The 144,179-nt window shown below is 43.5% G+C and overlaps 3 protein-coding genes and 1 pseudogene across 3 annotated transcripts in view; all 4 read right to left on the minus strand.

The window, feature by feature from the left end:
• Positions 1 to 985, minus strand: part of LOC147635107 (14-3-3-like protein) — a 4,011-nt gene extending 3,026 nt beyond the window's left edge. Inside the window, exon 1 of the mRNA XM_086804406.1 lies at positions 1 to 985. This exon is cut by the window's left edge and continues 63 nt beyond it. Within this exon, the coding sequence (XP_086660532.1) occupies positions 1 to 417 (417 nt within the window). The 5' untranslated portion in view covers positions 418 to 985.
• Positions 986 to 44,497: 43,512 nt separating this feature from the next.
• Positions 44,498 to 109,275, minus strand: LOC147635108 (uncharacterized). Its single transcript, XM_086804408.1, has 12 exons — positions 109,118 to 109,275; positions 108,801 to 109,035; positions 77,121 to 77,180; positions 67,930 to 68,090; positions 67,733 to 67,826; positions 66,932 to 67,002; positions 66,679 to 66,785; positions 66,136 to 66,257; positions 46,928 to 47,016; positions 45,865 to 45,924; positions 45,683 to 45,772; positions 44,498 to 45,250 (listed from the first exon to the last, which is right to left on the minus strand). Exons 1-12 carry the CDS (start codon positions 109,169 to 109,171, stop codon positions 45,083 to 45,085), a joined length of 1,311 nt encoding a protein of 436 aa, XP_086660534.1. The 5' UTR covers positions 109,172 to 109,275; the 3' UTR covers positions 44,498 to 45,082.
• On the minus strand, positions 93,698 to 96,425 carry LOC147635109 (uncharacterized). The gene is made up of 3 exons (XM_086804407.1): positions 94,771 to 96,425; positions 94,468 to 94,629; positions 93,698 to 94,343 (listed from the first exon to the last, which is right to left on the minus strand). Exons 1-3 carry the CDS (start codon positions 95,137 to 95,139, stop codon positions 94,254 to 94,256), a joined length of 621 nt encoding a protein of 206 aa, XP_086660533.1. The 5' UTR covers positions 95,140 to 96,425; the 3' UTR covers positions 93,698 to 94,253.
• On the minus strand, positions 95,190 to 96,814 carry LOC147635110 (uncharacterized; annotated as a pseudogene).
• Positions 109,276 to 144,179: the final 34,904 nt, after the last annotated feature.

Here is a 144,179-nt window from a genome sequence, read left to right on the forward strand (position 1 = left end):
GAACTCCGCGAGGTACCGGTGGTAGTCACCCTTCATCTTGGAGTAGAAGACCTTGGATTCGGCGGAAGAGGCAGTGGGGATGAGGTGGCTATCCAGGAGACCAAGGATGTTCTCGCAGATCTTGGTGAGCTCGGCCTCCACCTTAGCCCTGTAGTCCCGGATGAGGACCACATGCTCCTCGTTGCCCTTGCTCTCCTCCTTCTGCTCGATGGAGGAGATGATCCTCCATGAGGCTCTCCGAGCTCCGATCACATTCTTGTACGCCACAGAGAGCAGGTTGCGCTCCTCCACGTTCAGCTCCTCGCCACTCGCACTCTTCGCTACCCTCTCCATGAACTCCACCATCTCCTCGTAGCGCTCCGCCTGCTCTGCTAGCTTCGCCATGTAGGCATTCTCGTCGCGAGAGGGATCCGCCATCGCCGGAACGCAGGGCGTGATCTAGGATCTAGGGTTAGGGTTTGAGCAGAGTGTCACATAGGTCAGAGGGCGGGACGAGATGTGCGAACACAAATGAGAGAGAGGTAACTGCAAAGTCTTTTTACATATCCGTCCCCGGTCGCTTTACACCCAATCCGGTCTAGTCTCCATTAAAACTACATGCTTGGGTGGCTGTGCAGCCGCCCCTAGTTCCGCAACGCTCGTCCTCCCCAAACAAACAAACACGGCATCAAAACAATCCCCCTTGGATGTAATATATATCTGGTTTTAATATATTTCTCATTAAAAGCTTTATTTCCTTATCAGAGGAAATTTGGTGCAACCTTCTTGCTTTATTTCCTTACCAGTGAAGTGTGTAAGGAACACCGGTGGTTGTATCAACACTCCTACACAGTAAGAGACGTTCATACAATTCTCCCCCCCCCCCCTCTTTGTTTTACTCCATCATAAAAGCTAAAGGAAAGGCACATTTGTGGCTACTTGTATGCTCTGAGAAATCATATCCACAGCTTTCTCTTGGACAAGCAATATTGCCCACTTGTAACTCGACCATCTTAAAACTCTTGGGCATGTTTATAATCATTAGACGTCTATTTACACGTCTACGGCTCCCCCGTGCAAATGGGCAAATCATAGCTTCTTGAAAAAAGAACCCATTAATTCCACTACAAAAAGAACCATCAATTGAATGTCCTTATATGTGACAACCAACTAATATTTTCAAGACCCAAAGAAGAGGGTTGCACAAGTCTTTGTGGATGCTACTTTCATCTATGTTTCCACTTTCCTCCCTCTCACTATAAAAGTCCACAATGGGACACAAGCTCGATGAGTTAGTTTCTTTGATTTGACACAAGTCTTGGATCGTGACCTCCTTTGATACTAGTTCTATGTTCTATGTTGTTGTTTGGTTCTTTATCAAAAGAGACTTGCAATAAGTCCCCTCCCTCGTACTCATGTATTTATCTATTCCACAAATTCCCATAATGGCCAGTGAAAAAGGATGGATATTGACCAATGTGCTGTAAAGGGCACCTCCATATAGTAAAGCTTTAGGCCCCTTGGAGACACAAAGAAAGGAAAGTTTTCATTTACTTTTCTATAGCAAAAAGAACCTAGAGAGGAATCCATGGAGACCCACCTCTTTTGACCAATGAATGATCCACAAGACCGCCCTAAAAAACTTATGGTACTCCCTTTCTTTGAAATGTTTAAAGAGGGGCTCTTATAAAGCAATACATTTCCCATATTATTTAACTTGGACTTTGTACGCTAGTGCTAGTACCATAAAGGTGCGTATACTTATAAGTTCTTGTTCAACAAAAATTATATGTGTGGGCAACACATTCTCATGTTATTAGATCCTTCAAGGTAGAAAAAGCATATGGAAGTGTGAGCATTGCTTTCTATTTTTTAAAAATGTTAGACCAACATAATAAGTCCTCCTTCAATGACCTAAAGAATAATAAGAAAGTAAAAGACACCATAGTACTTCATACCTAAGAGAACAATGGCAATAATCTTTGAGAGTATCTATAGTAGTATCTCTCTTACTAAAGTTCATTTTTTAAATGCTCATATGACAATATTTGATAGCCACTATGGGGTGGTCTCAATTTTGTTCAAAAAAGGAAAGAGTCATTAAAATCTTCCTCTAATTTAAATCAACAAAAAGATGCCAATGGCATTGAGTCACCTTGGTAGTTTCAAAATAGACGTTTAAGTTTTGTTTTTAGTCTAGCATATAATTTTGCCTTTCATGTGTTGCTTTTAGTCTAGAAATATGACTTTGCCTTTTAAGTTTTATTTTTAGTCTAGCATATGACTTTGCCTTTTAAGTTTTGTTTTTAGTCTAGCATATGCCTTGATAAATTATCTTTTTACCATTATCTGGTTATCACATTAATGTTTTTCATTGTTATAATTATTTGCTTCAATATTTTGTTTTTGTACAATGATGGTTGCCAAGGACTAATACCTTCCCACATGAAACATGTATGGTTATAATTCACAAAATGAGATTTGATTTGGTGGTGTTACCACGATCATGAGATCAAGCTTTTTAGTGTAGTGTAGGTTTTTGAGGGTTCAGCTTGGAATTTAGATGGGACATACTATCAAAATCTATAACTAAGAGAGAGAAAATGATGCCCCGGCCCACCTGCCCTTTCCATGACCACTTGGCATGCACACGAGTTGCCTCCACTTGGGTCCTGGAATTCCATTAAGGGCATAATCACATAGCATAAGAACCCGCATGGATACAAAATTCAATACTTTAAATAGCATTGATTCCATTCATTCTTATCATCCAAGAGAATGCAACAAGTAGGAGAAAAAATGACGCCCCGGCCCACCTACCCTTTCCATGACCACTTGGCATGCACACGAGTTTGCCTCCACTTGTCCTGGAATTCCATTAAGGGCATAATCACATAGCATAAGAACCCACATGGATAGAAAATTCAAAACTTTAAATAGCATTAATTCCATTCATTCTTATCATCCAAGAGAATACAATAAGTAGGAGAAATCAAACAACAATGCAAGTATGCTATATTTTGTACAACATGCTTATACAAGGTTCTTGCAAGAATTTTCATCATCATGTAACTTGCAAAAGGAAAGCACCAAACCCATCTGACCCACCCATCCGTAGGCCAGTACGTCGGCCCCACCACACTCCCCTTTTCTCATGTTTTACTTCACAACGCTTGGACTATAGGGTTAACTTAGCTAGGGAGCATCATCAGCAGGGGGCCACTTTGCCTGAGGGCCTCTCACCAATGAGCATGAACACCCATAGGTCGCTAATCCTGATCTCACCCAAGCCAAACCAAAGGACTTAAGTCAAGGCTGGTCGGGGCCTAAACTTGCCACTTTCCATAAAACGAGTGCAAACTTCCTTGCTACCCTCGTCTATTTTTTCTACCAAGTCTGATTCCAATCTTTATTATTAGTTTTATTTCATCTTCTTTAACCTAACCATTGCATAAAGACATCATTACAACATTGTAAAAACCAACTTAACCCTATTTGCATTCTTTCCATGTCAAGGTAAATTCTCATAGTAATTTGTATGCTCCTTTAAATTTCCCTTTAACACACCCAATCAACAATTCGCTTTTAAAAGAGTAACTTGGGGGGATTCACTTCCCATAGAAAGGGGACGTCACTTGCATGCATGAAACTCCTTTAAAAAACCCCCTATTTAAGTTTCTCTTTAAAGATAACTATACCTCTTTCTAAGCTTATGATTCTTAATTATGAAACTCAAGTACCCCCTATTTAAGATTTTGAAATCAGATAGTAGGTATTACTGTAATACATGTGGTAAGATGCAGCCCATGTAATTAGCATGGGTGTAATTGCTAGAAGCACAAAGGCCTACATGTACCCTCCTTGATGAGGAGCTCCAACTGAAGGGCTTGAGCCTAGCATAGGTGAAGAGAGAGAAGATCATTGTAACCGCTTGTCTTTTAGAAACATGTCCACATTGTTTATCTTATTCAAATCACTATGTTGCCCTTGCTTGACATAGTATCAGAGCTAAGACTTTGATGTGTTTTTTCGCTGGTGTTACTCTCATAGTACCTTTGTGGTTGGAGTACACATTTTGGGTAACCACCACTTCTTCTTTCCCCCCCCCCAAGAGAGAGATCCTACTATTAGTTAACATTACAACTCTCTCATTGTCCCATACAAGCTGGTGAGATGAGAGCTACAAAGTCCATCTACGCAGCCCTCAGAAGAGAGCGACGGCCGCACTCGACCATGGGAGAGCAAAGTGGTTACACAGGAGTCCTCCTGGAGAGAAGGGGTCAGAACACGAACGACGTTGATGATGAGGCTTTGGAGGGCGCAGAGGAAGATGCCACCGAGGGGTCCAAGCAAGGTTTGAACCCAAGACCTCTCGATCCTAGGCCAACCCTTTACCGCTTGAACTACCACCTCATTGGTGGCAGCAATCACCACGTCTTACCTTCTTAACAATTGGCTTTGATGGTCTGTGCATTTTGCTCAAGAGGAGCTTCTACAGAGCGGTTGGTTGGGTTAGGGAAGGTGTTAGTAATGTTAGAAGTGGTGAGGGTAATTGTTCATGGGGGTAAGTAAGGCAGAGGTGAGGTTGCCACACCTACTTTAGAGAGGCTTTTAAAGGAATGAAATGCCTTGCCTTTGCCACTGTAAGTTAAAGCATAGGCCTCTTCTTAAGTGGCAAGGTGGCGAGGCCTCTTTAGGTGGACAATCTAAGGTAGGAAAGGTTTTCATCATAGAGGCTATAACATCTTTTCTTTCATTATATCTCAAGGGCTTGGGTTCCTTGTCCCCATCATGAGCACAATTACTTTCCTAGAGGCAAGTTGTTGTAAGGCTATCTTGAATCCCAATTGATGTGGCATTTGTTGTGCCCCCCCATTCATCCTCTTTCTATAGGACTTCTTCTTCGTGCAGCATGGTTCTTGTTCCTACATGCATTACATAAAAATGACCTTCCCTGTAATTATTTCCAATGTGGAACACTGTTAGAAACGCTCCAAGACATGCGACTTCAAATGAATCTACATTTTGGATCTTTGCTTGATTTAGAGTTAGTATTGGCCTACCAAGCAAGCACCATGTCTCATGAGATATAAGGTTATGGATAGCTCTCGTGTTGACTAGAGCTAGCTTCTATTCGAATCCAGCCAACGTGGTCATGCTAAGACGAAGTCTAGCTGGCTTCACTTCCCACTCCTCTTCATCCAAGTTAAGGACTTGGGCCATATTGATACAAATGCAATACTTGCGCAGTTTTCCTTGTCTTGCTTTGGCTTCTCTCACTGAGCGTCCCTTTTCATCTGAGCTTCTCTCTTCTTGTCTTCCTTTTTTTGGTGAGTGGCCCTAAGGGCATTTTTTGTTGAGGGTCCATAGTAGCATCATTGTTTGCTACCATTGAATAATCCCTTCACTCTACACCATCAAGTATTTCAATTTAGGTTGAACCTTGTGGGGTAATTTTATAGATTAAAAATTCCATTCCCCTCTACTTAAGCTTGTGCTTTTGATTCATTGTGTTGTACATGAGGACCATATCAACTAATGACCTCATTATCCTTTTCCTTGAGCTTGCCATCAAATCAATGCTTACACTGTAGTTTCTTGACAACCATACCATAGAGACTACTTTCCCATTGCATGATGATCAATGCTACTTGTGCTTACCATTGGGGTTAAAGCTTTAATGGTGAGGGTGATAGAACTTCCAATCCTTCTTCCTCTACTTCTGATGACTTTAGTGGTGTGCCTTTTAAATCAGAGTGGGTTGGCCTTTTTTTGGTTCTCTTCATGCACCTTTTCTTAGCCTTTTTTTGGTTCTCTTCATGCACCTTTTCTTAGCCTTTTCCCATGCTATATGTGCCAAGATTTCCTTTGTTTCTGTGATTATCGCAATAGCCTCCTCCAATGGTGATGCTTCCTCATCAAACTTTACGAAGCTATTAGGCTCATCTTCTTGTGTTGGGAGAGGTGTCCTTGAAATGTGACTTAAAAGTTTTGTGAACAAGTATGGGTTTCACTATGGTATTCTTATGGGCTTGGAGGTATATGTTCATCTCCTTGTAGATGTAATATACCCAATCATATGTCATGTTCAAAAATGTACTTATGGAGGTCAATGTAGTTGTGCTTGTCAGGCTTCACTTGCATAACCATTCAAAGAGTTGTGCATGTCTTTTCATCCACTTATGCCTTGGTTTTGTCACATTCTACCCCATTATTGTTATGGTTGATTTTTGTTAGCATTTCAAATGGGAGGTGCTTATTTTCAACCCTGTGATTCTTACGTGATCCCATCTTCATGGATCATATTGCATAGTTACTTCTCTAGTGTGTGTATGTTATTATAAGACATAGTTTCCGCTTGATGATCTTTGGTAGCTTCTCAACATACTTATTCATGTCGATTACTTGCAGCTTGGATTTGACTTTAGGATCTTCTAGAAACAAGAGGCTTTCATAGGAGTGGCACTAGGAAGCCGTACTTAGAAAGCCACTCTACCCCTTTGATGTTGTGATCTGATCCTAGATGATTGTCCTGACATATCTTAAAGGTATGGGTCTAAATATGTAAGCTTTTGCAGCTTGGTCTGCTTCTTCTTCTGCCTTTTCTTCTCTTTTATAGGTATGGAATCGCGTTCCTTGTTTTGCAGCTTAGCCCACTTCTTCTTTTTGCTTTGTCTTATGCTCTTGATAGGTGTGGAACCGAGCTCCTCCTTTGAGGTTGAGGGTTTGATGACATATACTCAGACTCTAAGGCCTCTCCTACCTTGTTGAAAACATCTTGTAAATAGACATCCAACTTGTGGTCAGCCTAACATAGACTAGTAGGGGTGTTTCCATGTTCTTTAGCTTCTGTCAAGGTACCTTCCTAGTTTTTGTGCAGTTAGCAGGCTACTACATGAAGTGTATAGTGTTAGTAGTCACGTGTTTCTTTTCGTGTTGAGTGCACAATAGGTGTGACTAGATTGGTGCATTCTGTTTAGTGGGGGTTTTAATCATAAAAAACTGGTGGAATTAGTAACGGCATGATTTTCTTGAGCTAATCATGTGCAAAACTCTGGCTGTTTTTGGGGTTTTGATAACATGCATGTGCTCAACATGTGTCAATGCAAAGTGTGCATGGTTATTGAGATAATCATGTGTATGAATCTTCATAATTTAATGGTTTTTCTACTCGAGAGATGTGTGCAGGAAGTGCGGATAGACACGGGTGTGCTGTATGTATGAAGTTTTAAGTGCTTTAGGTGGATGTGAAAAACCAGTAGGAGAAAATCTCGACGTAATTTACTTAATCACGTGTAAAAATCATTATGGTAGATCAACAGGAATGCAAAATATGAGTTTTGTGGGGCCTAGACCGTTTATTGGGTTTATGCTAATCATGATTAGGACTCTAACTTGTGTATGTGATTATGCAGACTTAGTCACGCATTTTAGGGAATAACTTACATGTAGAGAACTTAGGCACCATTGGCAGACAGGTGAGAGAGGGTTAAGGAAACTCACAACAAGACTAAAAGGTATTCCTTGATGATTTGTTACACACATGAAAAACCAATGTCATACTCTAGTTTTTTATCTCATTTACTTTGTGATGAGGGGGGGGGGTGTGCACACAAATAGTTTTAGCCCTTTATCACCTTCAAACTTCTAAAAGCTGTAAACAAAGAAAACACAGAAGAAAGGGTTGTACTCGTACCCGGTGAGAGGGGCTGATGCTGTGGAGGGGTAGGAGATGAAGATGACAACAATGATGGAAGTAGACAAGCTCAAAGGTGCAATGATGTGAAAGAAAACTAAAAATAGCAAAATTGAAAAAAGGATTGGCTTTTAAAACACACACTCATTTCCATGAAGACGGTAACAATGATGGAAGTAGGTGAGCTCAAAGGTGCAACGATGTGAAAGACAACTAAAAATAGTAAAATTAAAGAAGGTTTGGATTTTAAAACACACACTCATTTTCATGTAATTGGTTATCGACTCATTTAGGAAGGCTGAGCAACATGTCATAGCATGTCATTTGACTAACTCTTTTTAGATAATCACACACAACGTGAGTATCCATAACACCTTGCTTGATTTACCTTTTGCAATTTCATTGATGAAGTTAAAGCTTATGCCCCAAAGGAAGACCTTTGGTTTCTTCATTTGACCATCTTTTTTTTGCACGTGGAAAACCAGTAAATTAGTTACGTCTAAACTTCTACCTGGTTTTTCATGTGTAAAAATGTCATGATTTTTGGCACTTAGAGTTGATTTAGAGGTTCAATGCTTCATTGGGAAGGCTTTTGTATGACCATTTTGTGCTAGTTTAACTAAGTTTTGTACATGTGATTATTTTGAGATAATAATGGCATGACTATCTCACCTACCTCCTGCTCAAATTCTTGTCACATTGATGGCTTTGATGTTGTTGGAGGAGGGGCTCCCTGAGCTCCATAAGAGATATGTTTATGCTGAATGCCTCCTTTTGAGAATCTTTGTTGGATGTGATTATCTTTAGTTACTCATGTGTACAAATTTTAGTGATTTTCTAGGCTTTGATAGCCTTTAGTTGGTTTCCTTGGTCCGAATAATGCTCACCCTCTAATTTTTAGCTTTAAGGGTATAACTATAGGAGATGTTTGAGTTCATTCCTTGAAATCTATTGTTCCTTCTCCATCTAGTTTATGAAGTTATTATTTAGCCCCATACTTGATTCTAACTGTCTGTACTAGCAAAACAAGCGATCCTAAGTTTACCACCTATAGTATTTTCTTTTCCCCTTTGGCTTTGGTGGTCAGAACTAGTTGGCATCTCCTCATGCCTTCTTGCTTTGTTTGTCTCACCACTGGGCTTGGTTAATAGGTTGGACCTTGGGCTTCCTTTCTCCAAATCATTTAAAGGCTTTTTGATAGTCATTATTCTTATAACTTGTGGTTTTCTCTTGGACTGCCACCACCGATGCCTACCATTACCAAAGGTGTGTCTTTAACCTTCCCCTCCTAGCACACTTATGTGTCCTTCTGGGTATCCATAACTGAGTGGCACCTTGGCAAAGCAGCTAATGTAGCTTTTGACACCTAGTAGGTTTGACTTGCGGGCTGGTCTTCTTTCTAAATGAGTTTTCCTTGGTTCCACTCCCTTTTCCTTCTATATTGACCTTTGTTTAGGTATCCACAACTCTTATGCTTCATCATATTGCCCTTGTGACCACAAAAAGATTTTGGGAACCATTGTGTCCTAGTTGGTCACTTCCAACTTTTGTAGGATCCCATTATCCTTCCTTATCATGCCTCTATTTTACTTTCATTTTCCTATTCTTCTTGTTTCATTATTTGGGCTCAGAAGTAGTAGGGGACTTGTAAGGTTGGCCAAAGTTAATTCCTCCTCCTTGTGTGAAGCCCAAAGCGGTGTCATCTTGTGCCCATCCCTTTATACTTGAATTTGATAGCTAATGCAAGGAGAATCGCATCAAATGTTAACTGCTCACACACCTCAACAAAACAATGTTGTAGAACACCATAATGAGGCCATCGTGGAGATGGCTCAATGCATGCTAAAAGGGAAAGGGTTACATCCTTAATACGCTTAAGCAGTGAGCTTAAGCAGTGACCACAACAATTTACATCCTTAATTAGAGCTACACAAAAGCACTCAAGGGTACCACACCACACAAGAGGCCTACTCTCGTGAAAAACCTTTAGTGTCTCATTTCAGAACATTTGGTTGTGAATGTTATATATACCAGATATATCAAGGAAGAAGCTTGATGCCAAAAGCAAGAATTGTATCTTTCTTGGATACACTCAAGTGTCAAAGGCTTATCGACTCTATGATCCAGAGGTGAAGAAGATAATCACCAGTCGAGATGTGGTGTTTGTGGAGTAGCCTCACTCAATGGGTAGTGGAGATAGTTCCATCCGCTCTATCATCCAAAGTCGAGATGTGGTGTTTGTGGATCAGACACACTTAGTGGTGGTGGAGATAGGACCATCCACTCTATCATTAAAAGTCGAGATGTGGTGTTTGTGGAGCAGCCACACTTAGTGGTGGAGGAGATAGGTCCATCCACTCTATCATCAAAACCAAAGAAATAATCCACCATCAGCACAACCCACTAGCTAAGATGTAGTGTTTGTGAAGCAACAACACTCAATGGAGGAGACAGGTCCATCCACTCTATTATCAGGTAGAGAAATAGTCCCCCATGAGCCCAACCCACTAGCCAGATTCTTTTAAGGAGGAGGAGTTTTCACAGGATGAAGACTCTCCCACACCACACTAGCCTGTTATTGCTGCACCACATGGAAAGACACTTCCAAAGTGGGCATAATAGCTCTTTGATGAGCGCAACCTAGTATATGAGATTCCAGAATCTTTGACAAATGGACCACCACATAGATCAATGAGAGAATAGAGGAGTAGAGAAGATCATCTAATCTCATGGTCAATATGGCCTTGATGTTGGCTGAGATAATGGGAACAATGAAGGAGCCAGCCACCTTGGATAATGCCTTGGCACATCCAAAGTGGAAAGTCACGATGCAGTCTGAGTGTGACACATCATAAAGAACAACATTGGGAGCTAGTTGGTCAACCACCAAACAGAAAGACAATTGGTACCAAATGGGTTTGGAAAGCATGGCTAACTTGAAAAATTCAAAGCTAGGTTTGTTGCATAGGGATTTTCACAGGTGGAGGGTTTCGACTTTACTAAAACCTTTGCTCCCATACCCCGCATGATAACTATCAGGCTGGTACTTGCCTTGGCTACTCATAAACTGTGGCTTGTTTTTAACATGGATGTCAAATCAGCATTTTTGAATAGACATCTCAAGGAGGAGGTATATGTAGCTCATCCACAAGCTTTTAAGATGCCCGGATCAAAAACCAAAGTTTGCAGGCTAAAGATGGCATTGCATTAGCATTGCATGGGCTAAAACAGGCCCCAAGGCATGGTATCAAAGGATATATTTTTTTTTCCAAAAAGATTAGGTTTACAAGAAGTGAAAAGGCATTTCAAGATTGGTTTGGTTATCCTGTATGTTGATGACTTAAACATCATAGGTGATAATGAAGAAATGATCCAGCAGAAAATGGATATGCTGAGCCATGAGTTTGAGATGATATATGGGTCTATTTCTATTTGGGGATTGATATCAAACAAGATCTTCATATTACAGCAGCAGAAGTATGCTTGGGAGATTCTCATAGCATTTGGGATGATGGGTTGCAAACCTGTGTTAACGCCTATGGAGGTGAATGTGAATCTTTTTATAGAAGATTCTTCTCCATTAAAAGTAGACATCATGAAGTATAGGAAGGTGGTGGGGACTTTAATTTTTCTCACTAACACTAGACTTGATATTAGCTTCACAAGTGGTGTTTTGAGTAGGTTTTTCAACAAGCCACAAGAGAGTTACTAGAAGTAAGGAATGCGAGTACTTAGGTACATCAGAAATACTCTTGAGTATAGCATCACTTATAGTGAAGGTGATACTGTTATGGGTTACTATGATTTAGATTGGGCAGAAGATTGTGATTCTAGGAAAGCAGTTTCTAGATATTATTTTTTGCTTGATTTTGGTGCTTTCTCTTGGACCAACACAAAGCAGCCTACAGTGGCACTTTCTTCTATAGAAGGAAACTTGTTTTGCTACTTATAAAGCATTTAGTGGACATGGGAGTTTAGATTAGTGGGGCTATAGCCTTGTAACACAATAACTAGAGTTGTGTGGCTATTGCCAAGGACCTTGTGTTTCATGCTTGAATGAAGCACATTATGATTCAGTATCATTATGTGTGAGAGCTCATTGAGGATGAGATAGTGGAGCTCGAGTGCTATTCTATGCCGACATATCTTCACCAAGGCTCTTGGGAAGGACCAGATCACTTGGCATTTTCATTAACTTAATGTTGGGCCAAGAATATAATCTATCTTTGGAAAAACATTGAGAGGGGTTGCTAGTATAAAATCAATGCCTGCCTGTGTCAGCGTGTATATCCCATCAATGTTTGGTGTAAATTTTTAAAGTCCACCATTATGAGAGGAGAAGCCATTAGTGCACGTATCTTTGGTGGGAACCATGGCTTAAATGTGGATGGGGTCGTTATTGTGACCATTGATGGTTAGGAGATAGTTAGGGGTTTGAGCGTTAGTAGCTGGGGGCTTGTCGTGTTAGCCCTAATTGGGGATCCAGAGGGCTAGCACAATCCCCTGGCATGGGGATCTAGGGGTTGGGTGGGAGCCCCTGGCCTAACGGTATGGGTTCATTATTAGTGGACAGTGGTCGGTTGGCCACATTGGGGGTTTGTCTATGTTGCATAACCACCCATGTTGTATACATGCCTACCACACCATCTGCAACACTATATGGACATAGTTATCACAAGCTAAGGTATCCAATTGTTGCCATATATATAGGCAGTGATGTGTGTGAACACACTTAGGACCGCCGGGGCACTTTTTCCCTCTTTAGGAGGTTTTTTCCCCCGGCTTGTATATACGCCCATCCTTCTAGGGCTAACTTATCTTTGTACATTGACACAATCTAATACACTTTGTGTTGTGTGCATTCTTGCTTCTTCTTCTCCAAGCTTTATGTGCTTTCCTGCAACCCTAATTCCAACAATTGGTATCAGAGCAGGCATCGGCTCCCAGGGCAACACCGCCAGCACCCTCCGACTCACGTTCTCCGATTGAGGTGAGTTTTCACGAGCGCTTGCAGGTCCCTATACTCTGCAAATAAGCCCGTAGGGCTTGGCGTTCTCAGAATTTGCATCTAAGGTCGTTTCGGGCTCCGTTTTTGCATTTCAAGTTCTGCACAGGTGTTTTCGTCATTTTCTGCAGAAATTTTGACAGTGTAGTTTTCTGCAAAACAGGCATACGTACTCTATTGTGGACCGTGCTACATAGCACGAGTTGTTTTCTGTTCAATCTTTGCTTCATTACAGGCAGCTTTTGCATCAGTTTCAGTCAGTGGCCATGGCTGATAACAGCAATGATGTATTTCGCATGTTGTCTGCTGAAGACAAACTGGATGGAGATAGCAACTACACACTTTGGGCATACATGATGCAGCATGTTTTGGTTGCAAAAGGAGTGTGGAACATTGTGCAGGGTATAGATGTACGTCCAGGTTCTGTGGATGTAGGATCTGTTGAGGATGTTGTAGGTTCTAGCAGCTCTACTGTTGCTGCTGTTTTACCCACTGCTGAACAAGCTCGTTGGGATGGTAAAGATGCGCAGGCTCATGCCTTGATTGCACTTTCTGTCAAACGTAACATCACCCCACATATTCGTTCAGCTAAAACAGCAAAACAGGCTTGGGATATTCTAGCTGGTTTGTATGCAGGTCGTAACGAGGCAAAAATCGCTTACCTGCGTAAAGAGCTAGAATTGAAGATTATGCAAGAAGATGATGACATGAATGTTTTTCTTGCTGAGATTAAAGATCTCAAAGAACAGTTGATTTCTACAGGTGAGATTATTCCTGATCATTCTCTTGTGCAGACTGTTCTTGATGCTTTACCTGAGACATATCAGACTTTTGCTTCCACGTGGAGACTTCTTAATGAGGACAGACCTGATGCTGTCAAGTATGATACTTTAGTCAACAAGCTCTTGCAAGAAGCGCAGTCCAGGCAAAATAGGGCCAGGCAGCGTGCAGTTGATCAAGCATTTATTGCTGCCCAGCAACAGAGAAGAAGTGGTAAGGCAGCCCCTTCCACTGTTTCTTCTCCTATTAGTAGGTCTGCAACTTCTTCTCCTTCCACAGGTAGCAACAATAAGTCTGAGAAGGCTCTTGATAAAGGCAAGAAAAAGACCAGGTGCAACTATTGTAAGGCAAATGATCATGTCATTAAGAATTGCCCTAAGCTAAAGGCTAAAGAGGCAAAGAAGAAAGAGTCAAATGCAGCCACAATAGCGGATGCTTCTACAAATGCAGATTCTGCAAATGTTGTGCAGGATACAGAATGGGCGTTTAGCGTGTATTGCCAGTATGACCCATCTGTACATGATGCATGTTTGGCAGTTTCTGTTGACTCTCATGTTTGGTATTTTGACAGTGGTGCTACAAAGCACATTACCTCGCATCGTGATATGTTCACTTCTCTTGAGGCTGTCCCTAATGGGAATACTGTCACATGTGCCAATAATGCTTCTTACCCAGTGAAGGGCATTGGTAAAATTATGCTTACTGCTGCAAATGGCAGCGCTTTCACACTTTCAAATGCTTTGTATGTGCCAGGGATAAAGAAGAATCTATTGTCTGTCTCTGCACTTGCTAGACTTGGATTTGTAATCAAATTTGTGGATGACAGATGTACTGTTCATGATTTGACTTCTGGTGATACGATTATTGTATCTGGCACCTTGTTTCGTGGACTGTATAGGCTCAATTCTTATGACAAGTGTGTGGAAGATTCAGCAAATGCAGTTTCTGATGAAAAGGCAGTTTCAGATGCAAAACTATGGCATGCTCGTTTTGGTCATCTGAACTTTGCTGGTTTGCTGCGTTTGCAGAAATTTGATATGGTTGCTTCATTGCCCCCTCTTGAGGCACCATTGAAACATGTTTGTGAAGGCTGTATTTTGGGCAAAATGCAGCGTTCTGCGTTTCCAAAGGATGGTTCTGTGCGGGCCACTCGCAAATTGCAGCTTGTACATAGTGATGTATGTGGGCCTATGCAAACTCCGTCATTTGGTAAACACTTGTACTTCGTGACTTTCATTGATGATTACTCAAGGCATGCATGGGTATATCCACTGAAGGCAAAGTCCGAAGTGTTTTTGTGCTTCAAACAGTTTTTTCTTATGGCTGAAAATGTATCCAATTGTACTGTGGGCACCCTCCGTACTGATCGAGGGGGGGAGTACATGTCTAAAGAGTTTGATGCATTTCTGGCTAGTCGTGGGATAAAACACCAATGTACAGTGCCGTATACCCCTCAGCAAAATGGTGTTGCTGAGAGGAAAAACAGGTCACTTATGGAGATGGCACGATGTATGGTCAAGAGCCAAGCTTTGCCACATGCGTTTTGGCTTGAGGCTGTCATGTGTGCTGCATATGTACTCAACAGGTGTCCCACTAAGGCCTTGCAGTCTATTACTCCATACGAAGCTTGGCATGGCAGGAAGCCTTCTATTGGTCACTTGCGTGTCTTTGGTTGCTTGGCCTATGCTTTAGTGCCTATGCAACAACGCAGAAAATTGGATGATAAGGCTGTCAAATGCATTTTTGTTGGTTATAGTGCTGAGAGCAAGGGTTACAGATTGTATCATCCGCAGTCAAAGTTTATCTTGATTAGTCGAGATGTTGTTTTTGTGGAAGATGCTGTGCAGCCCTTGTTATCATGTACCAAAGAGACAGGTGTAAGCTCACGGGATGTATTTGATACGTTGTTGCCTCTCTTTACAGGTGGGAATTCAAATGTAAGTCCTAATGAGGCAAATATTCAGCCTATGCAGATTTCAAACGACATCATAGATCAGCCTATTTCTGATGCAGATTTACAGGATGTAATTCATGAGGATAGGGCTGAAAATGAACAGGCTAGAGGTATGCCTAAATGGCTGGTGCAAACCTTGCGTGATAGTAAGATTGATGCACCTATTACTAGTCGTACTCGTTCAGGTTTTCAGCATGCCTCTTATGCATCAGATTGTTATGCTTTGGCTGTGTCTAGTATGTGTGAAGAGGAAGAACCTCTTTCATTTGATGAGGCACAAAATTCAGAAAATTGGTTGGCTGCAATGCAAAGTGAATATGATGCTATAATGAAGAATGGTACATGGTCTTTGTGTGATTTGCCTATTGGTAAAAAGGCCATTGGATGTAAGTGGGTTTTCAAATTGAAACGAAAGCCAGATGGTAGTGTTGATCGCTATAAGGCTAGACTTGTTGCAAAGGGTTATGCTCAAGAAAAGGGCATTGATTTTGATGAGACCTTTGCTCCCACTTGTCGTATGACTACCATTCGTAGCATTTGTGCATTGGCAGCTCATAATGGTTGGAATGTACATCAGTTGGACATAAAGACTGCGTTCTTGAATGGAGATTTGCATGAGGAGGTGTATGTATCGCAGCCTCGTGGTTTTGTTCAAAGAGGGCAGGAAAACAAAGTGTGCAGGTTGAAAAAGGCTTTATATGGTTTAAAGCAAGCTCCACGAGCTTGGTATGAAAAGATACATGCATATTTGACTGCACATGGGTTTCAGAATAGTCCAACAGAAAGCACTTTGTATGTTAAACGTGTGGATGGTGTACATCTAATCATTGCTCTCTATGTCGATGACATGCTGCTCACAGGACCAAATGAGAGTCATATTGCTGATTTTAAGGCTGATTTGAATGCCTCTTTTGAAATGTCAGATTTGGGGCATTTGCATCATTATTTGGGGATACAATTTAAGCAGTGTGATGGAGGTATTGCTTTGTGTCAGACAAAGTATATTGAGACATTGTTGCGGAGATTTGGCCTTGAAGACTGCAAGCCTATTGCTACTCCAATGGAGACAGGTTTGAAGTTGAGTCTTCATGATGCTGGAGATCACTTTGATGTCATACTCTATCAGACAGCTGTTGGTTGCCTCATTTATGTATGCATTACGAGGCCGGACATTCAGTTTGCAGTCTCACAGGTGAGCAGGTTTATGCATAGCCCAGGGTCTCAGCATTGGAAGGCAGTTAAACGCATCTTTCGCTACTTGAGTGGCACCATACATCTTGGGTTGTTTTATCCCAAGGGGGGATCGTTGCCGCCAGATTTACATGCTTTTTCGGACTCAGATTGGGCTGGTTGCTATGACACAAGAGTGTCCACAAGTGGTTTTTGTTTCATGCTCGGTAGCTCATGCATATCTTGGTTGAGCAAGAAGCAACCTACTGTGGCCACTTCTAGTTGTGAAGCTGAGTATAGGGCAGCTTTCACAGCTACGGTTGAGTGTGTGTGGCTCAGACGGCTTATGGCTGACTTGGGTGTTGGACAGGAGTCTGCCACCTCTATCTTCACTGACAGTCAGAGCGCATTGGCAGTTGCGAAAAACCCAGTTTTTCATGCTCGCACAAAGCACATTGAGGTGCATTATCACTATGTCAAGGAGAGACTCTCAGCAGGAGAGATCAGCTTGGCCTATGTGCCAACACAGGACAACCTCGCCGATCTTTTCACAAAGGCGCTTCCTCGTGAGAAGTTCGAAGCTTTCCGCAAAGCTTTGGGCTTGCTCCCCTTTGTGGATTGATCTACTTCGGGCATGGCACTCCCCTATACATGAGTGCCAGCTCTCGTTCACACCATCACTCCCAGGGGGGATTTGTTGCCATATATATAGGCAGTGATGTGTGTGAACACACTTAGGACCGCCGGGGTACTTTTTCCCTCTTTAGGAGGTTTTTTCCCCCGGCTTGTATATACGCCCATCCTTCTAGGGCTAACTTATCTTTGTACATTGACACAATCTAATACACTTTGTGTTGTGTGCATTCTTGCTTCTTCTTCTCCAAGCTTTGTGTGCTTTCCTGCAACCCTAATTCCAACACCAATGCTTGTGAGTATCCACACCCTCTATCCTCCATCTAGAGTTTTTTTAGATCGCCATCTAAGCTCTACTTGAGAGTGCACGGGTAGACAACACCATCACATATTATACCTCTCTCAAATTTTAAAGTCTCTATTTATTGCATTGTCTATTGCACTTTGTTTCACTATCTATCTTTCCCTTGCGCTATATTATTATGGATTTGGTGTGGCTCAAAGTAGATGGAGGGATTATCTTGAATCCAACCATCTTAATCACATGGGAGGACATGAAGAATTGCCTTCATTAGATATTTTGTCCCCTTGGATTTCAAGAAGAGGAGATGAATGAATTCTTAGAGCTGTCCTTGGATTTCAAGAAGAGGAGATGAATGAATTCTTAGAGCTATCCTTGGATTTCAAGAAGACGAGATGAATGAATTCTTAGAGCTATCCTTGTAGGTTGGAAAACCTATTGAGATGTCTGTGAGCCTTGTGAGATATGATCTAATGATGGATGATGAGACCCTTCTCCATCAGTTTGTCAAAAGTTTGGACCCTCCTTTAGCTAGATTGGTGAAGATTTCAAAGCCCTCATCTATAGCTGAAGCAATCAAAATGGCTGAGGATTTTTCCCACACCTTTTCCAGAGAGACAGCCTAACAAAAGTCCTTCCTTGCCTGCTCCCTCAAAGAGAGCTCCTTAAAATTTTGGTATGCCTAAGTCAAAGATGAATAAGGGTTAGGGTTGGAGCCAACTGCATGAAGCTAGTGGGCCTAGAGGCCAGGACTTAAACAAGTCACGATTTTTAGGTGCTTTGAATGCTTCGGGGTACTTGAACAAGTCACTTCATTTAGGTGCTCTGAATGCTTCAAGTTATTGTGACCAAGTCACTACTTTTAGTGCTTCTAAATGCTATAGGGTACTTGAAGGTGCTTTTGACTAGTTGGAAGTGCTTTAAAGCACTTAAGAAGTGCTTGGGTTTGGATGGTTTTGATAGCTTTTCACTACTTGGAAGCAGTAGAGGTGACTGCTTTTTGGTGCTTTAAAGCACTATGATAGTATAGCTTACCACTGCTTTGAAGCAGTGCAAAAGTGGATACTTACTTTAAAGTAGTACAAAACATAATAGTTGATTTAATGTCTTCATGTAGTGCTCATCTATATTTTGTAGAAAGAAAATGCCAAATTGGAGAGGCAATTGGAGGAAGCACAATCTCAATGCTTATTTATTGGTGGTTTGCTTTCGCAAATTCAAAACAATGGACACAAGTACTACTTGGTTCCTCAGCCTCTAGAAGCACCGTCAACTGAAATGGGTAGAGTTTTATTTTTAGGAGATTGTGCAGCATGCAGCTTCTCTTTGCACGGAACACATGTTCTTGGGGTATACATCCTACCATGTATACACCAGTATCACCCTCTTTTCTTTTCAAGAATGTGTAACAACATAAGAGTCTTGTGTGCATTACCTAACTGCTCTTAGATAATTCATCCTGTGGAAAAGAGCATGGTGTTTGGACATGGTGCTGCGCAGTGAGGTCTTTTTGAATCACTAACAAGGGAATATCCAAGGAAAACCAAACCACAACAATAAGAGTTTGCAGGAATCCACTATTTTAATGATGAGACATATGGTAATGTCTGCTTGTTAAACCCATGCTGAGTGCATGCTATTGCTTGTAAAATGTTTCATGAGTTTGAAATTCCTTTGCATAGGTAATCAGGGGATCTCCCAAGAAGGCTCTTGCTACAAGCCACACAACTACATCTTAGCCCCACTTATAGTGATGTGGTAAACCTATAAGAGGGACTTGATTGGTGGACAAGATTTAGATGAAGACTTCATCAATACATGTGGGCTTCTAAATTCAATTGACATGTAACATAAAAGTTGATTTTGTGCATATGAAATTTATGCATGTGAACTGTTCATGTGCAAATTCCTCTCCCATGAAGGAACCCTTATAGACTAGCCCAACAGAGGAAGATTTGTAGGTGGGGTGATGCGGATGTCATTGATGAGGAACAAAATGCTAAAGAGGAGGTATCGGAGGTGGTGGACAATGATAGTGATAATAATCTCAACATAGATGCATTGGACGAGGTTTAAAATATAGGTGTGGCAGCAACAATGCAGCCTACGTCATTGTAGAACACTGAGAAGGATGGTGTAATAGCACTTGCAACAAAAGGTGGTAATAGTGTAATCTTAGACCAATTGGCAAAGATGGTGTCAAAGAAGAGAAAGGCTATCGAAAACATGAGGGGCAGTCTCGATACTCGTACGTATGAGCCATGATCCAAATTATTGCCTCAAAGATAGAGTAATACATTACTTTTTAGGTTTGCAACAACAGAAAGGGAGATGGAATGTCAGGGTAACATACAATGCTAGCACTAAATAAAGAATGAAAAGCCAAACCAAAAGTATGCCAACTGTTATCCACATTATTGCTCCCTAAGAAAGAAAAAGCCCAACCAAAAGTATACCAATTGTTGTCCACATTATTGCTCCCTTAGAATGGAAGGTGGAGTAATATGTCCATTTCTTTGCAAGTTCGCAACAAAATAAAGGGAGATGGAATCTCAACGAACACAATCAACACTAGCACTTAAGAGATAAAGAGAAGCGTAGCCAAAACTACACCATTTTTTGTCCATACTTCCCCTACCTCTAACCGTGCTAAGCCCCAAGCACACAAAAAGTTGTAATTTTATGTGTGCTAAGCCCCATGCATGTATCACCCTATAATTTTGTGTGAGCTAAGCCCCATGCATACAAGAAGTTACAAGAAGTTGCTAGATTCTCTTAAGGAGGAGGAGTTTTCACCACCACAGGATGAAGACTCTCGCACACCACACCAGCCTGTTGTTGCTGCACCACATGGAAAGACACTTTCAAAGTGGGCATAACAGCTCTTTGATGAGCGCAACCTAGCACCTGAGATGCTAGAATCTTTGACACATGGACCACCACATAGATCAATGAGAATAGAGGTGTAGAGAAGATCATCGGATTTCATGGTCAATATGGCCTTGATGGCTAAGATAATGGGAACAATGAAGGAGCCTTGGATGAATCCTTGGCACATCGAAAGTGGAAAGTCACGATGTATTCTGAGTGTGACAACATCATAAAGAACAACACGTGGGAGCTAGTTGGTCAACCAAAAAATAGAAAGGCAATTGGTAACAAATGTGTTTGGAAAGCACGGCTCACTTGAAAAATTCAAAGCTAGGTTGTTTGCATAGGTATTTTCATAGGTGGCAGGTTTCAACTTTACTAAAACCTTTGCTCCCACACCTCGCATGACAACTATCAGGTGAGTACTTGCCTTGCCTACTCATAAACAATGGCTGTTTTTCACATGGATGTCAAATCAACATTTCTGAATGGACATCTCAAGGAGGAGCTATATGTCACTCATCCACAAGATTTTGAGATGCCCATATCAGAAAACAAGGTTTGTAGGCTAAAGAAGGCATTGCACGGGCTAAAATAGGCCCCAAGGGCATGGTATCATAGGCTAGAACAAATTTTCAAAAAGATTAGGTTTACAAGAAGTAAAAAGGCATGGCAAGATTGGTTTGGTTGTCCTCTATGTTGATGACTTAAACATCATAGGTGACAATGAAGAAATGATCCAACAGACAATGGATATGCTGAGCCATGAGTTTGAGATGATAGATGGGTCTTATGTATTTCTATTTCTATTTCTATTTCTTGTGTTTCATGCTTGAATGAAGCACATTATGATTCAGTATCATTATGTGCGAGAGCTCATTGAGGATGAGATAGTGGAGCTCAAGTACTATTCTATAGGCCATAGCTATGCCAATATATCTTCACCAAGGCTCTTGGGAAGGACCAGCTCGCTTGGCATCTTCATCGACTACTTGGCATTGGACCAAGAATATAATCTGTCTTTGGGCATACATTGATAGTGGTTGTTATTATAGAATCAATGCTTGCATGTGTCAGCATGTATCTTCCATCAATGTTTAGTGTAAATTTGTAAAGTCCGCCATTATGAGGCAAAGCCATTGGTCCACATATCTTTGGTGGGAACCCTGGCTTAGATGTCGATGGGGATATGGTTAGGGGTTTGAGAATTAGTAGTAGCTGAGGCTTGTGGCATTAGTCCCAACGGGGGGTCTAGGGGCCAGCACGACCCCCTAGCATGGGGATCTAGGGGTTGGGTGGGAGCCCTTGGCCTAACACTATGGGTTCATTATTAGTGGGCAATGGTCAGTTGGCCACATTGGGGGTGTGTCTATGCTGCATAACCACCCATGTTGTATACATGTCTACACTATATGGACATATTTATCACAAGCTAAGGTATCCAATGCTTGTGAGTATCCACACCCTCTGTCCTCCATCCAGAGTCTGTTTAAATCGCCATCTAAGCTCTACTGTTGAGAGTGCACGAGTGGACAACACCATCATGTATTATACTTATCTCAAAGTTTTAAAGTCTCTATCTATTGCATTGTCTATTGCACTTTGTTTCATTATCTATATTTCCATTGTGCTATATTCTTAAAGATCTTGCCAGCTTAAAGATTATTGGCTCGAAGTAGTTGGAGGAATTATTTTGAATCCAACCATCTTAATCAGATGGGAGGACATGAAACATTGCCTTCATTAGAGATTTTGTCCCCTTGGATTTCAAGAAGGGAAGATGAATGAATTCTTAGCGCTATCCTAGTAGGTTGGCAAACCTATTGAGATGTATGCAAGCCTTGTCACATATGCTCTAATGATGTATGATGAGACCTTTCTCCATTGCTTTGTCAGAAGTTTGGACCCTCCTTTAGCTAGATTGGTGAAGAATGCAAAGCCCTCATCCATAGCTAAAGCAATCAGAATGCATGAGGATTTTGCACACACCTTTTCCAAAGAGACATCCTAGCAGAAGTCCTTCCTTTCATGTATTGCTTAGCTATATTTTGTAGGAAGAAAATGCCAAATTGGAGAGGCAATTGGAGGAAGCACAATCTCAGTGCTTATTAATTGGTGGTTTGCTTTCACAAATTTAGAACAATGAACACAAGTACTACTTGGTTCCTGAGCCTCTAGAAGCATCATCAATTGAAATGGGTAGAGTTTTCTTTTTAGGAGATTGTGTTGCATGCACCTTCTCTTTGCATGGAACATATGTTCTTGGGGTGTACATCCTACCATGTATACACCTTTTCTTTTCAAGCATGTGCAACAACATAAGAATCTTATGTGCATAACCTGACTTCTCTTAAATAATTTATCATGTGGAAAAGAGCATGGTGTTTGGACATGGTTCTGCGCAGTAAGGTCTTTTTGAATCATTAACAAGGGAATATCAAAGGAAAACCAAACCGCATAAAGATTTTGAAGGAATCCACTATTTTAATGATGAGACATATTAGTCTGCGTGTTAAACCCATGCTGAGTGCATTCTATTGCTTGTAAAATGTTTCATGGGTTTGAAATTCCTTTGCATAGGTAATCGGGACATCTCCTAAGAAGGCTCTTGCTACAAGCCACACAACTATATCTTAGCCCCACTCATAGTGATATGGTAAACCTGCAAGAGGGACTTGACTAGTGGACAAGATTTGGATGAAGACTTCCTCAATACATGTGGGCTTCTAAATTCAATTGACATGTAGCAATAGAATGCATGCTGAGTGCATTCTATTGCTTGTAAAATGTTTCATGGGTTTGAAATTCCTTTGCATAGGTAATCGGGACATCTCCTAAGAAGGCTCTTACTATAAGCCACACAATTATATCTTAGCCCCACTCATAGTGATATGGTAAACCTGCAAGAGGGACTTGACTAGTGGACAAGATTTGGATGAAGACTTCCTCAATACATGTGGGCTTCTAAATTCAATTGACATGTAGCATAAAAGTTAATTTTGTGCATATGAAATTAAAGCATGTGAACTGTTCATGTGTAGATTCCTCTCCCATGAAGGAAATCCTTATATACCAGCCAATAATCTCATCATCATGGATGTATTGGATGAGGCTACAAATATAGGTCTGGCAACAACAATGGAGCCTACATCAGTATAGAACATTGAGAAGGATGGTGCAATAGCACTTGCAACAAAAGGTGGTAATAGTATTCTCCTAGACCAATTGACAAAGATGGTATCAAAGAAGAGAAAGGCCGGCAAAAACATGAGGGACAGTCTTGATACTTGTATGTATGAGCCATGGTCCAAATTATTTCCTCGAAGGTAGAGTAATACATTACTTTTTAGGTTTGCAACAAAAGAAAGGGAGATGGAATATCAGGGTAACATACAATGCTAGCACTAAAGAGGGAAGGAAAAGCCAAACCAAAAGTATGGCAACTACTGTCCACATTATTTCTCCCTAAGAAAGAGCTAGCCCACCCAAAAGTATGCCAACTATTGTCCACATTATTGCTCCCTAAGAAAGGAAGGTGGAGTAATATGTCCATTGCTGTGTAGGTTTGCAACAAAATAAAGGGAGATGGAATGTTAGCAAACACACAACACTAACACTTAAGAGATAAAGAAAATCCTAGCCAAAAGTATGTCAACTGTTGTCCATACTTCCCCTACCTCTAACCGTTCTAAGCCCCAAGCATGCAAAAAGTTGTAATTTTATGTGTGCTAAGCCCATGCACCCATCACCTTGTATCTTTGTGTGTGCTAAGCCTCGTGCATGCAAGAAGTTGCATTTTTTGTATTCGTTGTATTATGTTACCATCTCACTTGTCCGTACGAAGGACACTTGTGTAACATGATGTTGACTATAATGAAAACTCAGTTTTGTCGAAGTTTCAAATGTTACCTTGTGCGTTCTAATAAGCATGATATTATACTTGTTGTTCAAGAGTATGTTTCTCTTTAATGTGGTAAACCCCAATGATGTGCCAAAGCCCGTTTAGGTGCCTATAATCAACGACAACACAAAGCCCAAGGATAAACTTGAGGACTTGCCATAGCTTGTGCCCACCAATGAGGTGCCAAAGCTTAACAAGCACTCAAAGCCCGATGATGTGCCCAATGAGTTGTCAAAGCTCGACCAGCACTCAAAGCTTAATGATGTGCCCAATGAGGTGCCAATGCTCAACAAGCAGTTAAAGCTTGATGATGTGCCCAATATGAGGTACTAATGCTCACAATGAGTAGTTAAAGTCCGATGAATTGCCTAAGGAGGTGCCAATGCTCGTGCTGCACTCAAAGCTGGATGATGAGCAAAAAAGAAAGATGTCCAAATCCCACACAAAGTTTGGCAGTAATTTTGGACATGCCATGGGGTATTAATACTCACACAAGCTGCTAGGAGAGGCAAGCACATTCCAGAGCACGTAAGCTTCTTTCGTGCTATGATGCAAGATGACTATGTCGCACACTTTGTGCACAAGGATGCATCTCCCTTCTTGTGTTTTGGCATGTAAATTCTTCGATGTCTGGATATGGAGTTTTGCAGCCCTCCACAATGTCAAGTGATGATTGAACCTCTATTTCCTAAAGTTGATAAGCAAGTTGGCAGGTTGGTGTGGCCAAGAGATGTCGAGCGATGATTGAACCTCTGTTTCCTAAAGCTAATAGCAAGTTGGTAGGTTGGTGTGGCCAAGAGATATGCTATTCAATTGATTTCAAATTTTCACATGGGAAGCGAGTCTTCTTCAAAAAGCTACAAAGCTTTTGGGACTTACAGCTAAAGTACAATGAGCAGAATATAATATTGCTCCTGGATGATGTCAGGCAAAAATCTGAAAGGTGTTTTGAGTCTGTGTACATATGGGATGCGTGGTGTGTGAATAAACTTTGCCCTGAATGCCCTGGCAAATGTATAGAGCGGGTGGTTTTGCAGTGAGCTGGTATGCGTGTCATTTTTTTTTGGGTGCAGATGCTGGAGATTGGAAGTTTTTTTTATTGCAATAGTATGGTGTACGGGTGGTTGCCAAATGCAGGGCACTGACCGATTCGAAAGAGAGGCCGCCTTTGGAGCATGGGCAATGGTCGTATTTTGGTAAGTCATGATGCAGCTGAAGACGTGTGGGCAGATATTGCATAGTTTTGGAAAGTTATGGTGCGGCATGTTCACTTGAAGCGCAAGGTAATGAAGAGAGTGTGGTGGCCATCATTGAGGCTTTGAAGGGAAATAAAATATTAAATATATAATATAGTGTGGCTAGCTTGAAAGACCACGTGGAAGTTTGTATTGTCGCCAACACGCTGCCAGCGTGACCTCTAGAAGCTGGCGAAGAAGCGAAAAGGTGGCCGCCTTGTTGGAGTCGGCCTGGAGATAAAAGATGCCGCCTCGTTGATATGGGGGGCTCTCTAGTGGTTCTGCTGACAGGCGCGAAGGAGAGGTGAGAAGAAGGTGTTGCCGCCTTGTATAAGGGGTCGCTCTGGTGATACTGAGAGGCTGGCGGCTACGGGCAACGAGTGAAGGCTGGCGAAGAGCTGCAGCTAGGGGAAAGTCGCCGTCTTGCAGGGGAGAGGAAGCTAGGCTGGTGATTCTGCGGAGATAGAGGCGAGGAAAGGTGGAGGTTGGCCGCCTTCTAGGTGAAGCAGGCGCAAGGAGAGAGCTGCTGGGAAGCCGCCTTTGGGGTCGCCACGGTGGTTAGCGATCAGTAGAGAGGCCGAGGTTTTTTTATGGTGTGGTTAGCGCAGCCGGATGCGCAAGACACGAGAGACCTTGGTTTGGGTTTTGTCCACCAGAGGGGTTGTCTGGCGAGGGGTTGGTACCGTCAGAAGATAGCCATCTCGGTGGTGTTAGTCTCCTTTCAGTGGTGTTTGGTTGGTGATACAGGCAGTGGCTGGAGATGTGAAGCGGTCTAGCGAAGGGAGCTGCAGTGTGAAGAGCGAGAGGAGCTGACGAACTGTAGAGGCTCTGTGGTTGGCGAAGCTGCTCGTCACGACACAGAGAGAGAGAGAGCTGCTGGAGTTGAGGGTTAGCTGGTGGGGGCGTCCTCTGAAGAGAGAAGTGGCTGGTTTTTGTATGGGCGACGACTGCAGACAGAGAGTGGATGCTGACCAGAGAGAGAGCCTTGGGTTTTGTGTGGGCTGGAGACAGGTGGGACTCGCCTACGACACTTGGCAGGTAGCAGCTGGACAAAGAGTAGCTGGGTTGCAGAGGAAGCTGAGGGTTGCTGGTGGGGCGCCCTCTGAAGTGAAACAGAGACTGGGAGACAGAGGCTTGGTTGTCAGACGCAAGGGTGAATTCCCTTGGCAGTAAATCTTGGCCAAAGTCCTGGTTTAGTGTAATTGTTGAGTTTGTACAGTGTGGTTGATGCTGTGTATCTTTTTGCTGAATGATCATTGTCTATCGTGGTTTTGAGCTGTATTTCTGGTGTGGGTGGGTGGAGAATTGTGAGAAGTGTTCTATCCGGTGGCTGGTGGTGCCTCCGTTGTGTTAGTATTTTCAAAGTTTGGGAGGTGAAGGGCTATAGAGGCAGGGTCTTTTTTCTTTTTTTCACCTCACAGATGACAACCTCTACAAGCGTGGGACATTTGCCATACTACCAACATTTAGGGACTAATCTGATGAGGTTGGCTATATAAATGGATGCAAGGATTGGATGGCATGGGAAAAGGGGGATGCATTTGTTGCTACTTGTGATGCCCAATTGTTGCAAGAAGAATTGAACTTTGTGATTAGTTCTTTTTAGGATATAGTTTAAGGTTAGTTAGGAGTGGTTATCCACGAGTAGGTGGCTATAGTGAAGGGTGAGCCTTTGGATTTAATAGTAGGGAGCATGTGCAAGAAGAATTGAACTTTGTGATTAGTTCTTTTTAGGATATAGTTTAAGGTTAGTTAGGAGTGGTTATCCGCGAGTAGGTGGCTATAGTGAAGGGTGAGCCTTTGGATTTAATAGTAGGGATCATAGTTTAAGGTTAGTTAGGAGTGGTTATCCACGAGTAGGTGGCTATAGTGAAGGGTGAGCCTTTGGATTTAATAGTAGGGAGCATGTGCAAAGTCCTTAGAAGCTACGATCTAAAAGCGACACTGTCCACCCTGCTAGTCTAAACATTATCTTAAAAATAATTAAATACATAATTATCTAATCACTAAAGCTTGGAAGTAATATATGGACTACATTAGAATATAAATGAGTGAGCTTAAATATAAGTAGATAACATATAGATTACCTTTTTAGTAGCATAACAGCCTAATACTTGGGTGTCTATCTAGTAACCTGTGTTTATGAAGAGTAGTCTAGTGGGTCCAATGGAATTGTAGAAAACTTTACTATAAAGGCTAGGCAACTCAATGGGTGTCCTAAGAGGTGGATTGTACTCTTCTTTATCATCATCTTCAACTTCTCCAATATACGCTTCTGCAAATAGGTATGAGATTTTGTTCTCGACGTTGTTGTCGTTTACTCTATCTTGCTCAAGCCTTCTCTTGGGCTTGGATTTTCTTTAATGTAGTGCATTCCTTGGCGGCTTGTTTGTCATGGGAATCATGCAAGATTTCTTTAGTAAGGGGACCATAGTATTTCCTAAATTTACTACCATTAAGGAACCCCATGGTTTCAACTCCATTAAGGGTCTCAACATGTATAGTACCTTGAGGGGTAACTTTACAAACCCCAAATGGCTCCTTCTCAGTGTACTTGAGCTTTTTCTCCTCACTTACAGACCCCATACATAAGTACAAGATCTCCTTCCTTAATCTCCTTGTCTTTAATGTTTTGGTCAAACCACCTTTTCTAACAATCTTTCTCAATTAGCATGTTTTGCACAGCAAGTTGTCTTTCTTCTTCAAGTTGTTATAGAACAAATAATTGTTCAGCTAATTCACTACCCTCAAGCTTCTCAGTTACAGCCACTCTTAAGCTTGGAATCATGAACTCCCAAGTCATGATTGCTATAAACCACCCTAAAGGGTGTGTAACCAATTACAACTTTATATGATGTGTGATAGGCCCATAAAGCTGCTATGAGCTTAGACTCCCAACAACAGTTAATGAGCCTTAACAGTCTTTGTTAATATATAAATAAGAACCTTTTTGGTGCTCTCCACTTGACCATTGCTAGTGGATAACATGGCATTGAATTGCAATGTGCAATCATGAATGTGCTAATGAGATGTTTGATAACATCATGATGAAATGTTTACCTTGATCACTCACTAGCTCAAATGGACATCCAAAGCGTGTAACGATATTCTCATAAAGAAACTAAGAAGTTGTTGCCATGGCATCCACTTTTCTAGAGGCTCTTTCTTTGGCCCATTTGGTAACATAATGTGTGGCAACAATGATGAAGCATACTTGTGTGCTACGGGCAATGAGACTAATGGGACCAATGAAATCTAAGCCCCATTTTTTCAACAGGTTAGTCCACTTTGATAGGATGTAGTGGCATCATGTCATTCCTTTGTGGTTTGGTACAACATTGGCACTCATCAAACCCTTTTACAAATAAAGCACAGTCCTTGAAAAGTGTAAGCCACCAATACCCCGAGTGGAGTATTTCCCTGGCTATGATTTCTATCACAAAATGTCCACATGCCACCCCTTGGTGTGCTTGTTCCATGATCACGAGGTATGCTTCCTCCCGTGAGCAGTGTCTAAGAGAATGTCATCCTTACCTCTTCTATAAAGAGTTATGGAAATAATTTTGTAAGACTCACTCTCTTTCAGTAACTTCCTTGCTAAATCTTTCCTTAGTTCCTTTCCTTCTAGAAAACCATTAGCCAAGAAGCTAATGATTTTCTCGCTTCACTTTGGAATAGCCTCTACCTTGAATAGTGTAGAATCCGATAACTCATCATCAACTCTGATTGGTGCTTCACCATTAGGTATGCAGGATAGATGATCTACCATGACATGTTTCTTGCCAAGCCTCACAACAACTACTGTAAAATTGAACTTAAGAAGAATCAACAACCACCTTATGATCCTTCCCGTGGAGCATGGTTTGTTCACCAAATACAACAAGGCTTGATGATCAACATAGAAAACCAATTTGTTAGCAAGAAGGTAATGCCAAAATTTCTTTACAGCATAAACCATTGCTAACCCTTCACGCTCAGTGGTGGTGTAATTTATTACAAACTCGTCTAGTTGCCGACTTACAAAACTAATAGGATAGTCCAATTTGTGTTCCCCTATTGTGCTAGGACACATCCAATTTCAGATTTGGAGGCATTAATGTGCACATGAAAGATGACATCCCAGCTAAGTGCTCAAAAGATTGGAGAACTTGCCAAGGCTTGCTTCAGTGCATCATAAGCTTATTAATTGACACTTCTCAGTCCAACAAATACAATCAATAGCTTGTACAAAGGAGGAGCTATCTTTGTATAGAAAAAAATAAACCGACGGTAGTAGCCAACATGGCCCATATATCTTTGGACTCCATTATAGTTAATTGGTGGAGGTAATTCCAAGATGACCTTGATTTTGCTCTCATCAGTGGGAATCCCATTTTTTGACATTATATGCCCAAGAATAGCTATGTACTTCACCCAAAATTGGCATTTGTAAGGGTTTAGGGATGTGTGATAAAATCAACACCTTTTAAACACCCTTTTTAGGCACGCTGCATTCTCTTTCCAAGATGAATGAATGTGCAAATCATCCAAGAAAGCCTCAAGAAACTTTATTAAGAAGTCCTTAAAAGTAGTACTTATAAGTCTTTGAAATGTGGCTGGTGCATTGGTTAGACCAAGTGGAATAACCATGGAAGCATACACATCATGCTCAGTGACAAAGTAGGTTTTGGCTTGGTCCTCATGTGCAAAATCAAAAGTTGATTGTAGCCTGAGTATCCATCCAAAAAGCTATAAGCCTCCCGCAACTCATTCAAGCACATGATTTGAATATGGCAAGGGGTAGTGATCCCTATGCATGGAAGCATTCACTTTATTGAGATCGACACACACTCTAAGTTTTCCATTCTTTTTGGGAACAACCACAATGGGTGATAATAATTTTGAGTGTTCAATCGCATAGATGAATCTACACTCAATGAGTTTATCTATCACTTCCTTAACAATGCTTGCATATTGGGATTCATTGGATAGGATCGCTGTTGGACTAGTTTAGCATTGGGTACCATGGGGATGGTGTGTTATACTATCTCTGCAGGAACTCCCTTCATGTCATGGTATGTCCACGCAAAGCTCAACCTTCTCTTCCTTGGTGAGGTCTTTAGCAATATAAACTGGCTTAGAATCTTCACCAAATTCTGCCAAGCCTACCTCCTTCACTTCAGCAAGTCCATCATAGACTTCGCTCTCCTCACTCTTAGGTCCTCGTTTTGTATTTTCAAACACTTAACTTACGATCCCCTATGGTGTATGATTTTTATTGCTCTGGTACCAAGCATAAGTCAAGTTCTTGTTCTTTCTCTTCCTCAGCTGGGTTTAGGTTGGTTAGAGACTTCCACTTGAGCTATATTAGTTGTGGGAGTGGTCTACAATACATAATTTTTTGTAAATCTTCTCCCTAATTGTCTATAAACTTTTGATGAACGTCTACAACACCAATGTACTGTAGCCATTGGGCCATGGTTGTTGTTTCTTGCAACCTCCTATGCGTGTTTATCTTATAGCGCTTTTGTTTGTCTTGTTTCTTCAGTGTTCTTTTACATTGGTGAGAAGCTTCTTCATCTGATTTTGTTTCTATTTCACTTGTCTCAATTTTTCTTGGTTTGATTCCACTCCCCCATGTTGGCTTTGGTTCTATTTTCGTCTCATTTCCAGACTCCTCTCAGCAGAGGTGTAAGATTTAGAAGTGTACAAATCAAAGTCTTCTTCCTATGTGGATTGTAGCATTATATGGTAGTGATGTGTGTGAACACACTTAGGACCGCCGTGGCACTTTTTCCCTCACTAGGAGGTTTTTTTTCCCCGTGCGTATGTGCACCCTCCATTTTGGGGTGTGTACTTATCTTTTGTATCTGGCACACATTTGTTCATTCTAATCTAGTGAGTTTGTGTGCTCTCAAGCTTCTCTATATTGTGTGTGTCCATTGTTGCAACCCTAACCCTTATTCCAACAATTGGTATCAGGAGCTAGCTTCCTTGACACTTGATCTAGTAGTCTACCTCCAAGTTGAGATACCCTCTTAGGAGGAGAAGAAGGTATATACTGTAGTGTGTTGTATACGAAGTATACTGAGTTTTCGGGGTCCGCGGTGCGATTCGAGCGTGTTTTGGGCACCACAAGATTTTTGCAGACGTTCTGGAGAGGCGTCATTTTGGATTGGTTCTGCTAGATTTTGAGTGTTTGGGCTATGGGTAGGGGCAAAGATTTGGTGTGCAATAGCATCTACAATGTCTTCAACAACATCGACCATCTTACTTTCGCTACTAGTAACACTCTATTCTCTACTTTATGTTATTTTTAATATACTTTGTAGGTGATTCAATCAGTTGGCAGCCATCCAGGGTTGCATTTAGTGAATATTGAGTACTTGTAGTGTGTTGAAAGATTTTGCATTTGGTAGACAGTCATGGCTGGCAGTAGTGATGTATTCAACATGCTGTTTGCTAGAGGAAACCAGGGCACTACATAAATGAGTGTAAAAAAGACTAAAGAAGGAGAAAAAGAAAGAATCGGGCATGGTTGTGGACTGATGCATTTGCACCAAGTACAGAGAAGAAGGAATCTGCAAGTTTTGCTCAAGATGATTGGGCATGGACTGTACATTGCAGTTATTAACCTTCTGTTCATGATGTATGCATGTCAGTGGGGCAGAATCGAATGCTTGGTACTTTGACAGTGGTGCTAGTAAGCACATTACTTCACAAAAAAAATTGTTCTTATCTCTGGAATCTCTCCCAAGTGCAAGAACCATCACATGTAAAAATGGTTCCTTATATCTTGTCAAAGGAGTTAGTAGAGTTGTGCTCACTACCTGCAAATGAGGAGGAATTGACTCTTTCTAAAGTTTTATGTGCCAGGCATTAAGAAGAATTTGTTGTCAGTTTTAGCCTTAGCCTTGTTAGGCTTGATGGTGAAATTTATGGATGTCAGTTTTAGCCTTAGCCTTGTTAGGCTTGATGGGTGAAATTTGTGGATGGCAGATGTACAGTTTAGGATAGAAATGATGGTTATTCTATCATTACCTCAGGTACCTTGTTTCATGGCCTATATAAGATGGATGTATTTGAGAACTTGCAGCATGATGATTGCTCAATCTCTATGACTCGTGCTATGAGTGATGCAAAATTATGGCATGCACGATTTGGCCATTTGAATTATGGCAATTTGTTACGCCTTCAAAGGCATGATATGGTGTTTGAGTTTCCAACTCTTAAGACCCCTGCTAACATGTTTGTGAGGGGTGTATTCTTGGTAAAATGCATCGGGCATCATTTCCAAAGGATGGATCTGTGAGAGCTGTTAAGAAATTACAGCTTATACATAGTGATGTATGAGGACACCATCTATTGGGGGATATCTCTACTTCATCACTTTTATTGATGATTACTCCAGATATAGCTGGGTGTATCCATTAAAGCAGAAGTTAGAGGTTTTTATGTGCTTTAGGAACTTTGTATCCATTGTTGAAAATGCAATGTAAAGTTGGCACCCTTCATTCAAATCGAGGGGGGGAGTATATGTCCAAGGAATTTCATGCATATATGGCTGAAACAAGGCATAAGGCATCAATGTACAATGCCATACACACCTCAGCAAAATGCTGAGAGGAAGAATAGGTCTCTCATGAAGATGGCACAATGTATGGTGAAAGCCCAAGATTTACCTCATGGTTTTTGGTTAGAGGCAACTATGTGCACAAACTACGTGTTGAACAAATGCCCTACTAAGGCCTTGCAGTCTAAAACTCCTTATGAAGCTTGGCATGGTAGGAAGCCTTATGTGGCTCATTTGCATGTTTTTGGTTGTCTTGTTTATGCTCTTGTGCCTGAGCAACAATGCAGTAAGCTTGATGATAAGGCAGTTAAATGCATATTTGTGGGATATAATTCAGAAAGCAAGGGACATAGACTCTACCATCCGGTCTCCAAGTGGATTTTGGTAAGTAGAGATGTTGTTTTTGTCAAAAACTCAGTTCAACCCATGCTTTCATGCAAAAAACAGGAGAATGTATGCTCACAGGGCATGTTTGATTTGCTCCTATCTTTGTTTAATGGAGGGCACCATATATAGAGCAATTGAATGCTTAATGAAGTGCTGAAATTCAGCCTTACAGGTGCAAAATCAGCCTCCAAATCAACCTTTGATGAGGCAATTATTGAGGATGTAGTGGATGAGGAGAGAGTAGCCATAGAAGAATCTAGGCATATGCCAAAATGGCTTGTGCAGACATTGAGGGATAGCAAGTTGGCAGTTCCTTTAACTCGTGCAGGTTCTCATCATGCAGATTATTCTCATGTGGATCATGTTCTCACTTCTACATTATGTAATGAGGAGGAACCTGTTTCCTTTGAGGAAGCATAGGATGATGATCATTGGATGCATACTAAGTATAACTCTATACTTAAGAATGATACCTGGTATTTGACAGATCTACCTCATGTCAAGAAGGCCATTGGTATTAAGTGGGTTTACAAGTTAAAACACAAAGAAGATGGTAGCATTGATTGCTACAAGGCCAGACTTGTTGCAAAGGGGTATGCCCAGCAAAAGGGCATTGATTATGATGAGACCTTTGCACCCACATCTCGTATGACTACCATTAGGTGTCTCATTGCTTTGGCAGCACATCATGGGTGGAATGTATATCAGTTGGACATTAAGACTGCATTCTTGAATGGTGATTTACATGAGGAGGTGTATATATCGCAACGTCCTGGTTTTGCTGTGAAAGGAGAAGAGTCTAAAGTATCCAGGTTGAAAAAGGCTCTTTATGGCCTTAAGCAGGCTCCTAGAGCATGGTATGAGAAGATTCATGCATACTTGGTTGCAAATGATTTTTGCAATAGTCCAACAGAGAGTACCCTCTATGTAAAAAGGAGTAAGGACACATTTTTGGTCATCATTCTATACGTTGATGACATGCTGCTCTCACAGGAACCAATATAGATCAGATTTCATCCTTTAAGGCTGATTTGGAGTCATCGTTTGAGATGTAAGATTTGGGGGCCTTGCATTACTATTTGGGGATTCAATTTATGCAGCGCAATGATGGCATTGATATGCTGCAGTCTAAATATATACACGAGGTTTAATCTTGACGACTGTAAACCTATGGCTACACCTATGGAGATAGGTACTCGACTTAGTCTTCAAGATACAGAAGACTCTTTTGATGCTAGTTTGTATCAGCAGGCTGTTGGATCCTTTCTTTAATGTGTGCAACACAAGGCCAGATATACAGTATACGGTCTCACAATTGAGCAGATTTATGTATAGCCCAGGTACGAAGCATTGGCAGGATGTTAAGCGGGTTTTTTGCTATTTATAGGGCACTCAGTATTTTGGATTATTTTATCCAAAGGGGGTGAGTCACAACTACATGCTTTCAGGATTGGGCTGGATGTTATGACACACGAGTGTCCACTAGTGGGTTTTGCTTTTGCCTTGGTGATTTATGTATATCATAGCTCAGTAAGAAGCATCCTACAATGGACACTTCCAGCTGTGAAGCTGAGTAAAGGGTAGCTTTTACAGCTACAGTTGTGTGTGGCTCAGACATCTTATGGCTGATTTGGGTGTTGGACAGTCGTCTAGCACTATGATTTTCACTGACAGCTAGAGCGCATTAGCAGTTGTGAGGAACCCAGTGTTTCATGCTTGCACTAAGCACATTGAGATGCATTACCACTATATCAGGAAAGACTCTCAGCAGAGCAGTAGAGATCAGCTTGGTCTATGTGACTACTACACATGACAACATAGCATATTTATTCACAAAGGCTCTTCCTTGTGAAAAGTTCGAAGCTTTTCGTAAAGCTTTGGGCTTACTATCTTTTCAGGATTGATCGACCATACCCTATGCATGTTCACATCATCACTCCAAGGAGGATTTGTAGCATTATATGGTAGTGATGTGTGTGGACACACTTAGGACCACCGGGGCACTTTTTCCCTCACTAGGAGGTTTTTTCCCCCGTGCATATGTACACCCTCTTATCTACTCATTTTGGGATGTGTACTTATCTTTTGTATCTGGCACACATTTGTTTATTCTAATCTACTGAGTTTGTGTGCTCTCAAGCTTCTCTATCTTGTGTGTGTGCACCGTTGCAACCCTAACCCTAATTCCAACATGGATTGAAGCTCATTATACTTCGTGATTCCCTTGTTGTCCAAGTACATGGCACTTATCATTTGCAATGGTATAAATTTAGGGAGTTGCCATCCGGTGTTACCTATCCTTGCCTTCCCCAAGTGTCTATGGTGGCCATCATTTGAATCCAATTTAAATCATCACCTTCATCTATGACTTTCAATTGGGATGGTCCCTAGTTCGTATCGGTTTTCTTCTTGCATATGTGAAGCAATATTGTAATGGAATAGAATTGATGGTGGTATCCGATTGATGGCTGAAAAGTCCACCACTGCCCATAGGATGTACATTGCCAGTCACAAGGTCTACTCTAAGGATTAAATCATCGAACTGCAAGTAGACATGGTTTTTGCCCAATCATGGACCATTTTAGCTTCACGCGTAAATGGTCTTCCTTTGGTTGTCCATCACAATGAAGGTATGCTTCACCTGGCGTTTCAGCACCTTGATCCTAAGATCTCATACAATCCCAATCGGTTTGGCAATTATTCCATCCACCATCTTGACAACAATGTCAGACACTTCAAGAGGAGATTTACCCATCTTTTTCCAACACTTTTTGGTGATTAAACTCACTCCCGCACCACCATCTAGGACTCCCATTACTGTGATTCCCTTGAAAGTGATGAAGAGGGTTGCACTAGTCTCATCACTCTCAAAGTATTGTACCAGTTTGTTCAATGGCATTTTGACCACAGACTTGGTGTTGTCCTCATCCATTTGAGGCTTTGGTGTAGTCTCATAGGTAGGATGTCATTTATGCATGTCTACAAAGGGTGGTAGCCCCACATTAAGTTTCCCATTAAGAAGAGCTTTCAATGCAATAAAGAGTTTAGGGTCTCCACATAAACGTGTAGTGATTGTGGTCTCAGTTTTTGAAGCCACAAAATCCATCAACTTAGGGATGTTTAATGGAGTACCCATCACCTCTCTACCATATGAGAGTGCTGGTAAGATTGGAATTTCCACCTCTTGAATGGGCTTAGGGTTCTCATCATCAAGCATTCTCCTAAAGAGTTCAGAATCCATGCTTGGGATAGGTGAGTTCTCACTGACCTCAAGGATGACACTAGGTATGTCCAATGGTTTATGGGTTACGAATAGGCTTGGTTGTTTGGATGAACATGGTCATAGATGTTTACTTGTTTTAGTCTTGGTTCTAACTCCTCATGAGTATGTGTGACCATATCCCTGAGCTCATGAAGTTGTTCCAATTCTCTTACAAGATCATGGTATGAACCAAATTTCTCTTTGTTTCGTTTCTTGAGGGCATGCATCCTTTCCTTTTTGGTCTCCTTGGTTTTTGTTTGTCTCTGGTTTTCTCAAAACCAATGTGTGTGGCCACTGAATCGAAATCCTCATCAATATCATTCAATTAGACTAGCTCGTCATGTATTCTCAAGTTCACTCGTCTTTCCATTTTCTTAGTTTTGCCCCCTTTTATGGATTTCTTTCTTCTATGGCCCCTCTTCTTTTTGGATCCTGCTACTGAAATAGCTTGGCTTTCTATTTTCTTTTCCACAACAGGCGTGTTTAAAGCTCCCTGAGTCTCATTATTGCACTCATAGGTGGGTTAAGGTTTCTCAAGATTGATCTTTGAGTTTGACCACCTACTCCAATCATGTTGAGAAGTATGATGGTAGGACCATTCGGCTGATTTTCAACTACTACTTTCATTGGGCAATCTTTGATCCAATGATCTATGCCACAATGACTACAGGTTACAGGTGGCATGCTAGAAGATACAGCTTGGGTGATTGGTTGGTTTTCGATGAGACACTCAGAGACTTTGTGTTGTCCTTGACAATGATAACATTGAAGAGGCATTCTCTACTCCTCTCAAAATGGCAATATTAGATATTTCTAGTGCAGAGAGATCTGTGTGTAAAGTGGTGGTGGCTACTGTGGTAGCCATGGACATGTGGCTCAAAGGTAATAATGATGCATCAGTCATAGGTGCCATAGTTGGTGGTGTGGTGCTTACCACTAGGGGATGAGGCAGTATACTAAGCAGTGTCCTGGATGGAAACATCTCTATGATCTAAAGATGTGAAGCTCATGCTAGTATACCCTTAAGTCCCTACATGGCCTTGTGTGGACTAGAAGATGTGGATTGGTCCATGGTATAGCCGGATGATACTACAAAAGTAGGATCCGCTGGGCTCACAGGAGGTGTTACCATTTCGCTCATTGTGGGCATTCTTGCTTTGGATGTCATGACTTACGCCATAGGTCTTTGGATCCTTTCATGTTCAATAATCCTATGTATGAAATCACATATGTCCTGCATCGTTCCTCCTGGTTTATGGCCCCTGATATATTGACTAGACAATCCCTTCACAACTAACACCATAAGCTTGGCATGTAGCGAAATCCATAAGAGTATGTGTTGATGCGTCATACTCCCAATCATTTGTGAGAAGACGATCCAAGATTTTTAAGCCTAGCTCTTTCCTCGAGGAAAATGTAATGTTATTGCCCGTGTCAAGACTGTGTCAAGCACTACTTATGCAATCCTAACTTTGGACTTGTTTTGGGTATACTGAGCTGTATGGACTACTAATTGCTATTGTACCAATTGTAAAGTCTCGTCTTCCTTTGCTCTCTAACAACCTTGATTAGTGCCTCTACTATGTGTACTTCTAATGTTCTATCACTGTCAATGGCATAAGCACTTGTGTGAGAGAGTGGTTCGATGGTCACAGTTGTAGTAGGTGCAACAGGAGTTGTATGGATAGGGATATCAATGTAAAAACTCTTTGCTTATTGTAGCAAGCGATGAGACCACACTAGTTGTCCCTTTGGAGTTTACCTCAACTCCTCTATCATGTGGTTAATATGTAGTAAGATTTGGTTTAGAGGTTACGATAGAGGCCGAACCTCCGAGAGGTAGCTAGCTATGCGGTAAAAAAGACTAATAGTTGGTGTCAGGCTGGTGAGACTTGGTTAGGGCACTCCTTGGGACTGGGGATCCTTCCATCATTGACTCGAAGTCAGATGAAGTATCACTGGCCCCTATTGCAAGTCCTTGTACAATACTAAACTGGGTTCCGACCGAAGGTCAGCCTAGTGTAGGCTAGTACACACCTAGCCTGATAGATGCACTATCTTCTAAATAGGCCTCTAATACATGTCCAAACCGTAAATGCATGTGACTTAAGACTAGTCAAGGGCAAAGGAATTGAATGGCCAATTTTTTAAAATTTATTATACATATATTATTTTTATTTTTTGGGTGTTAGAGAAACTTGTTCAAAGTCGATTTTAGACATTTCTAAATATTCTGGAATGGTGGTGCATGCACTTTTTTCGGGCTGACTAGAGGGTTAACTATGAGATTACAATTTTTTGGGGTTTTATTTCAAGTACGCCAAATGATTACAATAGCCTAAAACCTATAAATAGGCAAACTTGTGCATGCACTTTAAAAAAACACACTTTTTGGCCTGTTGGCCTTTTTCCTTTTTTCTTTTTCTTTTTTTTTCTCTTTTTTGTAACTTTGTAACTTTTTACTTTTTCACTTTTTTCCTCTTTTTACATTTTATTTTTGTGGTTTATGGTTTCTGGTGTGCGGTTTATTATTTTCGCTTTCACCACAACTATCCGAAAAGGGATGGTCAAGGTTTTTGGAGTTTTCCAAGATTCCTTTTTTGACTTGGAGCCTAAAGCCTACATGCATTAAATATAGCCAGCCAAAAGACCTATAACTTGTGGTCCAAATTACAAGCGGATTAAGCTAGGGTAATTTGCATAATTTGCATTAATACAAAAACATAAAAAACCTGCAAAACATAAAAATAATTCTGGTTTGCAAATCCTACCCCACTCCGTGTAAGGAGTCCAAATTGGAGTAAACCTTATGTCCCAAAACTAATTTGAAGGTCTATTTTACCTAAATCTCTAAATTTAAAGCCCAATTTACTATTTTTTATTTAAAATTAAAAAAATAAGCATAAAAGTGGATAACAAAGAAGCTTTAAAAAATACATGAAATTTAAGGTTCAAGGTGTCAAAAGAAGTGAAAATCAAGGGATTTCAAAAGGTAGCAAGATGGGAAAATAGAAATGCAAGCAAACTCAAAGAAATAGCAAGAAAAACACAATAAAATTAATAATTTCTTAAGCTTTCTTCTTCTCTAATTAAGATGGGAAAATAGAAATGCAAGCAAACTCAAAGAAATAGCAAGAAAAACACAATAAAATTAATAATTTCTTAAGCTTTCTTCTTCTCTAATTAAGATGGGAAAATAGAAATGCAAGCAAACTCAAAGAAATAGCAAGAAAAACACAATAAAATTAATAATTTCTTAAGCTTTCTTCTTCTCTAATTAAGCAAAAATAAAAAATTTGAAACAAATGCAAGCATTCAATCGTTATGGGGCTAAGCAGTGGGACTTCTTCCCTAACAGCAACACCACTTATGAAGGCTCCTTGCGCCACAAGGCATAGGCTACACTCACAATGCCATGGGGACTTTGCTTCTCCCTTGTTGAGAGCACACACAAGCTAGAATCAACAACTATTATGCTACAGCTAGCTCACATAAACAGAGTCATGGTGTGTCACTCACCTTGGATTGCTCGTATTTAAGATTTTTGTAGGAAGCCCAATCGTGAAGAGCACTCTCAGGAGCTCAATTTATTGTCCTCACCTCCACATGCTCCTCGTAGCTCGATTCTCTCGCTCACTCTCACTCACTTACTCACACAACAATATGCGAGCACACAAGAGCTCAAGCACAAGAGGCAAGGATGCAAGGGAGTAGAGAAGAGCACACTAGATAATGCATAAGAGAGTGAGTAGTGAGAGTTACATTTTAGGTTGACCTCTAGGGTTCACACTCTTGGACGGCCAAAGTTAAAAGTTTGGTCCTCGAGGCTCATTTGGCCACTCTAACTAGTGTAAACACCTATTCTAAAGCTAGAACTCTCAACCTAGGATCCCGTGGCGCGACTTTATAGACAAGCGGTGATCATACACAAAATAATACATTACAAGATTCTTTTAAATGAAAACCGGCATTTCTGATGACATCGACCGAATTGGTTAAAAATTATAGGATAGCCAACATCAACGATGTAGACGTCTCTAGTAGCACTGCTTAATAGTTAACATGGTTTCACTGCCTGATCTACTGTAAGACACTTTTTACCATCTTACCCACTCACGCTTTTGTAAGATGACGTTGGAACATATAAAGCAGCATTACCATGTGCTTAATGTTAAATAGGGAAAGGCTATGGACTCCATGTACATAGTTACTTAAGAGTAGTAATGGAGGTCGGACCATTTTTAAGTTTAGCCAACCTAGTGTGAAAGTTGATCATTTGCCATTTTTGACAATAAATAAGACACAATCATTCCCTTGCAATAGTTTACTTTTGAGCTCTCCTTTTACCTATTCTTACTTACTTGCATGTTACTGAATCTTGCTTTCTTGATGGATGCATGCTAGATTGGTTTGGTTGTAGGTTGTTTTCTTGCATTAGGTTCCCCTTCATTCCTCACCTTTTGTGAGTGAAAAACCATTTGAAAGGACCATTTCTTGTTGCCTCCATCTAGACATAGAGAGCTTTCCCTTCACCCCTTTGTCAAAGGAGCATTGAGGTGTTACTACGGAGAGAGGATGTGACATGGAGACAAGTAAGCGAACCCACATAGGCAAGTTGCAATTTTTACAGCTTTAAGGCAAAACCCAACAACACATGATTGGCAATGCTAAGGTAAGCTCTTGACTAGAGAAAGGAAGAAAGAAAGTTGTATTAACGTCTTCAAAAGGCCAAAATGACCTATGAGACCAAACGGTTACATCATATCCATGAGATACATCATCCTAGGTATAAAATAGTAATAAAGAAAGATAACAAAAATCTAGAACTATAAAATCCAATCTAGATACATAAACAAAGAGCTCTCATATCATCCCTCATGGACCGATGTGACACGATACTCAAGGTAGTAAAACTTAGCCGACGTGCGAGGTCCTGCAATGATGGCTTGGATCCTCCTGTGGTGACGTGGTCTGGGGGAGGGGGTTCAAAATGGGCTCTGGCAAAGTTTGAGCCAACTTAAATTTTTTGGTTTTTTTTAAATTAAAAATTAAAAATTAAAAAAACCTTAAAATTTGACCTTATGCACTTGCGGTCGGGACGTCATATAGACACTGCCATAGGGCCTAGGGCACCTTCTAGAGTACCTACGCAGGAAAGTGGGACCCAATCGGTAGCAAATTTGGCAGATATTGCTGAAACCTTTTTCGAATCCCAATCTGATACCCTTTCCAGGACAACTAGCTCATTGTCTATGGACAATCTAGGGCCGTCAAATAGTCATCCCTTAGCCCCAAATAGGACACCCACAAGATCTTTTAATCCATTTAAAGCCGACACCATGGGGTTACCACTCAATGTGATACTTCAATATGTCTACATGAATGCTCAAGGAGCTGAGATCTTTAGGGATCCACAACAACGGTTAAGATCGCAGACTTTTTCTAGGAGAGCTCCACATAACTCAGTGGCTCTGTCGAGTGTCACACCTCTTGGCCGAGCTCTTGCACTAGCCTGTGGTCTGGGTATGGTGGGTGGATCGGCCCTTGGAGTGCTGGTATGGAAGAAGTCGATGAGAGCTCTCTATGCTCATCCTCGAGCAAGTACAACTAACCTAGATTTCACTAAGGACTCCTTGTGTCTGTAGAGCTCTAGAAAAAGTCCCAAGCATCTCTGATTCGAGAAGTCCATAATTGTGGAAAGTGATCCGAACCCAGCTGGGAAGAGAGTGGAATCTCCACCGAATCTCATAGTATATAGGGCATTGACATATGTAATGATCCTTTGTCTCGAGGTCTGTGTGATAGAGCTGGCATATCCTGTACTCTGGCACGACCGCCCTGAGCCCATATCTGGCAGTCTCCACTCAGCTGGTGGGACGAGGTGTGGATCTAGCCGATCGCACATCACCCCAAAAGATAGATGTGTGTCCATGTAGCATGGGCGGATGATGAAACCATCCTCTATCAGGCATAGGAGGTGATCTTTGTAGAAGCCCATCTTCATCCCCAGTGGACAGGGTGAACTCCATGTCCACTAAGTATCCAGTCTGACAATGTCCTTCCTAATAACCATGTTCTGCTCTGTGCGACTGAGAGTAAATGATGGGACCTCTATACTGTACTGGAATAGGGGAAGTGCCTCCATCTACATGCTGTGCATGCCAAACCAAGTGCCTATTTGTGCATACCAGCACTCTGTATCTCCCTCAAGTGTCAGCTATCTCGAGGACTCCAGGGCTAGCCAAGGGTACTTATCTAGTGGAAGATCCCATAGCATGTGCTAGTATGTCACTGTCTGGAATAGAGCCTCGATCACTATCGTTGCAGCCCCCATCTTTGCCCGCACAATCTCATGTGATGCTAATGGCTTACTCCCTAATCATGTGTGAGATCATTGCCCAGTAGCGGCTTCTCCATCGGCTTTCACCCATTATATACCTTCTATGTATCTGTCTCAGTTGGCTCTCCTCTGGCTCCTCCTGTGGTATAAGCTGGGACCCCAAATGGGAACACCATATAGTAGTGTAGGTGTACCTAGAGTATCAAATAGCCAAAGCTTCGCACTCGGCTCTTGAAACTATATCTATGAGCATTGCCTCTCTAACAAGCCAAGGGTTGCATATCCCCTCATCGATCTAGCTTCGACAACCTTCCGCATCGAGAGATGAGGTCCAGCAAAAGTGGTCTTTCCAAGATTCACAATGAGGTCTCGATCCTCACGAAAGGCACATAATGCATCCAAATGCCTCTGCAGCACCTCTGGTGAATCAGAAATAAGAACAATATCATTTGCATACAAGAGGATCGATATCACGACTCCTGCTAAATGTGCTCCTGGTCCTTATCTATCTATGTAATCCGAGATCTTGTCAATGTATAGACCACATAGAGAGAGAGAGAGAGAGAGAGAGAGAGAGAGAGAGAGAGAGAGAAAGAAAGATTTTATTAACGTCTTCCAAAAGACCGAACTCGGCCTATGAGACAAATCGGAGTACCTGTATGGGGTATTCTCTGTTATCCCAACAAAATGAAAAAGTACTGAACAAAAATGAAAAAGCTGAATCTGGGTGTGCAGGGGATGGAGCTCTACTACTAGGAGAATGCAAAGCTATATGCATGGAGTATACAATCATGATATGCAACCTAGCTAGCTCTATCCTGTACCATACTGGGGTTATAAAATGGTATACATCAGTGAAGGGGGTGTCCATAGCTCCCTGAAGAACATGCCTGGGTATACATACATATGTATATATATATAAAGAGAGAAACATGCATACATACATACATATGTATTCTCCAATATTGTTTTATTCTCTACGCTCACATAATAGAGCATTTAAAACCCTCATGGATTTTTACACAAGGTGAAGAAAGAATGTGTATATCATGCTTACCCTCCTCCACAACAAACCTCATCTGGCTAAACAACATTCCAAAGTGAAATGGTATGCAAAAGAGCAGATCAAAATGATCTGTTACAATGATTTGTTACAATGTTAATTGTTTAAAAAAGTGGTTTAATCGAGATGTTGAAAATGGTAAAAGTGGAACGAAGGAGAAATATAAAAAGCCATGTCTTACAGTGACTAATGAAAGTGGACCAGTTTGTCAAATTATGCTGGATATATTAGAAAACCTGAAACTTAATTGTGTTCAGAACTGCAGTACAATATTGGGTACTCCACGCCATTCAATGCCCAAGAAACAAGTTCAAGTTCATCGGATAGCAAAAAACTTAAGGAATCATTAGGTGACAAAAAATGGCAGCTAGCAAGAATCAACATTTTATTTGGCATTAACAGGTGAAGGAGAAGTTCTGATCAATCTGTGTGTACATATGCAACAAGTGTTCAATCCATGTACACAGCCAACAAACACCCCGTGAGTTAACAACCCCTTTCCAGGGGCCCCCCCAAAAAAAACCCAATGCAATCTAGACCATGGTGCTACCATCCTAGAATGCACTCTAGTAATTCACATAAGCCCATCTGATTCGTGCATCTAATAGTCACAGGTCTATCCTACTTCATTATGAGCATCATGAAAGTTACCCCAACAAAATTGCATCAGGTGGCTACAAGCTGGGTGCAAGTTGATAGGAACCCCAAACACCCCAAGTACCTCCAACCTTGATTTCCCTTGATCTCTCTTGTTCCTAGCCTACTTAGAATATGGACCCATGGTCTACCCCAAGAATCTATTCCAAGGATCATGGCAACTTACTCTACAAACCAACAGTGAAGCAAGAAGAAAATCTATGTATGAAAACAAAAATGTAACTAAAAGCTTTGTAGGATGGCAAGGGCCTCCCCACCTTCCATAGTGATACACGAGAGGGCTGAGTCGTGACAGTTCATGACATAGCAGACAGTTGTGGAATCTCATCAACACTATCATCCTTGCTTAGATTAACCTGCCCTTTTCCAAACTCCTCATTTGCATCTATTGAAACACCACGGAACTTCTTGGAAAGAGCCTTCGCAAATGTCACTACATTTTCCTTGAGTCCTGTAAAATAATCCTGCCCATGTACCAGAAAGAGTAAAGATTTGGTTAGATTCTCCACAGGACAGACTAGGCAAACTCAAAAGCCAAAATACTGCCAAACTTTCCAAACTGTCATGGTCATCAGGGTACACCCAATACCCCGCCTGCCGGTCAAAAACTACGGGAAGACCTGCAGTACATTCCGGCTTATCCCTTATGTGTCAAGGGCAGAACGAACAGGACAGCTCTCCTCTTTCGCCTAGGTGGTGGCCTCCCAGAGCCTATGACATAAGTGGCCAATCTGCCCATCCCTGCTTACATCCTCCAGCCACTCTGATTGGCCACACAGGTAGGAATAGGCATCCCAGTGCTCATTCTCTTCCTCATCATGCAAGCTATTGGCAACTGGAAAAAGTGGTACGATGCTTGGGAACACACATGAACACCAAGGGAAGAAAGAACATACCTCTTGTTGTATTTGGTCTTTCCTTGACAAAAGCTCCGATGGCCACACTCTTACCAACATTGCAAGATATTTGTTGAGTTTCACCTTGTCCTGTAGTAAAAAGAGGGTTATGACTGTCGGCTACTCAATCTCAACTTTCTAGTGAATAGCAAGTCAGAAAGAAAAAGTTAAGCACCCTCAACCTGACAGTGTGTGGCAATCAGGTCCACACCAACCTGAGGTTCACCTTGCAAAACATGTGCCTGAAAATGTGAAAATCTATGAGAACTTTAACGATATCACACTCTCTCCACATGTCACATGCATGGAATTGACCTAGAGAGCAGAAAAAATTTACAAATCACATGCACAAGGTACCACTAACAAAGATACACTACATCCTGTAACTGATTTTGGAATCCAGTGCAAAGCGCTTCTTAAACTAAACAGCTAAGAACTGGTGATTTACCCATAGGCAAAGATAGGCTGAACTAGGGGTGCTTTAAAAGACACCAAGTCTAGCCAGCTCGGCTGCCTGCTGGTCAGCCAGGCCAGCCCGTCTGTTTGAATGGTGAGCCCTTACTGTCACTGCTCTTTTCTATCCTGCCCACCTAACCTCTCCAGTTCCTATATTCAGCAAGGGGCTCAAAAGTGCAACGCTGCCTAGCAAATCTACTCTAAAGTACAAATTCTTTAAGAGTAGAAAGCATGTGGCATCTACTCTTGCTCGTCTTGTTTGGCAAAATGTGCAAACCATCCTAATAGTCAGCTGACAAAGTGGGACAGTCATAAGTAATCTCCCCCCGCCACACCATCTGAGAATGGAAGGGGCTCAAAAGTGCAACGCTGCCTAGCGAATCTACTCTAAAGTACAAATAAAGCATGTGGCATCTACTCTTGCTTGTCTTGTTTGGTAAAACGTGCAAACCATCCTAATAGTCGGCTGACAAAGTGGGACAGTCATAAGTAATCTCCCCCCCACCACACCATGTGAGCATGGAGGAGCAATCGATGAACAGCATTAACTGAATGATTTGGAGCTGAGGAAACGCTTAGACATACTACCTTTTTCCTGCCAAAAGAGTTACTGGAGCTCAGGAAATATAGACATATGACCTTTTTCCTGCAAAAAGACTTACTCTTACATAATAGGATAGGACTGGCACATACACTTCCATCTCTCAGTACAATAACCTTTTATCAACACATGGCACATATTACTCTTAAACTTTATCCCTTCTTGACACCTTAGCTTAAAAAGCTTACTTTTGCAACAGCAAAAACACTTGCGACTGTATGATCCAATCCAGCTGCTTCTCTCCATTTTTGTGCTCTGAAAATCTTTTCAACGGAGCCTGTAGCATATCAAGTTTTTAGTGTAAGATCATGACCCTTATTACGTAATTAACATGAACATCAGAAACAACTTACAGTTGCAAACATGCTTTGAGAACACTGGACAGCTAAATGGCATTTACAACTACCATTGCAAAACTACAAGTTCTGTGAAAGAGCTAACAAAGAGATGTGCACCAGACTTTTTTTTTTTGTTGCCGGGAAAGAGATCCTTTTATTACTTCAAAACAGCTGCCGAAGGCTAGGTGTACATGCTCAGAACCCTCGTAAGAGGAAAAAGAAAGTGGTTCCCTCCATGGCTGGCCGCTCTCAAAGGAAAAATACCTCATAAGGGAGAGGGGGCGATGCACACCGGCCTGTAATGCTAAGTGATCTCGCCGGCTCGATCAGAGAGAAAGGGGCCCTAGAGCCATGCGCACAAGAAGGCCTCACGCCGTCTATGCATGCAATCCGATCCGCCCTGAAGCTTCCCCCCAGTGGTCACAAAAGGTATGAATGATGACACTCCAAATGGAATCATAGTTGAGGGAAACCTGGAAATGGAAACAGGTAAGGAAACGGAAATTTCCAGGACGGAAATGAAAACAAAAACACCATATCAGTGAGGAGGGCTGAGGGAGGGGAGGGGCTGAATGATCATGGTTGTTTGTACACACGTGATCACATTATGACATAAATTTTAAGCATTATGAGAATAGAAGGGGAAAAAATAAATATCAATTGAGGAAATGGGCACATTCATGTTGATCTGGGTGGAAAAAACACCAAATCGCATGATGTAGTGGGAAACCGCAGTCCTAAACGTTTCTCCTAGTGGCTGAAATGTTTCGGTCTTCTATTTCGGGGTCACCCAAACGTTTTGGTGACAGAAATGCGTTCCGGTCCCTTTCCTACCTCAAATTGAGGGGCCGTTTCTGCCTGTTTCCCGTAACTATGAATGGAACAGATGAACTCATCTTTTTTTTTTTTGGAAGGGGGGGGGGGGGGGGGGGGGGGGGGGGGGGGGGGCGGTCGCGGGCACGCTATAACAGGCCCACCATATATGCCATGCAGCTATGCTGCTAATAAACTCCCATCTCTGACTAGTCCCTGGAGACCAAGGCTCTTTTTTGAGCTGTCGGGAGTGGGTACAATATCAATCCTGCAGTAACAGAGTTCGAGAGCGTGTCCTTTCCTGCCTCCTCATAGGCATGAGCACAGTTCGACTCAATCACCCAGGGTACTATCCCGGAGATAATCGTAGGCAGCATGGACGTTACTGTCGTGTGAAGGTGAAGGATCCTCAACCAAACTTGTTGCGCTTTGGAACAGTCCCAAAGGCAGTGCCGCTGTGAATTTGTGGGATGGCAACAATGCAAACACTGTGCCAGCCATCCTCGGAAGGCCAACCAAGTGCTGACGGCAAGGCTGTGGTGGGCTAGCTATCAGAGCAAGAGTCTGATCTTCCTTGGTCGATAGTTGTGCCACAGGCGCTTCCAAAAAACTACAAGGAAGCAACGAGAGATGCCCTTGGAGGACCAATGAGCTGCGGTTGCCGGGGTACAATCGATCTCATGTATCTGGATCCTCCAATCCATCCTTGCCATGTAGTGAAAAAAGGGGGGCCGTTGGGCTCTCCATGCTAAAAGGGTCCTGCCACTCCCACTCGCCTCGGTCCCACTAGAAGGGTGTCAAAGGTCGACTCTCCCAGAGCCAAAGTTGCCAAGATCTCTCATGCGCCACCTTGGCTGGAGGAGGGTCAATATTTTTTTTTTCAAGAAAGAGACTTCTATCAATCACGGTTATTAGCTGGACATGGTCCCACTCCCACATAAATACAACGCGCTTTGCCTACGTGGAACAAGAGGACCCCTGAATACGAGCCCAAGTAGCTGTGAGAGTATGAATCTCTACAAGAGCATAGTGGAAACCTGTAGGATAGAGAGGGGTGAGGACAATATCCAGATGTTGGAGAGCCTGTTGACAGCTTGCCAACAACTTAAACTGCAACTGGTAAGCTTATTTATGCAAAGAGTAAACCCGTCAACAAGAAAATGGTATGGTGCTAAGGTACAGCCTGTCTTAGCAGCCAACTACGGAGAGATGGTGTCCTTAGAGCTGCCCATATCAAAGAGAACAATGGACTCCTTTCCCTTCATTGTGCCATAGGCATGGATCATAGCTTCGTTATGCCTTGTAGCCTCGCCCTTCGGCTTACCATCAGATACCAGTGGAGGCAGTGGATTCAAAGCAGGCAAAAGCACAACGACATTAGAGACTCGGGTTGTAGGTGTAGGTGTAGCCATGGCCGTGGCCACTATAGAGGATGGCTGCTTGGCGGCCTTCTAAGCCTGCGACTTGGTACAATCCTTATTACTCTACCCCTCATGATGGCAAAAAAAAAACATCGGTTCTCTTATTGGTACCGCTTTTTCTCTTTTGGAAGGAGAGAATCTCCTGAAATGCCCTCCTTGGCCTTCTCCTCATGCATCTTCTTAGGTTTTGAACCTTGGTCCTGCTGGCCACCTGAGCTACTCTGCTGCTTTGACTGGTCTTGTTTGGGCTTGCCTCCATTTACCATCATCTCCTGATTCTGAGCCAGAGTCGGAGCCTTTCAAAAGAAAACATACATCACACTGTTCATTCAATAACATGCATATAACAGATAGCACATATCAAATATCCAAGTAATATATCAGTGCACCTCATCATCATAAATCTCCTTGCACCTACGACTGTGATCTTAGACCAAGACAGTACGTACAAATAAGCTCAAAATCTCCTAGACCATCGTGATGATCAGAGAAGCCCCACAATGTCTCGCATCCACCTCACCACAAGTGTCAAATAATCCTAGGAGTCGCTTCTATTGGCTGTCACCTATCCCAAAAGCACTAACACTCCAAGTATTGGCATCAAGAGCCATGCATATTTAGTACCAACACACATACTTAGCCACCACCAAGCACTACCCTGCTTGTTTTTCGGCTCCCCTCGCCACTGCTCCCGCATTTCGGCCCATCCACCTCCATTGCGCCTAGCTCTCACCCTCGTGCACCTGTGGGGTCATTGCCGTGCTCAGCCCTCTACTCTATGGTTGCTTAGCCACCATCAAACACCGCATTACCTGTTTCCCCTCGCCAACCACTGCACCCGCGTCTCTCCTCCCATTCGGTCCGTCCGCCTCCACTGTGCCTAGCTCCCTCCCTCGTGTGCCTGTCGGGTCATTGTCTTGCCCAGCCCTCTGCTCTATGGTTTCCTCACTACCTCCCTTGTCTGCTCATCTACACACCATCCATAACAGCTTCACAACAACTTGCTAGCAGAAGCTCCTCTTTATATTAATATTATCTCAGTAGATGACTTGTTGAAAAGAAGGAGATAGTTGCAACAACAGCCCAAGTCTCCCTTGATGAGGAAGGCAATGAGTGGGCATTCTAGCGGCCTTTATGTGTGTGTGAGTCAATAAGGGTTCTCTGCCTTGGGTAGTCCCCCGAAAATCTGATTGTATCTATGTTTGTGTGTGTTTTCCTTTCCCGTGTGTAACAAGGACCTTGATACTATAAAAGGCTCCTTTTTCTCATTTATCCCAGTTAGGAGCCAGGGGGCCTTGCTACCTTGGTCACATTATGTGATTGGAGGGCTATCATGGCACGAGGGGTGTACATGATGAGTTAGCTCCGAAAGAACATGTGATGGGGTTAGAAGGCAGTGTCTTTCTTTCGTGTTAGGTCTCGCCATCTTCGCTCCAAAGGGGGGTTTTCTGGGATATTCGGTGCTCCTTATTTGTGTTATTGTGTGTATGTGTGTGAACCACCTCTTATGACGAGATAAGTGTGCCATGTGGCAACATGTGTGTGTGTGTGTGTGTGTGTGTGTGTTGAGTCATAAGATAAGGTTTTATACCTACAAAAAGGCATTGTACTCATTAATCAAACATGCTTTTAGTCATGCTTGACATTTTGGAGAGTGGTATACCATCTACTCGGAGCTGATGTTGCTCCCATGTTTTTATGTTCTTAGTATTCCATGATGAGTTTCCATGGACAGTTTTGTGTCACCCCAGTGAGATAGCTATATTTATGTCTTCATTCTGTTTTATTTTCCATTCCATGATGAGATATGCCATGGACATTATTGTACCACTTTGGTCTCATAGGCCCATTGGGTCTTTAGTAGACGCTTAATATATCTTTCTTTCTTTTCTCTCTCTCTCTCTCTCTCTCTCTCTCTCTCTCTCTCTCTCTCTCTCTCTGTGGGAGTCACTACTCATAGGCAGTCGTGCATTGTCTTTCGTCGACTCATACGGTGAAAGAAGAGAGCATACTTAGCTCAGCTTGAGCAAGACTTGTATCAACTATTCCTGGGGCAAGATTCTAGAGATGCATGGAGACTTTTTCAAGAGCAATTCCCACCTGTCCCCACTACCTCGCCAGCCATTTGGGGTCAATATGCCACTACTCTTTACCAGGTGCCTGACTAGCTTGACCTCCCAGATCCACCGGAGCCTCAGCCACCACTTTCTTTCGGTTGAGCATGGTATATGATGCTATTGACAAGATGAAATCAAGGAAAGCTCAGGCCCATGATGGCCTAGTTGCGGAGTATATTATATATGCGAGAGATTCGTTGGCACCCTTGTCGACTTTTGCACTCAGCGGGACCTCTCTGTTAACCTTGGTAAAACCAAGGTAATGGTCTTCAATACCTCTTGCCCCTTCACATCCAGATTGAGCTTTCACATATAGAGGGGATCCTGTGGAGATTGCCTCATCCTATGTCTACCTTTGTGTCACTTTTAGTGGCCCACGCTTTACCATGGTTCTCGCAGCACATGCCAGAGTGACACGAGGATATGCAGCCTTGAGCTTACTTGGGTGGCAGTGCTTCCAGGCACATTTCCATGAGCCCAGAACAAAGGGCTGGTTTTATGACACCCTCGTCACACCAGCCTTGATGTATGGAGCACCCTTCTGGGGCCAGATTTATCCAATGAGGATTGGCAGCGAATTGAGAGGCCCCGGGTCATGATGTTCTCTCGTATGATCCGCAGCACACCATTAGTCTCATACCAGATTATCCAGGCAGAGTTTACTGCAGCCCCAATGGTAGTGGATGCACTCTTCCAAACAGTCACATACCTCCATCGCATCAATCACATGGATCCCCACAGGTACCCGAGGCTTGCCCTAGAGTCCTCAAGACAGCTAGCACTTGAGGGCCACTCTGGAGTATGGTATGTACTAGTTTCCACTTGGTTCTCAGTATATGGACCGCATACCCCCTTCAATACAGTTTGGACTCCCCTTTTCTCCGGTTGTCTCATGAGGATACCAACCGGATTATCCGGTTAGATCTTCTCAGCCTCTTCATCCATTGCACATGGATCACGCCTCTGGAGCTCCCCACGAAGATGCACTTCTACAGAGATTACTTCCTCACACTCACTGAGGATGGATTCATCCAGCAGCCTAGCTACTTGAGTGTTCACGTGTCCCATGCCATGCGGATTGCGATTGGCCAGATACGGGTTTCAATGGACTCGTACCACAGGGAGATGCGGGAGACAGCTCCAGCTCACTGATTTCTTCCAGAGATCTATCCCAGTGCCTATTCTGACACAGGAGGGGGTTACACTTTAGCGTGCTGCGGACCTCCGAGCCAGACGGAGACCGAGAGCACCAGGCTACCAGACTCCCAGACTACATCAGAGGGAGATCACAGAGATACGGGCTCGACATCAGCACCATATCCAAGAGCGGCTAGCTCACTTACACTCACACCCGGAGATCATGCTCCGAGGTATTTTTGCCTTGCCATTGCCTATGTATCACATATTACGACCCCCATTATGATACTGGTTGGAGCTAGATAGATCTACATTGCATTCTTTTATACCCTGCGCATATAGGTTGCATACTGAGCCTCTAGCAATAGTGCTCCATCCATCACACCCCCCCACTAGCTCAGTACTTTCATAGTTTATTTCATGTTCATTTTGTCCTTTTTTTTCTGGACATCCAGAAGACATTGACAGTTGTACATTGATTTGTCTCAGAGGTCGAGTTCGGCCTCTAGTAGACGTTAATACAGCTTTCTTTCTTTCTTTCTCTCTCAGCCTCTACACCCATTGCACATGGATCACACCTCCGGAGCTCCCCACGAAGATGCACTTCTACAGAGATCACTTCCTCACACTCACTGAGGATGGATTTATCCAGCAGCCGGGCTACTTGAGTGTTCACATGTCCCATGCCATGCGGATTGCGACTGGCCAGATACGGGTTACATCCCACTGCCTCAGAGTGGAGGCAGGTAGAGCTGAGTGCGTATTCAGAGCCGGGAAGCTTATATGGAGGCGCAGAGAGGAGAGGATCTGCCGATTATGCCCCACAGAGGTGGAGACAGAGGAGCATTACATATGCCACTGCCCAATATACTATGAGATCCGTGGGAGATTTCATTGTCTATTTCGTGAGGGATTTGGTCCACTCTCTAGGATCATTGACTTCCACGACCAGCGTTGCCTAGGCCTCGTCCTGCTTGAGCTCCGCAGACACAGGGACACCTTCTTGAGAAAGCTTCGGCCCCAGCCACCCCACCCCCTCCCTCGCCAACCAACCATCACTAGTTTCTTCCAGACCCAAGAGGTGGAGGACACTGACATAGTGGATCTTGTGGACCCTTCACGAGCTGCTTTGGACCTACCCCGCCCGAGAGGAGCTACTTCGGACCGAGACTCTGCACTCCAGCGTGCCCGACCCCCTCGAGCACGATCACCTCATCAGCTCCAGATCCAAAACATGCTCCACCGCCATCGAGCTACCTTTCCACATGACATAGCTGAGGGAGACCTCTCGGCCATACTCATTAGCCCCATGCTTGATATTTTGGAGAGTGGTATACCATCTACTCTTAGTATAGCCGCACCAGAGGTACACTGATTGATCGGGCTACACACACACACACACACACAACCTCAAGCACAGAGAAACGTGAGAGTGCTGGATAAGATGTACTCAATAATAATAAAATGAAAGTACAAGTGAGTACATAAAGTAGCCTAGGGCAAAGTGCCCAACACACATAAATGTGTTCACACGGGGAAAAAACCTGTGTCCAGTCACAAGGAAAAAATGCCCGTGAGTAAGCTGTGCTCACACCTGAACTAGCCGAGAGTGGACATGACCAACATTATAGACGCTATGCAACCATGCATAAAGGTCAGCTTATGAGGCTTGTGAACTTGAATGGAGGCAAGCTACATCTGCTACAAATCCCATTAGAATATTGTAAACTATTTGGGAGACTCCTCTATCTTTCTGAGTATGGTTCCCCCAAACTAGTCCATCCTGAGTAAGCTATGTTCACACCTAAACTAGCCGGGAGTGGACATGACCAACATTATAGACGCTATGCAACCATGCATAGAGGTCAGCTTATGAGGCTTGTGAACTTGAACGGAGGCAAGCTACATCTGCTACAAAATCCCATTAGAATATTGTAAACTATTTGGGAGACTCCTCTTATCTTTTTGAGTATGGTCCCCCAAACTAGTCCATTTGATAGAAAGTGCAAGGTCTACGAGGCCATGGATTGCATAATAGAGAAGTTGAAAGACTTCCTGCCTGACAAAGACAAATACGAGGAGATCCATGCCCCATGTCCAGGAAGGTGGAATTCCTACTACTCTCCATTGCATGCAGCAGCTTATGTGGTGGACCCAAAATTCCAAGGCAACAAGCACGAGAGCGACCGAGAGGTGAGCGCTAGGTGGAGGATCATCTTGTGCCTGATGCATCGATTAGGCGCAAGATTAGGGACCAGCTTTCCATGTGCAGGTCATTTCTTGGCTCCTATAGTTGTCATGATGCACAGATCAACCGCTCCAAAGTTGGTGTCGCTCTATGGTGGGGGGACTTTGGTTTCGGATGGACCGGAGCTACAGCAACTAACCATTCACATACTTAGCCAGGCCATCAGCTCCTCTTGCTTGGAGCAACTTTGGAGCACCTATAGCCACATTGCCTCTAGGAAGAGGAACCAACTCGGGGTAGAGCGTGCCAATGACCTTGTCTTCGTCAGGGCGAACTTGTGAATGCTTTATAAGAGCATGACCAAGAAGGAAGATCCCTTCACTAAGTGGGAGATGAGTCAACAAGAAGAGCAACAAGAGAATGAGGTGTAGCAGCAGCATGCCAATGACGATGAGAGTGAGGGTGAGCTTGATGTTCCTTTGGCACAAGCTACCCATGACCACCATGAGGCAAGCACTTCACATGGATGATCATTCATGGATCATGATTCATGGGCCTTATTATTTAGCTCTAGGCTTTAGCACTTTTGAGTCTTTCCATGCTTTAGTCTTTTTTGTCCTTCCATGTATTGTGCCTCCTTAAGGCTTAGTCCTGACTCTTGAGTCATTTTGTATCTACTTAATACAATCAATCGTCAACACCTTCACTCTTTGATCGGCATATTTTGTTAATATGACTCAAAAGCTTACCATATTAGTGAAAAGCTTACCATATCATTTTGCTGTACTTCCAAAATAGAATAAGTGTAGAGTAGCAAAACTTTTTTCAAAAGTATTTTTTAAGTGTCGTTCCCTCCCCTGTCCCTGTCCCCGTTCCCTACTTATGGCCGTGCCCCGTCCCGTACCCATCCCCGTCCCCCGTCCCTTGTGACTATGCTCTTCCTATTTGTCGCCGAGGCCATCAGCAGTTTTCTCTCAACTCAAGAGATGGGGCTCCAGGGATTGCGTCTCCCCATTTGTACTCATGAGAAGTTGATGACACTGCAACATACTTATCCGGAGATGTGGGGAATCTCCAGAGATTCGCGGAGGCGATTGAGATCTTTTGTCGCGCATCAAGAGCACAGATCAACTGACACAAGTCGTGTGGTTTCTGGGTGGGCTCCACACTTTCCCCGACTTGGCGTCTAGTCGAGGCTTTTCAGTGGATCCCAAGGGGCACTCCAGTTAGCTATCTTGGATGCCATGTGAGCATTAATATCTCCCTAGAGTAGCAGCTTGCCCCTCTTCTTCTGAGCATTCGGAAGAAGCTTTTGTACTGGAGTTCTGCGTAGCTCTCCTTAGCTGGCCGAGTGGTGGTGGCGAACCAAGTCCTTCTTGCCATCATGTGGCACATTACTTCTTGTTGGGCCTTCTCCTGAGAATGCATTGGCCAGGCACAGCGGCTGATCCAGAACTTCTTGTGGGCCGGTAGTGATGGGAGGCCTGCCTGGGCCAAGGTGGCCTGGAGAGTGATCATTCAGCCACAACACAGAGGGAGCCTAGGCATCATTGACCCCGCCATTCAAAGCCGCGCCCTGCTGGGCAAGTTGATTGTTAGAGGAATTCTTCAAGGTGGTGAGCCTTGGAAGGACTTCCTCTTGGCCAAGATTTCAGCCTGTACTCCAAGCCTGAGGGGGCCTTGGCCGCATACCACCACATGGATCTTCACAAAGATGCAAGCCCGCGGCTTTAGCCCAACCTTTGAGGACAAATTTGCAACCAGCCGACTTCGTGCTTGGGATCACCTCAGGCCGGCCCTTCAACAATCATCGCTGGTAGCATCGGAGGAGCGTCTTCGACAGCCTCTGATATGGAACCCCTTGATCCGTTGACCCAATGGCCACATGTTAGGGGCCCGACCTCATGTATCATGGGGAGCGTTGAGCATAGGACCCGCTAGGTCCCTTAGAGACTGGATTGCATTCAGAGAGTTCCCCCCAGAGGCTCAGGAGAGAGGCCTTGCTAGGATCCAAGGTAGAGAGAGACTCAGGCTCAACATCGACTCTGCTATTTCCTCAAGAGTGGCTGACCCCTATACCAAACCCGAACCGACCCCCCCGCAATGGCTTGGCGTTTTTACCAAGTATGATATTCTCTTGGCAGTTCATGGCACGAATGAGAGTTGTGCTTTGCTCACCTTTTCGATTGGACCCCATGGGAAACTAGAGAGACCAAAGCCCCCTTTGGATGACTTCAGTGGCTACACCTTACAGAGGGTGAGGGTGATTGGCTTTCAGGCACATGACCGCCGACCAAGGTGGAAAGGGAGAGACTCTAGTGTTTATGGATTTGAGAGAGCCGGCCCCTCACATGCCTCCAATGGGACCCGAGGGAATGGACTTGGCGTGATCCAGCTGACAAGGAGGAGACACGAGGAATCCTGTTCTTAGCATACACTACACGGTTAGGCCATAGGATTTAGATGCCTGAGGTCAAAGGGCACCTCGGCAGCAGCAGCATATTAGTAGTCAATCACAGGGCCTGTCACAAAGTTTCCTCTCAGATTTTTGGAAGAGGCTCTGGGACAGTTTTCCGCCTCGAAAGGTCCCCATCTTTTTGTGGTTGATGGCACGCAAGAGCTTGGCAGTTGGTACGTGGTTGGCCACTAGCGGTCGACCATCAGCTTGTCTGAGATGCGGCCACCTTCACGAGTCTCGACGACATTGTCTTTGGGATTGCCCAAGGCTCAGCAGTTTTGGCAGCGGATCCTCCGCATTTTCACAATGGACAAGACCTCGACCCGTATCATTTCATGGGGCACTATCATTTGGGCCAGAGAGGCTAAGGTTGTCATGGCTTATGAGGAGGAAGATGGGGGGCTAGCCCTTTACGTCTCTCACCTTCGCATCTCGGTACTTCCAGTCCCAACCCCATCTACACATCACTAGACTCCGGGGTCGTGCCAGAGATGGGAGATTTGTAGCAACATTGCAGCCTGGCACATATGGAGAGCTCAATGCAGCGAAGCCATCGAGGGTACCCACGCTCCGCCTGCGGAGTCCATCAGAAGCATTTGGCTAGACATCATTCAAACCCTCCGCCAACAATGGGGGAAGTTGCAAAGTGGCTCTGACCGCATGCGGAAGCAGCGGGAAGCTTTCTTGTGGCTTTGGCAGCCTGGCCCTTTTCTCACATATAGACGTGGTGATCCCACTTGGCATTACAGACCACCTGTGTGTTTGTAATCCCACTTGGCATTACAGACCACCTATGTGGTTATTCCCCCCCCTCCCTCCCCCTGTATGACATACCCTTCTCCTCATAGAGCACACAGCCGGAGGAGAAGTGCATCTTTCTCCACCTTTGATTCTTTTGATCATCGCCCCGCACATGGAGGTGCGTTTGCACCTAGCCCTTTGTGGTTGTATGTAGCCCTTCATGGCTGTTTTTTCGTTAACTAATATAAGGATCTTTTTCTTGGGAAAAAAAAAGAACCGATCTCAAGACTATGTTGCGGCAATCATCCCAATAACTAGCAATATATTGCTTAAGGTAATCTTCCCACTTTAAAAGCGTTACACCGCTTCATGCTGTACAAACAAGATGAAGATATTTGAACCACCTACTGAAGCGAGAGTGGCTTCCATCTCTTGGTCCAATTCGTAACAACCTCACCATCCATAGTTGAGTTCAAATCTCATGTGACGTGAGAAAAACTTGGGAGCCCAATGGTTTCCCTTCAATGACCTGATAATGGAGAAAGGGAACTTACCGCAAAATCTAGTGAAGGAGGGTTTCATGAAGGGGACCATCCATGGCACCTATCAAAATGATGATTCCGCTAAGAGTGGTGACCCTTGTGCCAATTCCAAGGATGTACATAGTGCTCTTGGGATTCAAGACGCCTCTCGGAATGAGACTTGGAATGATCGCAACAAATGGACGGCGACTATACCGACAGAATGTGGAATGCCAAATCTGAGGCCAAAGGAGGCTAATGTGACACAAGTGCTTGCAGAAGCATGTTTATGAATTAATTCATTGCGATTAACACCTACTCACAAACTTAAACCCATGCACAAACCACTACTTCATGCTCAATACACAGTAGAGAGAAATGATCTAACCTACCATGTATCACTAACATGAAATAATCCTAAATAGAAATACTCAATGATAGCATTGCTCCCGAGTTCTCAATGACTCAATGAAAACTGGCTGATTAATTAACAAATATGGTAGACTCCTATTTATAATGTCTAATGTTGGTGAGTTGGCTACCAACTCTCCCAACCCTTGTAATAATGTCCAACTAAGTGTGTTCACACAATAGCCCAACAGCTCACTCCACATTGGACTACTCATTGGGCACCTAGACAATATTACGACGACTTGGCAAAATAGCCCTTACAAACACATGAATCTGGTCACATACTTGACCTTTGAGGTGGTCAATGGATAGAAGCATGTCCATATCACACTAGGGAGAGTGTGCACATGACATCCCCTGCTTAATTTGGAGCATGGGTGCAATTGATGCTCCACCCTAATACGGATCTTTTGGTGAGCTCGCTTTCTGCTCCATACACCGGTCCGAACTCCAATAGCATGGCTACTGGACCTGTGGTCTCCAATGATGTCTCAGCCACTGCCTCCTCCCAAACTGCGGACATTGAAACTAGCTCCTCTGCCTCCAGATGCTCAGCTCGCATGGTAGACACCACCGCAAAATCGTTAATCTCATCATCCTCCTCAATGGATCTGGAGAGAAAAAACTTAAGTCCACTTATTGACTCCTCTTTATCCTCGGAAACGGAAAAGGACTCTGGGATGGGTTGTTCTCCATCTCTCTCTATCACCTCCAAGCCTGGTGGTGTCAACTCCTTGGGCTCATCCCCGAGAATCTGCTCCTTACTTGGGGACACTACCACGATACCACTTCCTCTCTTGGCATCCTCGAACACTCCCGCCTATTGAGCTTCATCTATGGATGGACTTACCGTTGCTTGGATCTCTAGCCGACAAGTTGGCAACTTGCTCTCCAACTGTTGGATAATCTCCTCATTCCCCTCTATCTCATATGGTGCCATTATGCTCTTGTAGAGATCGATGTTGGTGGACCATGCTTTCTCCCAAGAAACCAAAGAGCTCTTTGACATCTTTCGAAACTCCATGTTATGTTCCTACCAGAGATGTACTTGCAAAACATAAACACACCCTTGTGGTCAAGGACTAGGCGAAGGTTTCATCCTTGTGCGATGAAGGAAGGTTGTGTGTAGCCAATTGGCTCGGGCAAGGAAGCCACATATACTCAGATGTATAAAACGCTGCCCTATCTACCCCCTCCATCCATGAACAGGCCAGCTTGTAGCACCCCCTCGGAGACACCCTTCTCCTGTGTTTTGCTGGTGTATATGGCCGCCTACTGTGTGTTGTCCTGCAGCCTGAATTGGCTGCCCTTTTTTGAATCTGGCCGCCCGCTGTATTGTGTCCTGCAGCCTGAATAGGCTGCGTTTTTGCTAAATCTGGCTGCCTATTGTGTGCCGTCTTGCAGCCTGAATAGGGCTGTGTTTCTGTTGAATCTGGCTGCCCTTATGCTCTCCTAGATCTGAGTCCTGACCATTGAGTGCCCGCTACTGGACTCCCCCTGATGTTCTTCCACCCCTCTCTGGCTGCGTTTGAAGTACCAAAGGCTGCCTTGCATGCTTGCTATGTCCGCCCTCTATTGGGTGTGTTTGGCCCTCTTTCTTGCATTTTGGCTAAGTGCCCCTTGCCTGGTACAAAATTTGTAAAATGCAAGCTTGATGAGAAAAACGAAAATCTGAGTGAAATTGTTGACAATGATGAGGTTCTTCGCAATGAATCTCCATGCCCTTATAAGAGAAAAAAATTGCAGCCTTTCTGCCATCAAAAACTTGATGCTCTGATACCAATGTAACATGGGTGCTTGCAGAAGCGTGTTTATGAATTGATTGATTGCAATTAGCACTTAATCAAAGACTTATACCCATGCGCAAACTGTTGCTTCTTCATGCTCAATACACAGTAGAGAGAGATGACCTAGTCTACCATGTATTACTAACATGAAATATGTACAATCCTACTCAATGGTAGTACTGCTCCCGAGTTTTCAATGACTCAATGATAATTGACTAAAGAATGAATGAATATGGCTAAGACCTAGACTCCTATTTATAGTGTCTAATGTTGGTAAGTTGGCTACCAACTCTACCAACTGTAATAATAATGTCCAGCTAAGTGTGTTCACACAATAACCCAATAACTCTACCCACACTATGCTGCTCATTGGGCGTTAGGATAATATTACAACGATGTGGCACAATAGCCCTTACGAACACATGAATCCAGCCCTGTACTCGACCTCTGAGGTAGCCAATGGATAGGAGCATGTCCATGTCACGCTCGGGGGAGTGTGCACCTGACAGCTAACATCTTGAGACTCTCCCCGCTATTGGTCTCCATCTGCTCCGATGGGCAAGTCAACTCTGCCATCAGCACCTTTGCATACATGATAACAAGCTAGGGGACCAATGATGAGTACGGAAACACAAAGAGAGCTTTTCTCAAACTCAATTTGTGCACTCTTGATAATAAGGGCTCTATCCCTAACAAGCAGTCAATACACATAGAGGATGCCAGAGAGAATTTTGTAGGCATCCTAGGTTGTGATACCAACTGCTATCCTTAATTCATGTACTATGTATGTTTTGAAAATACAAAAGATGATTAGAAGATGATCTCCCTAGATCTTGGCCCAAGTTATTTTGTAGACTTATGTCCCGTAACAAAAACAGCTGCAGTTCAAATTCCAGCTTTCCCATATTGCCTGTAGACTTGTACTCCCTTCCCCATCCTGAATTTGCATACAATAGAACAAAGCATGCAACAACTAAGTTAAATCTGTTCACGTTCATGTATAAATGGAAAGCTCCATAGAGCATTGATTTGCAAACCATCAAGGTGCAATCAGCTTATGATTTTATGCAGAGTAATTGGAAATGTTGTGATTTACCAGTGAAAATCTTCACAAGATTGGCGATAAGGCTCAATTTTATGCGAATCAAAAGCAATTATCAAGGGTGCTTAATCTCCATCAAATGGTTTAGCTTTAAGTATTATAGGATTATGAGGCAAGAGTTTACAAACTTTACTCCATGTATAGTAAGCCGTTTGAAATTATTGAAGTGATTAATGATTCTGCCTACAGAATAGGAATTAGCAGTCATCTCCTGACTGTACACTATGTCAGGGTCTCTGTTGTGGGTGTGCCTGCCTGTAGTTGGTGTCTTCTCATTTTTCCTCACTCTCCGTATTTTTTCCTATTTTTCTGGAGCTGTGTGTGGGCTGTCGGCTGCCCCCAGATGCCTGGCCGACTGTGTCTGTGCTGCCTGACTGATCAGGTGATGCCCGACTATATTTTTGTGCTGGCCGACTGTGCATATACTGGTCGTGGGCTGCTGTCAGCTGACTCTGGGCTGGCTGACCAGCAGCCAGGGGCCATATAAAATGGCCCCTTGCCCCCACACTCTTCCATGTATTATTCCGGGATTTTATTGGTATATATAGCAGAGTTACACAAGCTTCTCTCTTAGAGACGTTAATATATCATTTCATTTCATTTCTCTCTCTTTCATCTATGTATTGCTCTCTACCGCAATTATCTTCATTTCCACTGCATTCTGATAGTCCTCTGGCACCTTACCTTTTCCTATTCGTTACCGAGGCCATGAGCAATTTCCTCGCATCCCAAGAGACAGGGCTTCAGGGATTGTGTCTCCCCCTCCATTCACAAGAGGAGCTGCTGGACTCAGTTTGCAGATGACACAGCCACTTTTCTTTCTAGAGATGTTGGGAATCTCCAGAGATTCGTTAAGGCGATCGAGATCTTCTGTCACGCATCAGGAGCATAGCTCAACTGGCACAAGTCGTGTGGTTTTTGGGTAGGCTCTACACCCGCCCCGGCTTAGTTCCCAATCGAGGCTTTCCAGTGGATCCCGAGGGGTACTCCAGTTCACTATCTCCGATGCTAGGTTGGCACAGACATCTCTCCAGAGTAGTAGCTCGCCCCTCTTCTTCTGAGCATTCAGAATAAGCTTTTGTAATGGAGTTCTGCAAGGCTCTCCCTAGCTGGTAGAGTGGTGGTGACGAACCAGGTCTTTCTTGCCACCATGTGGTACATCACTTCTTGCTCAGCCTTCTCTCGACCATATATTGGCCAGATTCAACGGACCTTCTTATGGGCTGGCAGTGACGGGAGGCCTGCCAAGGCCAAGGTGGCATGGAGAGTGATCATTCAGCCACGACGTCGAGGGGGACTAGGCATCATTGACCCTGCTATTCAGAACCGAGCCGCACCTTGCTAGGCAAGTTGATTGTTAGAGGAATCCCTCCTAGTGGCGGGCCTTGGAAGGACTTTCTCTTGGCCCGGATTTCAACCCACACCCCGAGCCTAGCGGGCGCTTGGCCGCAGAGCACCAGATGGATCTTCGTAGAGATGCGGGCCCGGGATTCAACCCAGCTTTTGAGGACAGATTTGCAACCAATTTACTTTGAGCTTGGGATCACCTCAGGCCGACCCTTAGGCAGCTAGCTACGGTAGCCTTAGAGGAGCATCTTAGACAACCATTGGTCTAGAACCCCCTAATACATTTACCCAGTGGCCATATGCTGGGGGGTAGACCTCATGTATCATGGGGTGCGTTGAGTATGGGACCTGCCAGGTCCCTTGGAGACTGGCTTGCACACAAGCAATTACCCCTGGAGCTTCACAAGAGAGGCCTATCCCAAGTAGATAAAGGCTCAGCATCGACATCAACTCTGCTATCCCTCAGGAGTGGTTGACCCCTACCCCAGACCCGACTCCCCCTCAGTGGCTAGGCATGTTTACCAGGCATGACATTTTTTTGGCAGTCCATGGAGCGGACGAGAGCAATGGTTTGCTCACTTTTTCTATTGGTTCTCATGGCAGATTAGAGAGATCCAAGCTCCCCTTGGAGGATTTCAATGGCTACACCTTACAAAGGGTGAGGGTGATTGGATTTCACGCACCGAAGTGGCACATAGACCCCCCACCTGACAAGGTGGTCAGGGAGAGATTCTGGCGGCTATGGATATGGAAGAGCCATCCTCTCACGCGCCTCTAGTGGGACCCGGGAGAGTGGACTTGGCATGACCCTGCTGACCGGGAGGAGACATTGGATGCCCCCTTGTTTTGCATATACAGCACGGCTAGGCCGCAGGACTTAGATGCCAGAGATTGATGACACCCCGGCAACAACAGTACATTGGTAGTCACACAAGGCCTCTCACAGCATTTCCTCTCAGATTTTTGGAAGAGGCTCTAGGACAGTTTTTGGCCTAGAGAGATCACCCTCCTTCTCTGGCTGATGGCACACAGGAGCTTGGTGGTTGGCAGTTGGAGGTCGGCCAACAGCTTGCCCGAGGTGCAGCAACCCTCAAGAGTCTCAGCGCCATTGTCTTTGGGATTGCCCGAAGGCTCAGCAGGTCTGGCTACGGATTCTCCGCATATTCGCGATGGACAGGGCCTCGACCTGGATCATTACATGGGGCACTGTCGCTTGGGCCACAGAGGCTGAGGTGGTCAAGGCTTATGAGGAGGATGGTGGGGGGCAAGCCCTTCAAGTCTCTCACCTCTACATTTCGGCAATACTAGTCACAGCCCCATCTACTGACCATTGGCAACCGGGCTCACGCCAACGATGGGAGATTTACAGTAGCATTGCAGCCTGGCACATATGGCGAGCTAGATGTAGCAAAGCCATAGAGGGTACCCACACTCGGCCTCTGCAAAGTATAGCAGGAGCATTTGGCTCAACATCATCCATACCCTCCGCGGTCAGTGGGGGAAGTTGCAAGGTGGATCTGACCGCATGCAGAAGCGGCGGGAAGCTTTCTTGAGGCTCTGGCAGCCTAGCCCTTTTCTCACTAATAGAGGTGGTGACCCCACTTGGCATTACAGACCACCTGTGCGGTTGTCCCCCCCCCCCCCCCCCCCCCCCCCCCCCCTTTGAGATAGCCTTCTCCTCATAGAACGGCCAGACAAAGGAGAAGTGTCTCTTTCCCCTCTTTTGATTATTTGATCCCCGCCCTGTACATGAGGCGAGTTTGTATCTAGACCTTCCTGGTTGTATTTAGCCCTTTGTGGCTGTTTTTCATTAACTAATAGAAGGATCTTTTCCCCAGGAAAAAAATAATGAAGTGTATGTTTGGTTTGCAAGATAAAGCTGGTTAATTTGATCCTTTGATATTGTCCAGTCCAAATGCTCAAAAGTGAGATCAAGTAGGGACATTGCATGGCACATGGATGTGTAACCTGGTAAGTCCAATGAAGATGCCTGCAATTGGGTAATTGAATATGATGCTTTGCAAGTTGGAGGATCTGTGTTTGTGCATGTGTAAAGAGCTCTTCGTTATGGTCAAGTCATGCATGATAGTAAGTCATGTGTGAGCACGTGAACTAATTTCTATGCATGAACACTACGTAGATTTAAATGTTTGTAAATTGTTTGAGTCATTATTTTACACTATAACATAAGTTTGATTTCTAATAGTGACCAGCCCTCCCATGAAGAGAGCACACTTTCCCTCCATGAAAAGCACGCATCCCTCTCTCTCAATGCTGCACATCAGCAGCAAGCCATCCAACCCCTACTGCAATGGCATGGCTGTTCGGACGGACCTGTACAACTGGTATGTGTGAATCAGCACCCGTATGGCACTTGTACAGCCAACAAATGACTGCACAATTGTACAAACAACTGTACAGGCACCTAAAGTCAGTACACCGACTGTTTTAGGCATGTGTCTAGCAACCAAGAAGTGTGTATTGAAGACTTCGCAAAGACCTATGCCTTTTCTGGGAGTACATTTTTGTAGACTGCCTATCAATCGAGCTTGCTGGGAAAAGGGCAAGGGTAGAGAAATGATCGACGTCGAAAAGCCAACTCCCCGATAATGGTGTTTTACTGTTTGCGCATGCCAGATCTGAAGACACTCTATCTGTGCCTCCAAAAGCAGTCTATCTAGGTTTCTGGAATATTAAGGAAACTCGAAAGGCGCATACTTTGGTCTCCACTACATTATGTGCACACTAAGCGCACATACAAACGGAACGAATTCTTTATTCGGTATCATATGTGCATCATTTTGTTTTTAATAAATTGAATTCTTAAGATCTAACCCTGCTACAGTGTGCTAGCTACTGTTTCATTCCCATCAAACCTTTGTCTGCAGACCCGATTTTGTTAGTGACAATAACCAATACATCACAAACATGCACACACACACACACACCCTCTGGTAAATTTTCAGCTAAGCATCTGGGCAAAGTAAACAAGTATTGGAAAGGAATGAATCAAACCAAAGTTAGCAGCTGTCGATATCAGAATATCAAAAACTGGAGAGCTTAACCTCACGCCATTCTCAAGGAATTCGTGCGCCAGGTTAAACATCAAATTCAGGTCTCCTTTTTCCTTGCAGATCCTTCACAAATAAATTAGTGACTGCAGTAAATTTTCTGTAACAAAAACAAACTCGATACAAAAATATAGACCATCACAGCTGACCAATACCAATTAGAAATAATTGTATTAAAACTACAGTTGACAACCCTGTCTTTACTCTAATCTCTGCTCTAATGTCTAGATATGGTGTTGAGGTGCCATATCAACATGCTTTGTCTTGACATGGCATGCTATGATGTCTAGACATGGCAATCGACACCATGTCTTGACATTAATCTCAGCCTTAGTGTCAAGAAAAGACAGCATGCCAGCACATGGATGTAAGAATATGGCTCCACAACTCCTTGACCACAGCAAAAGATTGGTAATGCTTTACGTACACACATGAAAAGATTATAATGTGAACCAAGAAGTTTGTGACCACACTAAGTTAAGGAAACCTCATCACAATGTCTGCTGTCTGTGTTGTCGGCGTCAACGAGTTTTTTAACATTGTCCTGAATGTCTTCTTCATGAGGTCCGTATCTTTCTCCAGTTTTGCATGGCTCTTCTCAAACAACACACACCAGCATTTTATAGGATGGAAGTAACAAAAGAATTTGAATTTACATGATGTTATGCTGACAAGAGAATATCAGTAGCTTGTAGCTCTCCCTATGCAAAAACATGGTGAAGAAAGATCAGATGAATTACCAAAAACATGTGAGCATTTTCAAGGCTTGGGGAAAGTCCATACAAATTGTGCTTCCAAAGAGTCTTCAACCCTAGAATGCCCCCAAAAAAAAAACATAAGAAAAGAGATATTAGTGATGAGAATAATGTCTATTGCAGCATTATAAGATAGGATGGTATGTGGGCCATGACCTCAGAAAAGTAAGAGCTCAATTATACCCAAGCAAAGTATATCACCAAGGGAAAGTTCAGGTTATCTCCCAAACTTTAAAAAAAAAAACAAAGCACAATCTTAACTCCATGAGGTCTACCCACAAAGATTCAGATCATCAACTCCATATGCATAGCAGAGACTACATACTATGAGGATCATCCACATCAATATATGTCCACTTCAATGGACAACACTTCATGGATAAACCACCATACAGAGTTTCTATCACTTCTCCAAAAGCGATGGGCAGACTCAGCCATGAGAAGGCTAGCACTAAAGAGAACACACACACACACACACACTTGCATAGATGTACCTATATATACCTACCCATCCACCCACATACAAACATACATGCATATGTAAGGATCCTCCAACACTAACCATATTAAATCATGGCAAGCTCCTAGTAAGCATGGGGATAGAGCAAGTCGTTCAACTGATGGACCCCATTTAGATATAAAAGAAAAGAGTAGGGATAGTAGGAGCCGCCTCACATTTGCACAGCAAAAAGGCAACCTCTGCATGTTGTTCTTAACATATAGAAAAACACATCCACAGACACATGGTGTGGCAATGCAATCAAAGGGATACGAGTGGATACGCACCTAAACCATAAGATTTAGTTCTCAAACTTGCAGAAACTGCCAATGCAGATATGTTCTCATTAAAATTCTGCTTCACACGTGCCTTTGACGACCTCTGCATAAGCCAGGATGGTATGTAGAACTAGAGACAAAACGCATTCTACTTTTAAATGTTAAAAAAACTAGCCATACTATTCCTTGAAAAGTTTGAAGTTTACATAGGTACGATAATCCTGCAGCACTCGAAAAGCCAGCGCCACATCTTCAGAAGAGTTACACTGTTCTAAAATCTTGCGTAGTAGTGAAAGCGGTACTGTCCTCTTCCCCTGCACCTCAATTGTGAACTTCTCATGAAGATCCTTGAGCTCTGGACTACAATCTGTAAGCCCCCCATGCAAAATAAATATCATTGGATTCCTCAATGTGCATTGCAATGAACTATCAAAATTATCATACTTTGAAACACACCCCCCCACAGACATTTTAAAAAAGGAGAAATTTTATCTACCTTTGTGGAGAAAGAAAGAGAGAAAGTTATATTAAACATCTTCAAAAGGCCATAAGGTCTATGAGGCATAAGGGATTACAAAGATCTGTACTCGAAAGTTCCTACCAACTGCTGCCATCAAACTGGCAAGCTATCCACCATCTGGTCCCGGAAAGCCTTCACCTATAGCGTATCCACACTTAAGTGGCCATTACCAGACTGCCTCTCATCACAAAACTGAGGACCTGGGAGAGAGAGTGCTGAAAGTTTGCAAACTCCATTCTCCACTCCGCCTTCCCAAACCACCTGGCATGTTGCCTTGTCTCGGAGAGTAACAAAATGCTCATCAAACTCCACCCGTACGCCAATCTTGCAAACCTGATGCACTGACAACAGATGAAAACCAAGTGATGGAACATACAACACCTGGGAGGAATGCTTCCCCACTCTGCCATCGGAAACTATCTCCAACCTGCCCTCACTGTGAACTGGGATAGTGGATGTATCCCCAGTAAGAATGTGACCAAAATACCTGCAGAGATCCTGTAAAGTTGAACGGGAAGGAGTCATGTGCCTGGAAGCACCACTGTCTAGAATCCACTTCCGAGTTTCCGTAGCGGAGAGTCCTCCAACCTCCTCCCTGCCCGAAGAAAATGAAACATCGGTGTCCACCACCTCTAGGTATTTCATATGCAGCCAATAAAACAGTCCGCCAACCAAGGCAAGGGTCCTTTGAATAACCGGGTGTCCCACACTAGATGCATCGTGACACTCATACAAAATTCTCATTTAGACGTCTATATCGTTGGGCACTTCGGCACTTGATTAGGAATGCTCATCTATCACTTTGCTTGCAAGCCCAATTTATAGGTGGTATTACAAGATAGCTAAGATGGATTCTCCACTAAGGTGTCTAGAGAGCCAGACTTCTAACTTTCCGAGTACCAAAATGATGCATCCAATCTCCACCTCTCGGCAAATAGGGTGTCACCTAGACTAACCGGATGAATGTCTAGCAAGTTTGCAAGTAATTATGTCGTCAGGTAGTAGATTGCACTTGAAATGACAACCGCATGGGTGTGTGTGCACCATAGTCACAAGGGACGGGGGACAGTAACGGGGGACAGGGACGGGACGGGACGCAGGACGGTAACGGGGGAGGGGGACGGGGACGGGGACGAGAGAGGGAACGGCACTCAAAAAATACTTTTTTTTAAGTTTTTCTACTCTACACTTATTCTACTTTGGAAGTACATCAAAATGAGCACAAATTTACACTAAAATGGTAAGCTTTTGAGTCATATTAACAAAATACGCCAATCAAAGAGTGAAAGCGTTCACGGTTGATTGTATTAATAATTAAGTAGATACAAAATGAGTCATGACTCAAGAGTCAGGACTAAGCCTTAAGGAGGCAGAATACATGGACGGACTCAAATGAGTCAATGACAAAAAGTGCTAACGCCTAGAGAATAGAGGCTAGAGCTAAGTAGTAAGGCCCATGAATCATGATCCATGAATGATCATCCACGTGAAGTACTCGCCTCATGGTCATGGGTAGCTTGTGCCAAAGGAGCATCAAGCTCATCCTCACTCTCATCCTCACTGGCATGCTGCTCCTGCACCTCATCCTCTTGTTGCTCTTCTTGTTGACTCATCTCCCACTCGATGAAGGGATCTGCCTTCTTGGTCACGCTCTTGCAAAGCATTCGCAAGTTCACGCTGACGAAGACAAGGTCATTGGCATGCTCTACCCTGAGTCAGTTCCTCTTCCTAGAGGCAATGTGGCTGTAGCTACTCCAAAGTTGCTCCTAGCAAGAGGAGCTGACGGCCTGGCTAAGTATACGGATGGCAAGCTATTGTAGCTCTGGTCCATCCGAACCAAAGTCCTCCCACCATAGAGCAACACCAAATTTGGAGCGGTCAATCTGTGCATCATGACAACCATAGGAGCCATGAAATGACCTGTACATGGAAAGCTGGTCCTGATCTTGCGCCTAACTGATGCATCAGGCACAAGACGGTCCAAGATGATCCTCCATCCAATGCTCACCTCTCGGTCGCTCTCCTGCTTGTTGCCTTGGAATTCTGGGTCCACCACATAAGCTGCTGCATGCAATGGAGAGTAGTAGGAATTCCACCTTCCTAGACATAAGGCATGGATCTCCTCATATCTGTCTTCGTCAGGCACGAAGTCTTTCAACTTCTCTATCATGCAATCCATGGCCTCGTAGACCTTGCCTATGCATGGTTGCATAGCGTCTACAATCCTCAAGAGGTGGACTATGGACCTCACCATAGCATCCGTGGTCTTCACACGCTCCCATCAAGAGGCATCATCCGCCCGTAACCTACACTCTTGGCCAGTGTTTGTACGGGACTCTTGCATGTCGACAAACTTGTCGCTAAGGAAAACCCCCCTCAAAGCACCACTACAATTCTTCAACCGGCCCAACATGAGAAAGTTGTAGGTAAACCGGGTGTCGGAATATTTGAGGAGAGAGAGAGAGGACCTCTTGTTGAACTCATGCCGAAGTCTTGGTGGTTGAGGACAAAGGAGACCATGGTGTTGGCCTCCTCAATGAGCGGGCTAATCCATGGCAATGCCCCTATGTCCTTGAGAAGGTTGTTTAGGCAATGAGCCATACAAAAGGACACCGTGACATGTCCATACATACCTTGGAGGATAGCTCCCGTTGCCCTATTGGAAGGCTCCCCATCCGCAACAAAGCCCATTACATGCTCGGGACCGACGATCTCCATGGTGGTAGCCCACTCCGCCGCAAGCACATTCGCACTCTTCCCGATGCCAGATGCATCATGAGATGAGATGAAGTACATCTCTCCGCGGGAATATGCAACCACGCCATGAATACTCCTCTTGCGGGTGTCACTTGTATATATTGCCCCCCATCCTCCTCCACTTTCTCATTCAGTTTTTCGAGATCTTGTGTATAGAGAAGAGTTTACACACCTATCTCTCTGTGTTTCTTGTGCTGATTATTTTTTGCAGTCTACTTGCTCTTGTCTACCCAAGTTTGGTTGTCATTTCCGCTGCATATTCTGACATGGTATCAGAGCCCTAGGCTCTAGGAGATCTTGGGCGTTTTTCTGAGCAAGAGGGGGAGCAACAGGTTGCTGATCGGTGGACTGTTTCGGGCTGAACGGGAAGTGAAGGTGCAAGAGGAAGGCGGGCAAAGGGGCTGGACAGCCACTTGCATATTTTCTGATTTTCAGATTTTTCCCACCCACCCACCCTTTCAGGTTACTCTCCGAGATGGCAGATTTACTCGAGATGGCTGAGAAGCACGTGAAGATTCCGACTCTCCCCACGTTCCCAGTGGATCGGCAGTTGGATGGGTCCAATTACGGCATCTGGAAGGTCATGATGGAGTCATTTTTGGAGTCCTATGATCTTGCTGATTTTATTATCAAAGGGGTGCCAAGGCCGGAAGCTGAGGAAGGGGAGTTATTATCGACGAGGAAGGACCGAGAGGCACAGGCACAAATGTGGGACCGTGTCAACGCCAGGGTCCGGTCGTTTATATTCCTCAATTGCACACCACAGGTGATCAACCATGTGAAGCACATGACGCTAGCGAGAGGCATATGGGAGCACTTGGCTTCTTTGTACAACAGGGTGTCACCCATGAAGCGGATATCCTTGGAAGTGCAGATGCCGGTTATGAACCCTGCAAAGTCTTCGACGATGCGGGAACACATTAACAAGCTGCAGGCCCTTCAGCAGGAAGTCCTTCAAGCTGGGAAAGAGATATCATCTGAAGATATGGCCATCACGTTACTTTCCCACTTGCCTGGTCAGTATTCTGCTTTCTATTCCTCGTTGATCACTAGTGGCAGGCTCAGCACCATTACTTGGGAGGAGCTTGTGCCAATGGTCCTGGACCAGGAGGAACGTTTCACGAACCCTCCTCACGGTGGAGGTTCGGAGGCCTTAACTGGCCAACGGTCGAAAGGCCGTAATACCAACAAGCGCAAAGGGAAGGCTTCACCAGATAAGTCTTCCGAGAAGAAGCCTGATCCAGAACGAGAGAAGCTGAAGGCCGAAAGATCGTGTAATGATTGTGGCGAGAAAGGCCACTACTGGAGGAAGTGCCCTAAGCGGACAGGGAAGAGTGCTGATTCATCAGCCTCAGCTGCGAAGACTCCGGCATTTGTGCACTTGGAGATGATGGACTCCGATGATTCATCGTCTTCGAGCGAGGAGGCAGTTGGCTTCACCGCAAAGGATACCCGGGAATGGATTCTCGACAGTGGTGCTTCCAGGCACATGACTCCATCCCGTGACTTCTTTCTGGATCTGAAACGGCAGTCAGGTCGTATCTTTATTGGCGATAACTCCACTATTCCGATTCATAGTGAGGGCCGGATGGAGATTATTCCGGACGGCAAGGGGGGCAAGCATGCTTCCCGTGTTCTTTATGTCCCTGCTCTGGGCTTTCATCTTCTGTCAGTGCATGAGGTATGCAAGACTGGCTTTCGGGTGGAATTTGAGGAGCATTCACTTGCTCTAAGGGACCGTGAGACAGGCAAAGTTGTTTGGGAAGGCGGTGTGGAGAATGGCATCTACAAGCTCTCTGCACTCTCCTCACTGACAGGCTCTCAGGTCGGAGATTTGTGGCACTTTCGTTTTAGCCACTTAAATGTGGATGCTTTGCGACGCGCCTTCCGGGACCAGATGGTGGTTGGCTTGCCAGATGTTGGTAGTAGGCAAGGACGCTGCAGTTCTTGCATACGTGGTAAGCAGCACAGGGAATCCTTTCCGAAGCAGGCTTCCAGGCGGGCTTCAAAACCTTTGGAGTTGATTCACACTGACTTGTGTGGACCACAGCAGATACCATCCTTGGGAGGATCTCTCTACTTCATGCTGCTTGTTGATGATTGTACCAGATTCACGTGGGTCTACTTTCTTTCACAGAAGGACCAGGCTTTTGCTCGGTTCAAGGATTGGCACATGATGGTGGAGAAAGAGTCTGGATTTCAGGTCAAGACTCTCAGGGCTGACAAAGGAGGGGAATTCTCCTTGACTGTATTCTTTCGGTTTTGTGCAGATCATGGCATCAAGAGGGAATTGGCCAATACCGGATCGCCTTCGGAGAATGGAGTTGTTGAACGTAAGAACAGGACTGTGGTGGAGATGGCGAGGACCATGCTGGAGCATCGAGATCTTCCTCGTCCACTTTGGGGTGAGGCTGTGGCGACAGCTGTCCATACCATTAACCGCTCTCCGACGACTTCTGTACCCCATATGACTCCATTTGAGGCATATTTTGGCAGGAAACCCGATGTCTCGCACTTCCGTGTCTTTGGGAGTGACGCGTATGTACATATTCCGAAGAAGCAGAGGGGGAAGCTTGACTCCAAGTCCCGCAAGCTGGTATTTGTGGGGTATAACTCTCTTTCCAAGGGATACAGGTTGTATGATCCAGAGAGGAACGAGATTGTTGTCAGCCGGGATGTGGTCTTTGACGAGCATGTTCCAGCATCCACTGTCGAGGAACCGCCACTTCTTGGAGATCCAGAGTCTGATGATGATTCCCAGTCTACCACTCCAGTTGATCCACCTCAGTCATCACAGGAGGTTCAGCCCGCAGCTGGAGTTGAGTCCCCGCGACCACAGGAGGCTCCACGATCTGTTCGAGTACCTAGGTGGTTGATGGACACCCTTCGGGAGTCAGGTGTCACGGAGCTACCCTCCGAGTGGACCACAGAGGACGGCCCTCAAAGATCACATCGAGTCCGAGATAAAAGCAACACGGCGGAGCTTCTTCAGGTGAACTATGCTTTGATGTCTCGTATCATGCGGGATAAAGAGCCCACTTCCGTAAAGGAAGCCCTTTCACAGGATACTTGGAGGGAAGCCATGCAGGTGGAACTTGACGCCATCGAGAAGAACAACACTTGGGAGTTGGTGCCGAGGCCGTCGAAGCGGTCAGTCATTGGTGTCAAATGGGTCTTTAAGACCAAGTACGCGGCTGATGGGTCGGTGGACAAACACAAAGCCAGGCTCGTGGCTAAGGGTTATGCTCAGCGGCCAGGCATCGACTACGAGGATACCTTTGCACCGACAGCGCGGGTGACCACGATTCGGACCGTTCTTGCCCTTGCTTCTTCTCAGAGGTGGCCCGTGTACCAGATGGATGTAAAATCGGCGTTCCTTAATGGTGACCTGCAGGAGGAGGTGTACGTTGAGCAGCCTCCAGGCTTCATTGTTCCAGGATCGGAAGGGATGGTTTACAGGTTACGTAAGGCCTTGTATGGTCTTAAGCAGGCTCCGCGGGCTTGGAATCAGAAGATTGATTATTCGGACTGGATTCCAGAGATCGGTTGCAGATCCGAACCTGTATCTCTTTCGGGAACGCGGCATGGTCACACTCATCATCCTTTATGTGGATGATCTCATTCTCACCGGCGGTCATGTGGAGCACATTGGAGTGACGAAGGCTACCTTGTCAAAGGAGTTTGAGATGACCGACTTAGGCTTACTCCACTTCTTCTTGGGATTGGAGATCTGGCAGACCCAGAGGGGGTTTTTCGTCTCTCAGCAGCGGTATGTTCATGAGTTGCTTGAGGCCTTTGGGATGGAGAACTGCAAGCCTATTACTTCGCCGATGGACCCGAACACAAAGTTAACCGTTACAGATCCTTGTGAGCCAGTTGATGCCTCGCAGTACCGGAAGCTGGTTGGTTCATTGATCTGGTTGCTGAACACCAGATTGGACTTGAGCTTCTCCGTGGGGCTATTGAGCTCTTTTATGCAGACACCATTGAAGACTCATTGGGACGCAGGATTGAGGATCTTGCGGTATCTGCAGAGTACGAAGGATCTGGGACTCTTTTACACAGGAGGGAATGGAGTCAAGCTCCAAGGTTGGAGTGACTCAGATTGGGGAGGAGATCCAGACACGAGGAGATCTACTTCAGGATACACTTTTACCCTCGGACCGGTTTCTTGGAGCAGCAAGAAGCAGCCAACTATTGCCCTTTCTTCGACAGAGGCAGAGTATCGGGCTGCTTGTGGTGCTGCTTGTGAGGTTGTATGGCTGCGGAGGCTGCTAGGCGAGATGGGGTTTCCACAGAGGGAGCCCACAGTCATCCAGTGTGATAACCAGAGTTGTATAGCTATTGCTCGGAACCCGGTTTTCCATGCCCGGACCAAGCATATAGAGATACAGTATCACTTTGTTCGTGAGAAGATCTTGGCGGGTGACATCTTGCTACTTTATTGTTCGACGGAGGACAATGCGGCGGACCTCTTCACGAAGTCTCTACCTCAGGCTACGCTCAGGCGGCACTCCAGCTCCCTGGGGTTGGTTACACAGCCAGGAGCTGAGAGGGGGTGTTAGAAGTCATCTCCTGTCTATTTGTATACACCAGGGCCTCTGTTGTGGGTGTGCCCGCCCGTATATCATTTTTCCACACTCCCCGTATTTTTTCCATTTTTTTCCCATTTTTTTCTAGTGGCTGGAGGGCTGCCAGTTGATGCCAGGAGCACTTTAAAGCTGGCCGACTGCATCTGTATCAGTCGTGGGCTGTAGGAGTGCTGGCCGACTTGTTCTGTCCAGGTGTGGGGCATCAGATGCTGGCCGACTGCTATATTCAGCAGTCGTGGGATTTTGTCCAGTCGTGGGCCTCTTCTAGAGCTGGCCGACTGCCCTCATGGGCTTGTATATATTGCCCCCCATCCTCCTTCACTTTCTCATTCAGTTTTTCGGGATCTTGTGTATAGAGAAGAGTTTACACACCTATCTCTCTGTGTTTCTTGTGCTGATTATTTTCTGCAGTCTACTTGCTCTTGTCTACCCAAGTTTGGTTGTCATTTCCGCTGCATATTCTGACAGACTCAAGAGGCTTGAGAGAGAGAGAGAGAGAGAGAGAGAGAGAGAGAGAGAGAGAGAGAGTCTAGATAGTAGAGAGTAGGGCCTTGGGTGAGAGGCTTGGAAGTTGGAAGCTACTAAGTTAGAAGAAGCTTGAGGGAGAGAGACTAGAGAGAGTAGATACCAGATACACTCAAGTCTCATAGAGTGTAGCTTGAGGCTTGAGGCTTGAGGCTTGAGGCTTGAAAGTTGAGAGAGAGAGTTGCTTGAAGCCTTGAAAGTTGAATGGGTGTGTGTGTTCTTGTAGCCTTGTAGCCTTGTTCTTATATAGATATTAGATAGACAAGGGCAAGAGAGAGAGAGAGAGGCAAGGGCCAAGCCTCAAGGGCCAAGGCCCAAGGCCCCAAGGCTCAAGCCTAAAGGCCAACTTCCAAGCCTCAAGGCAAGAGGGAGGCAAGGCCCAAGCCTCAAAGGCTCAAGGCCTCCCCAAACGGCCAAGCCAAACGGCTAGAAACGGGAGGAAAAAAACAATCCGACTGCGCGTGCAACGGCTCCCTGCGTCCCCCCACTGTGCCGTCCCTTGTGAGGGACGCCTCCAGGGGGACGTCCGACCATCCCCTGCCGTCCCCATCGCTCCACCGTCCCGACTCGGCGTCCCTCCATTCCAACAGTCCGTCCCTTCCGTCCCCTGTGACTATGATGTGCACCAACCCCAAACACTTAACTGTTTGTACTTCGTAACTTTTTTGTTGTTTGAGGCATTATTTCTTCAAGGATCAAAAACAAGATTAAAATTTGTTACTGCAACTAGCACTCACAATTGTAAGTCATCCCCTAAGTCTCGCCAATAAAGAGAGTGGGCCATCCCCACTTAGGACCTGTGTCTAGCCTTTTTATGTATGCCCTTTGACACTTCTATGTACAAACAACAATGAACTTCTCTTGAACTTATGTGTAAATGTAGATCTTTTGAATTCCTTACGATACGCCCACACACACATATATGGTGCATTTTATTTTTTTCACAGCAAGGGCTGGAGCTTTTAAAATAAAGAAGATTATTAAAGGGTGAAAAGAGCAACACCTTCCAACTTGATTTCTTGATCCACAGCTCGTGTAGAGAAACTGGCAAATTTTACACAATCTGCAACAAAGCAATATTTTCACCTACACTGTCAGCGCAGCATACGAAGGTTCAAAAAATTTCAGAAAATTGAAAAATGATCTAGAATGCAAAATTTTGAAAAGGGCATCCAACCAAGGAGTACCAAAATTAGTCGAAACATTACACAAAATCAAGAGCCTTGGAACTCATCATCAAATCTAGCACTTACATGCACCTTCCTACCCACATGCATGTAGATACCAATCAAAAGAATAAACACACGAATACCTATATAAATGTGCACCAAAATAAAGATACATAGAAGAAAGACAATGATATAGAATAAATAATAGATTCATGGTACATTCACAATAGTGGTACTGAGTCCTGACAATTGAGGACCATGTTCAGCCAATTTCTATCGGCTGGAAGTGCTGAGTTAGGCTTAACCCCAATGTGCACAAAATGAGGGGGGCAAAAAATAGCAAAGAGAGAGAGAGAGAGAGAGAGAGATGGGAAGCCACACGATGCTGAATGTATTAGAATGATAAGGCTGTGTGTACACAACCCCAAGTACAAGACATAATAATAAAATGATGTCCATATGGTGTCCTTTCACACCGGGTGGTCAGGGGGGGAAACCCCTTCAATGTAGAAGGTAAAAGTGTCCCTTATAAGCCCATGTTCACACCTAGCACTACCACCATGAGTTTTCCTACAAATCTCCCTGTAGTGATAGTGTGAATATGTACAAGGTAGCAAATCACTCTCCAAATGGGAGTAAGCTCAAAGCTTTGCAAAGCTTCAAACTTCTCTCTAGGCAATGCCTTAGTAAACAGATCTGCAATGTGCTCATTTGTAGGACAGTAAACCAAACTGATCTCCCCTGCAAGTAGCGCCTCTCTGCCATGGATAATGTATCTCTATGTGCTTGGTGCGAGCATGGAAGACTGAATTTCATGCTACAGCCATAGCACTCTGACTCAATGAGAATGGGAGTGGGTGTCTGTTGACTGCCACGAAGATTTGCCATCAATCTCCTCAGCCACACACACTCCGATGTAGTAGTGAAAGTTGCCCTCTACTCACCTTCACATGAAGATATAGCCACAATAGGTTGCTTTTTGCTCAACCATGATATGCATGAGCTCCCAAGGGAAAAGCAATTCCCACTTGTGGACTTCCTTGTGTCATGACTCATAATCACCAGCCCAATCCGAATCGTTGTAAGAGCATGGAGCTAAAAATCACCCCCCTCTCCCCCGCGGTATAGAACAAACCAATGCCCTTGCAAGTACCTAAACGCAAGTAATAATATACCCCCCCCCCTCCGGCGGGCTGCGGGAGCATTCCATAAATTTTTTTAAGAGGGATAGATGAGTATACCTTGCTCAAAAATTAGTGCATTCCTTGCAAAATTAGCTTTAGGCCACATTGCTACATGCTAGAGTAATCCTTGCTTGTGTAAGAGGTAGGAAAGTGTGATTGTACATCCTTGGGGAAAAATTCATGGATTTCCTAAGGAGGCGGTGGCTTCATGTATTAGTCCAACAGCCATTGCAAAGCATCTCAAGTCTATTTCTTTAAGATACCTTGCTCAAATGCTTATAGCCCGGCCTTGTGTTACACGAGTATATGAGGCAGCCAACAACTTGATTATAAAGAGTGGCATCACAAGGCTCTCCTTCATCATACATACTCAGCCTAAGCCCAAGTTCTACTGAGTAGAAATAGGCTTACAATCTTGAAATTTGAACCGTTCTAGCAATCCATTTATGTACTTAGACTGCAGCAAAACAATGCCCTCATGTAACTGTACAAACTATATACCTAGATGAATCCAAGAACATGCCCAATTCACCTTTTAGGAACGTGCATGTTATATACTCATGGTAGTCAACCCACAAGACTATATAACTATCAACTCGATTATGCATAGTATGGACTAGATCCTACGACATCCTCACTAACGTCATCAGTGCCCAATAGTGTGTAGAACTCTGTATCAAGATATGCTCTCACACACGCACTCCACACACACACATAAGAGCATATATTCACACAAAGGCCTTCGTACTAAGTTTATGTCAAACCTTCGGAGATGACGGGCAGACTCAGCCATAATGAAGCCTAGCACTAAGGGAAGTAGCAAATAGAAAGAATTAGTACAGCAAATAAGTAGTTGATAGGGCAAATGCACCGCTAAAGATAGAAAGAATAAGCACAATATCAATTGGCTGCAACTCAGACGAAAAATTCACAATGTGAAATCTGCATGCCCTCATGTAACTGTACAAACTATATGCCATAATAGTGTAACAGCCCGAGATGTGACATCTCAAATGAGAATTGAAGATTGGCCTTGAATGCTGCAATTTTATCCTCATTGGTCCCTGTTAGCAAGTTAGCAACATATCATCCACATACAGGATGATGATAATCAAATCCTCTTTGTCCACCTTGATGTAGAGGGTACTCTCCATTGGACTATTCTTTGTCCACCAATACAGGGTCACGTGTTCTTGATTAATGCTAAGCAAAAAAGACTAACGTTGAGATCTTATGTTTAGCAAAGATACAAAAGAGAAGGAGAGATAGACCTAATCTACTGTATATTGCCAAAACATGCCATATATACAATGATCTGGTTGATTCACAGCTTCGTGTAAATGATCTTGCTGGTTCACAGCTTCATGATGCATACCAAAGATCCCTACAACACTCTACTTGCAATCGGACAAGAGAAGTTCTTGCTGATCCACCATTGTGTCCTTGTTGTCTTGGAGACTCTGACTAATGGATCCTCTTGATCTTTGAATGATGATCCTAATGAATGCTTAATGATCCTATTTATAGGGAAAAGATATGAATTCGAAATCAAGTTGGTTTTACCTATTTTTCCCACATAACAAAAAGTCATATTTTGTGTCAAAACTATACCCAAAAGTTGTCCCAACCATTGGGCTATGTCTTGGGCACTTCCGGGAGCCTGTACAAACTCTCAGCACTCTCTTCTCTGACAAGTACTGAGCTCGGTGATTTGTGGCATTTCCGTTTTTGGCCACTTGAATGTGGATGCGCTGCGTCTGGCTTTTCGGGACCAGATAGTGGATGCAATCCAGACTCCTTTTCCACCATAACATGCCAATCCTTGAACCGAGCAAAGGCTTGGTCCTTCTGGGAAAGAAAATACACCCATGTGAACCTGCTACAATCATCCACAAGTAGCATGAAATACAAGGAACCTCCCAAAGATGGGATCTGCATAGGTCCACACAAGTCGGTGTGTACCAACTCCAAAGGTTTCGAAGCCCACCTAGTAGCCTGCTTCGAAAAAGACTTCATGTGTTGCTTCCCACGAATGTAAGAACTGCAATGTCCCTGCTTGCTACCAACATCTGGCAAGCCAAGTGAAGACTGTTCGGGCTGACAAGGGAGGGGAGTTTTCTTCTAATGCTTTTGTGCGGTTTTGTGCGGAGCATGGCATCAAGCGGGAGCTAACCAATACAGGGTCACCTTCAGAGAATGGAGAGTAATCAAGGATTAAGTCAATTCACGCCAAACATTAGCCATGGCACAGGCATGCACGTGACATTCCCTTTTGCTAAACTTGATGACAAGGTGGACACTTTGTCATCCTTCTTCCCTGGACTTGACCTTAAATTGTTTTTGCTTACTGACTTTGACTTCTACTAACTTTGACTTTCACTAAATGATATTTCTGGTCTAAACACCTTCACTCCTAATCTCCACTTCCAAGTATTCATGAAGAACTGAGCATCTGTTGTCATGTGCATGTGTGCTCATGGACAAGTTCCTCAGCTAGTCCAACAGGGGCAACCAGAAAAAGACCAGAAGTTGGAGCATAAGGTGCTGTGTTGGCTAGTGGCGTTTAAGGCTGAAAGAAGACCCCCAGAGCTTCGCGTGTTACAGTGGTATCAGAGCCTACTTCAAGTGCAAAGATTCAGCAAAGAAACCAGAATCTTTTCTCGCTCGTGTGGTTGGTTTTCAGACGCCGGTGGACTACCCCTTTCGGAATGACTCCTGTCCCTCGAAGGACGGTTGGTTTTCAACCTCTAAACGTCTCCCACACACATAGTGGATGGTCACATTGCGCTCCAGAAAGGAAGTGTGTTTTCTTGCTATGGCGAGCTTCAACGATGAGAGAGACCAAGAACCATGGGACCAGAGTGCACCGGGCAGCCCAGCTAGGGCACCAGGCTTGAGTGTTACAGAAATGTTCTAGCAGATGATGCGAGCAATCGCAGACCAAACAACCAAGTTGGAAGAGCAGAAGGCGCAGATTTTGGCTCTGGAAGAGCGTACTCGTTCTCCAGCGTCGCATTTTCCATCTCCTCCCTCTCCTTCCGTATCCCAGATTCCAGATCCTCGACACAGGGACCCTCTCGCAGGGTCACAACCGCAACCGAGCTCTTTGCTTGAGTTGCAGATGTGTGCATTGGAGATCCGACAACATGAAGACGAAGCCATGCGACGCGTGGAGCACGAGCGATACCTAGCAGTTTTGGGCGTCAGATTGACACCGTCGGTGCCCTCGAATCATTTTCCCGAGAAAATGAACTTCAATAAGTATAATGGTAAACTCGACCCCACAACTCTCTATTCATGGTTGCATCAATTCGAAGCTTACTTTGCCGCAGTTAGAAAGACAGATACTGACAGAGTGATCTTAGCCATTTGGTACTTGGAAGGTGAGGCCATTCCTTGGTGGACTTAGTGGGCTCATGTCCACACCAGATTAGGTATGGCAGCTTATGTGTGGGACGAGTTTGTCCACGACCTTAAGCAGCGGTTTCTACCGTCCCACTACCTTGAGTGACTCGAAGACGAGTTCAGGGGAGCACGTCAGAATGCGTAACCAGTCCTTCAGTTTGCCAATAGAATTTTGACTTTATGTTTGCAATTAGGCTTATCTGATTCGGACAAGAAAGGACAGGTTTTTGTATGGCCTTGACACGCAAATCCAATGGGAGGTGCGTATGTTTAGGCCAACCACCTTTGAAGACGCACTCTCGCTTGCGTAGAGTGCAGAAATGAAGCATAATGGTGGCAAGCCCAAGACTTCCCAATCGGCTACTCCAAAGGCTACCGCCTCAGGGGGGGGAAAAGGCCACAACCAGACGGGGTCTTCCCCAGGGACAGAGCCCGGGAGCCTCTGGCTCCAAGAACTCGAACAATGCGTCTAAGCTTACTCCAGACCAGAAAGCGAAGTCAGGCAAGATAGGTGGCAAGTTGAGTGCTGAGGAGCTTTCTCAATACAAGGAGGGTAGATGTTTCTTTTGTCATACAAAAGGACATACTTCTCGAGAGTGTCCTAAGAAGCCTCCAAAGCTCGCCGTCGCTGCCTCCACAGCTTCCGTGAGCTCAGCTCCCACACAGACCCCAGTGGCTGCCCCTAGTTCTTCAAATCATGGTGCTTCAGTTGGAGCAATTATTAGCTGGGAGCTCGAAGGTAAGCAGAAGGGCGCCCATGACCAGGAGTATGACCCCATGTGAACCCAATCCGGGACGAGTCGGCCAGGGATCCATCCCAGTCCTCCGAGGTCAGGTGTGCATTGTCCTGCATAGGATTCCAAGGTTAGGTGTGCACTGTCCTGCACATGAAACAGTGCTCATCTGCGCTGTGAGTCTCCCTCTAGAATGATGTCAGATGGTAGGCATGTGGAAGAGCTTGAAGATGAACTCGGTATATGGGAAAATAGCCTCTGTTCTGATGCTTCTGTGTATCTGGTATGGTACTGGATGCCAGATCATTGAGTAGGTAGTTAGGGTTTGCTTTTAGGAAAAGGGGTCAGCCCATAGGGCTACCCCAAGTCTTTGTGTGGGCATGGGGATAGTGTAAAACCACCCCTATGAGGGCCAGGAAGGCCCTGGCTAAACCCACCAGAAATGGAGGGACTGTAGGACAGCCCTAGGGGCAGGCTAGGGGAAAGCATACAGAATATGCAGCCTTTATATGGCTGTAGGGCATGTATGGGGCAGCCCATACAGGCTGCCCAGTCCCCAAACTGCTTGCAAAACAGTGCCCTGATGCCCAGCCAGCCATGAAGAGATGCGCAGATTTTTATGTGAATTATTTCACCATTTAATGCTAATAATTCAATCGTGGGCAAAATAAAGACAGCCGCTTGGATTAATGCTGGCCGACTGCTATTAGTAGGTAGTATAAATACCAAGGCCCACAATCCCATTGAGTTATCTCATAATTCACCAAGTGCTCAAGCAACCAAAGGGCCAAGACAGCCAAGGGCTTGCTCTAACGCAAAGGGGGTGAAGGACTGCAGGTCAAGGGCAGAGATTTCTCAGCCAAGAAAGGTCAAGTTTTCCTGTATTTTCTTTCAGATTTACATCATTCTAATAAAGCAAATACACCATCCGTGGTGGGGGGCCTACAGAGGGTATTTGGGACCCAATACTGTGTCCTCTCCTCCCTCCCTCTCTCTCTCTCTCTCTCTCTCTCTCTCTCTCTCTCTCTCTCTCTCTCTCTCTCTCTATTTTCTGCACATCTTTATTCAATTTTGTGCGCTAATTCCGTCGCGAAAAGTGTGTTGATTTCTGAGCATTGAAGTTACCGATCTTCCCCGAAGCTTCCGCATGTTACAGTGGTATCAGGGCATCAGGCTCAACAAAGCTAAACACTAATTCAGTCCCAGATGATGGTGTACAGGTCCAAGGTACAGGAAAGTACACCGGTACGAAGCCCAAGGCAAGGAACACAGGAACGGGAAGAGCTCCCAAGAGGTTTGTTGGTGGTGTTCCACAAAGCCAGAGGGGATGGCAATCCTGTGAGCCAGATAGGTTCTCGGGCAACGGTCCCAAGGGAGGATTATCCTCCCAGGGGTGATGTGAGAGTGCCAAACTCATTTCTCAGGAATGAAGACCAAGACAGTGTTCAGAGTCAGGGCAGGAATGAATTGGGGACTGGATGGAACAGATGCATAGATCTTATTCAAAGTCAGAGTGGTTTTGGAGACCAGGCCGGGTTTTCAGAGAAAAGGGTTGCCAATGATGGATGGATGACAGAGGGACTCCCGGAAAAGAATGGGATGATGACAGTCATCCAAGGAAAAAGTTGGAATCCCGTCATCAAGTTTAGCAGAGGGGGATGTCATGTGCATGTGTGCTCATGGACAAGTTCCTCAACTAGTCCAACAGAGGCAGCCAGAAAAAGACCAGAAGTTGGAGCATAAGGTGCTGTGTTGGCTAGTGTGGACTAGGAGAAAGGGGACAGGGGACAGTCCGCAACATGAAGAGGACTGTCAGCTATATACAAGGGGTTGTCGGCTATATACAAGGGGCTGTCAGCTGTACCAGAGCAGAGCAAGAGCTATCGGCTAAGACAAGAAGGCTGTCGGCTGAACCAGAACAAAGGGAGCTGCAAACGCATAAATGTTTATGAATTCCAAGACCAGTCGGCTAGCCGACTGCTGCAGTCCAAGTGTCCAAAGGCCTATAAATAGGCGCAGATGCTCATTGTGTTAACCATTCATTCCACTAGGGAATGGGTCCAAGTTTAGGACTGTTTTGGTGATTTACACCTTTTCAAGAAGGCAGCCTTTGGCTGTAGATTGTAGGTACCTTTTTGTACCATATGAATATACTGAATTTCCAGCATGTCTCTCTCTCTCTACTCTCCCTTCTATCTGCGTTTTTGCATCAGCATGTTCTCAATGGTGCTTAGGGGTGAAAGAAGACCCCCAGAGCTTCCGCGTGTTACATCTGTTCATTGTTGTCCCCATGCTTGCTTTCCCTTAACCTTCACACAACGTTGGGTCTGTTAGAAGTCATCTCCTGTCTTTATGTAGACACCTGGGCCTTTGTTGTGGGTGTGCCCGCCCTTGTAGGTGTTGTTCTCATTTTTCCTCACTCCCCGTATTTTTCCCCCATTTTTCCCATTTTTTCTATGGCTTGGGTGGCAGCCCTGAGGTGGCAGGATGTCGTTTTTTGTAGCCGACTGCATCAGTCTTCTTAGTGGTGCTAGCCGACTGTATGTGGACAAGTCGTGGACCTTCTTGGTGCTGGCCGACACCCCTATGAGCTGGTCGACTGGTGCATACAATCGTGGGCACTTCTGGACTCTTGTCAGCTATCCTACAGCAACCCGACTGCTGTTTGGGGGCCATATAAAATGGCCCCACAGCCCCTTGCCACATTGTATCATTGTATCATTATTCAGGATCTTCTTTGTGTATATAGAGCAGAGTTACATGCCAGAGAGCAGAGACACTTAGAGCCCGCAGGAGACAGAGGACACCTGGCTTTCGGACACCACGCCTATACCAGAGAGAGATGACAAAGATAAGAGCTCAGTTTCACAGAGAGGGTGCGGAGCGACTGGCTCGCTTCAGAGCACACCCAGGCATGTTCTTCAGGGAGCTGTGGACACCCCCTTCACTGATGTATACCATTTTATATCCCCAGTATGGTACAGGATGGAGCTAGCTAGGTTGCATATCATGATTGTTTACTCCATGCATATAGCTTTGCATTCTCCTAGTAGTAGAGCTCCATCCCCTGCACACCCAGATTCAGCTTTTTTTTGTTGTTCAGTACTTTTTCATTTTGTTGGGATGACAGAGGATACCCCATACAGGTACTCCGATTTGTCTCATAGGCCGAGTTCGGTCTTTCGGAAGACGTTAATAAAATCTTTCTTTCTTTCTTTCTTTCTTTTCTTGTGCTGTTTTTCTGCATTGCGTTTGCTCGTGTTCCCAGATTTGATCATCATCTCCGCTGCATATTCTGACATGGTATCAAAGCCCTAGGCTCGCGATAGATCTTGGGAGTTGTGTGAGCAAGAGGGGGACTGTTTCATTGCTGATTGGTGGACTGTTAGGGACTGTTCGGGAAGAGGAGAAGCAAGAGGACAGCGGGCTGATTTGCTGGATAGCCGCTTGCAGGTGTAAGTTCTTCTTTGTTCTCACCCACCCACCCACCCTTTTTCAGATTACATCCCTGCAATGGCAGATTTGTTAGAGATGGCTGAGAGGCATGTGAAGATCCCTACACTCCCCACGTTCCCGGTGGACCGTCAATTGGACGGGAACAACTACGGCATATGGAAGGTTATGATGAAATCTGTTCTGGAGTCTTACGACCTTGCTGATTTCATCGTTGTTGGGGTTCAACGGCCGGAAGTAGAGGAAGGGGAGTTACCGTCGATTCGTAAGGACCGGGAGGCACAGGCACAGTTGTGGGATCGTGTCAACGCTAGGGTCCGTTCATTTATCTTCCTCAACTACACACCGCAGGTAATCAATCATGTAAAGCATATGACTCTGGCCAGAGGTATATGGCAGCATTTGGCTTCTCTTTACAACAGGGTATCGCCCATGAAGAGGATTTCCTTGGAAGTACAGATGCGGGTTATGAGCCCTCCAAAGTCGTCCATGATGCGGGAGCATATTAACAAGCTATAGGCTCTTCAGCAGGAAGTTCTCCAGGCTGGGAAGGAGATACCGTCAGAGGACATGGCCATAACGTTGCTGTCGCATTTGCCCTCTCAGTACTCAGCATTTTACTCGTCTTTGATTACCAGTGGCAAGCTCAGCACCGTTACTTGGGAGGAGCTTGTGCCCATGGTCTTGGACCAAGAGGAAAGATTCTCGAACCCTCCTCAGGGTGGAGGTTTGGAGGCCTTAAGTGGCCAACGGTCGAAATGCCGTAACACGGGCAAAGGGAAGGCTTCCTCGGAGAAGTCTTCTGAGAAGAAGTCCGACGTTGACCGCGAGAAACTAAAGGCAGAGAGGACCTGTAATGATTGTGGCGAGAAAGGCCACTATTGGAGGCGGTGTCCCAAGCAGAAGACCAACAAGGGTGAAGATTCCTCAGCAGCAATCATAAAGACTACGGCTTTTGTGCACTTGGAGGTGATGGACACCGATGTTTCATTTTCTTCAGGCAGAAAGAAGGTTGGAGGACTCTCCGCAACAACGGATACTCGAGAGTGGATTCTAGACAGTGGTGCTTCCAGGCACATGACTCCTTCCCGTTCAGATTTATAGTATCTCTACAGGTATTCTCGTCGTATTCTTATTGGGGATACATCCACTATCCTAGTTCAATGAGGGCAGGTTGGAGATAGTTCCCCATGGCAGAGGGGGGAAGCATTCCTCCCAGGTGTTGTATGTTCCGTCACTTGGTTTTCTTTTGTTGTCAGTGCATCAAGTTTGCAAGACTGGCGTACAGGTGGGGTTAGATGAGCATTTTGTTGCTCTCCGGGACAAGGCAACAGGCCAGGTAGTGTGGGAAGGCGGAGTGGAGAATGGAGTTTACAAGCTTTCAGCACTCTCTCTCCCAGGTCCAAAGTTTTGTGATGAGTGGCAGTCTGGTAATGGCCACTTAAGTGTGGATACGCTGCAGGTGCAGGCTTTCTAGGACCAGATGGTGGATAGCTTGCCAGTTGATGGCAGCAGTTGGCAGGAACTTTCCAGTACTAATGTTGGTGGTTCTTGTGTTCGTCAGTCAGAGGAAACTTTACAGGTGACCTATGCTCTGATGTCTCGTAGCATTCGGGACAAAGAAACTCCTGTAGATGAGGATGTTCTTTCCACGACGACCTCTTGGAAAGCCAGGCAAGTGGCAGTTGATTACTTGCAGAAGGAGGTGGTTGTTGCACATTCTCCAGGCTTAGTGGTTCCAAATTCAGAGGGGGTGGTTGACAGGTTTCAGAAGGCCTTGCGTGGTCTTCAGCAGGTTTCCAGGACTTGGCTTCCCACCGTAACAGGTGTTGATCCTTGTGAGAAGTATGATGCCTCCGTGACTCAGAAGCAGAATGGTTCATTGATCTCGTTGATGGATACCACAATGGACGGGAGCTTCCTCATTAGGCAGTTGAGCTCATGGTTGCAGATGACTCTTTGGGAGGCAGGATTTTGTATCTTGTGGTTTCTGCAGCGTGCGAAGGATCATGGACTCTTTTACACAAGAGGGGGATTGATGGATGGAGTCTGACTCCACGGTTGGAGTGACTCAGATTGGGGAGGAGATCCAGACACGAGGAGATCTACTTCAGGCCCACGCGCAGTTTTATGGAGCAGTAAGAGGCAGTCATCTTTTGCCTTGTCGTTGACAGAGGCAGAGTACCGGGCTGCTTGTGAGGTGGTGAGGTTGCAAAGGTTGCATGGCAGGATTGGGCTTCCACTGGAGGAACCCACGGTCATCCAGAGGCACTTTGTTCGTGAAGAGCTTCACCACATTTGACCTTTAAAAAACAACAACCACAGGATTAAAAGGTTGGCATAGAATAAACAAGAAAATAAGAATCCAACCATGTAGACACCAGGGCCTTTGTTGTGGGTATGCCCGCCCTTGTAGGTGTTGTTCTCATTTTTCCTCACTCCCCGTATTTTTCCCCCATTTTTCCCATTTTTTCTGTGGCTTGGGTGGCAGCCTTGAGGTGGCAGGATGTCCTTTTTTGTAGCCGACTGCATCAGTCTTCTTAGTGGTGTTGGCCGACTGTATGTAGACAGGTCGTGGACCTTCTTGGTGCTGGCCGACACCCCTATGAGCTGGCCGACTGGTGTATACAGTCGTGGGCACTTCTAGACTCTTGTCGGCTATCCTACAACAGGCCGACTGCTGTTTGGGGGCCATATAAAATGGCCCCACAGCCCCTTGCCACATTGTATCATTGTATCATTATTCGGGATCTTCTTTGTGTATATAGAGCAGAGTTACATGCCTCTATCTCTCTCCCTCTCGTGCTGTTTTTCTGCATTTCGTTTGCTCTTGTGTTCCCAGATTTGGTCATCATCTCCGCTGCGTATTCTAACAGGGTCACCTACCGAGACTGATCATGCCTATTGCTAGGCCTTTAGAAATGATCTGAGGGCCTAATGAGGTATTGGGTATGCGTACCTACCCTCAAGGAATGTTTCCTCTAGATTCGCCTGTTGCAGACCACTCCATCTACTACCCTGTTACATCCTTTCTGCTGGAATTATGCACCTTTCTTGGGACATAGATGTCAGACTGGGCAACGGAAATGAGACAAACACCTGTGAGAGCAGAAATGCAGAACTGCAAGAGAGAGAAAGCTGTATAAACTCTACTATATACACCAGATCCGATACAAAATGGTGCGGGTGGCAAGGGTGGTATATATACCACCCTGGGCTACTGGTCACCACAGCAAAACAAGCCAACAGCAGTACACGACTAGAAAATACCAATCAGCCAGTGATAAGTGAGTCGACTAGCACCTGGATTAAGTCGGCCAATGAACAGTAGTAGTTGACCAATGAACAGATCAGGTCGGCCAACACAAAACAACCCCAGGGAAAATATGGACAATGAGCAAAAATGGAGAAAACTCCTAACCAGGCGGGCACACCCACGACCAAGGCCCTCACTCCCTACGGAGTAGTATGGTAGGGACAGGAGATGACCGCTAACACCCCCTCTTAGCTCCTAGATGTGGAACCAACCCCAATGAGCTGAAGTGTTAATGGAGTATCTGCTGAGGCAAAGGCTTCGTGAAGAGGTCCGCCACATTGTCCTCCGTCGAACAATAGATAAGCAAGATGTCACCAACCAAAATCTTCTCACGAACAAAGTGATATTGTATCTCTATGAGCTTGGTCCGGGCATGGAAGACCGGGTTCTAAGCAATAGCTATATAGCTCTAGTTGTCACACGGGATGACCATGGATTCCTTCTGTGGAAACCCAATCTCACCAAGTAATCTCCGCAGCAACACCACAAGCAGCCCGATACTCTGCCTCAGTAGAAGACAAGGCAATAGTTGGCTGCCTCTTGCTGCTCCAAGAAATAGCTCCTGAGCCAAGGATAAAGCCATAGCCTGATGTTGATCTTCTCATGTCTAGATCTCCTCCCCAATCAGAGTCACTCCAACCTCGAAGACTAACTTGGTCCTCCGTTCCCCCTCCAGTGTTATAAAAGAGGCCAAGATCCTTCATACCCTGCAGGTACCGCAAGATCCATAATCTTGCGTCCCAGTGAGTCTTCAAAGGTGTCTGCATAAATGAGCTTAGCCCCACTGGAAAACTCAAGTCCAATCTGGTGTTCAGCAACCAAATCAATGAACCAACAAGCTTCCAATACAAGGAGGCATCAACTTGCTCACAAGGATCATGTACTGTAAGTTTGGTATTCCGGTCCATCAGAGATGAAATAGGCTTGCAGTTCTCCATCCCAAAGGCCTCCAGCAACTCATGAACATACTGCTGCTGAGAAACAAAAAACCCCCTCTGGGTCTGCCAAATCTTCAATCCCAAAAAGAAATGAAGTCTAAGTCCATCATCTCAAACTCCTTTAACAAGGCAGCCTTCGCTCACAGATATGTGCTCCACGTGACTACCAATGAGAATAAGATCATCCACATAGAGGATAATCAAAGTGACCGTACCGCGTTCCAAAAAGAGATACAAGTTCGGATCTGCAACAACTGATCTCTAGAAACCCTTTCTAAGAAAGAAAGAATCAATCTTCTGGTTCCAAGCCTTGGGAGCCTGTTTAAGACCATACAAGGCCTTCCATAACCTGTAAACCATACCTTTTGATCCCGGAACCTCAAAGCCTGAAGGTTACTCAACATACACCTCCTCCTGCAAGTCACCATTCAGAAACGCAGATTTTACATCCATTTGATACACCAACCCCTACTAAGCAGAGGCAAGAGCAAGAACTGTCCGAATCATGGTCATCCTAGCTGTCAGTGCAAAAGTGTCCTCATAGTCGATGCCAGGCCGTTGAGCATAGCCCTTAGCCACAAGTCTAGCCGTTCAAAATAAATTAGCCCACATCATACATGACATAAGTGACAAAAGACAAACGGCCTAGATAGAAGAAACGACCCAAGTCCAGAGTCCAAGCCTCAAGGTGACATGCAAATAGTAAGGAGATATCATGCATGGCTACTGCCAGTGATGCCTTCAAGGAGACTATCATCTATGTTATCCAAGAAAGCCATATCATCAAGACCAACATCTACAGCATCCAAAGCTTCAACCCCATCCTAACCAGGATCTGCAAGTCCATGTGTCTCCTCATCATCCGAGAACTCTTCATCAAGCAATATAAACTTCTCTGGTTTGGAAGAAGCCATATCGCCAAGCAAGTGCAAATTAGCACTTAGAAAAATCAAGTCATTGACTTGTTTTGTCCCAATTTTGTTCCTCTTCTTGGATGCAACATGGCCGAACACACTTCATAGTTGCTCGATCAGAGAGGAGCTTGCACCTTGAGACAAGATCCTTACTACCAATGATTGAAGCTCTAGTGTACGAGCCCCATAATCCTCCCACCATAAAGCAACCCCAATCTTAATGTAACATGCGGAAGCTCTAGGGGTCTTCTTTCAGCCCTAAACACTCCTGGAAACATGCTGATGCAAAACGCAGATATGGAGAGAGAGTAGATAGAGAGAGATGTGCTGGAAATTCAGTATATTTCTATAGTACAAAAAGTACTCTTCTACAGCCCTAGGCTATCTTCATAAAAGGGTGATAAACACCAAAATCTTGGTCCCTACTTGGATCCCTAATGACCCAATCCCTAGAGGATTGAATGACTCTACACAAGGAGTTCCTACGCCTTTTATAGGCCTTTGAATGACCGTCAAGTGGAAATAGACTCCGTTGGACACCCACACGCGTAATAGCACAACTTAATATCACAATTTGAAATGGACAACTTAATAACAACTGAAATTTGAAATGAAATGAAATGTTGATAGATGGACACCAGCACTGGGGCCGGAACGAGCCGACCCCCCGCTCAATATATGATATATTATTAGGAGTATTTAACAAATACAATGCTCCATGGGTTCAATGAACCAGATGATGTCCATGTACAAATGAATACAGTACCAAACAAAAGGCTCGAAGTAGATGTTCGAAGGAGCGCGACCACTTGAGTGGTCCAGTCTCTACGGTCCTGTGCCTTCACTCGAATCCGTGGAGAGCGCCCCACTGGTGTTCCAAGACCACGCACAAACAAGCGCTCCCGTACTAACGCCTGGCTCTCTCGATCTCGGCACCTTTGGACCGTGGTTCTCCAAAAGCTTGGACTACCCGACACCGAACGGGTGTTAGCGGTAAAGAGAATGCCTGTGTAGGAGGTGTAGCCACCTAGGAGGTGCAAAGCCACCTGTAACCGCCTATGGAGGGAAGGTGTAACCGCCTGCAAGGTGTAACCGCCTGCAGAGGAGCACAACCGCCTGCTGTGGAGGAGGAAGAGGCGTAGCCGCCTATGGAGAGGATGAGGAGGAGCCGCCTGTAAAGGAGATGGAGCGCAGAGCCTGCTGGAGATGACAGCCTGCTGGAGGTGGAGCATGCGCTGCCTGCTGGAGATGGAGCCGCCTGTATGCAGAGCACAGCCACCGCCGGTAAAGTCGCCTGGCGAAGAGAAGGCAGCCTGCTGGAGAATCAACGCAGCCGCCAACAGTAGTTACAGCAGCCGTCTGGCTGCAGTGCACAGCCGCGTGGCTGCAGCCTGAAGAGGAAGAGGTGTGGAGGAGCATGCGCCGATGGAAGGAAACAGCCACCAGCTAGAGAGCATGCGCAGCTGACTGTAGAAGGGGTGAAGGTGGCGCAGCCTGAAGTGAAGGAGGCGCACAAAAACGTCTGAGAGAGAGAGAAGGGTGGTGGCCTCTTTGTAGGTGTTGGAGGGGAAGTTACACAACCACAGCTGGCCGGCTCCCCAAGGTTGCATGGGAGCGGCCAGTTCCATGGTGTGGTGTGGGTAGGTGGCCATGCACCCACCCCCACACACTTAAGAGGCTAAGTGTGGCTCCCCACCTTGGCCCATATGTGGGTGCCCACTTTTAAATGAATGTGAACTTACCACCTTATAAAATGAAAGGTTAGAAATAAAGCTATTAAACCAACAAGTGCAATACACTTACCACCTGTTCACATGCAACAAAACTCGTCAGAAGACAGAGCAAACTTCACGACTCACTGGCAAGTGTCCCCGCTCAGTAAGTGGCACGTCAAGCAGGCAAACACAAAAATACAAGTCATGCGAAAACAGTTTCAAACATGCAAAACATGAGTGCATGTGCAAATAGTATCATGGACATATCTCCCATTCATGGAACAAGTACAAAACATCTGTCGGCACAAAAATGGCACGACAGAAAACATCAATCCTGGTCTTCCTATGGAGTGGCAGTCCAGTAGGTAAAACACAATTCCAGGCACGAGCCTCCCTATGGAGTGACAATCCCATAGGCAAGACACGGCACAAATACTGGCTCTTCCATGGCGTGACAATCCCATGGATAGAACACAGTCCAGGTCATACACGGGTGGCACCAATCTGGCTCCCGTCCAAGGTTGATGTGTACGTACTGTACGTTGTGTATCTGTACGTACTGTACGGTGTTCCGTACAGTAAAATTTTTTATGTACGTAAAAATACGTACCATTGGCAAACAATAGGACATTCAACACCTTTCTACATTTAAGGTACATAAAAGTTTAAACTTTAAAACATTCAAGAATCAAAATAAACCACTTTGCATGTAGTATGTACTAATTTCAAAACACACATCATATACTTGACACAATGGCTGTCAAGACAAAATAGACGTAGAAAGGCTCATACTAGAGCATACAAATAACAAATGTCTGATGTCAACCTAAAAGGCTCATACTAGAGCATACAAATAACAAATCATAAATGTCTGATGTCAAGAGTCAAGACTCAAAAGTAAAAAACACTAAGCAATAACAAAGAGTCTCGACTCGACTCTCGAGACTCTACTCTCTGAATCTCAAAACTCCTCATCGGATGAGGATGATGACACTCCTGAAGAGAGCAAGTCCCCATCTGTCAGGACGTTGCCCTCTTCATCATACTCTGGCTCTGCCATCATACTCTGCTGTCCTGGATCATCATCCTCCGTAGGCTGAATGAGAGGAACAGCCTCATTTGCCCGTCTCCGAGGAGTACGGACACGAAGCTTTCCTCGCCGAATGGTCTCTCGTCGTGAAACTTCTGGATCTGCATCTCGCCCGACTAACGGGAGACTGAGAACTCGCGCACGTGACCTCGTTACACGTCGATCCACACTCTCCAGCTCTCTCTGCAGCATGCGAATAATCTCCTCCTGATCGTTTCTCACAAGCTGCTCTGCTGCTGCTGCTGCTGCTGCTGCTCAGTCTCCTCTGCACTCCCCTCCGAGACCAACTTCAATTTTGATGGATCTGTCTGTTAAAAAACAAAATGCAATTCAGTGTTCACATTATTAACAGCGTAGAAAGTAGTAATTAGTAATTACAAATATTCGCTTGTAATATGTATAAACGCTAGCCCAAAGTTTCAACTTTCTAACCTGCTTGGGTGTCCCCAAAGCGTGGTAATCTCGCACAAGCTTCATATTTGCTCGGCAGTAGACTAATCTCTCTAGCTGTGCAGTGCTGAGTCGATTACGGATCTTCGTGTGAATTAGCGAATAAGCGCTCCAATTGCGCCCGCATCCACCAGCAGAGCAATCCTGCATGTCACATGTGACGTGTCAATGGTGACAAATTACAATGGACATTGGACATGGTCATAGACAATAGACATTGGACAATGAACCATGGTCCCAGGTCCATAACACATGTATGGAAAATGTAAAGATAGAAAACTTTACCTGTGAGAGGACACGTAAAGCGATACGAGTGAGCTTTGGAAGACCTTGTCTTCCATAACTCTGCCACCATGTAAGAGAGAACTTCGTTGCCTCCGGCCTCAACGCCACAGCTCTAGTAAAGGATGACCCTAAATTATTTTCATAGCTAGCGATCTCTGCATCAATGTCCAACTGCTCATCCTCCTCGCAAATCAAGCCAATGTACGCATCCTTGCCCTTTAGTAGACTCCTGTCATTAAAAAGAGTTGGCTTCTTGTAGAAAGGATGAAGCAATGCAGCCATCGCATGAATGGGCCGACTCATAAATGTCCATCTCTTGTCTACAATAGCCAAGATCTCTTCCCGACTGTAAAAGCATTGACGCAACATTAGTTAACAGGCTGAATTTTGATTATAGTATTATACATTATAGTATTATACTAAATATTTAATAGAGTAATCATTACAGAAGCAAGTAGATACCTATCAAGCGCCAATGATCTGCAGCCTCTGATGTGTGTCTTCATCTCTGAGAAGAGATGATAGACTAGGCCCATGGTGGAGCCCTCCATGTCTGTGACACGCAGCAACACATAAATTGGCTGCAATGCTGCTATCGTAGCCTGCACCTCCGACCAAAAGGACTCATCAAGCACCCGCCGCTGTATGTATCTAGTGGACTCCTCCTGTGCGTGATGCATCTCTCTCCACTTCGGGTCCACTACTGTCTGTAGAAGTGGATCCCTCACTGCATAGAGTCGCTGCAACACAAGATACATATATGCAAATCTGGTCTTCAAGGGCCGCACCATGTCAAGTGTACTGTGACTCCTAAAGATAGCCAATGCCTTGTGCTTTTTGCGGAAAAAAGTAGTCATTTTTGTGGCATCGGAAACAATAGGCAACACCCATGTTAACTTCCCAATGTCCTCCATCAACAAGTCAAGACAGTGAGCTGCACATGGAGTCCAAACAATGTTCTTAAACTCTGCCTCAATCATCTCACCCATAGCCTTGCAATTGGAGGCGTTGTCAGTAATAACCTGCACCACATTCTCTGGGCCAACCTCAAGTATAGCCTGCCGGATGTGCTCATAGATAAACTCACCTGTAATCCGCTCTCCAGCCTTTCCTGCATCAACAGCACGCAAGAAGTACGTGCCAAGGCAAGACGACACAAGAATATTAATGATGTGTCGCCTACGAATGTCACTCCAGCCATCTGAAATGATGGTGCACCCAAACTGCCCCCAACCTGCCTTCACTGGTACCAATGCCTTATCTATCAATGTTTTCTGCTCCTCAAGCATAGTGGTCCGCATCTTATTGTAATCCAACCCCGACCAATCCTCTGTGTGTCCAACCTGGGCTATGGCTCTGACCATCCTCTGCCACTGCTCAGTCCTCAAGACATGAAAGGAGATGTTGCACTCAATGAGAGTGCGAGCAATCTCCATCTCAGCCACTTTCTGGCGCTCCTTCACCCAAGAAAGAGAGGCCACTCGAGAAGGCAAGGTAGTCTGCCTTGGTGCATGCATCTCTCCATCATCCTCCACATAGTCCTGCTGCTCATGCATGTACGAGCCCTCTTCCTACTGCCAGTGGGCTGCTCCTCCTGAACCTGTGAAGAACCACCCAAGTCTCCCAACAGTGCATCATGGAGAGCATCCTGTGTCTGTTGACTACCTTTCACCTTTTTCCCTGCACCCATTGCTGGAAAATTCTCAGCAATCAACTTATCCCTAATGTCCTTTGGTACTGCCTTGCACCCTGCACAGTTATTGGTTGTGCCAATGCCTGTCAAGTGCATAACGACGCGAGAAATGGTACTGGTGAGCTGAAAGTTGCAATACTTGCATTGCCATCGTCGCGTGCCAGATCCAGCTTGCCCTGGCGTGTTGACAATGCGGATGACATTGGTGTGCTCTTGCCAATACGGGTTAGTTGGCTTAGGCATGATGGCTCTTGAGACTTTTGTCTGCACCTGCCAAGTGCGCAGCACATATGCAAGAGAAAGAGATAAGACTCAAGAGGGAGAGAAAGAGAGAGAGAGGAAGATGCTCAGTTTACCTACATGCACGCCTGGCGCCAAAGTTCCAACGCTGTGGTCGCCTGGTCTTTTTCGATAACTTTCTGCTCTCGCCTCTCTGTAACGCACGCTCTCTGGAGTCCAATAATCAAAGTTGAAAGGCCTAGTATGTACCCAAAGGCCAGCCGCCAGGCGAGCGCCCAATCAGACACGCACGTCGATTTTCAGCCCAAAAAAAAACATCACGTACGGATCGATCCGTACACGTACGGATCCGTACAGTACGGCCGTACAGTACGGATCAGATCCGTACGTACGTATATGTCAACCATGCTCCCGTCCATACGACACCATCCTGCTAACACACGGGTGGCACCAGTCTGGCTCCCGTCCATGTTAAGCAAAAATACTGGCCTCTTCACATGAGACACCGGCCTAGCCTCAAGTGAACGAGACACAAAACTGGAGATGGACCAAATGGTCGGCCAATTGGTGACATCCCCCTGGGCTTCTAAAGAGTTGTCCTCAACTGAAAAGCCTCAAGATATGCTTGCAACAACCGTGGGTAGTCAACAAAATACGACTAGTTAGGAAGGACTAGTATACCTCCCTATAGCTCTATAGCTAGTAAGAGAGTCCATGTTGGTAAAAGTTATGGGAATGATGCCAAATTCCTAGCAAAAGACAATTGTACTATTTCTATTGTGTCAAGTAATGGTGATACTAAGAAGTTTTCAATTTTGCTCAATATACCAGATATCAAGCAAAATTTGCTCTTTGTTGTGGCCATTATTCAAGCATCCATAAAACTCTAGAGAAGCAAGAACTGCATCGAGAACAGGAGTCCCGGCGAGGTGTGAACAGCATGCACGCCTGCTTCCAGCATCAAGAGAACTCCAACCTCCATCGACAAGGAGATAGAAAGTATCTCAAGCTTTGATGATCTGTCTTGACTACAAATTCAGTCCCAAGAAGATAATGTTTCCATATCTTTAAGGCATGAATTACAGCCAAGAACTCTTTCTCATAGATATCCATATGAAGCTCAGCATCATGCAAACGACGGCTCTCGTATGCAACTGCATGCCCTTCTTGATTTAGGACAGCCCCTATACAATCGCCACAAGCATCACATTCTACTACGAATGATCTTTGCAAGTTAGGAACAATCAATACGGATCCACATATGATAGCATGCTTGAGCTGCAAGAAAGCATCCTGTTCTTTTGAAGTCCATTTGAAAGTGGTTTTCTTCTTTGTGAGATCATGTAGAGGAGTGGCTATCATAGCAAAATGTCTTATGAAACGCCTATAATATGAACATAATCCGAGAAAACTCCATACTTGATGTACGTTTTGCAATTCTGGCCAGTTCCGAATGGTCTCTATCTTTACAGGATCCATTGTTACTCCATCCTTGGATACAATGTGACCAGATAATGTACCTCTGAAAGGAAGAACTCACTTTTCTTGGCATTAATGAAAAGTTTATGCTTCCGCAACTCTTCGAATACCGTGACCAAATGAGTTTTATGTTCCTGCTCATTCTTGGAGAAAACCAAGATATCATCAAAGAATACTCCTGTAAATTTGCGATGGGGTCGGAATATCCTATCCATCATACGATTAAACGTGGCAGGAGCATTGGTGAGACCAAAGGGCATCACCAAAAATTCATATAATCCAAAGGCTGTCCTGAATGCAGTTTTATGGACATCTTGTGGCACCACTCGTATTTGTTGATAACCACTCTTCAAATCAAGTCGACTGAAACAAGCCGAACCATCAAGCTTATCCAAAATGTCATCAATACGCAGAATTGGGAATCTGTTCTTGATGGTAAGCTTGTTTAAAGCTCTATAGTCCACACACATGCGAAATGAGCCGTCTTTCTTTTGAACAAGAAGTACAGGAGAGCAATAAGGTGAGAAACTAGGCTGAACCAAACCTTTGTCTAAAAGCTCATTTACCTGCTTCATGATCTCTTCTTGTTGTGCAGCACTTACTCGGTATGCGGGTTTGTTAGGTGGAGAACTACCTGGCACAAGATCTATGCGATGATCCTCGGGCCGTTGGGGAGGTAATTCACCTGGCAATGCATCAACAAAACAGTCGTTGACTGCATGAAGAAAATTCAGCCTATCATAAGTCATAGCATCCACATTTTGATGACTTGGTACAATGCTATCACGAACAAAAACCAAGTACGCAAAAAGACTCTTTTTCATTGCTTTATTAATTTGGATGTGAGATACAAGTGGGATGGAATCCCCTTCTTTGCCAGCATCAATGAAATGCATGTGGCCTCTATGCATAAAAGAAATCATGTTGGTCTTGTACTCTTTGTGGGGCTCAAGCCTATGATGCCATGGCTTGCCCAACAATACATCACATCCATTTAGTGGTGCAACTAAGAAATGTTCATTATCAAGGTAGCCCTGGATATGATTGCGCAACTTCCCTATCAATGGGGTAACCTGCACCTCTTTACCAACAAAGGCAACTTCGGCTTCAATATGAGGTCCCATGTTCTCAATCTCAATACCCAAGGAAACTGCCGTTTGTATAGAGATGAAGTTATCAGTTGCACAGTCATAAATAAGGCGGGCTCATCCTTGATTTGATCCCAAGCCTTACCATCCGCTCTTTTGCATCATGATTTGTGGTTCCCTGCACATCGGGAACTGCATGTACATTAGCCTTGGTCTGCTTGTCTGTGCTTTGGTTTGCGGTCAGGGCATTGTCGAAACATGTGCTCTTTGCTGCCACAAGAAAAACATTTTCCCTCCTTGGCATATTGCTCTCTTTACTCCGGGGTCAAGCCGAATTTGTTCTTCTTTGGGCCTTGATCTTTAGGTGAGGTATTTTCAGCTTTACCTCCCTCGTGGGTCTCCCGGAAGTTCTTTTTAGGTGGCTGTCCACCTTTTTGCAGATTTGGGACAGTCTTGTCTTTCCCTTTTGAACCACCTTGATCCTGCTTAATTTTGAGCACCAATTGCTCCATAGCAAGAGCAAAGGCTGTGAGCTGTTGCAAAGTATGTTTCGGGTGCAATTCAATGCGCGAACGATAAGCTGGTTGTAATCCGGAGCGAAACTTCCTCTTTCTTTCATCCTCAGTAATTTGCATAAAAAGAGTTACCTCCAGCAACACTTTCCAAAACTTGTTGACATACTGTTGCACACTTTCATTATCTCTTTGCTCAAGTCTATCCCACTTTTGGGTGAGAGTTTGCTCCGCATTTGGTGGCAAAAACTGAGCATAGAATCTGTCTTTAAACTCCTTCCAAGTGCAAATGGGGTCTTTGGTGATCTTTTCAGTGATCCACCAATGAGCAGCAGTCCCTTTCAAAAACATGCTAGCATGGCGTACTTTAGACTTCTCAGTGAAGTCCTCATCGCTAAAAGCAATGTCAAACTGTGCCACAAATGCTAACACTTTGGAAGCATCATGCTCTCCATGAAAAACATCATATTTAACAGATTTGTCACCCGCTTTAAATTCCTTGAGCTTTCTGGCATGAGGCTCATGGTCCTCTCTTTTTCTTTTTCCCTTATCCAACGGGGCAACCCTATCTTCATGGGCTCCATGGGCCATCATGGAAGTTTCATGAAGCATGGTGGCATGTGCTCCACGAACTTGAGAATCGGATGCATGTGACTTTCCTGCATAAGGCAATGTCTTTCCATGAGACACTCAGAGGGCAAAGCTCTTCGAGTGGCAAACCTGTCACCCCTACCATGGGATACATGTCTTGAATGCATGTGACCATCATGTCCTCCATGAGCACTAGCATACATATACCTGTCAGGCTTTGTGCCTTGTGGAGAAGATGCAGACAAGAGATGACTGTCACCTCTTCCTTTTGCATAAATGACCTCAACCTTTGAGATGCAGGATCTCCATGCTTCAAGCGAGGTGGATTTCTGAATTTCAGCTCTCCATCTTCCCCCTCTTTGATGTCACCTTTGCGAAGGAGGTAAGAAACAGCCAACTCCCTTGGCTTCTTGCCCACTTGCCGTGCCATGGACTCAAAAGTCACATCTACCATTGCATCGGCTTTCCTTGCTTCAATGGCACTTTGCACATGTCTTGCATGATTGTCTTTCCTCGAGACAGTTGTCCCTTTGAATCACTATCATTTACCCTTTCAAGGAGCTTGTGCCTTCCTCGTAGAGCATCAGAAACACGCGAGGCACTTGATGGGCCCCTCGAATTAGGCACTTCCAAAGGGTTGCCTTGGCTGTCCATTGTGTTAAGTGTGCTAGAAGCAGAGTGTCCAATACACAGGTTCATTTCCCCACTAAGAAGAGGGAAACAACCATGCTCTGATACCAATGAAACGGATCCCGTCAAGTGGGAATAGACTCCGTTGGACACCCACACGTGTAATAGCACAACTTAATATCACAATTTGAAATGGACAACTTAATAACAACTGAAAATGTTGATAGATGGACACCAGCACTGGGGCCGGAACGAGCCGACCCCCCCTCAATATATGATATATTATAGGGAGTATTTAACAAATACAATGCTCCATGGGTTCAATGAACCAGATGATGTCCATGTACAAATGAATACAGTACCAAACAAAAGGCTCGAAGTAGATGTTCGAAGGAAAGCGACCACTTGAGTGGTCCAGTCTCTAAGGTCCCGTGCCTTCACTGGAATCTGCAGAGAGCGCCCCACTGGTGTTCCAGGACCGTGCACAAATAGGCGCTCCCGTACTAACGCCTGGCTCTCCCGATCTCGGCACCTTTGGACCGTAGTTCTCCAAAAGCTTGGACTACCCGGCACCGAACGGGTGTTAGCGGTAAAGAGAATCCTTTATCAGATTTACAAAAAAGTTCTTTACTTAAATCTGAATTCACTTACTTGTAGCTCGCAGATGGAAGACAAATATCCAAGGTGTTTGTGTGCAGCTACTAGAAGTGGACACCAAGGCGTAGCAGCCTGTCAAGGAGGAGGAGGAGCTGCCTGTGTAGGAGGTGTAGCCACCTAGGAGGTGCAAAGCCACCTGTAACCGCCTATGGAGGGAAGGTGTAACCGCCTGCAAGGTGTAACTGCCTGCAGAGGAGCACAGCTGCCTGCTGTGGAGGAGAAAGAGGCGTAGCCGCCTATGGAGAGGATGAGGAGGAGCCGCCTGTAAAGGAGATGGAGCGCAGAGCCTGCGGGAGATGACAGCCTGCTGGAGGTGGAGCATGCGCTGCCTGCTGGAGATGGAGCCGCCTGTATGCAGCGCACAGCCGCCGGTAAAGTCGCCTGGCGAAGAGAAGGCAGCCTGCTGGAGAATCAACGCAGCCGCCAACTGTAGTTACAGCAGCCGTCTGGCTGCAGTGCACAGCCGCCTGGCTGCAGCCTGAAGAGGAAGAGGTGTGAAGGAGCATGCGCCGATGGAAGGAAACAGCCACCAGCTAGAGAGCATGCGCAGCTGACTGTAGAAGGGGTGAAGGTGGCGTAGCCTGAAGTGAAGGAGGCGCACAAAAACGTCTGACTCGGTCTGAGAGAGAGAGAAGGCTGGTTGCCTCTTTGTAGGTGTTGGAGGGGAAGTTACACGACCACAGCTGGCCGGCTCCCCAAGGTTGCATGGGGGCGGCCAGTTCCATGGTGTGGTGTGGGTAGGTGGCCATGCACCCACCCCCACACACTTAAGAGGCTAAGTGTGGCTCCCCACCTTGGCCCATATGTGGGTGCCCACTTTTAAATGAATGTGAACTTACCACCTTATAAAATGAAAGGTTAGAAATAAAGCTATTAAACCAACAAGTGCAATACACTTACCAACTGTTCACATGCAACAAAACTCATCAGAAGACAGAGCAAACTTCACAACTCATTGGCAGGCGTCCCCGCTCAGTAAGTGGCACGTCAAGCAAGCAAACACAAAAATACAAGTCATGCGAAAACAGTTTCAAACATGCAAAACATGAGTGCATGTGCAAATAGTATCATGGACATATCTCCCGCTCATGGAACAAGTACAAAACATCTGTCGGCACAAAAATGGCACGACAGAAAACATAAATCCTGGTCTTCCTATGGAGTGACAGTCCCATAGGTAAAACACAGTTCCAGGCACAAGCCTCCCTATGAAGTGACAGTCCCATAGGCAAGACACGGCACAAATACTGGCTCTTTCATGGCGTGACAATCCCATGGGTAGAACACAATCCAAGTCATACACGGGTGGCACCAGTCTGGCTTCCGTCCATACGACACCATCCTGCTAACACACGGGTGGCACCAGTCTGGCTCCCATCCATGTTAAGCAAAAATACTGGCCTCTTTACATGAGACACCGGCCTGGCCTCAAGTGAACGAGACACAAAACTGGAGATGGACCAAATGGTCGGCCAATTGGTGACATCGGACCTCTGGACTGCAGCAGTCGGTCAGCCGCCAGACCCCTTTTCTTCATAAATACTGGTCGGCCACCAGAAGCGCTGAAGCTGATATAGCCGACTCCCACTGATGCAACCGACAGCACCTGTATGCAGCCGTCAGAGCCTGTGCGCAGCCGACAGAGCCTTCCTTCTCTTCCATGCCTTGCTCCAAGTCCAACACTGGCCCATCGGCACTCTGTGCTCCAAATCCCTAGTTCTAATGGTCTTTTCCTGGTTACCTCTGCTGGAGAATCTCTGAGAATGTCCATGGCATATTCATGCACATGACATCTCCCTCTGCTGAACTTGATGACGGGATTCCAACCTATTCTTGGATGACTCTCATCATCCCACTCTTTTCCCGAAATCCCTCTGTCATCCATCCATCCCTAGCAACCCTTTTCTATGAAAGCCCGGCCCGGTCTCCAAACTACTCTGTCACAGACTAAGATCTATGCATCTGGTTACATCTAGTCCACAATCCATTCCTGCCTTGACCTTGAACACTGTCTTCGTCTTCATTCCTGAGAAATGAGTCTGGCACTCTCACATCACCCTTGGAGGATAAACCTCCCTTGGGACCGTTGCCCGGGAACCTATATGACTCACAGGACTGCCATCCCCTCTGGCTTTGTGGAACACCACCAACAAACCTCCTGGGAGCTCTTCCCAATTCTGTGTTCCTGAAGCTCATATAGCCGACTCCCATTGATGCAATCGACAGCACCTGTGTGCAGCCGTCAGAGCCTGTGTGCAGCCGACAGAGCCTTCCTTCTCTTCCATGCCTTGCTCCAAGTCCAACACTGGCCCATCTGCACTCTGTGCTCCAAATCCCTAGTTCTAATGGTCTTTTCCTAGTTACCTCTGCTGAAGAATCTCTGAGAATGTCCATGGCATATTCATGCACATGACACTTAAACCTGTCTCTCTCCACATCGGTTGAACCAAACCTTCCCAACTTGCTATAGTAAAATCCAAGTTGGTCTTTCACCAACCTTCGTTTATCATCATCACGAACCTACCTAGAAAGCACCGTCTCCCAACCATCCATCACCTCATCATCGGCCTCTTGTTCACATTCTTGGAACTCGGGATCCAAGACATACGCAACAGCATGCATGGGAGAAGGATAACCATTCCATCGTGCTTCACATAATTATCGAACCTCTACATATTTCTCATCGGACAAGCCCATTTTCCCTATTTCCTCGATCATTCGGTCAGTCCCCTCATAAACCTTCCCAATGCATGGCTCTCGTCCATCTGCAATCCGCATCAAATGCATGATTGGCTTCATCACAACATTGATAGTGTTGACTTCATACCAAAATGTGAAGTCAACACTATCAACATTTCCAGTCCCAGAAGCATCATGTGAGGAAATGAATTTCATTCTTCCTCGAGAATAAGCGACCATGCCATGAATGGACCTTTTTCGAGTGTCACTCCAGCCATCTACATTAAGTGACACCATTCTTTGCCCAACTTTCATGCACAGATCCTAAAGCATATTCAATTTCAGCTTTCTCCTTTTGCAACAAGGTGGTGCATAGTGTCTCATAGGAGAGAGGCTTGTATGTTGGGCCATACCATGCAATCTCCTGGACCATTTCAATAAAATATGGGGACCTGGCAACATTGAATGCTACATGATCATGATAAAAGAACCTTGCAACAACTACATCTACCCTCTCTTTCTTGCGGGCATCCCAAGCTGCTCCCAAGTTTTACAGCTTGCCGGAGCTTGCACCCATAGGCTGTGAATCCTGGGAAAATGTAAAGCTCCCATACTGTTGTCCATCTCCCATGCTTACATCTTCCCCATGTCTAGTGAAGTAAGATACATCAATTGCTGGTTTCTTTCGTGCACATGCTTTCTCCTCTTCACTTGGGTACTTTGCCAAAAGCTCTCTATACATTTCAGGTGTTGTCCCTGAGCATTTTTTCACTTGCGCTTTTTCATTGTTTACATGGCATAGATGTGCTCTCACAAGGTTTGCTCCTCTTGCCTTCTCTTTCTTACATTGCGTACATTTCCATCGTGTTGTTGTAACACGCGGAAGCTCTGAGGGTCTTCTTTCAGCCCTAAACACTACCAAGAACATGCTGATGCAAAAACGCAGATAGAAGGGAGAGTAGAGAGAGAGTGATATGCTGGAAATTCAGTATATTTCATATAGTACAAAAAGGTACTTCTCTACAGCCCTAGGCTGCCTTCATACAAAAGGTGAACATCACCAAAATCTATCCCTAACTTGGACCCAACTCCTAAAGAGTTGAATGAATATAACAATGAGCACTCTATGCCTTATATAGTCTTCTTGGACCCTAGAAGAGCTCGTCGACTGCTGTCGGACCAACCGACTAGGCTTGGACTCCATAAATGCTGGTCGGGCTGCGCCTCTCCATGAACTGAAGCGCCTGCTGCAACCGACTGAGCCTTCCAAATCCTCCAAGCCTTGCTCCAAGTCCACACTGTACCTTGTGCTCCAAATCCTAGCTTTACTGGTCTTTTTCATGGCTGACCCTTTCGGATTAGCTCTAAGAATGTCCATGGCATTTCAGGCACATGACAGTTGCACCTCCCTTAGATGAATAGCATTCTAGCCTTTCAACCTTGTCCCACCAAATTGCATTCGAAGCCAATCGCTTTGAGCCTGAGGAAGCCATGATTTTTGCAAATTCGGGCAACAGGCTAATCAGCCTTTCAAAGCTATCCATGAGACGAGAGAAAGAGAGAGTGAGAGTGAGAGAAATGAGTCCTTTTTTGTCTACTATATAAGGTTTCAAATTGAGAAAAAGAGAGAGAAGAGAAAGAGAAAGAGAGGAGTTTTAAATTTTAATATTTGCTTGACTGTGACGTGTAACTACTAAAAGTTTCAAACGGAGAAAGAGAGAGAGAAAGAGAGAGGGAAAAGTTGTTGCAGCTTGCCTTGCCTTGGAAAAGTGTGAAGAGTCGTGTCCACTCAGCACTGTCAACAGTCGAGCACAGTAGCACATTGCGTTGGACCCTGGGGCTAGTACGTGGACAAGTATGCTACACGACTCACAAGGCCTAAGGCACGATACACGAGGCCTGAGGCGACAACAGTGAGCACCAAGCAGGTACACGTGCAGCGGTGAGGCGACAACAAGTACGCGTCGTGGACAAATGTGAGTCGACACGAGCGTCGAGCATACGATAAACAACTTTATTTGTTTGATCAAACGTCGCTTTTAGCCAACCATTCCACGTGGGAGGGGAACGGCAGCCAACCATTCCATGTCGACGTTCTCCCATGGTTCCCTTCGTTCCGACGACCGTTCCCCTTCCAACGTTCCGCCCGGTTAGTGCAAATTCACCATGGGGGAACGCATTCCATTGTTCCCCAAGGGAGGAAACAATGTTTCCCTGCTACTATGCTAGAAACACTCTTGGAAGCTTTGTTACATGCGGAAGCTCTGAGATGCTTCTTTCAGCCCTAAACACCATCTAAAACATGCTCATGCAAAAGCGCAAACAGAAGGGAGAGGAAGGAGAGAGAGAGAGAGAGAGAGAGCTGGAAATTCAATATTTCATATGGTACAAAAAGGTACATAATCCCTTGCAGCCATGGGCAGCCTTCTGGAAAAGATAAACAAACCCTAACCCTAGTCTATGTCTAGGCCCAACTCAACAAGGAGTTGAATGATCAAAATGATGAGCAATTATGCCTCTATTTATAGGCCTGAAAGTGACCATGTGAACTGGCCGACTGCTGGTTCTCTCCTTGCCAAAACAACAACCGATGCTCCAATTCTGTCTCTAGTGAGTCTTTATCATGTTGCCTCCAGGATTAGCCCTGAGATTAGCATGTACATGTGTGTGCACATGACAAGCTTGGAAAACACACTAGCAAGCTTGGATATGGAGTTGGGAAGGAGAAAGTGCAAAAAATACAAACAAAAAGGCCTCATGAAGAGGGCACCTATTTCTAGAGAGACAGAAGAGAGATGGTGAGTTGTCCACTCTAGGTGTCAGGTAGAGAGCCTTGTGGTGTAAGCTAGAACAGACACATGGCTGATTGCTCCCTTTGTACAAAGGGGATAAGATTTGGATGGTGGGCATTGGATTTTGTCCACCTCGAGACATCAATGTGTACGAACACAGGGCTGGTCGTAACTTATAAGTGAGTTTTGGTTGCCCAAAACTTAATGAAGTGTGTACACACTCACTTATAAATTAGTGCTAATTCCTAAGGCTAGTTTTTTGACCAATACTTAATACCTATCACATGCCGCATAACCATGTCAGCAAACAGTTTCACACGCACAATTCACGAGCAGGTGTCCCCTTACCTAGAACTACACATTGGTCAAGTAAGCATGAAAACAACATGCAATTTCAATTGCAAGTAAGCACATAATGATGCTATACAATGCAGCATTGGTATGGACAATCCATGTTCATGAGACTACCAAAATAGACGTGCTCCAAGCAAGTACACAAGGTACCAAACCCAATGGAACACCAATCCTCCAGGCATTTTCGAGCATTTACACACGGGCACAAGTCCCACCGAAAAGACAAGTCCAAAGTATCACATGAGTGGCATCAATCCCCGGCATATGCAACTGCCATGGATGCCAATCCAATGTACATATTTAACGAGAAAGCACGGGTGGACCAATTGGGTGGTGGCCAAATGATGACACACTCTTTGCTCATCATCACCTAACGACATCGGGACAACAGCCCTCTCTGCTCTTCACCACCTACCTTGTGACGGCAGCACATCATCTGCTCGAGACAACAACCCTATGTGCTCCTTAGATCTGCATTTCTCCTGCAAGCCACTCATCTGCAAGTTTGCGTTTGTTTGCATCGCCTCACATCGACGCGTGCCTTCAACGTCCAGCCCTGCACCCCTCCATGTACTGCAGCACCCTCGTCACCAGAGTCTGCACCCCTCCGGTACCACAACACCATTGTCACCAGAGCTGGCATCGCTACACCTTCCGCTGCCGACCACAGACAGAGTGCCTCCACATCCACCGACGCGAGCCTTCGTCGCCGACCATGCTTCAGCGTCTTTGCTTCTTCGCAGGTCTACTACTCAAAGTCTCCTCACATCTGAGGGCCTCTTGTACAGGATTACATTCACCATCATGCATACACTCATTCATCCATCTCATGCTGTGTTGATTTGCTCTGATCTCTCGTACATCTCGTTCTTTCGTCCTTTCGCCCCCACAGGCTCTGCCCACAGCCTGTATGTAGGTGAGGTGTGTCAATGAGACATTCTCCAACACCACCGAGCGGCTCCCTGGCATGCCGTGGACATCGTTTCCATATAATGAGTTGTAGGAAAGGATGACACATGACAAGGCCAGACACGTTAGGGTTTTATGCTGACTCCATTGTATACACAGGGCCTGCATGGTATGCTGGCCCTGTTTCTCTTCTGGCAGTTTGGTTTTCTTTTTCGTGGTCTTGACATTCAATTTACTCATGGATCACACTTAACATCTTTTGGTCTCACACATACCCTTTGGGTCTTTTGTAGGTTAATATAATCTCTCTCTCTCTCTCTCTCTCTCTCTCTCACACACACACACACACACACGCACACACGCACACATCTACATTCAAAATGTATGGCAGTACAAAGAGACTGACATGAAATATAATAGTTCTGCCGTAGTGGAGTGCGAGAAAAAGGCCCTGCAGACTCCAAGTGGTTGAGGTGAGGGGAGGCAGAGACAAAGTCCTCGTCTTCCACGTTCCTGAGTTTCCGAGGGGCGATGCAAAAAAGGGCCTCTGTATTCGATGCAGAGGGATTCTCTGTGAGCTCTGTGAGAGAGACCTCTTGATTCTCAGGTGCCGGGCTCAGCGACCTCGTAAACAGGGCCACCTGCTACAAGAAAAGCCAAAAAGAAAGTCAACGTTCTGCAGGCAACCAACAGCCTCTTCATGGAAGGGGGCCTGTGCATGACCTTGCACCTCTGCCTCCACCTGGTACAGATGGAGGTAGACCTCGCTGATAGCATCTTTCTCTTTCCCTCCGCGCTCAAAACCTCGTTGCCGATTCACCTTACCGGATTCAAAGAGTATAATGACACAATAATTAAAGCTCGTATACAATGGCTAGATCAAAAATGGCTTGGGTACTAAGCCCGCTTCCTAACGCCCAACTTTTGGGGAAAAAAAAAATGGCTCTACTACTTTTATGTAAAATTCTAGCCTCTAAAGGCACGTGATGGAAACTAATTATATAAACACCCTTCTGTTCCAAAATTTATGTACATTTGGAGGAGGAGAGAGATGTGTAGCATGTTGAACTATGGGGAGAAGGAGAACATGATGAACCCCAATAATAAGGAAGTGAAGTCCTATCACTAGAGGTTAACTCCTGACAATAAAGGTTTACACCTATCAATAGTGGTCCTTACAGGTGGAAGGGCCACACCTAGTGTCGCTTTACACACGAGCCCCACGCATGTGGAAATCCTTATCCACATGGAACCAATCTTGACTGTCAACCCAATGCCCAAGTGCCAGACCACATGAATTTATATCCAAGGTGGATCTAGGTGTAAGATTCTCAAACACATTGCTACAAACCGAGAGTTGGGAATTCATATCCAAGGTGGATCTAGGTGTAACATTCTCAAACACATTACTAGAAACCGAGAGTTGGGAATTTGATGCAAACTAGGAAACCTTGACAAACCTGGCTATGGGTCTTATTTATGCTATTAATTGATAGGAAATTAAGCAAGCTGTCTCTACTTCCATAGACAAGGAAGAACGACTTTGGATGGTTGTGGAATGTATTAAGGCTATTGTAGAGCAAGAGAGGCTTAGACAGGGAATCACCATGCCCATGTAACTTCCTATGACACAGGTTGGGATCTAGGTGTAAGATTCTCAAACACATTGCTACAAACCGAGAGCTGGGAATTCATATCCATTATTTATGCTATTAATTGAGAGGAAATTAAGCAAGCTGTCTCTACTTCCACAGACAAGGAAGAACAACTTTGGATGGTTGTGGAATGTATTAAGGCTATTGTAGAGCAAGAGAGGCTTAGACAGGGAATCACCATGCCCATGTAACTTCCTATGACACAGGTTGGGACAAGCAATGTGCGAGGTGCTACTTTGAGCGAGATGGATTCTATCAATAAGCCCTACTGATCCCACATATGTGGTTATGCTTGGCTACATGATGGACTAAGCCATGACTGCTACTATTGTTTGAAATTCAGTCCGAATGTTCAATCTCATAGATAAATCCACATTCAATGAGCTTGCCTATCTCTTCTTTAACAATTTTAGCATACTTTGGATTCATTGGATAAGGTTGCTAATGGGCAAGTTTAGCATTTGGTACTATAGGGATTGTGTGATGGCCAACCTCAATAGGCACTCACTTCAGGGACAATTGCTCTTGAATTATAAGCCTAAATTGAGTGATTAGAAGGCTCCCAAATAAGCCCAAAATTCTATTGAGAAATGGAAATTTACCTCTTCCAATTACCTTGGTTGAATCATCCAAGTGCTTCCAAATTGTGGAAATTGAGGAGATTAACAATCTACTTGGTCATGGTGAGCTATCAATAACAATTGGGAAGATTTTCAAGATTGCATGGCTTCCTTTGGTGGTCATTGAAGTGGTGGGCATCACTTCTCAACAATCTCAAGGCAAGGACATATCCATCTCAAGCTTTAGCTCTATAAATCAATTAATTAAGGTACTCTTCAATTACTCAATCTCTTGATTTTAATTATGGTTTTAAAGGTTGATTTATAATGGTTCTTGATACTTTGATGGTTTAAAATAAGAAATATGATTTTAGTGAATTCACGCATATGATTAGTAAAGCGTCATGATGTGAGAAGTTGTGTAATACCATATGGTAATTGAAATGATATGGAAGATTGTTATGAGATGTTCATATGAAGTATAAGGTTCTCAACTAGATTCAACTCTATTTGATTGTTAAAATGAGTAATTATGATTTTCTTTTTCATGCATAATGGTTAGATTAGAGAAAGGTTTTTATTTACGTTCCATACATGATTCAAGAGGATGCTTCTTTTAAAGTGTGTATATCTAGCTTAGATCTTACTTCATTACAAGAAAGGTGGTAGCTATGGTGAGTCATGCATTATTTAGAATTGTTGGAAATAAGATCCTCTTAAATTCCTAGATGTAGGAAGTATGTGAAGAATATAATGCTCTTAGTGTTCAAGAATGTGTGAGTGAGTTAAGCTAGAATGGTTATGTAACTTGACATAAGGGCATGGAGATTTAATCATTCTGTGATTTTCCCTTCTTTCATTCTAATATGTAAGAGAGAGAGAGAGAGAGAGAGAGAGAGAGATGAGTAGAGAGTTTTTAGATAGGTTCAATGTGTAAGTAAATTTGTCTTACATAAGTAGGTTTGCTTTTGAGTTATCCAGTGACTCAATTTCTCAAAAGTGCTTGCTTAAAAATTGTTAGATAAGCATGATGCTTAAATATTATATAATCTTGTTATATTCATTGAATGTTTATGCATGTAGATTTGGATATAATCCTAAAATGCTTATGCATATAGACTTCTAGATGTACATGCATGTGGTATTATAGATGCTTAAAATTGTGATGAAGAGTAGGAGCATAGATCATTAATAGAATTAGGGCATTTATGGCTTAATTGTTAGAATTTTAAATTAAGTGATTAGGAACAAATTATTTTTATCCTTCTTTTAGAATTTTAAATTAAGTGATTAGGAACAAATTATTTTTATCCTTCTTTTAAAATAAGAATTTAGTCTTTCAAATAGTAAAAAAAAGTGGTTTATCTTATTTGACATGGATTTGATAGAGAAGTCAAGATGTTTCTATAAATGACCATGAAAGCTTAAATTCTTGGTTTCATTAATTTGTAGCAATGACAAATGAGTGGATAATTTTTTCTATGAATTAATTCTTTAAAACTTTTCCTTAAACTAGAGATAGAGAAGATTAAATACGAGAATTCCTCCAAAATGATCTAATAAGTACAAGGTTTCAAACATGGGAATAAATAACTTATAGGAACCTTTAAAAAAAAACTTAGACATGTGCATTTAGTTCCTAAACATAGACACGAGACCTTTAGTTCCCTAAAAATTTTATTCTTCAATTTAAATTAAGGATATCTCTAGGGGATTTTTAATTGGGATACCCATGTCATGTAAGGAACCTAAAATTTAAGAAAGAACCCCATTTGAATTTATACTATAGACTTTGTCCTAGGGATAGAGCCATATATAGATCTAAGATGCAAGAAAATCAAGAAAGGAATATGTGTGAATATAATTTGTATTCCATTGTTTGTATGCTTGAACAAAGTATTCCGGATAGGGTTGGCCTCCCTTCCACCGAAGGAAGGGCTCCAGTCTCTATGTGTGGGACAATGACCCTAAATTTAAATTCCCAAGTTATGAGAGAATAAAAGATGAGGAGTAGAGGGGCCATGACCCAACCCCCTGCTTAGGTCCCCACTAGGTGACCAGGGACAAGGTCTTGTGATACAACCCATGTAAAGACTGTGACCCATGACTCCTGAAAACGTTTGGAAGTGGAGAATTAAGAAATCCCAAGGAACATTCGGGTATTAGACCCAAGGAACATTTGGGTATCTAAAGAAGGCTAGTGGAGCTCGCCTTAGTGTGTTGATCTCTGAGTCTGTAAGATTTAGATGCTATTTGCATTAAGGTGGTCACAACTTGTGTGTGTTTAGCATTAAATGTCTGGGTTGGGCCACATGGAATTCACTCCTTGGTGGGCTTCCAACTACTCAGTTTGGGTGCTCAACATAGAATTCAGGTGTGTTAGGAGGTTCATTGATAATCGGCTTAGTCTTAGCTATCCTCCTAGGAGTAGTTCCTGATGGGGCTGGTTGAGGAGGTAACATTGAATGTGGACTCTCCATGTCCACATTCATTGATAATCGGCTTAGTCTTAGCTATCCTCCTAGGAGTAGTTCCTGATGGGGCTGGTTGAGGAGGTAACATTGAATGTGGACTCTCCATGTCCTTATAAGAGGATTTCTAATAACAATTGGGCTCTTGCTTGGGTAAGTTGCATCTACACCATTGGAGTACACAACTGCGAGGTGGCATTAGCAAAGCTAATGGTTGTAAGGGTGCAGACAATGTTGGCACTCCAGTCATCCTTATCATTCATTGGGCATGGTATCAGTTGGTTGATTCATGATTTTCATATCTTTTGAAATATCCACTTCATTGGTTTACTCTCGCACTGAGGACTAGGCATTCATAAGATGTGTGGTTGCTTTTATAAATAGCACACCATATCAATAAGAATGGTTCGACTCTCTATGGTCTAGATTTAAGTAAACCTTTGAGTCCTTTTATCACAACTCACGATGTCTTTGGCCCTCTTGGGTGCCTCAACCTTCTTTGAATCTTAGCTTTTGATATTGGGCTCCGCCTTGGTCACTGATTCTAACCTTAGATTTGGGATGCCAATAAAGTTAGTATTGAATGCTATGGCATATGCATGTGTTGCTTCCTTGATCTCTTGATCTCCACTCAATTAGTATCAGAGGAGCAATTTCTCATGGACCCCATCGCCTTGTTATTTTTTCCTCAAGTTGCTCTTTTGACTATCTTAGATTAAGCTATTCTCTTAGTTGGAGAAGGTACCTTGTAGTGTGTTAACTATCTTTAAAAAAATTCTCCTATGTTTTAGGGCATGTTTCAAGGCTCATTTGCATGCTGTAAAGTTTCCATAGACATTTGGGGGAGTGTCAATTTGAACTATCTTTGTTCGATTTTGGGTTTTCTATACTGCAACAACATTTGATGTGCTCACAGGGCCATCGTCTCATCAACATCGCATCTTTCAAGCTCAACATTAACAATAGCTTTTTGGCTATATCAACATCATTGACATTGATTCTACATTCTTGTAAGTACATTTCTACACTCTACACTGTCATTTCTCATACACTTTGCAAGTTTCCTTTGTCATTAGTGATGATGATGTACTGGCCATCTTGGTTGCATTCAGTGGTAGTTGGGATATTTGCATTATGTGTCAGTTTTGAGAAAGGATTCCGAGAAGGGGGGTGATAAGACTAAGAAGAAAGGCAAATGTAACTATTGTTAAAAGCTAGGCCATTATATCAATGAATACAAAAAATGCTAAAGAAGGAGAAGAAGTAGCAAACTATGCACAAGATGATTAAACATTCATTGTGCACTACAATTATGGTCCTTATATCATCACTGACAGATCAGCATGTTTGGTACTTTTATAGTGGTGCTAGCAATCACATTACTTCTCAGCACGATTTACTTTCCTCCCTTGAGTCAGCTCATCAAACAAGGAGTCACACTCACATGTGCAAATAACTCCTCATATCTAGTGAAAGAAGTTGGTAAGGTTGTGCTCATCACTAAATCAAATGGTGGGACAATCACTCTCTCTAAAGTCTTGTTGTTTGTTCTAGACATGAGTCTCTCTACCATTGCTAGGGTAGGCATAGTGGTTAGATTTGTTAAAGATAGGATTTGATAGAGAAGTCAAGATGTTTCTATAAATGACCATGAAAGCTTAAATTCTTGGTTTCATTAATTTGTAGCAATGACAAATGAGTGGATAATTTTTTCTATGAATTAATTCTTTAAAACTTTTCCTTAAACTAGAGATAGAGAAGATTAAATACGAGAATTCCTCCAAAATGATCTAATAAGTACAAGGTTTCAAACATGGGAATAAATAACTTATAGGAACCTTTAAAAAAAACTTAGACATGTGCATTTAGTTCCTAAACATAGACACGAGACCTTTAGTTCCCTAAAAATTTTATTCTTCAATTTAAATTAAGGATATCTCTAGGGGATTTTTAATTGGGATACCCATGTCATGTAAGGAACCTAAAATTTAAGAAAGAACCCCATTTGAATTTATACTATAGACTTTGTCCTAGGGATAGAGCCATATATAGATCTAAGATGCAAGAAAATCAAGAAAGGAATATGTGTGAATATAATTTGTATTCCATTGTTTGTATGCTTGAACAAAGTATTCCGGATAGGGTTGGCCTCCCTTCCACCGAAGGAAGGGCTCCAGTCTCTATGTGTGGGACAATGACCCTAAATTTAAATTCCCAAGTTATGAGAGAATAAAAGATGAGGAGTAGAGGGGCCATGACCCAACCCCCTGCTTAGGTCCCCACTAGGTGACCAGGGACAAGGTCTTGTGATACAACCCATGTAAAGACTGTGACCCATGACTCCTGAAAACGTTTGGAAGTGGAGAATTAAGAAATCCCAAGGAACATTCGGGTATTAGACCCAAGGAACATTTGGGTATCTAAAGAAGGCTAGTGGAGCTCGCCTTAGTGTGTTGATCTCTGAGTCTGTAAGATTTAGATGCTATTTGCATTAAGGTGGTCACAACTTGTGTGTGTCTAGCATTAAATGTCTGGGTTGGGCCACATGGAATTCACTCCTTGGTGGGCTTCCAACTACTCAGTTTGGGTGCTCAACATAGAATTCAGGTGTGTTAGGAGGTTCATTGATAATCGGCTTAGTCTTAGCTATCCTCCTAGGAGTAGTTCCTGATGGGGCTGGTTGAGGAGGTAACATTGAATGTGGACTCTCCATGTCCACATTCATTGATAATCGGCTTAGTCTTAGCTATCCTCCTAGGAGTAGTTCCTGATGGGGCTGGTTGAGGAGGTAACATTGAATGTGGACTCTCCATGTCCTTATAAGAGGATTTCTAATAACAATTGGGCTCTTGCTTGGGTAAGTTGCATCTACACCATTGGAGTACACAACTGCGAGGTGGCATTAGCAAAGCTAATGGTTGTAAGGGTGCAGACAATGTTGGCACTCCAGTCATCCTTATCATTCATTGGGCATGGTATCAGTTGGTTGATTCATGATTTTCATATCTTTTGAAATATCCACTTCATTGGTTTACTCTCGCACTGAGGACTAGGCATTCATAAGATGTGTGGTTGCTTTTATAAATAGCACACCATATCAATAAGAATGGTTCGACTCTCTATGGTCTAGATTTAAGTAAACCTTTGAGTCCTTTTATCACAACTCACGATGTCTTTGGCCCTCTTGGGTGCCTCAACCTTCTTTGAATCTTAGCTTTTGATATTGGGCTCCGCCTTGGTCACTGATTCTAACCTTAGATTTGGGATGCCAATAAAGTTAGTATTGAATGCTATGGCATATGCATGTGTTGCTTCCTTGATCTCTTGATCTCCACTCAATTAGTATCAGAGGAGCAATTTCTCATGGACCCCATCGCCTTGTTATTTTTTCCTCAAGTTGCTCTTTTGACTATCTTAGATTAAGCTATTCTCTTAGTTGGAGAAGGTACCTTGTAGTGTGTTAACTATCTTTAAAAAAATTCTCCTATGTTTTAGGGCATGTTTCAAGGCTCATTTGCATGCTGTAAAGTTTCCATAGACATTTGGGGGAGTGTCAATTTGAACTATCTTTGTTCGATTTTGGGTTTTCTATACTGCAACAACATTTGATGTGCTCACAGGGCCATCGTCTCATCAACATCGCATCTTTCAAGCTCAACATTAACAATAGCTTTTTGGCTATATCAACATCATTGACATTGATTCTACATTCTTGTAAGTACATTTCTACACTCTACACTGTCATTTCTCATACACTTTGCAAGTTTCCTTTGTCATTAGTGATGATGATGTACTGGCCATCTTGGTTGCATTCAGTGGTAGTTGGGATATTTGCATTATGTGTCAGTTTTGAGAAAGGATTCCGAGAAGGGGGGTGATAAGACTAAGAAGAAAGGCAAATGTAACTATTGTTAAAAGCTAGGCCATTATATCAATGAATACAAAAAATGCTAAAGAAGGAGAAGAAGTAGCAAACTATGCACAAGATGATTAAACATTCATTGTGCACTACAATTATGGTCCTTATATCATCACTGACAGATCAGCATGTTTGGTACTTTTATAGTGGTGCTAGCAATCACATTTCTTCTCAGCACGATTTACTTTCCTCCCTTGAGTCAGCTCATCAAACAAGGAGGCACACTCACATGTGCAAATAACTCCTCATATCTAGTGAAAGAAGTTGGTAAGGTTGTGCTCATCACTAAATCAAATGGTGGGACAATCACTCTCTCTAAAGTCTTGTTGTTTGTTCTAGACATGAGTCTCTCTACCATTGCTAGGGTAGGCATAGTGGTTAGATTTGTTAAAGATAGGTTTACAGTTCATGACTACCATTATTGTGGTATCTTTGTACTCTCAACCATGGGCATTACGCATTAGTGGATAGGTATGAGAGATTGGCACATAATGCTTGTTTAGTTGTTGTTGCTACTACCACATGTGTTATGAGTGATGTAGAGCTATGGCATGCCCGCTATGGTCACTTAAATTTTAGTAGTTTGTTATGCCTTAAAAGGCAAGAGATAGTGTCACAAATACAAAATCTCAAGGACCCTATTAAACATATATGTGAGGGGTGCATTTTGGGCAAGATACAATGGATATCATTCTCAAAAGAGAGTTCTAGGACAGTTCTAGTGAAGATGGATTGGACACATTTTGTAGAGGAGGCAATGGACTGGGCAGAGAAACATGACCATAAGGGTTGTTAAAAAATTATAGCTTATACATAGTGATGTATATGGTCCTATGTGAGGACACCATCGATCAAAGGATATCTCTACTTTAATGACTAATCCACCTAGGTGTATCTAGTGAAGGCAAAGTCAAATGGTTTTACATGCTTTAGACACTTTGTTTCTATGGTTGAAAATGTGTCTCCATGTAAAGTTGTCACCCTTTGTACAAATCAAGGGGGAGTATATGTCAAGGAAGTTTCACATATATATAGCTGAAAGAGGCATAAAACATCAATTCATGGTGCCTTACACAACTTAGCAAAATGATGTGGCTGAGAGGAAGAATAGCTCTCATGTAAATGGCATGTGGCTAGGTTGCCTCATGTTTTTTTGAATATTTTGAGGTGTTTTATAGCATCGCCATCACCACCTAAGAACTTCTACATTAATCTCACCACATGATTAGGTTTGACTGGTGTTGCTCCTTAGCAACCTCCCTTCCTATTTCTTTAGCCATTCTTAATAGGTTTGTAGGTGTTATGACTCCCATATGAGGGGTTACTCTGATTGGCTCCCTTGGTGGAGCCTGGTACACCATCCTTCCTATTATTGTCCCACCCCTACGTTGGCCTCTTGCGGCTCCACTATGTTGATTTACATGCACCCTTGGGTCAAGTGGTATTGGAATAACTCCCACATTCATGTTCACATCATCATCCAAGACTATTTCTTAGAGGCTCCCTTCATGTAGCAACATGCCTCTTATGTACTTTGAAACTTTGGGTTCTTAACATTGCATCTACTTCTGTTTTGGTGTACGTTTTCTCCAAATTTCCTCTCGATAGATCATCGTTATTGAAGAGAGGTGCTACAAGAGTGATAACGTCTTCCAATAGGCTCTAGAGGTGGCATACCCTCCTTCATTATCAATTTAATTTCTCTAGCACTTCATCATGTGACTAAATCCTCTTCATGCCTCAATCCACTGAGGCTAGAAGAACCTTCCCCATTGCCATATTGAAGGTACGTCTCTCAAACAACTCCTTGCTCCTACAGAGATCTAAGTTGATCTTCTCTTGTTCAAACCTTCTAAGTTGGGCTTGTGCTTCTCTCATTCTTTCCTTAATCTCTAGCTCCCAAGTAGGGGAATACATTATCCTTGTTCTTTGGGCACTTAGAATTCCTTCACATTCTGGGAGTAAGCTATACCACGGGTTGAGGATTACTCCCCCCTAGTGACTGTCACTCCATCAATTGTTGCCAAGTACTCCCCGGACTTTTAGCACTTACTTCTCTATCCAAGCTCAACTGTCTGGGTGGGGCAGCCTATAGAGCTTCCCTTTCAGACTCATAAGTGTATCCTAGAATTCTGCAAGCTAAGCCCATGAACCCTCCATACAGTGTTGGAGAAGAAGTACCCTTATCCCCCACCAATTCACTGTTAAGAGGATTCTCCATGGTTTCCTCACTACTCGATAATCCAAAAGAATTCAACCTTTGCAAAGTAAACACACTCCTTTGTGTGCTAGCCATGAGAGCTAACCTAGGCTTTTCTGGTAAGAGGATCTTGGTCATCAGGGGAAATATCATCACCCCAATAAGCCTTCACGATCTTAAGTGCATAAAATGGGTTTAACTAGCCAAAAAGTGGATTTGCAAACAATTAGAATTATTAGGTCTACAATTACCAAATTTTTGCAGAATCATAGTTGTAATAAAAAATCACAAACGTGATCATGACAAAAATCATGGGTAAAATTTTTCTATTTGTTCTCAACTATTTATAACTTCCTCTAGTGTCAAGAGACCTTGGAAATATCCTTGAGCACTTATGCTGATGATACTTAAGGTCTTAGTTAATGTGATCCTAAAGGGTCAAGAACCATGGTCATGATCCTTTGTAGAATCACAATGATGATGATATTCACCCAAACAAGTTCAACGAATGTTTATATAAGTTTCTTGATACCCCTAATAACTATTTCAGATGTCTTTCTTATCAAAATGTCAAGTTCTAGCATCGTGATTGGTGATGTGGCAATCATGGCATGATTTCTAATCAGGGGTGTAATTCTAAGGCATGATTTATGATGTTGCAATCATGGTTGTCACACGTCTGTGAACCACGATCTGTGATCCATGATCACGATTGGATAAGATAAGATAAGATAATATGAAACCTCTCAAAGAGATAAGGCACATCTAATGCGTAATCTCGAGGTTGGTGGGACAGCTAGAATTGTCAAAGAATTATGGCATGATTGAAAATCACGGGCATGATTTTGTAAATTGCAGAATCATGGCGACATGATTTTGTAGGTTTCGACCAAAAACCATTGGTGTGAATCTTAATTTTTCCAGTTTAGATTTTCCAAATTGTTTCTTTGCAACATGAATGTTCAAATGATATCAAGCAATAGGATCAATGGCTCTTTATTTTTTTATTTTTTTAAGATTTTTGAAACTACAGTAAATGGATGTTCATTGCATAATCACAACGTGATTATGTAGTTAGCACCATGTGAGTATTGATGCAAATGCTTTGTTTTGTTGCTTTTCTAGCTCTTAAACAATGTAAAAAAAACTTAAATGCTAAAACAATAAAAAATAGCCCTTCTTTTTCTCTTTGTTCTCTCTTCTCCCAACCTTATCCATAACTTATCCTCTTTTCAATCGATCACATAGTTTCAAAAATGTATATTAAGTGAAAAGGGACTTGTAAGAAGATAACATAGAGTACAAATAGAGTAGAAGGAGACCCGATAATGGTGCAAAAAATGTTACATGCTACAGTATCCCTCTCCTATTTTACAATGGACAATGCTTACCTTAACACATCATGGGGAGAACTTGCCGGTATCCAAGCTTGTATCTCTAAAGAATCCAAGCTATGCTAGTAGTAGCTAGCTCCACTCCTTTGCCTCCTACTCAATGTATCACCATGAGGTTGCCTCTCCTCATATAAGGGCACTCAGTCCTCTCTACTCTCACACTCATAAACATAAAGCATAATAGGAACATGCACCAAGAATGAAGCTCTCTCTCCTCTCAACTCCTCTCTCACCATAGACATAAGAGAGTAAGGAGATAAGACTAAACTCAATTGGCACAAAGGGGGATTATGTATTGTATTATGATAATGTTGTTATTTATACAACTGGCCCTTATTCACACATGGGAGCCTAAATCTTAAAGAAAGATGAACTAAATGATTACAAGATACATAAATTTGTGGCACTGCCAGCCATTCTTATAGTTAGAACATTTATGTTGCCATTTTCATGACACTTATTGTGCTATCTCTCTTCTATAATGAAGAGATGCTAGGTTAACCTGAAAATGGGGTTAATAGGCTCCCATAGCCATACAAGATCCAAATGAGCCCCACAACTTGAGAATAGTATGTCCTCAATTTATTATCCAACACTCACTAATGTGGTCACACAGCCTGCAGCATAAGCATGCATCCTACTTGGCAAAGTGCCAAGTCTACATAAGCATGCATCCTACTTGGCAGAGTGCAGAGTCTAAATAAGCATGCATCCTAATTGGTGAAGCATTGAGCAAAAGGATTTTCCAACATCCCCCTTTCCACCCGTATAGGTGAACTACCTCTTTGGTCCAAAGATGAGTCGATGAAGATGGCAAAATCTCTCCCCATAGCCTTTATGAAAATGTATACCCAACTCTCTATCATCGGGTAGTAAACAAGCTCCACCTCTCCATCCATAATCCGCCCTCATGTACATAATGGTATTGTCATATAATGATATAGATCCTGAAACACTAGAGTTCTTGGTGATAGCCATATAATTCTGATTATCACACAACAACAATGTCACTCCCTTTTGAGCAACACCCATGTCTCCTAAGATCCTCCTCAACTAGACTACTTCACATAAAGCAAAGTATGCTATCTTATACCTGTAGAAGAAAGTTCCATTATGTAGGCTACTTCTTGCTGATCCAAGATGTAATTCTAGACCTAATAAGAAGACATTAACCAAAATAGTAACTAGAAATAGATTTCTTACTATTATAACTTCATGCCTAATCCGAGTCACAAAATCTAGTCAAGGAATTGCCCAATTTGTAAGTGATTCCATACCCAATGGTACCTTTAATATGTTTCAACACCTGCATCCTAGCCTTCCAATGCTTCTCTTAAGGCTAATTTAAGAACATGCTAAGGACACCAACTATATTGATAGGCCGTGTATTGCATTGAGTCTGGAACATGTACAAAACAATCACAACCAAATGTCTTGAAATATTCAATTGAGGCTTCCTTACCTCTCCTGAATAAGCTTCTTAAGGTGTCACTCCCTTTATCACCTTTGTGTTCATTTCTACATTGAAAATATGAACCCTTTATCTTTCCACATCTCTGTTTCATCATGAACCCTCTACCCCCAACCATTTAAGAGAAAATTCAGTCACTCTAATACTAGCTTCTAGTTGAGAAGAAGTTGAGAATGGATCAGGATAGGTTATCTCGCAAGAAGAGGCATAGACATACTAACCAAATTTAGAGAACCATGCAAGCTACTCTTGGAAAAGATGCAAGGGAGAAGAGAGCTTAAGCTCTTGCAAAGCACACACACACTCACACAAACCCTAGAGGAGGACACAAGGTGAGAGGCTGAAAATTCTTCTTCTTCGTCACACAACAAAAGAGGTCTACAAAGAAGATAAAGTGACTAACACACATAATAGACTATACAAGCGGTCCATAATGTGAACACACTAAGAGGAGTGGGTAGGTGTCGACTAGTCAGTGTAGTCCAACTGTAGAATCTCTGGCAAAGATATGTCGGTGCCAGCTACCAAACCTGCCAGTGACGTAAATGTTGAACGGTCATGTAGGCGCCTCATGAGTGTCAGATTATGTTGAGTTTGACATGCTTTCCTATCTGTTTTTTAGCCATCACTTTGAAATTCTGAAAATGAGTGAATACTTCACTCTTCTCCTTCATGAAATACACCCACACTTTCCTTATGTGGTCATCAATGAATGTTACGTAGTACCTACAGCCACCTATAGACATAGTCTTTGCACGACCCCATACATCTGAATGCACAACATCTAGTACATTCCTGCTCACATTTCTATCATGTAGAAATACATGCTTTGTTTGCTTTCTAAATTGACATGCTTCACATATTTTTTGCATACCTTCAACTTTAAACTTAGGCATCCCTGTCACAATTTCTTTAGTCTGTATAGACTTCATTCTTTGCACATTTACATGCCCAATTCTCTTATGCTAAATTTTTGTACCTACAACAACTCAACCATTTGCAAACATTGCAGCACTCACTCTCCAAGCATATTCACATTCAATGTAAACATTCTGCCCACTTTGTTGCCTTTTGCAACCAACCTACACTTATCTTTAAAGTCTTCTATATAACAACCATTAGGGTTAAACCAGACCTGCAAACCCTGCACAATCATCTAGCCAACAGAAACACGATTCTTTGTAATGTTCGGAACATGAATTATGTATGTAAGGTACTTCACCTTACCATCCTACATAGACAATGGTACATCTCCAACATGGGCAATTGGATGAGCAGTGTCATCCCCTGTTTCAACAACATTTGGTCTTTAAAAACTCTTCATTTCCTTAAACCACTCACCATGACTTGTCATGTGGTTCGAAGCACCTGAATCAATATACCATACATCATCCTTACATGCTGCTACATCATTTCAAGACACAACATTAACCACATGTTGCATAACAGACAACCTCTCATTATCTTCATTATTTCAGCTAAAGGACGCATAGTTGTTTTGCTGCACTTTTCCATTTCGTATATCACTCTGTTTCTTATAGCAATCTACCTGCACATGTCCAAGCTTACCACAATAAAAACAACCTCGTGTATCATTATGCTGTCTCCTTACCACTACCTCTGTGACTCCCCCTGCCTCTAAACTGGCCTCTTCCACCTGTGTGTTGTTGTTTGCGAATCTTGGGACTGTTGCTACCTGTTGACCATAATTCTGATTACTTGTTGCCACCACCTTAGCCACATCCACGACCTCTACCTGCATTTGTGTAGAAGGCATGTTGCTCTGAACTGTTTTTGTTTTATGAAGACTGTTGATCTTCACCCAATTTCTTCTCTTCAATGATGATCAACATTGACACCAAATTTGTGAAGTTGGGAATGTTCTCTCGAGTTTGAATAGATGTCTTGAATGCCTTGTATTGGGGCCGAGACCATGTAGACACACTTTCACCTTATCATCATCATCAATAGAAATGCCATTGATGCAAGGGATTTCACAATGCCCTTGATCTTCAAGGCATAATCATTCATAGACATATTTTTCTTCTCCACAATATGAAGCTCATTCTTCAACTGAATCTTTTGTGCCTTGGTGTTAGTTTCATACAGCTTCACCAAGGTATCCCATGTCTCCTTAGATGACTTGTTATCCTGTATATGCCCAATCATAATGTCCTGTATGCTGATAGAAAGCCAATACATGACTTTCCTTGCTCCTTGAGTCCAATCCTTGAATTCTTTTATATTTGTAGTAGTTAAATTAATCTCCGATATCTCTGGTGCTCCTCATGTTCACCTTCAATGTAGTCCCACTAACCATTTTCCATCAGGAAATTTGTCAATCTAAACCTCCAAGCATGGAAGTTGTTCTTGTCAAGCTTCTATGCAACAATCTGGTTTATTTCATCATTCGACATCTTGTCTGCAACACAAATTTACCAAAAACAGCACTCTTGTTTGACTTGCACAAACTGGTGTATTCTCTACAAAATGGTACTATACTACACCCAAACTGTCACAACCATGTTGAAATATGTAAGTGAATGGGTGTGTGTGGGGAATAAGCCCTTCGCAAGAGGCTATAAAAGAGAGTCTATAATTGAGTGGGTAGCAGTGAAAAGGTGAGAGGAATCCACTGATGAGAGAATCAAGGGTAGCATGAGTGAATATAGGGGTGTGGAAAGATTCTAGGAAAAGGTGTCCCCAGATGTAGGGGAGGTGGCACAAATCAAGGAGGAATCAGTGGGATTAGATGTTTGGCATCTTATGGATGTAAACCCTATAAATTGAGGCATTGGCCTAATGAGTATTTGCTGGTTTTTGAGTACCCATGCCTACATTATTGTATTAGATTAATTGCTCACTAATCTCGTATTAATCATCATCTTAATTACATGCTAATGATGTTGATTCTTGCATTTGATCCACCATAGCCCACTCTTGCTTGCATTTAACCTGGTATTAGAGCCATAGCTTAGGATCCATCTAGCCTTTAAGTAATAAATTATTTTGCTAATTAAGATTAAGAGATAATCACATTTTTTAGTCTTTTTCAACAACAAGCTTTCTACACCCCCAGCTAGTGGAGGGGCTTGATCTCCCTCCAGCCTCAATATTAGCCCAATATCCTTTAGCCATAGCTAGTCACAACTTGTATGCTTTAATTCATCAAGATAGCACGCTAAACCGCTGCCAAATTCAGGAGAAAATCGCAAAAATGCCAGCGCTGTTTTGATGCTACAACACGCCTGTGCTGTCATGATCACGAAAAAAGTTGCTAGCAACCAATTTTAGCTTTATGATGGTACTCACAGAAAGCAGCTTTGGTAATCTTAAGATTGAGAATTCAATGTCTGATCAAATCCTTTGTTTCTTGGTTTGATTCTCTACTAGACTAATTGCTATTGATGCTCTTGAAAAGATTTGAGCTCATTTGAACTCTAAGGCACCAGATCTGGCCTCCCCGCACACTCTGTTTTTTTTGCATGCAAAATAGGATATTATTTCACTAATCAGTGATTAATTAGCACTAATCACTAGGTTTGATACTCCAACCATTCAATAATACACAAATCAGCTGCACTTGGCTTTATGTAATTTTTGGTGAATTTATGCTGATAAATCTGTTGTAATCATCATTTAACACCAAATTTGAGTTGTAAAAGGGTAGACACTACCCTTGAACATTGAATTGGATCAAGAGGTAAGACCCTCTTCACATCATCAACAATGAGCAATACACAAGAAATAACTAAATTTAATGGGGAGCAGTTTCATACATGGCAAACAAAGACCATGTATTTGCTTATGAGGAAAAATCTGTGGGGGCTAGTTGATGGGAAGAGATGAATGTCCAGAGGAGCATGGGGAGAACGAGTGAAAGAACAAGAATGAGAAAGCATTAGGACTCATTGCACTCAGTTTAAATGATGAAATCATTCACCACATCACAAGGGATACAACGGGCTAAAGATGCATGGGATGAACTCAATAAATTATTTGGCACTCAAGCAAAAAATTCAAAGATAAATCTACTAATGCAATTCTACAAACTTGACATGAAGGAAAGTGAACCTCTAACCACACACTTGAACAAATACAAAAGCATTAAGCAACAACTGGCAGTCATTGGTAAGAAGGTAGAGGATGACGAGGCACTAGCATTCATTCTGAAGAGTGTGGACAAAGGAGAATATGAAAACATTGTGGCAACCTTAAAGAATGTACCACAATTGAAGCTACATGAGATAGAAGGAGCTCTACGAGAGCAAGAGACCAAGGTCAAAGAGAAGAAAGGGTTGGATCCTATAACTGAAGAGGAGAGAGCATTCTACATCCGAGGAGGATTCTCATGAGGACGAGGACGAGGAAGAGGCAGGGGAGTAGGAGGGACCTTCACTTGCCCCACAACTATGGAAAGCCAAGGCATATGGCTAGAGACTTCTACAGCAAACCTAATGAAGAAGGATCGACATATCAGCGGCGGCAAACTTCATGGAGACTCCTAAGGTAGAGGAGTCAGGACATATTTTCTGAGAGAGAAACCCCACAACCAATGTAACGTGCCCCAACAGAGTAAAACCGCCTTTGAGCCACCGATGATGTAGGCCATGTGGTAAATGTATGTGTGAGCACTTTAGTCAAGGTCACGGGCACTTGTAGTAGCCTTGGACACATAGAGAGAGAGAGTGTGTCAAGGACTATGAGTTAGGGACTTGAGGCACTGGTCGCGGGCTACCAAGTAAGAGGAAACTTAGTATAGGGTCCAGGTGTGCTAGGATTATTCACTTGAGGGGAGGTGTTGAAATATGCAAGTGAATGGGTGTGTGCGGGAACAAGCCCTTAGCAAGAGGCTGTAAAAGAGAGTCTGTAATTGAGTGGGTAGTAGTGAAAAGGTGAGAGGAATCTCCTAATGAGAGAATCAAGGGTAGCATGAGTGAATATAGGGGTGTGGGTAGTAGTGAAAAGGTGAGAGGAATCTCCTAATGAGAGAATCAAGGGTAGCATGAGTGAATATAGGGGTGTGGGAAGATTCTAGGAAAAGGTGCCCCAGGTGGCACAAATCAAGGAGAAATCAGTGGGATTAGATGCTTGGCATCTTGTGGATGTAAACCCTATAAATTGAGGCATTGGCCTAATGAGTATTTGTTGGTTTTTGAGTACCCATGCCTACATTATCATATTAGATTAATTGCTCACTAATCTCGTATTAATCATCATCTTAATTACATGCTAATGATGTTGATTCTTGTATTTGATCCACCATAGTCTACTCTTGCTTGCATTTTAACAAACTAGTGACCTCAATTTGCATACATATACCCAATGGCAACTTTAAGACCTCTTTGTTGTACACACAGTGTCTGCACAACCAATCGCCCTTCCTACAATTCAAAAAATAGAGTTCTGCAGAGAATTGAAACTTACCCTCGCAGTGCCCGTGAATGCATGTGAATTGAAAAACGGAGGTCCAGACGCACTCGAAACGCGTTTTTGGCTCGAAAGCTATTGTTCAATAGATGATATAGTTACCTTGTAGCTTTGCTCTTGTGAAGAAAGCTCCTTAATTGGAGTTCGTTTGCCGGTGCTCCCGAAGAGCTCCCGACAAGGGTGTAGTAGCCAACACAAAGGGGGAAGAGTAGATGAAGCTCTTACCCTCATACCACTTCTTGTGCTTCTCTTGCTTGTTGCTCAGCCCTTAACATGAACCAGGCTCTGATACCATGAAAAGATGTAGGGGAGAGAAGAGAGCTTAAGCTCTTGCAAGCACACACACACTCACGCAAACCCTAGAAGAGAACACACAAGGTGAGAGGCTGGAAATTCTTCTTCTTCTTCACATAAAAAAAGAGGTCTACAAAGAAGATAAAGTGACAAACACACATAATATAGTATCTATAAGTTGTCCATAATGTGAACACGCTAAGAGGAGTGGGTAGCTGTGGACTAGTCTAGCTGTAGAATCTATGGGGAAGATATGTCGATGCCAGCTACCAAACCTGCTAGTGATGTAAATGTCGAACGGTCATGTAAGCGCCTCGTGAGTGTCAGCTCATGTTGAGCTTGACATCTCAACAACTCTTATAACTTAGGAGTCTAGGAAAGAGAAAAAAATTAGTTGCAAAGCTTTTACCTTTCAAAATTTTGATGGCAAGAAATATGTTCGCACCATACTTGCTTGGCTTAGTCAACTTGATGATTTTTTTTCAAGGGATAAATTTTTTGAGAAGGACAAAATCAAGTGTGCTACCAATCAAGAACAATGCTACATTATGGTGGAATGTGACTAGAACTAGCAAGCACACACCAAAATCTTGGAAGAGATTTCAGAAGCTCATCAAGAAAGATTTCTTACCCTCATAATACAAAGCTAGGGCTAGACAATGATGATCTATCTTGGGGGATTTTTATTGGCGAGCACATTGGGCAAGTAATTTCCCAAATATGGGCGAGCACTACATCATTTTATCTCTCTCTCTCTCTCTCTCTCTCTCTCTCTCTCTCTCTCTATTTATGTCTCTCTTATCTCTCTCTCTCTCTCTCTCTCAATAGCAAAGTAAAATTAGTCCTATAAAATGATACAAGCTCAAAAAAAATTACTCCATGGACATTGTTCCAACAAAATGATACGAACTTGTGCAACGATCATCTTGTGACATGTCATTTCTGAATGTGTTTGTCTCTTCTCTAGGCACTTCTGGTTGACTTGGACTCAATGGATTTTGTTGCTCCCTTCCCAATGGCTTACTCTGTAAGTTATAACCTGTAATAAGCACCAATGCCTTGATCTCCTCAACTATCAAATTTGTGCCTTCAACCCCCACTGGCCATATAGTAGGCACATTACTAGTGACAAGCCATTAATAATAACAAAGAACTACTATTTTAAAAAGCCATTGTTTACTACCTTGGATCATAAACATGACAAGCCATTGTTACCCAATCCATGATGCGTTTAGTGTGGTCGAATTGGATCTAAGCTCTTCCTAGATCACCATTCCCTGAACGCCTCATTCTATTGATGAGTTTGACACCTGAGGCTGGTCCTTTAGTAGACATCTTGAAAACAAAACAATGTTCATTCTCTCTCTCTCTCTCTCTCTCTCTCTCTCTCTCTCTCTCTCTCTCTCTCTCACACACACACACACACACACACACACACACAATTATTTTTAGTATTCCTAAAATTTTATCATGATACTTCTCTTTTATATTTTTAAAATAGCCTTCGTTTAATTTTACAATATATTTTATCTTTACTAGTGGGGAGCTGCATGGCTAAAGTAATGGATTTCCAAAAAAACAAGAATTTAAACCGTATTTTTTAAATTTACTAGTAAAGCTTTTGTTGGTTTGTGGACTCACAAAGCACCACTATTAAGAAACCAAGCATCTTTTCTTTCACTAAATTACATCTAAGCATTTAACACCATGGATGTGTCATACATCTTAAAACTCCCCCTCAACTCAAAACTTAGATCAAACATCATGCATCCTCTTTTGCCTACTATGTCATTGAATAGCTTATGTTCTAGTATTTGTGTCCAAAAATATGTAAAATACTAACACTAACACTAAAAATATAAATATGATATAAATTTGACACCCTACTCATGTATAGAGTATTATCATGCCTCGGAGTACGCTAATGACATCCCCCATACCTAATATAATATTCTAATCTTACCTTTTATGTAATGGGTATAAGATAGAAGCAATACACATCCAAAGGATTTTTTGGGAGGTAGTAGTGTTTTTGATCCAGACTTGGTGAGCATGTCTATTGGTCCAGTAAGATAAGCTTGAATGTTCACTTCCATGTGGACATATGATATGCATTTATGTGTATGTGAGCTTGATAATATAAGCTCCAATTATGGTTGTATGGTGATATCCACATTTGAATAGGAGATTCATGCAACTTTTGCTAATAAATGCCTAGTGTAGCCAGACAAGGGATGGAAAATAATGTTGCATGCACTCATATATCCATTAGCTATATGGTTGACTCCACCACTCCTATGATGTATGTGCACCAAACCATCAAGTTCCATTGATGTGTTAGAGAGGAAAAAACACGAAGATGAAGCGAGAAACCCATAGCCCATTAGCCTTGTTTTGGTGCACATCATTCAATCTTTGAGATTGTTGGATTCTTATTGTGGGTGCCTACCCACTCTTATTTCTTATGGAGAATCCAAAAGCCTCTTGATTTAATATTTCCAAGGATCTAGAGGATGAACTTTCTTACAAAAGAGACGAATCTTTCTCCTAAGGCATATACTTAGCAAGATTGATGAGCTTAAATAAAATTGCAATCAATCTAATGATCATATAAAGTTGGCATGTTAATCATTGTAGTTCTAACTCTGATTTGCTCTTTTGTTGTCAAGCCAGTTCTTGATTAGGCTGTTGCTAATGATACAACCGTCGTTAAAATGCAAACGGCAACAAGTGGTGGGGATTACTCTTTTTGAATAATAAAAAGATAAAACTTACTTCACCAAATTTATACAAGTCCTGCAATCTCTGCCACATTCCCCAAGCTGTCTTCTCTTCACGAATGCTGAAAAGTAATGAGTCTGACACAGACAACATGATAGTAGATCTTGCCAGCTCATCCATATCTTCCCACTCTTCAGCAGTAAGAGAAGCGGACATTACACCCCTTTCTTTGATAGGCTTGTGCTGCTTTTTCTGGAGCAACACATTGTAGCACTGGGTTTGCCAAATATCATAGTTATGTGAGCCTTCAAGCTTCTTAATGTGAAGCAATGAAGAGCTCTCACCTGTGGTTGCCATAGCAATATGCAACCTGTCAATGCCTGACTCCCTGCAAAATGTGCAAACACTGCACCAAAAGCACACAAAGTGCTCACAGTTGTTCTCCCAAGCTTTATCTCCCACTGCGGAAGCACAAATGCAACTTTTCTACTCCCACCTTCGGAGAGCCGTGTAGCGCTGGCGCCGCCCAGCGTGTGATTCAACGTAGAAATACACCGCTAGCCTGCCTACGACCTTCTATGCCATCGTCGCTCCCAGCTGCCTTCACCGCCTTCCTAGTAGCTTTACGCTTTATGTGGCCAGGCGCCTTGCTGCAAGCCTATGACTGGCTGTTGGCTGTCTACACACTGTGCGCTGCTACTCTTGCACTGCCTGCCGCACTTGTTGCATAGCTTAGTAGCCAGGAGAGAAATCAGCGCCTGTATGGTTTTGCAGCGACTCTACCCAACAGATGCGACTGAAATTCAGTCCGCAATTGCTCTTGCCTCATCGTCACCAGGCGGCCTATGTCGCTTCGCTCCACTGGTGTCGAGCGTGGACACGTAACTGGCCTCTGATGCAGCCATCGCTATCGACGGTTCGCTAACGGACGAGGAGCGACATTCAACGGGTAGCCTCGCGAATATCTGGGAACACGTAGGAGTTGGGCGCCGTGAGGATACAGCCATCGCTATCACCATCGCTTTGGTGACCGCTCCGGCCCATCTCCATCGTGCAGTTGAGCACTGCACGCTCTCTGTTGCAGTCTCGTACTCCCTTCGTCTCCAACAATCGATTAAGCACAGGAGTTGGGGACGCTTGAAGTGCATTTGGGCGATCCATTCTCAGCAGCAAGCATACCACAGTGCGGAGCTGAGAGCATAGGTTGCTGTCTTGATCCTCTGTACATCAGCAGCTTCATCACCCCCCTTCTGCAACAGCATCAGATTTTCTGCAACAGCAAAAATCATCAACCCCTTTTCCTGCAACAAAAAGAAATTCAGCCTGCAAATCTCAGAGAAATTCAAAAATTAAGAGGTATTTGCCTTCAATTTTGGGAATTTCTTATCAATTCAATCAATTGAGCAGGTACAGGCGCCGAATTGCTCAATTTCTGAGCAAAATTGGCAAAATTGGGTGACATTGGTCACAATCAGGATTAATTTGCAGGAAATTGCATGTCGAAATTTGGGGCTTTTGATGGAATTGTGCAATTAAGCAGTCATACATGCTGTATGATGTGAGAAATCGCACATTTGGGCAAAATTGCAGCAAATTGCAGTGCAAATCAAGGGGCTTTTGTGCCGATTGTATTGATTTGCAAAATTTGCAGCAAATTGCAGTGCAAATCAAGGGGCTTTTGTGTCGATTGGATTGATTTGCATGCAGGCAATCGCATTTGATGCTGTGGATAATGCGTTGATGCCTTACAAGCACTCATTGTGCCTGTAAATCAAGGGGCTTTCATGTATTTGATGTATATGTGGCCAGGAGGAAGCATCGTGAACACTCTGGATGCCTTCATGTGCGTCAATGTACCATGTATGATCAGCAATTGATCTTAAATCAAGGGGCTTTTCAAGATTTTATGCTTGTTAAGCTTGGCAAAGCAGCAGGCAAGACTTTTATGCCTTGAATCCTCAAAAAATCAGCTTGCAGTCAAGGGGCTTTTGCCCAATTTCTGTTCGGAACTGTTGTATGTAGTCAAGGAGCTTTTGCCCAATTTCTGTTCGGAACTGTTGTATGCAGTATTCGGGACTGTAAAAGTCTGATTTTCACTCATTTGGACAGCCAGGAGAGCATTTATTGCTACTGTACCTGTTGGTACAGATTTGGCACAGCTTTGTGCAAGTTTTTTCATGGCTGTACACTGATTAGAGTGAGGAAAAGGTTCAATTTCAGCTGCTGTACTTGCCGGTATAGGTTTGGTACATCACAGGTGAGCACTTGGTACTGCTGTATAGTACTTTGGAAGGGGAACAGAGCACATTTAAGGTGCTGTCCTAAATCTGCAGCAACCAGATTTTGCTGATTTCATCACATACAGTGGGAGTAGAAAAGTTGCATTTGTGCTTCCGCAGTGGGAGATAAAGCTTGGGAGAACAACTGTGAGCACTTTCTGTGCTTTTGTTTGGTGCAGTGTTTGCACATTTTGCAGGGAGTCAGGCATTGACAGGTTGCATATTGCTATGGCAACCACATGTGAGAGCTCTTCATTGCTTCACATCAAGAAGCTTGAAGGCTCACATAACTATGATATTTGGCAAACCCAGTGCTACAATGTGTTGCTCCAGAAAAAGCAGCACAAGCCTATCAAAGAAAGGGGTGTAATGCCTGCTTCTCTTACTGCTGAAGAGTGGGAAGATATGGATGAGCTGGCAAGATCTACTATCATGTTGTCTGTGTGTCAGACTCATTACTTTTCAGCATTCGTGAAGAGAAGACAGCTTGGGGAATGTGGCAGAGATTGCAGGGCTTGTATGCCCAACAAAGTGCCTCAAGCAAAGTGTATTGTTTGAAGAAACTCATAGGTCTTCAGATGAAGGAAGGGGCGTCTATGACAGCCCATTTAAATGAGTTTAATGGTACTGTCAGCCAAGTTATAAATTAAAAGTTGGCAATGGACGATGAGTTCAAAGCCACTTTTCTGTTATGCACTTTGCCAGAGAATTGGGACACATTCAGGACAGCCACTAGCAATTCGCATGCTATGCTGTTATATGCAGATGTTGAGGGTGCTCTTCTTCAAGAAGAGATGTTGAGGGTGCTCTTCTTCAAGAAGAGATGAACAGAAAAAATAACTCTGTTGGAAAGTCCAATGCAATGAATGCACGTGGGAGATCCCAGCAAAGGGGAAAAAGCCAAGAAAGGGGAAGGATCAAGTCTCGCTCCAAAAAGGATTTGGAATGCCATTATTGTGGCAAGAAGGGACACATTAAAAAGCAATGCTACAAATGGAAAAATGATTAAAAGGAAAAGGGAAAAGGCAAAGACAAAGAGAAAGATGAAGCCAAAGATGTAAAGCCAAAGGGCAAAAGTGGAGTCAAGATTGAAGAAATCAATGTGTCACATGCAGGTGGCAGTGAGGATGAGGTCCTATTTACGTCTTCACTTGATGCCCATTCACTTCTTACAGGTGGTCATGGTATGCACTCATGGATTCATTGATTCAGGTGCCTCCTTTCATGTCACAGGTTGCAGAGACTTGTTTGTCAGGTATACTGCTGGCAATGAAGGAGTGGTTTATTTGGGTGATAACCATGCATGCAAGATTCTTGGCAGAGGTGATGTGAGGCTTGTGTTTTCAGATGGCTCACAGCTTATGCTCCATGATGTCAGGCATGTGCCTGAGATCAAGAAGAACCTGCTTTCTACTGGACAGCTTGATGATGCTGATTATGTTACCACATTTGGTCGTGGAAAGTGGAAAATTAGTAAGGGCTCATTGGTTGTTGCCAGAGGCTCTAAGGTGGACACTCTTTATTTCATGCATGCTGGTGTTTGTCACCATGCTACTGTAAATGCAACCGAGCTGCCGGAAATCTCTATGTGGCATAGCCGGTTGGGACACATGAGTGTCAAAGGAATGGAGCAATTGTCTCGTTTGGGTTACTTGCCTTCTTTAAAGTTTTCAAGTTTTCAGTTTTGTGAGCATTGTATATATGGTAGGCAACTCCAGTGCCCCCACAAGAAAGCTCTTGGACAGAAAGATGCTCAGTTAGAGCTTGTGCATACAGATGTATGTGAGATGCCTCAGCTTTCCTTGGGAGGGGCAAAATACTTTGTGTCTTTTATTGATGACGCCACACGCAAGGTGTGGGTCTATCCTCTTCGTTTGAAGAGTGATACATTCTCAGTGTTTCAGAAGTTTGTTGCTCATGTTGAGAATCAAACTAGCAAAACACTGAAGGCTTTGCGTTCCGACAATGGTGGAGAGTATATGTCCAAACAGTTTCAGGACTTTTGTGATGCTAAAGGCATCAAGAGGGAGCTCTCTACTCCTTATGATCCTCCACAAAACGGGACAGCAGAGAGGATGAATAGGACCATTCAGGAGAAGGTCCGTTCTATGTTGTCACATGCTGCGTTACCTCATGGTTTTTGGGCTGAAGCTGTTATGACAGCCGTTCACCTTATAAACAGGTCACCTAACACGAGGCTTGGTGGGAAAGTGCCAGAGGAAGTATGGACAGGGAAGCCTCCGTCATACAAGCACTTGAGAGTGTTTGGTTGCGTTGCGTACGTGCACATACGCAGGGAAATGCGCACCAAACTTGATCCTAAGTCTCACAAATGCATATTCCTAGGATATGGTGACAGAGGTGAAATGGGGTATAGACTTTGGGATCCCGTGAATAGAAAGATCATACGCAGCAATGATGTCATTTTTGATGAAACATGCATGTATAAGGAGCCTGCAAGGCAACAGGAGCCTGGCAAAGTCATCTTTGATGATGATGGACATCATGGACAACAACCAAGGGCTGTAAATCAGCCATTACAGCAGCAAAACTAGCCCTTAAATGGTGCTGAAAATGGTCCAAATGGATAGCCAGAGATGGCAGAAGATATCCCTATGGATATCCCCCAGTTAGAGGAAATACCGGGCATGATTTTTCAGCCTTATGGCATGGAACAGGAGCCACCAATGGGTGATATGCAGGCTGGACAGCAACTTGCAAATGATGGTCATTGGGTACGGAGGTCCACTAGACCCTCCAGAGCCCCTGACAGGTTTGTTCCAGGGGTTGACTACTTGATGCTCACTGACTGTGGGGAGCCCTCATGTTATAAGGAGGCTTTACAGAGGGCAGACAAGGCTCTATGGGAGCATGCCATGAAGTCAGAGATGGATTCTCTGCACAAAAATGGAACATGGAAGTTGGTGCATTTGCCTGCAGGCAAGAAGGTTTTGCCATGCAAATGGGTTTACGGGCTCAAAGTTGCACCAGATGCACAAGATACAAAGCCAGGTTAGTGGCTAAGGGCTTCAAGCAGGAATATGGTGTGGACTTTGATGAGATCTTCTCTCCAGTGGTCAAAATGACCACACTTAGAGCTGTGTTAGCTTTGGTTGCACATGATGATCTGGACTTGATTCAGATGGATGTGAAGACTGCTTTTCTTCACGGTGATCTCCATGAGGAGATATATATGCAACAGCCAGAGGGCTATGCAGTAAGTGGAAAGGAGAAGCTTGTATGCAAGCTGAAAAAGAGTCTTTATGGGCTCAAACATGCACCAAGGGAATGGTATCATAAATTTGATACATTCATGAAATCCTAGAAATTCAGGAGAAGTGACATAGATCACTGCTTGTACACCAAAAAAGCTTTGGATGGCAGTCTATTGATACTCATCTTGTATGTTGATGATATGTTGATTGCCGGGAAATCTCGTAAAGAGATGAATGCCTTGAAGAAGAGGCTGCATGAAACCTTTGATATGAAGGATTTGGGTGATGCAAATCACATTTTGGGTATGCGGATACTTCGGGACAGAAATCAGCATGTGTTGTATTTGTCTCAGAAGGAATACATTGGCAAAGTTTTGCAGAGGTTCAATATGGACGGGGGGAAGAAGACTAGTACTCCTTTGCCTCCATATGTGAAACTCAGTGCTATGGATAGCCCACAGTCGGATAGAGATAGGGCTGATATGGCCAAGGTTCCGTATGCTTCAGCTTGTGGCAGTCTCATGTATGCCATGGTTGCTACTAGGCCGGACATTGCATTTGCAGTGGGAGTGGTTTCTAGATACATGGCCAACCCTGGCAAGAAGCATTGGGAAGCAGTGAAAGGTGTCATGAGATACCTGAAGGGCACACAGGATATGTGCATATGTTTTGGCAAACAGGATGCATTAGTGTTAAAACCCTAAGATCTCTCTAGATAATTGTTATGCATAAAACATGCATAAATCAGGCATAAACCCAACCACCCAACCACCCCCCGAGCCCAAGGGATGCACACATGAATAATGAATGAAATACATCATACCTCTACCTTGATGTCCCATACCATCAAGAGGTATAACTCCAATCCAATAGCATGTAGCTATAGTGTGAAATGGTAGAAGAGTAGATATGGATCTCTACACAAGAGACCATAGCATAAGCCTCAAGCTTCCTAGCCTCCAAGCCCCCCTTGAGTGTGCCCCATGCCCCTATTATATAGGAGGGCCCTCAAGTGACTCTTGACTTTCCATTCCTCATGTGTGATCCTTGGATGCCTGACCCTAACCTTAAACCTTAAGGTTAGTCCTAACCCATGCTCCACTAGACCTTGTTCCCATGCTCCCATGCTCACAAGTCTAATGTGGGTTAGCCTCCTAGTATATGCACACATAATGTGTATATAACATAGCACACATAATGTACATATAACATACTTCCCCTCTCTCAAAACATTGCACTCTTGCAATGAAAAGAAGGAGAACTGCGCTGAACAATCTCAACTGACTCCCAAGTCAAATTCTCAATTTCCCTATCTTTCCACCTTATTTTAACCTCAGGGATTAGTCAACTACAAAGTTTTCTTTCCCTGAATTTAAGTACCTTATCAGGTTCATGTGGAACATAGGATAATTCATCGACTTCAACGAGTTCTTGAGGAGTAACTGTGTCATCCTCACCTCCCAGTTTCCCTTTCAATCTATCGATATGAAAGACTGGATGAACTCTAACAATCGGAGGTAGTTTTAGTTCATACGCAACCGTGCCAATCCGATATATAACTCGAAATGGACCACAATATCTAGGAGATAAATTCGAGCATTTTTCCATTGACAAAGTTTGAAAATCTTTAGGAACATTAAAATAAACCAACGCTCCTGGTTCAAAAGACCGAGATGAGCGTCTCCTATCAGCATAAAACCGTGCCCTATCATGAGCACTCCTGATAGAATCCCGAGCTTCGGTCATAATTTCCTGCATATCTCGTAAGAAATCCCTCGATGCATCAAGCTCGATGTCCTTAAGACTGACATCAATAGGTGCCCTGAGTTGATACCCATACATAAGTATGCACAGACTAAAATAATAGCCGTAAATTTAGAACTGTTATAGGCAAATTCCATCATTGGAAGATATTTCCCAATATGATGATTTTCTAGAGACATGCACGAAGCATATCCTTTACAATCTGATTCATACACTCTGTTTGCCCATCAGACTACTGCGGATGATCAGAACAATTCACATTCAAAGTAACTTTTTCGTTGTAAACCTTTCGGAATAAAGTAGGAAAGCATGGCATTATAACAGCAGAAACCAGGGATTCATCGGCGCCCCGACATACCCACATCTGCATATGGAATAATCGACGTCTCGAGTTACCCATATCAACATAGAGTCATCAACGTCTCGATGAGTCACATATGCCCATCCGTAAACCTATCAGGTTGATTGTGTAAATCACCTAAAGTACGGAACTAGAGAAAGAAATGCCAACAAAGGAAGAATCCAAATTTCCTTATCCGAACACAACAAGATAAACTTGTTTGAACTCTAAAGAAAGAGATTTCAACAAGTGAAAATACCGATGAGATTACCCTCATCAAAACATGCAGACTATAGATTTAAAAAAAATTATCTAGAGAATGCCCACACCATAACTTCTAGTGAATTTAGAAAATAAGATTGTATTTGAATGTTGAGGTCAACATGCTAAGTGATGTAAGCAAAGCAACAATCTTGAGCCCAAATTATCCCATAAGATAATATATGTGAGGGATCCCTAGCGTCCCATTCCACCATGATACCACCCATACATACCTTAACAATTTGAAACTCCCTAGTATGCCGTCTAGGAAAATATGAATAAAATCCTGTATAAAAGGAATAAGATGGCCTTATCCAGACTTTCACATACTAAACCTGTCTCTATATACTTGAGACTACATCAAGGAATAAATCCTTCTGAGTACATCATTTAGAAAAGAAATTGAATTATTGGCGCCTTTCTAATGATAACTACCCAAAACACAATAAAGTTAGGGTAGAAAAATAACTCACCTAGATATATAAGTAACTAGGTATCCGAGCTGGAATATATACAAGAGTATAAGAAATATACTCCAAAATTATGTGCAAAAAATGAAGGTAAATGCTACCTTCAAAGCACATGAAATTATGCAAAAGATCAAAAGATCCTTATAAAACTATGGATAAAAGCATAGAAGCTCCTTAAATCCATAAAAACCATAGTTGATCATAAAAATCAATGCATACCATCTAATGGACATAAATCATGCCAAAAGAAGCATTAAAATTGGTGGCCAACTCATCATCAATCCGGAGTATATGAACGTTATGTTGTTCAAATAAAACTCCAAAGTAAGAAAGTGAAACACGTGTGTAGCACTCTCAATAAGAAAACCCTAGACATAAGTGATCTAGGCAGAACCTGATGAGTCCATATAAAACTTGAAAAATATCCAATAAAAATCCACCAAAACAAACCGATCAACTAACCCATGATAGACTTTGTCTTAGGCTTAAGAAATTAAGCACAATCCACACTTTAATAAGTGCAAAATAAATTATCATGGAAAAATGTCAAAGGTGAAACACACTTTGAACGAAAATTATAGCCATCAAAAGAAATTAAGGAACATGTCCAAAAAGAATGGCTAAACAATGGTAGAAAATCATGAATACATCGTTTAGAATTAATCCAAACATAAATATCCATTAATACGAGATATAATCATATTAATAATATGCGAATAACCCGCATCTATCTAATGTCAGCACGAGAAAACGTACTTCAACATTAAATAACCCTCGAAAATATTAAATTCTCGAGAAAAAGAATTATCATGATTTTTTTCTAATTTTCCAAAATTTTACAGGGCCTCAAAATATAATAATTTTGAATTCCACCAAACCTATCCTATGGCATTCCAAACCTATATTTTTCTAGAAAATTTTTAGCAATTAAATTTGCCAAAATACCATTGATATTTAAAAAATACCAATTTTTAGGATTTCTAAAAATAATTTTAAAATATTCCTAAATTTTCCTGAGAATCCCATCGTTCACGAAATTTCCAATTCCGCCCAACAATTCTCAAATCCAATGAAAATTTTTAATTTTAATGGATTTTTCTAATTTTTTGGGTCAAAAAATATAATTTTAAAGGAATTTGAATGATCACGGGCGCCCGAATGGACACACCACATGCCAAACACCAACCTCACATTTTTCCAAAATTTAAAATAACTTTTGTCTAATTTTTCATTAATTTTCAAGAATTTTTTGAAATTTTTAATCAACCCCGAACGCATTTAGAATACGAACGGTCAAAAAATTTCGGAATTCCAACGGTTTTCCTGGAATACGGAAAGCCAAAAGTTTTGGGAAAATGAAAAGACAAAAAAAATCGGAATGTGAAAGGTCAAAAGTTTCCGGAATACGGAAGGTCAAAAGTTTTTCCGGAATTCGGAAAGCCAAAAGGTTTCGGGAAAACGGAAAGCCAAAGGTTTTCCGGAAGATGAAAAGCCAAAAATTTTCATTAAGAAATTTTCAGAAAATTTTCAGGGATTTTTTCCCTCAAATCCCAATTTTTTTTGAAATTTTCAGGCTTTTTCTAAGCTTTTTTCTGAAATAAATTCAAAAGCTTTTTTTTAAAATAAAAAACTCATTTTTTTAAAAAATGAAAAAAATAAAAATAAGCTTTAATTAGCTTATTGGAATTTGATTTTTTAGGGGGGGGCGTTTTTTTCCGCCGGCTGCTGTGCGCAGCTCCCCCCTTCCGTCGCCTGCGCATGGAGAAATGAGAGAGAGGCTCTCTCTTCTCCCCTCTCTCCTCTCCTCCCTTTCCTTCCCAATTCCATCTCTCCTCCAATCTCTTCTCTCTCTCTCTCTCTCTCTCTCTGTTAATCAGAGAGAGATTAGCTTAATCTTTAATTAAGCTTTTTTAATTAAACCCTTAACATTAATTATGATTAATGTTAAAAAATTTATTTTTAATAGAATTTTCACCCGAAAAAGAGAAAGAAAAATCAGATTTGAGAGGCGGAGAGAACCCCACGCACACAGGAGAGCAAATCATGCATCAACACGCTGTCCCCTACTGAATTTCAGTAGAAATTGACAGAAATTTGATCGCATTCCCGCAGAAAAATCCCGCAAAAATGTATAAAAATATATTTTTAATCATAAAAATGCTCAAAAAATTCCTAAAAATTTAGGAAAAATTTCTAAAAATTTTAAAAATTCAGGGAATCCATTCTACAAAAATATCCACCATAAAATTTATGGTATTTTTGTAAAAAATTCCATTAATGCTCGATTATCCATAAAAAATAAGAAAAAATAGCATTAACTCACGGAATTTCCCCGCAACGTCGATTCGTCCATTGAATTGTAGTAACACATGTTCCAATCACCAAATCGATGATCCACGTGCAATTCATCAACACAAATCAACAAAAAAATAATATTTTATTAGTAAATATTAAAATTTACTAAAAAAAATCAACAACAACTAAATAGAGATTGCTCTGATACCACAGTTAAAACCCTAAGATCTCTCTAGATAATTGTTATGCATAAAACATGCATAAATCAGGCATAAACCCAACCACCCAACCACCCCCCGAGCCCAAGGGATGCACACATGAATAATGAATGAAATACATCATACCTCTACCTTGATGTCCCATACCATCAAGAGGTATAACTCCAATCCAATAGCATGTAGCTATAGTGTGAAATGGTAGAAGAGTAGATATGGATCTCTACACAAGAGACCATAGCATAAGCCTCAAGCTTCCTAGCCTCCAAGCCCCCCTTGAGTGTGCCCCATGCCCCTATTATATAGGAGGGCCCTCAAGTGACTCTTGACTTTCCATTCCTCATGTGTGACCCTTGGATGCCTGACCCTAACCTTAAATCTTAAGGTTAGTCCTAACCCATGCTCCACTAGACCTTGTTCCCATGCTCCCATGCTCACAAGTCTAATGTGGGTTAGCCTCCTAGTATATGCACACATAATGTGTATATAACATAGCACACATAATGTACATATAACAATTAGTGCATGGTTACACGGATTCGAATTATGCCGGTCATCCAGATAACCGGAAGTCTACTACCGGTTATCTATTTACATTCACAGGAGGTGCTGTGTCATGGATATCCAGGATGCAGAAGTGCACAGCCTTATCTACTACAGAGGCCGAGTATATTGCAGCCACAGAGGCTTGCAAGGAGGCATTATGGCTATCTCGGTTAGTGGTTGATTTGGGCTATACAGGGGATATTCCATTGTTGCATTGTGATAGTCAGAGTGCCATCCAGTTGGCAAAGAACCCTATCTTTCATGCAAAGACAAAGCATCTGGATGTGAAGTATCACTTCATCAGAGAGGTGATAGAGAACAAGCAAATTCAGCTTGTTAAGATTCATACGGATGACAACCCGGCTGATCTGTTGACAAAGAGTTTGCCTCCGGAGCGGTTTGCTCATTGCAGACACTTGATGGGCATTGGATGAGGCCAGTTTCAGCCTTGATATGGCCTTGTATATTATCATGTACATGCTGATTTTTTCTTTTCCTTCATTTAAGGGCACTTTGCCTTTAAGTGGGAGGTTGTTGGGGTAAAGGCATAATGCCCACCCTTATAGTGTGTACAAGCCCATAAGTTATAGTACATAGTACACTTAGTACTTTTAATGTACTAAGTGCACTATGTGTACTAGTGCAATATACATGTGTGATAGGGGAGTCACACACTCAATATCATGAGTTGACTTATCCCCATAACTCTCTCTCTCTCTCTCTCTCTCCCTTGCTTCTCTGTGTATGTCTCCCACATGACACTCTAACCCTAATTCTTATCTCTCCCATTCATAGGCGGCGTCGAGAGGATAGACGATGTTGGCCAACGGATGCTAGAACTGGCAGTTGACATGGTATAATTAACTACCATGTCAAATTGCCTAGTGTCGACAATATGACATGTAACTGCCACGTCAATTGCATCTTCTTGCCATGTGGGACAGCCAGCCATATATATTTAATTAGATGCTATATTCACCTTGTTTATTCGCTTTCCCCACGAATGAAGAGCACTGTTTTTCATTGATTCTTGCTTGGTTAATTCGTCATTTGAGAGCAAAGAGCGCTGATTTTTAGTTGCATTCGTGGTGTTCGTTAATTCTTGTTGAGTTTACGTTTTTTTGCCATCATGTCCGTGGTATTGGCTAGAATAAAATTACACATAGTAAGGATTGTGGTCCTGGCACTAATGAGGAAATCTGTTTTTAATAAATTTTCCTTGATGTGAAAAAACCAAGGTGTTTTCACCCACCATCGTTAAAAAATGCCAAAGTTTTTTCATGATTATATATATATATATATATATATATATATATATTTGATGTGTTAGTTAGTTAGCTAATCTAATACATGTTAGGGAACAAGATTAGATCTTAAAAAACCGATCAGCTCTCAATGTGAAAAACTTAAGTTTTTCATGGTGAAAAGTGGACATGATATTTACGCTTTTGCAATCACCCCATGGGTAAGCATGATGCAATAAACTAAGAAAATAAGATCTCTTGCTATATTTCATAATAGTTATAGTTATTGTTATTTACACTTTTACAATAACTCATGGGTTAGTTAGCATGATGTAATAAACTAAGGAAATAAGGTATCTAGATATATTTCATCATTGTTATTTTAACTTTTTTCATACATTTTCTTGTATTGAGAGTAATTTTTTTAAATGATTTTCTTTGGAGCCTTTTATGTGGAGAATAGTTTTAATAATTTTCTTGTATTGAGAGTATTTATCTAAAACAAATTTCTTTGGAGCCTTAAAGAATCTTCTAGATATTCAATACATGCATTCATTGTTGGGTGCATAATTTTTATTATAAATGGTATGTGAGCCATAATAACACGGGTTGCAATGGTCAAGAATTGATGTCAGTTGCCCTTGTTTTCAAATAAGAAATTCCTAGTAGCATATGATGTTGTATAACTCGAGCGATTAGGTTAGGGTTCGGGTTGGGTTAGATTTAACCATGGTTAGTTTAGTAATGTAGACTAATTTTCTAATTAATCTAAGGCTAATGCTCATAGTCATGATGAAATCAACTAAGTGGAGAGGCAACCTACCTTAATCACACTCAAGAGAGGTTGCTCTTCATTCCACCACTTCCACAAGACAAAGAATAGAATAAATTAATTAACATAAAACACAAAAAATGTTAAGGTTAGAAGCAAAGCTACTCTAATCACACAAATTCACTCTTAAATGCACCAATGATACACACAATCACACAAAGCAACTCAAATCATACTCTAGAACACATTTCTTCAACCTTCTACCAAGG

The sequence above is a fragment of the Cibotium barometz genome, chromosome 10, assembly GCF_041138505.1.
Source record: "Cibotium barometz isolate CiBa-2024 chromosome 10, ASM4113850v1, whole genome shotgun sequence".
NCBI lineage: Eukaryota > Viridiplantae > Streptophyta > Polypodiopsida > Cyatheales > Cibotiaceae > Cibotium > Cibotium barometz.

Excerpts from the sequence above, each read along its gene's own strand:
- LOC147635108 (XM_086804408.1), bottom strand. The coding sequence starts at position 109,171 with ATGCTATCAGCGAGGTCTACCTCCATCTGTACCAGGTGGAGGCAGAGG. Across the intron at positions 67,827-67,929 it reads TGCAGGATTATCGTACCTAT|AGGTCGTCAAAGGCACGTGT; the intron begins GTAAACTTCAAA and ends TGGCTTATGCAG. Across the intron at positions 45,925-46,927 it reads GTGTTTTTGCTGTTGCAAAA|GCACATGTTTTGCAAGGTGA; the intron begins GTAAGCTTTTTA and ends TCACATTTTCAG.
- LOC147635109 (XM_086804407.1), bottom strand. The coding sequence starts at position 95,139 with ATGTTGCGTCAATGCTTTTACAGTCGGGAAGAGATCTTGGCTATTGTA. Across the intron at positions 94,630-94,770 it reads CTTTACGTGTCCTCTCACAG|GATTGCTCTGCTGGTGGATG; the intron begins GTAAAGTTTTCT and ends TGTGACATGCAG. Across the intron at positions 94,344-94,467 it reads CTTTGGGGACACCCAAGCAG|ACAGATCCATCAAAATTGAA; the intron begins GTTAGAAAGTTG and ends GTTTTTTAACAG.